Raw genomic sequence first — 144,179 nt, forward strand, 5'->3', positions numbered from 1 at the left:
ATTCCAACGGGAAATTTTCATGACTCACATGTTTGATTATGAAATAAACAACTGTGCTCGCCCTAGCGCAGGTGCACTGTCAAGATATTGCTTAAATTTCAATACAACAGGCAATTTAAATTTAAAATGATTCTGATGAATTTCAAATTGCAAAATGCTTAGCGCTTCCCAGTACTTTCAGTACTTTGATTCCTTTTGCCGATCATGGCAAGGAGCATACGACAGGGGATGCTTACTCCTCCATGACATCCGATCCCACCTCTGATGGTTTTAATGGTCCGTGTTTGCTCTGCTCCCAATTTGTATTGTTTTAATGAGATTGATTACTGTTTTTGTCCATTTTTCATTCAATTAAGATGCTCGAATATTATTTTTTCATGTCTTTCCAAGAAAACTCTTATTCTTTTAAATGACTCTTGTTGCTGTCAATTATTTTTTGAAGAAGTTTTATTCGATGATCGTCCCCCCTTCCCCCATTCCAGTTTTTGTTGCAGTATATTCAACCCTCCCTTGTTATTAAAAGTAAAAAAGTTTTCCGCTGAAATCTGCCCCCCCCCCCCTTTTCCAACGGAAATTTGCAAAAATTTCAATTACGTTTTTTGTCTTCCCCTGGTGACCTTAGTGGAAATGTTGTATTTATTCATTATGAATCATAAAACTTCAATGAAAAATGACAACAAAACATATCAGGATACAATTAATCGGCCAGGGACTTATAAATCATAGGAAAACAAAACCTCGATAAATGCATGCGCAAAAATTTTATCCCATGAACGTGATCTTACTTTTTTGTTTGGAATTGATTATTTTACCTGGAAACAAAAATGCCTAGTAGCTAGAATCTAGAGGATGGAAGTCACACACACAATCATTATATATACATGTATACAACCTCATGCCTCAAATGCATTCATCAAACATCAACCGAACCCTTTAAAAGTGTGTATGCTCTAGAATTCATAAAGCATTTTTTGTTTACTTGTGACGGATCTGTCTACGCAAAGATCGTCACATCTACTGGCCTGTCCAGGGAATAATTGTCCTCACCCACTGAAGCGACAGACGCGGGGTTCTTCACTGTCCACGATTCTATAGAACACACACAAGGTGACGCGGCACTGAAAGATCCCCGTATCCAGGGAAGCGTGACCTTGTCGCGTTCCATCTTCCCTAGTCTTAGATCGATCGCGTGTCGATGCCCTGTCACGTCCTCGGACAGACCCAGTGGAAATGTCTAGCAGTAAACAGAATTTGACCGCTTCATCACTAACTATTTCGGACCAAGATGTCCATTTAGGGTAAGATTGATTGCTTCACTATTTCCTGACTATATTGTCTTTTATAAAGAACACGTTCCTTACATACATTCCGATAATTTTTTCCAGAGTTGGCACTTGACATGTAAAAATACATCATAAAAACGCGTGACATGTTTGGAAATTAAAATTAGATATAAGTATTGTAAAATTATTCTGTATATATAAAAGCTTTGAACTAATGTCCCTATAAACTCCGACCTTGTGATGCTAACTTTGGGAAGGATGGTAATTTGATTATGATGAACGGCTTGTTTTGACAGATCTTTTACTATAACGTTGTGGTAAATTATCCACCAGACAAAGATGAACGCTAACAAAACATTGGGGGAAAAGTAAAGGTGTACCTACTCCTTTTTTGTTTATAAAATGACAAGTTTAAAATCATTTACATATCTCATCTGTATGCATACAACTGGCCCACGGTGTTCAGGCTATTTTCACACAGTATTCCTTTATGCTGCAACCGGAGTTTTTTAAAATCTTTTTTTTTCGGTAAATCGCAAGTCCGTGTTCTACGGATGGTATGGCGGTCAGTCTGTCGCCATTAACTCAAAAGGAATTAACCTGTTATCTGTTTAAACGTAGATTAACTAATCATGAACAAACAGTGCAATTAAACGGCGCATTATGAGCCTCATTCGTCGGACATAATGACCAGAAATGGACAAAAGAAGCACCGAATATACCAGGTATTTTGTATTCGAAAATATTTCTTAATTCCTGTTTTTGCATTAGTTTATAAGTTCATAAATGTCCGTCATTGATGTATATTGTACGTTTTTAATTCTTTAATGCTTATAGAATGACAGGGATGATGTTTTACTACTTAAATTCATGTGATATAAGTGGGGGATAGAGATATCGTTAGGTTTAATGACGGAGTACCGTGGGGGGTTGCACCTGCATAAAACTCTCAAGAAAGGATGATCTCTATTTAAACAAAAGGGATTTTCTGATGTAAGAGTTTTTTGTATGGCAGAATTTCTTCGTTGTCTCTGCCTATTTGGGGACATACATATGTTCTATTGAGAACAGACCAAACATGTACTGGTAAAATGAATTGCTGAATACCGCATACCGCCCTCCCCACGTAATAGAGAAATGGCAGCAAAGATGGCTAACACTGCCATGGGTAGAGACATGCATTTATTGCTATCTAGTTCAAAAGGGCATCCGACTTCACATTGTAATGTTTGTCAAACTGAATAGTTCATTGTAAGACTGTGTAGCCCTTTGTGAAGAAAAGTCTCCGTTGTAGCCTCAAGAACTTTCAAAATGAGACACAAATTGTGTAATTACACATGAATTGCCCATTTTATTGAGATACACAAAAAATTGAGGAAAAAGTGACAAGTGACCCCCTCCCCCAAATTGGTCAGAAAATTATAGCTTTATCTGAGTTTTTGTATTTCACCTTACTGATTAGAAAGTATCTCAAAAATATCTAAAAGTTGATATTTTAAATCATCAAAGATAAGGTTTGACTGCTTTAGAATAAAACTGACCTAAAAATATTAAACATAAAGCAAATAGCACATCTTTTTGAAATAATTATTGTGTTACGCATAGACTACTGTATTTTATACGATGGTTTACAAATATTAAAAATTTGAAACAGATCGATGTGTATTTTTCAATGAAAGAAAGACAAAACTATATAAAGTATTGTATCGTATCGTATCTACATTTTTATTCAATACACAACTGTACAAAATTGAACGAATTTCGAATGATTGATCCTATGTCAAGTTGACGTCGAGATTTCGTACGATATCTTATTCGACTCTCTTGCACCAATATTATATACTGTTGTGCTTTTCCTTTTAAAAAGAAAAAGAATTAAATTTATTGCATGCATTTGCCTTTTTTTTAGAATTATTAACAAATAATTTAATTTTGTTTGTATTCTAGCCTCTGATTGGTTAATATCCAAAAAGAAACACAAATTATTTCTGTATAACCTGGTTTGGTATGTGGACACCCTCCCCCCCCCCCCTCCCCTGACAACCAGCTGAATCGTCTGTATCCATGCAATCCTCTCATTTCCAGTCCTCGGGATTCATGGAAAATTCCAGATTTAATGAATGTACCTTTAACTTCAAACAGTAACTTGGATCTTACCACATGTAAACAAAACAACATGGCTCCAAGGACTATGTATCAGTTTTTACCTCCCCTCGCTTCCCATCACTTCCGTTACTAGGGTTGTATAATTGAGCGGCAAATTTGAACTAATAAGTTCCGCGAAGCGGATTATAAAACAGCGTAAACTGACCCAAACCAGGTTATACTCGAATAATTTGGCCAAGAATTAGAGTCATTCCTAAATAAGTTCTGACTTTCTTCAAGAGTTGTAATTAAGAAAACTCATATGACTTGTTGTAATTAGAGAATCCTAATATGTCAATATTGCAGATATGTGCAGAGCTAAAAATACCAGATATATTAAAAAAGACTTTTACAGAGATCTGGAATACTCTCAATGATATACGCAAAATAGCAACCTGAAATATTTTTAAGACTTAATATATCTAACAGTTTTTGACTTTTTTAAAAATAATATTTTTTTTCTGTCTTGTGTCTGTCTTTATATGTGTCAGTTATATTGCTAATTACTGTATGTGTTTCCATGTTATATGTAACAACTGTTTTTACTTTCAAGTATTTGTGCTGTCAATATGTGCTGTTTTTGCCCCTGTCCTTTAAATGTATAAACTTTTCTATGCTTTGATCTATTGTGCTGATAATTCCCAAGCATTTTTATGTGCTTTATGTCTAGGCCTTTGTTTATGTATGTTTCAGTGGTTTTATTGTTTTTTTTTTAAGTATAATTTATTAATGTGAACTAATTTTAGTTTCATATGATTAATAAGCCAAGAAAATGGATCGGTCGCCACAATGTTTAAGATGTCATACATTAATGAACAGAAGTATGTTTTAACATAAAAAAGTCGCATATTTTTGCAAGTGGTAAAATCCTGAAAAACTGGTTCATTTGACATGATTTTATTATTGAAAATTCCTAATAATTGTTACTTCATAAATATGTTTAATTACGGATATCATATATAAAGAGAATTACTTTTGCGACATAAATGAAAGAAGCTGTAGGTCAAGCGATGACCGCTGTACTGTTAAATCGGTTTGTATTGACAGGTAAAACTTCACACCTGATATCTGAAGGTATTTAGTGAGATATAATTGTGGAACTTGATTTACAATCCTAATATATACGAGCAATACCTTTAATGGCAAATAAATTACTAGAAAACGTGGATTTTAGTTATCTAAAATCGAATGGGGTCTTTTTCCTGGTTCTGTTTTTGCACTACAGCATTAAAATGCAACTTTATGTCAGCTTGAGTTTGGCAACCAGGCCCGTAGCAACGGTTTCATGTAACAATTAGTTTTGTTTCGTTACAGCATAAAAGATCCAAAGAAGGGCTCTGGTTCCCAGCGTCTGTATTGTCTATTGGTTCTGGCCCTTGCCGCCATTATTGCAGTGTCGGTGGCGCTGGCTGTCGTCGTCATCCAGAGAGAAAAAGATGACGACACTCCATCTGTAAAATCTAAAACCGGAGCCAACAAACAGAATCCGGATACCACAAATCCAGACATAATAACCATAAGAAGAGGTGTGCATTCTTTCGCTCATTTTTTCGCGAAGTATGACTGTATCATATAAGCCCATGTTTCTTCGCTCATTCTAATTCCCATTGGGTGACTGAATTTGCTAAAAAAAAAAAAAACTTAAAGTCTTCAATAACTCGTTTTTATTTTATTTTTACAGAAGTGTGTAACTCACCTGAATGTGTACGAGCAGGTAATTATATTTACTGGAAGTGATGGCTTCCGGTCATTGCATACACATGCTATATATTACTACATGTATCTCATTGTATATTAAATTATTTTAGATTTTGAACTTAATTTACAGAAAAGTTTTTATTATTTAAAAAAATACGTTTTTGTTCCATTGTAAAGCATGATTTCTTTTCATTTCAGCTTCAAGTTTACTTGACGCTATAGACACCTCGGTAGATCCATGTGACGATTTCTTTCAGTATGCATGCGGGTTATACCGGAAGAAACAGGTGATTCCGGAAGATAAATCTATCACCGGCGTGTTTTACCAAGTAGACGATTCCGTTGACATCATACTTAAATGTTAGTCTCGCATTTTATATGCATGATATGCCTTTTTATTTGATTTTTAATTAAACCAATAAACTTAAAAATTGTATTGGTGTGCATTTTACGTGAAATATGGAGATAACGAACAATATTCAAGCTCAAAGTTCTTTCTTTCAAAGTCGTTTCTTCAAACCTCAGACAATTCACAGCATATAGATAAGAAAAAAATACAAGTAGATCTATATACTGTTAAGTATATTGAAAACATAAAACAATCAAGTATATTCATAGTATGTTGATTTATTGTAAATATTTATGTAATTTGACAGATTTACTGGAGAAAGATAACGGTGAAAATGACATAGAAGCGGTACAGAAGGCCAAGACATTGTACAGGTCGTGTGTAGACCTAGGTAATTCGACTTTTTTAATTATACAGAGATTAAATAATTAATTAAAGTGATGATTGATACACAATTTGTATTCAAAACGTGAGTTCGTGTTGGTTCATTTAAGGAGGGTCGACAAAGGTCAACGTAAAAAAAAAACATTCGATTTGGAATGAATACTTAAAAAACAAATATTGCGTTATTCAGTCACATATATGCAAAGATAATGGGAAACATAAAAAAAAAAGAAATTCATTGCCTTAATTAAGAAGGTAAATAAGAATGTTAAGCTGATAAACTGCACTTCTACTTTGGTTTTACAACTCACAATTTATCATACATTAAGTCTACGATTAGCACATGTAGATTCATTTATTTTGCTAATAAAAAAGGGGGATTACAGTTTTCTGGCCAGCAAATGTCCCGTAAAACCATATGCTACATGAAATCTTTTTTTTAAAGCAAAGTTAGATAATAACTAAACAATATATGAAATTGTATAAGTAAGTAAGTAATTTATTTATTTATAGTGACATGTGTACATAATCAAATCCTTTGTTTACAAACTGTATAAAATAACAATTAACACCCGGCCCATCGGGCCTATATGCCACTTTAAACACAAAATTGAAATACAATATATAAAGAAAATAAAGAGCACAACGTTAAGGGATAAACAAAAAAGTAAATAAACATAATTGTGATATATATACATATACGTATTTTGTATGCTAAGATTGGTAGTGTCTGTTATTAGTAGATAAATATGACACTGAAATACATTCTTATTTTCTGAAGATAACGGACTGTCTCCGCATAAATGAAAAATATAAATACTTTGCAACCTGTCGAGGATAATTTGAAACAAGTATACTTAGTAAATCCATATCTGACCATGCCATTGATTAAAACAAGTGTTTTCAAAAAGTTTTGAACGATATTCAGAGTACATAGGACAATGCAATAAAAAATGAATTTCGTCTTCTACATTATTTTTAGAGCAAAAGGTGCAAATTCGATCCTCAACAGGTTCCCCATGATATCTACCGGTTTCTATTCGTAGTGGTGAAATGCCACATCTAAATTGTGCTAAAATTGAACGTAAATATTTAGGCATATCAAGTACTACATAATTTTCCCTTCCAAAAGTTGTTTTAAAATAAACGTAAGTCCGCAATTTAGGAATGCTTAAAATCTCATTGCTCCAAAGGTTTGAATAATAATTGTGTATTTTTGATTGAACCATATTTATATTTACCATAAGCTTTGACTCAAAATAATAATCCAGCTCTAGTTGGTGTAATATTTCTTTCAAATCACTGCACCAGTTATTCCTACACTTATTGTAATCAACTTCAAAAACAATTCTTGTAATTCGATCATTGCTAAAGGATAAAACTCTATTCCAATATCTGATTACATTTATCCAACGTCTATACTTGTATATCTCGTTTAGTATTAGAAATATCCTGGATTTAAACAATATTTTATTTCCAGTAGGATTGGAGAGCAAGCAAGAATGTCTATACAAGTCCTCTCCCTTGAAATATCTTAAAGGATTATTTGACATTTTTATTTTCTTTGCATTGTAGATGTTGGAACCAGTAAATTATTTATCATTTCAAAGCACCGTTTTCTAATACGTGTAAATGATGTTCATCTTTGTGCTTTTAGGAAGCAATTGTAATAAAACTTTTTTTTAGTTCTTATTTCAGTGCATTTAAGCAGATTTTGAAAAATTCTCGTATCTGATTTAATATTGTTTTAAAGCAATATGAGCTGCATTTTTTGAGAATTTTATTTTGCTGTTAAAATGTCTTATTTTGATAAATTTGTATGTGATTTAAACCTTTATGATCAATTAGACCAAAACAAAGTGTTAAATTGTTTCAGAAGAAAGATTTCTGTACAATCAAATATAAAGTATTATATAAGGAATCAATATTGTACAGGACGACAATAATGTAGTTTTGCTTCAATCTAAGCCTATAAATAGTTCTTCCATCGCAAATATGAACAATAGACGTTTATAAATGTTCTTTTTCTCTGTCCTTGAAATAGTTAATTACAATTTTGCAACAAAAATTTGCATCAAAGTTGCAGCTCATATTGCTTTAAAAGATAATGGGCAAAATGCTTTAAATGTTTTTTTTTTAAATTTTTAACTGATACCTTTTTACTAGAAATGATAAAAAAAGATTTGATTTAAATTTCAAAAGGCTCGATTTGAAGTTAAGTGACGCTCGCTAACTCCTCATTGGTGCACAAAGTCTCCGTACTTTTAAGTTTGTATGAAGGACACATCTCCCACGCAAGGACTCGGAAATATGACATATCATTAATAATTTATAAGTCATCTACTTCATGACATAATTAAACTTATTCGTGAAAGTATTGGAAGTGGAAAATCAAGTTATGAATTTAAACACTGCAATAAAAACTGAATCAATTGGAAAAAAGTTATTTCCGCAAAGCCTTTAAAACAAACAAGCGGCAATGAGATCAATGCTACTGATTTTGAGACGTTAAAACAAAATTTAGACGTGATTTTGACATGAAGACTTGTACGTACACTCTGTATACATAATATATGAAATTAGAACCTTAAATCCTTAGGTGATTTAATGTTATAGAGAATATGTAGTTTTTTTCATTTCTAAAGTATTTAATTAATTCTATTTGCATAGAACACAATATTTATTCAGAAAGACCCCTACTGTACTGTTTATCTGCCTATTTAACAAAGATATTCATAAACTGTAAATGTCAGTAATGAAAAATGACAAACAACTCGATCTTAATTTAAAAGAAAGGAATTCTTACATCACTTTTATTTTTATGTATTTTTTTAAGATCTCGCAAGAGCTAAACATTTTCTAAAAATCTATATGAAGGAATTTTTACATGTAAACTATGAAAAATTTGCAAATTCAATTCGGGCAGGGATTGAGGATTTTGCGTTAGAGGGGGGCCTATTAGATGGCAAGGGACATCGAGTTCCCAAGTTAGTCGATGACAGAGTCTGTTTGGGGGTCTGGGGAAAATCAGCAATTTAGAAAACCCCATTTTAGCAAATAAATGACTGCAATTTTATCTTTCAATATCTTAAGCTCACATGAACCGAAGGCTTGTGAGTTTTCTATTCGAAAAGTGCCCGTTGCCTGTCGTTGTTGTCGTAAACTTTTCACATTTTCGTCTTCTTCTCCAGAACCACTGGACCAGTTTCAATTAAACTTGTCAAAGAACATCCCTGGGTAAAGAAGGTTCATTTTGTTTGAATGAAGGACCACGCCTTCTTTTAATGGAAGATATGTAAGAATGAGTGAAAATTTAGTGACAGTTTTAAAAATCTTCTCAAAAACTACTAGGCCAGGAAAGATGAATTTTTTGTGAAAGCTCTATAGTGTAAAGTTCGTTCACATCATAACACCATTAGTCATATTGATGTGGAAGCATCCTCAGGTATTGTACATTAAAGTTTGTTCAAATCTTGACCCCCTGGGGCAGGGTTTGGCCACAATGGGCAATCATTTTTTTTACGTAAAATATATAGAGGAATAATCGGCTGATGAAGAACAGCTGAGCCATTGTGACTCAGGTGAGCGTTGCGATCAATAGGCCTCTTGGTTTTACAGGGGGCGTATGTGCGGTATGTCTGGAGCGCCCTGGCATGAATCTGCGCCTACAATTCGGAACTGAGTCTATGAGGTTTTATAAAATATGTCAGAATTTTACTGACTCATTATATTATTCGTTCTGTGAAGAATGGTGCAGTATTTACGTAATGATTGAAATTCTCAGCTCATTGCAACGGACTGAGAGCCGTAGTTCATAACCGACAAAAAACTATGGAAACACATAGGCTTATTAATTATAAAAATATGAAATTTTATAAAAACAATGAATTAAAAAATTTCAACTTGTACCATTTCAAATAAAGGTTGGAATTTGGTACATGTAGTAAATATATTAATCGAGGAAAAATGGCCTAAGTGTTTGATGATACTCATCTTTTCAGCAGTGTGCATTTTATAGTTCAAGTGTTAATAGTCATACCATCTCAGTATTTGCAAGCCAGTCCGAAGAGCAAAACTTTTGATGACCTAAAACATTTTTATTACAACACAGAGGCTTTAGAGAAAGACAATTTAACATCAGCCCGGAGGTTAATAGAAGACCTTGGTGGTTGGCCGGTGACGGATGAGAACTGGAATGAAAGCACGTTTAATCTGACCAATCTTTTGACGACAATGAGGCTGTACACAAATAGTCCGCCCCTTATGGACATGTACGTTTATGATGACTCCAAAAATCCAACAAAGAATATCTTATACGTAAGTTCGGCAAATATCCCTTACTGTTGACAGATGGTGATTGCATGATCTGATTATTAAAGATGTGTGTGTGTGTTTTAAAGGTTGACCAGCCTGCCTTGGGACTTCCAGATAGGGACTATTTCCTGAAGGGCAGAAATGACCGTAAACTAAAGGCGTATGAAATCTATGCCACAAAAATGGCCGTTATCTTTGGCGCTGATCCTGCAACAGCAGCAGACGACATGGCAGAGATGGTGGACTTTGAGATAGACGTAGCAAATGTAGAGCATTCATATCCTCATCTAGTTTTTTTTTTTTTGGGGGGGGGGGGGGGGTCACCTGAGCCGAAAGTCAAGTGAGCTTTTCTGATCAAAATTTGTCCGTTGTCGTAAACTTTTTATGATTTTATCTTCCTCTCCAGAACCACGGGGCCAATTTCAACCAAACTTGGCACAGAGTATTTTTGGGAAAAGGGGATTCAAATTTATTCAGATAAAGGACCACTGGGAAAAGATTCAAATAAAGGACCACATCCTCTTCCACGGGGAGAAAATACAGAATTAGTAGAAATTGGATGGGGTAACTTAAAAGTCTTCTTCTCAAGAACCACTGGACCAGAAAAGATGAAATTTATATGAAAGCCTCCTGACATTGTGTGGATTCAAATTTGTTCGAGTAGGGTGAGTGCTACTGTGGGTGAACGAAGTTTTAATTGGGTATATATCGGAAAAATATTTTAAAATCTTCTTCTCAAGAATAGTAAGGCCATGAACAGTCATATTTATATGGAAGCATTGTCAGGTAGTGTAGATTCAAGTTTGTCCAAATCATGACCCCTAGGATAGGGGGGGGGGGGGACCACAATGGGCAATCAAAGTTTTGGAATAAATAGGAAAAAATTGTTAAATATCTTCTTTTCAAGAACAGCAAAGCCAAAATCAATCATATTTATGTGGAAGCATTTCCAGGTAGTGTAGCTTCAAGTTTGTTCAAATCATGACGACCAGTGTAGGAAGGGGCTACGATGTGCGATCAAAGTTTTACATAGGAGTATATAGGAAAAAGAATCTGCTGATGAACAAGGGCCATAGTTACTTAAGTGAGCGTTATGGCCCATGGGCCTCTTGTGATGCTTTTAATTTGAAGCATTTGGAGGCACATTTTTTTTCTGGCATCTTGAGGGCATAAAAAATAAAATCATTAATGTTTGCTAAATAAACGTATATTCCCCTGTACAATATTTTATAGCTTTACTTGCATTTTCATTTGTTCTGTCAATAAGACTACTTTGATACAGTACATAATTTTCGTATTTTCGTCGATTGCTTTGAAATAGTAGATGTTATTTTAGGGCAAAATGTTATTCAATGATGTATATTAGTTTAAAATAGATAAGTTTATTTTCTGTCAGGCTACATTGCCTTCAGATGTATATTAGTTTTAAATGGTTATATTATATATTTTTATCAGGCTACAATGCCTTCCGATGAAAGGAGAGATGACGAGAAACTCTACCATAAAATGATGATTTCAGAACTCCAAACAAAGTATCCCAATGTCAGTACGATTTTTAAAGTTTCCGAGTCATGTATATGAATTATAATAATACGTTTGTTAAAACTCCAAAAATAATACTACGTCTGACTCAGTAAGTTTTTAATGTTCATTGAGAACCAGTTTTTCTTTAATTAAATAATCTTTGCTGATACATGTTTCCAAATTAAATGGTCAAATGTAAACGATGTTTTAAAGGTCACTAAAACCAATGTTTAATACATTTAAATACATGTTAGTCATTTACTCCATGTGTTAATTATTTCAATTGACTAAGACATTATATTTATCTTTAAACATTGTTTAGTTTGAGTGGTTACAATATTTCAAAGCCACGCTAGGGAGGAAGGATTTGAATATTACAGTACAATCATCTACTCCTGTTATCAACAGAAACCCAGATTATATGACCAAAATTGTGAATACACTTGTCAGTAAAGATAAAAGGTTTGAAATAATGATGTTATTTTGCGTATACATTGAAAATACTTCATAACAACATGAATAAGTGATTTCACATTTTTTTCCCCCTACATTTTTAGGATGCTACAGAATTACGTCGTTTGGCGTGCTCTGATATTGATGATTGGTGCAATGCCTAAAAGTGTTCGAGAAATATATGGTGATTACAGAGAGGTAATTAATTCTCTCTTTCTCTCTTATCCAATATCCTTTCATGTGTTCCTGTATCTGTTTAATTCTCTCTCTAGTACTTTTATATCAAATGCCATTCTTTCTCATTCTTATATGTGTTCCTGTATCTGTACGATTCTTCTTTCTTAAGACGTTGACGGGGTCTGCAGTACAGCCCCCTCGCTGGAAGACCTGTGTAGGCGTGGCCAATAGTATAGTGGGGTTAGCTGTGGGGAAACCTTTCCTGGAGGAAACGTTCGACAGCAAGGCCAAGTCCAAGGTAAGGTCTTCTCCTCAACTTAGCACCTTTCACACATCGAAGAAGCAATGAAAGGGATTTGAAGTGTTTTAAATTTCAAAAAAATCTTCTTGTCTTCTTCCAATATTAAATGAATACTCTAATTCCAATTTTCATTGTCGTAGATTTTGTTCGAAAAATTTAAATGAAGTGAATTTAGTCAGTCAGTTGATGTATGTCTGGGTGGTCATTTCCATTTTTAGATATGTAAACCTCCAGGCACAGAAGAGCTTGTTTACTTAATTAAATATTATTGCTAGAACATTTTTTCTTTACTAAATAAAAACTTTTGACAAGAAAGATCATATTTCATATTTTTAGGTATTTTTTAACGATGATTTGTTGATCACCCTGCCTACATAAAAACGCTTGTAGATAGATGCAAATGTATCGATTGAATATTTTGAATGTCTTACTAAAATAACTTCCTGAATTCTGAAATTAGGCAGATGAGATGATAGAGAACCTGAGATCAGCCATGAAAGATTTGTTAAAACAAAACGAATGGATGGATGCAGAGACTAAAACCAAAGCCAGAGAAAAGGTAATCAATATCTAAGACCAAACCAAAGGCAGTCATTATCTAGAACTAAAGCTAGACAAAAAGTAGTTATCATCTAAATCTTAGGCTAGACGAAAGATAGTCAATATCTAAAACTAAGGCTAAGAAAAGGTGGTCATTATCTTGAGTTCTTATTTCAAAATTATTTTCCTGAATCTGCAATATGTACTGAAATATGTTGGTATTTATTGAAATGTTAAATTATACATGTTTATGATATTCAACTCTACTAAGAATAAACGTTCTAGACATTTATAAAATCTGTACAAATTAATGTTTTTATAAAATTTTATTGTTTTTAATTGTGGACAGGCAGACCAAATACAGCCAAGGATAGGTTACCCACCGGAAGTGAAAAATGACACATTCCTGAATGAAAGATATAAAGACGTGAGTTGATGTTTTTATAGAAGTCTATGTCTTTTCTTCTAATGGACTTTAGAGCTTATTACTGTTTGTTATTTTCATATTTCATTGATACTATATTGCATTAAAATTATGTGAAATATATCCTTCTACATCTAGGTCAGATTTCAGTAACGTCATGTACGTTACCTTCATTTGTGATCAGGTTTGTTTATAAAGTGAATAATTTTTTTTCAAGGGATGTTAAATATAGATTTATTATTTTTGTTTATTGTTTAACGTCCCTCTCGAGAATTTTTCACTCATATGGAGACGCCACCACCACTTGCCGGTGGAGGGCTGCAAATTTTGACCTATACTCGCCACTCAGAGCCATTGAGCAGTGACACCTACTGCGACATGGGACCTCATTTTAAACAGTCTTAACCGAAGGACCGGTCTCCACTTCCCGCAGTGAGTTCGAACCCGCGACGTAAGGATCAACCCCTTACATCGCGACTCTAGAGCAAACGCTCTGACCACTGCGCCACGCGGGCGACTAAATATAGATTTAAGATATTACTTCAAATTATGCAGCCACAGTGCGCATCTAGAAGTATTGCATGTGAATTTTACGTGAAAGGTGGTTAATCTGAAATTCACTTGTATTTCAGTGAAGTTTATTTTACAAAATACGAAAAAATACATAATATTATTTGTTTTAAGAGTATTAACACGTAAATTCACGTGAAACACATTACCAATGTATAACTTGAATACTGTTCGTTATCTCCATACATTTCATGAGATGGTTGAAATATGTTTAAACAGAACATTTCAATAGAATGCAAAAACTTAAAAGACTCATAAAGTAATGCTAAGAAACCTGGTATTTTGTCACTTATTGTATGTCATCATTCATTTGTGCGGTAAGAATAAATTACCCTATATCTTCTGAACTTAGATTTAAGTGTGCCTTGACACCGGAATCACGAGACTGACTTAAACTTACTTATCTTTTCCTGCTCCTGCTCTAGCTTTCAAAGTCACGATCAATTGAGATTCTGAAACCATGTCTTGTTGTGTTCGGATTAAATCTTTTAAGCCTTGATTTTAATGATTATTAATTGGGAACTGAAACGAAATTGCAGAAATTGAAGAAAAAGCTATCTTTAAAACATTTTTATTTTGGAGTGCTTTACCTTTAGGCCATTTCGGGGTAACATACAGATTTTGACTTAAATTGTTTCATGAGCCTGGGGCCTAGCTGTCTCTGATCTGCCGAATAGAATATGGAGCTAAATCTTTTCTAGTATATTATCGGTTCAACAATGCCTAGAGGGTATACCGTAACGTTGATAAACTATATATCAAATGCATTGTGTAAATCATAAAATATTCTGTGCACGTTTTTTGAAATAAGACATTGACTTTCTCATGAAAATCATGAGACTCGTGAAAAAGTTTCTTTGTAGTCAAAATCGAGTTTAAATTATTCGAGTTCTAAATTATAAATAATGAAGTGTTATTTTTATTAATATTCCTGATATGCCAGTTTAACTGAGTGTATTTTATTGTAATGCCTAACAACAAACCAAACAATTTAATGGAAAACACAAAAAATGAAATTTTGAGGTACTCGAGCCCCATTTCTTTTAATAGCTTGTCTGGAACCCCCAACCCCTTGATCAAACATGTTTAAACATTTCTAAACCCAGAATAACCCCATTTCTTGTCGATCAAAAAGGCACAATTTTGATTGAATTTTCAAATAAAAGTATTCATAATTTATGCTTAATGTTACATGCATACAGCAAAAACTGGAAATATAGCTTCTTTGAAGAATGGGCATATAATTGGGACGAATGATGTATATTTAATTTAAGAAATACAAAACATTGTTACTTGATCAGAAAATGACGGATTTTTCTACCACATTTTTTCAGTACAAATTCAATTTGGACAACTACTTTACAAACGCCCTAAACTACCTGAAGCTGGGAACCAAAGAAAATCTTGAGATTCTCCCCAAACCTGTGGATAGGAAAAAGTGAGTTAAAGCTGACTCTATATTTTCTTTTTGCATTTAAAGTGACTTAGTGATCTAGTTATATACATATAGTGACTTGATAATTAAGCTTTATTTTAGGCAGGGCCAAGAGGACCATAAAAGCTAGAAAAAGTATGAGAGAAATTTTGCATTTGTGATAATTCTTCAGATAAAGATAACAAACAATGATCGATCTAAAAGAAATACAAACAATGCGAATCTTTAAACTGATTTCTATTTTCTGATTCTGGTTAATAGAAGATACAAACAAACTTTTATCAAAAAAATTGAAAATAACAAATTGAGTCCTGTATATATATAAGTGAAATGAAAAAACTTTAAGCATAGTTTTTAATTTTTCATTCAAAGTTTCACAATTATGGGATTTTAAGTGACAAAAATTTGTGTAGATTAATAAGGATGGTTGCAGAAAGGTAGAATTTGAACGTCATAGAAGGTTTACAATTTCTTAATATTTTATTAATATATAACCTAACACTGGGTTGTATTTTGACTGATATATATCATACCAATTGTAAGGTCTTTGTTTTTATATCAAAATTTGACTATGAAATATTCTATGAGATATTCTGATCAGTACATAGACAGGGGATGCTTACTACTCCTAGGCACCTGATCCCACTTCGGAATTTCCGTGTTTTATGCATAGTTTATTGGAAATTTCTCCTATATAGCTGTTTATATTTTCATGCGGAGAAATGATAGAGGCTTAGTAGAGCAATTGCTGGACCTTACAATATATCTTTGTTTGTAAGGATTTTTATGAAGATGTAGGTTAAGATTGTAAGAAGGTAGAGAAACTATTTAGCGGGTACTCTAGAACATTGATTTATTTGCTTGGATAAAACCCCCAAAAAAAAAAAAAAAAATTAAGAAATACCTAAAGCATATTTCTGATATTGTATATGCTGCACCAGGACCGAAAGTCGATCTGTTACTTATATTACCACACACCAAAATCTAGATCAGCATTTGTAGACAAAACGAATAAGAAATCTGTACAATAGTGGTTGAAAAAAGAAATAGAATGATTGATCTGATTTAAAAAAAAATGTGCACAAAGGTAAACAGAAATAAACAATCCTTCATTAGAGATTTATGTAAGTATACATCAGATTGAAGATTTCTGACATGTAGAGGTACTAGTAATAAGATATGACATTTTTTTCTAATTAACAGATGGGAAACTCCCCCCGCAACTGTTAACGCTTATTACAATCCAGCAAGAAACCAAATCAGTAAGCAAGTTAGATATAGTCTCAGACATTTATTCGTCCTTTATGTTACTTATATCAAGTTGTTAAATTAAATAAATAGAAAGATTTTCCATTTCATTTAAAAAAAATTCCCTTCCTATTGTGTTCGCATATTCTATGGGTAACAAATTTTTATTGCTTTATTCCTTAAATGTATTCTTTATTTATCCAAACAAAAAAGTTTATATTTAAATTTCACACCTTTTAGATAATTGATATTTGATCCTTTTATATATTTCCTTGTATGTAGTGTTTCCAGCAGGAATTTTACAGCCACCATTCTACAAAAGTGGTTACCCCCAGTGAGTTTATTTTGTTTCTAAAACAGATCGTTGAGTATACTCTTACCAAATTATGCATTTTACTGTTTTAATTCCGCTCAATTATGACGAGGAGCGCACGGCGGGTGTTACCGGTCGACAAGGGATGCTTACTCCTCCATGGCACCCGATCTCACCTCTAATGTTTTAAGAGGTCCATGTCTGCTCTACTCCCAATCTGTATTATTCCAATTGCTTTTAATTAAGCTTAATTAATGTTTGTTATCATCGTATTTCCTACCCGGACTTGTAAGAATTGTGATGAAATTTTGCACCTTAGGAGTCAATTTTCCAGCATTAAGGGAGCCTTTGTATCTTTTCTTTCAGATACCTTAATTATGGAGGGATTGGTTATGTCATAGGTCACGAGATCACCCATGGTTTTGACGACAGTGGTGAGTTTAAATTTGCAATCCTGGAACTCTACTCACACCATCAATAAAATAGAGAGCATGTTGTTTTCTTGTAATAATCGCGAATCATGATCATATAATGTATATTGCCTGACCACTTCAGTTAAAAAACATATTTTTCAGTCGTCAAAGTAATGAAGAATTTCATAAATGTTTCTTGGATGCTCCAATCTTATATCTGCTAGTCAAAAACGAGATACAGGCAGATTAAATTAAGTACCCTTTTAACAGGGCGACAGTATGATGGGGCCGGGAATCTGAAGCAGTGGTGGACCAACACGTCCATCAATAATTTTAAATCGAGGGCTGACTGTATGACAGACCAGTACAGCGGATATACTGTGGAGGAAGCCCACAAAAATGTAGGCTGCAGAGGAACACATTGAAAAAAAAAAACTACGACTTATATTACAAATAGGTTGTTCAAAGAGACCATTTGAAAAATGGGACAGGTTACCAAAATACTAATAATATATGCCTTTCACTTTGATCTTCAACCAAATTGAAAAGTACCTATATAAACCTTCAAATTTTCTTGTATATCATGTGGTTTTTTTTATCTGTAGAATCCGTTATTTGGGAAGATTTGATGAGAATTATTACATTTATATTAAATACACACACATCTATAAAACAAAACAAAACAAAACAACCAAACAAAGAAACAAAATAAAACAAAAAACAAACAAACAAAGAAAACAAAAAAAATCATGCTGGATTTCAGTTCTATAGCTCTCATGAGCTTTAAATTTATTTTAATAACAAACAGACATTTTTGTTTAAGTTAATAATCAGTACAACATGTCCGTAAATAGCTCTCTGCAAAATGGTTTGCAATATAATATGAAATTCCCTCTCTCTGAAATAAGATTTTTCTACACATACAGCCAATGATAGATTGATATTAAAAAGATTCTGGAGTTGACCATTTATTGACAATATCAATGGAGTATTTGCAAACCAGGTCTTCCAACAATCTACTGTAATTCTCTTTGGTATCAAATTGTGTCCCTTTAGAAGCCGACCCTATAAGGAAAATTTTAAGCAAAAATTCTACACGAAGAAAAAGGTCTCTTAAGTCCCTTGCTGTGATTTTCCATTCGACATTAATATATCTCGATGACGTTTCATCAATTAGCAATATTCATTTTCATCCATACGTTGATTTGATATATCCTACTGTACTCAAAATGAAATACACCGACTTATTGGTTATATTACGATGTTTTTTACTGGATAAGAATATGAATGGCATACTAACAAGTAAACTCTATGATAAAGGTGATGAAGTTGATTTCTAGTGATATATCATTTTTACCTGCATATGGTTTATTGTCTCCCAATTCATTTGGTCCCCAAGGTCATACGATTGCTTACGATCAGTTTCTGAACTGAGACAGACTAGCTTCTGAAATATAATTCGATGATACAAGCGTATCAAAAATCTCGGTGAGAGTAAATTCTTTGTTTGATACAGACTAGAGCCTGACGTTAAATCGAATGTTGATTGATTGATGGATAGTTTAACATCCATTACAGACTATTTCAGACTATTACAGACTATTTCCCTCATATGAGAATTAAAGATGCAGTTGAAGGGCTACACATTTAGACTTTTACTTGGTACTCAGGGCCATTGAGGGTTCTTTAGCATGTTAACTCCTGCTGTGACACGAGACCTTGGTTTTTAAGGTATCATTCGAACATTCTAAAGACATAAAACTTTCACTTTAAAGAGTAGAGTGCTTGTCGAAGTAACAGTTGCTACCTATTTTTATCCACTTAGGTACTGCTGGGGCTAGAACCGCGACCCCCCCCCCCCCCCCGGACTACGGAGTGCGAGTGCTAACCGATTGAACTACAGTGACGTTGAACGAATGTTGACTGACTTTTTCAAAACAATTTTTTCGCCATTATTTTCATAACGATTTATCTACGGATTATCACATTTACCAAATTATGATGTTTCATATGATATCTCCAGGGGTCCTTGTTTGCTTCTTCTCTCAATTTGTAAATATATCATTCCAAAAATGAATTATTTTGTCAGAACCTTACATAATGACGAGGTACATAATTATTAACAGAGCAAAAACTATATTTTCTGAACGAATATTAGATATAATGCTTACTGATATTTGTATTCACCATGTGTAAATTATATTATGAAGTATGAAATCAATGCGAACTCCAAATATCAATAAAAAGGTTAGAGAAACGCGCAAATGTTATTAATCCTTTTAACTTTTACCCTGTGGAAATAACCTTGATTCGAGTTCATATTATATCTAGTCATTTTTCTACTCTCAGACTATATTGGAAGTCTGACTTGTCTTCTTAAAACAATTCTGAACAGAATTGAAGTTGTGTGAGAGCTTACAGAATTTACCTTTGGTTGCACTGCGTATAAATCATCTTCTTTCAGTACTTTAAGTTTAGCTATGGACCTGGATATGTAACATATTGAATAAGATTCAACCTTTATGACTATTGCAGTTAAATGGTAAACTTACTCTCGGTGAAAATATTGCTGACAATGGTGGACTGAAGGAGAGCTGGCTGGTAAGGCATACATTTTGTTGTAAGGGAATGGAAGGTATAGAAACTTAAGGTAGTAAGGCATACATTTATTGTAAGGGAATGGAAGATATAGAAACTTAAAGTGGTAAGGCATGCATTTTATTGTAAGGGAATGGAAGATATAGAAACTTAAGGTGGTAAGGCATACATTTTATTGTAAGGGAATGGAAGATATAGAAACTATAGGTGTTAAGAAATACATTTATTGTAAAGGAATGGAAGATATAGAAACTACAGGTGTTAAGGCATGGAAGATATAGAAATTTTAGGTGAAACATGCAAGGCATAAATTTTATTGTAAGGGAATGGAAGATATAGAAACTTTAGGTGATAAAGCATAAATTTTATTGTATTGGAATGAAAGATAAAGAAAACTTTAATGTAATGTAATGGAAGATTAAGATTGATTGATTGATTGTTTGATTGAATGATTAAGAAAGCTAGGTGATAAGACATACTTTAATGTAATATAATGGAAGATTAAGATTGATTGATTGATTGGTTGGTTGAATGATTAAGAAAGCTAGGTGATAAGGTATACATTTTATTTTAAGGGAAGGGAAGATACGTTTTGCTTACTCATGATAAAACAAAAAAATATAAACAGGGAGAAATGAAGTAGAAAAACAAATGAAGGAAGGTGGTGATTAAATAAAAGAAAAATAGCATGAAAATTATTAAAACAACTGGAAAAGTCTTTGATCTTATCAATAACGGGAAAGCACAAACTATAATTTTTATTATACCCCCGCTCCGAAGGAGAGGGGGGTATACTGTTTTACCCTTGTGTGTCTGTCTGTCTGTCTGTCTGTCTGTCTGTCTGTCTGTCCGTAACAAATTTTGGTCGCAGTTTTCTCAGCAACTACTCTTTGCAGATGCTTGAAATTGTAGCACAATCTTTGTTTAGGCATGCCATATGGTGGGATTTATTTTTGTATGAATCCGATGTCAACTTCCTGTTTATCCGTGCGTCTGTCCGTACAACACATAACAAACTTTGGTCGCAGTTTTCTCAGCAACTACTCACTGCAGATGCTTGAAATTTTAGCACAATCTTTGTTTAGGCATGCCATGTGGTGGGATTCATTTTTGTACGAATCCGATGTCAACTTCCTGTTTATCCGTGCGTCTGTCCGTACCATACATAAAAAATTTTGGTCGTACTTTTCTCAGCAACTACTCATCGCAGGTGCTTGAAATTGTAGCACAATCTTTGTTTAGGCATGCCATATGGTGGGATTCATTTTTGTACTAATCTGATGTCAACTTCCTGTTTATCCGTGCGTCTGTCCGTACCATACATAAAAAATTTTGGTCGTACTTTTCTCAGCAACTACTCATCGCAGGTGCTTGAAATTGTAGCACAATCTTTGTTTAGGCATGCCATATGGTGGGATTCATTTTTGTACTAATCTGATGTCAACTTCCTGTTTATCCGTGCGTCTGTCCGTACCATACATAAAAAATTTTGGTCGTACTTTTCTCAGCAACTACTCATCGCAGGTGCTTGAAATTGTAGCACAATCTTTGTTTAGGCATGCCATATGGTGGGATTCATTTTTGTACTAATCTGATGTCAACTTCCTGTTTATCCGTGCGTCTGTCCGTACAACACATAACAAACTTTGGTCGCAGTTTTCTCAGCAACTACTCATCACAGGTGCTTGAAATTTTAACACACTCTTTGTTTAGGCATGCCATATGGTGGGATTCATTTTTGTACAAATCCGATGTCAACTTCCTGTTTATCCGTGCATCTGTCCGAAACATACATAGCAAATTTTGGTCGTAGTTTTCTCAGCAACTACTTATCGCAGATGCTTCAAATTTTAGCACAATCTTTGTTTAGGCATGCCATGTGTTGGGATTCAGTTTTTGCAAATCCAATGTCAATTTCCTAATTATCACTGTCTTTGTCTATAACCGAACTTGTGTATTCACATCAGAGCGGGGGTATTATTAGTGAGCATTGGCTCACAGACTTCTTGTTTTTATTTCATTAAAATTTCCATTCATTAAAGTGATACTTTTAAACACGATTGTCATTATTTTTTATTGTAAAAATGTTACAGGCATATCAGAAATGGCTGAAGAAGGCTAGAGATGGAAAACCAGAGCCGTACCTTCCAGGATTAGAGTACACTCCGAAACAACTTTTCTTTTTAAATGCTGCTCATGTAAGTAATTCATATGTGTTCTGCAGCTTTTCATTAGGAAGGGATCTCATTGAATAGTTACTTTTTCAAAATATACTTATTTTCAATCAGATATAAATTGTAGCTGTTGTAACACAAACTACATTCAATTTATGGATTTGATGAGTCTAATATATATTACTTTGAATTTTACTCACTGTATATGATTGATGTGGTTACTTAGAATTTTACTTACTATGTAGGTGTGATGTTTACTTACTTTAGGTGTGGTGTGGGTACTTAAATTGTTACTTACTTTGTAGGTGTGATGTTTACTTACTTTAGGTGTGGTGTGGGTACTTAAATTGTTACTTACTTTGTAGGTGTGATGTTTACTTACTTTAGGTGTGGTGTGGGTACTTAAATTGTTACTTACTTTGTAGGTGTGATGTTTACTTACTTTAGGTGTGATGTGGGTACTTAAATTGTTACTTACTATGTAGGTGTGATGTTAACTTACTTTAGGTGTGGTGTGGGTACTTAAATTGTTACTTACTATGTAGGTGTGATGTTTACTTACTTTAGGTGTGGTGTGGGTACTTAAATTGTTACTTACTTTGTAGGTGTGATGTTTACTTACTTTAGGTGTGGTGTGGGTACTTAAATTGTTACTTACTTTGTAGGTGTGATGTTTACTTACTTTAGGTGTGATGTGGGTACTTAAATTGTTACTATGTAGATGTGATGTTTACTTACTTTAGGTGTGGTGTGGGTACTTAAATTGTTACTTACTTTGTAGGTGTGATGTTTACTTACTTTAGGTGTGGTGTGGGTACTTAAATTGTTATTTACTTTGTAGGTGTGATGTTTACTTACTTTAGGTGTGGTGTGGGTACTTAAATTGTTACTTACTTTGTAGGTGTGATGTTTACTTACTTTAGGTGTGGTGTGGGTACTTAAATTGTTACTTACTTTGTAGGTGTGATGTTTACTTACTTTAGGTGTGGTGTGGGTACTTAAATTGTTACTTACTATGTAGGTGTGATGTTTACTTACTTTAGGTGTGGTGTGGGTACTTAAATTGTTACTTACTTTGTAGGTGTGATGTTTACTTACTTTAGGTGTGGTGTGGGTACTTAAATTGTTACTTACTATGTAGGTGTGATGTTTACTTACTTTAGGTGTGGTGTGGGTACTTAAATTGTTACTTACTTTGTAGGTGTGATGTTTACTTACTTTAGGTGTGGTGTGGGTACTTAAATTGTTACTTACTATGTAGGTGTGATGTTTACTTACTTTAGGTATGGTGTGGGTACTTAAATTGTTACTTACTTTGTAGGTGTGATGTTTACTTACTTTAGGTGTTGTGTGGGTACTTAAATTGTTACTTACTATGTAGGTGTGATGTTTACTTACTTTAGGTATGGTGTGGGTACTTAAATTGTTATTTACTTTGTAGGTTTGGTGTGGCTTAGTACGACCAGAAGAGGCTTTAAGGCGAATTCTGGTTGATCCCCACGGAAACTTTAAATCAAGGTTAAAAATTCCCATTTACTGACTTGCTTCTGTAAAGACTGCAATGTTCAGCTTATTGATTGCTGAATTATTTCTTGCAAGGTGAATGCATATCTGTTACTTTGTCCTTTATTACAGTATTTTATATGTCAGTATTTTTTCTCGTTTGTAGAGTTGTGGGCCCTTTACAAAACAATGTGGAGTTTAGTGAAGCCTTTAATTGTAAAGCTGGAAGTTTCATGAATCCAAGAAAAAAATGTATCGTGTGGTGAACTGAGTTCTTCCTGTAGTTAGATAAGAATTCCAGACAAAATATATGTCCATCAAAACTTTGTCTTTCTTTGATTATTGTTTTAGAATAATCTACATAGATGTTCAATTAAATTTAACGTTTGTTATTTTCTGTTGCTCATTTAATGACCTACTTTTATAATTATATTTTTATACCAATCATATCTTTTATATCATTTACATAATGTGTACATTACATGTTTCTTATACTGGTAATAAACAGATTTCTAAATAAAGGAATAAAGAATGTGTTACATTTATTTACTATGTAGAAAACAAGATACAATGGACCGAAGGGTTACAAATGAGACCATTGCAGAAGATGAGCGCAAATTCTGCTCCTTTGTTAGTTGATCTGTTTTGATATTCTTGTTCAAAACTTCGACAAGAGAAGACGGAAACTTTTATGGGAACTTTCAACTTGACATTTAGATGTATCGACGACGTTTTATGAATTAACAGTGGTAATTTTCACGTATTTCAGTTTACTTGAAAAGATAACACTGTCAAAGCCTGTCATATCTTTTACATATTCGGATGTTTTACTGATTTGACGTTTAATGCCAAATATTTTCATTTTCCAACCGTGATAATTCTTTGAAAGTTAAGTGTGTTGATTTCTCGATATTTGCAACTGAATGTAAGTTTTGCCACGTGAATGGTCAAGCGCCTAATATGCATGTCAATCTCTCGCGACTGTTTTTGTATCTGACGTCAGTGGGCGGGAATTTTGTAAATTTCCATGGAATGCCTCGTGTATTTCAATTCTCTATGACAGAATTTAAAAAAAAAAAAACATTTGCATTACATTTTTTTTCAGTAAATAAATGTAAATATAAGTAGCTTTAGAGGATAAGATCAAGGAAGCAATTAGAAAAGCCAGGCTGAATACATGTACTCAAAACTTAATTAAAAACGCAACATGATCAATGAAGTAAACTTTTAATACAGGTTTATAGCTATATTAGAGAAATTACATTCCATTTTTTATTCCATGACATTTTTGAAACCAAAGAGATGACATTTAAGGTTTTCTGGCCAAACTTTTCACAGCTTATATTGTTTATCGGATTTAGGAGATCAACCACTGTTTGTTTTCTTTACATTTGTCATATTTATATCCTCTGTAGCAAACAGCTGTTTTTTGTCGGAATTCGAGCATACTAGATGAAATATGGAGATAACAAACAGTATTCAAGCTCAAAGTCCATTAAAACAATACAAATCGGAAGCATAGCAAACACGGATCTCCTAAAACATCAGAGGTGGGATCAGGTGCCATGGAGATGCATGGAGGAGTGAGCACCCCCCTGCCGACCGTTCACACCCGCTGTGTGCTCCTTGTCATGATATGTAAATAACGGAAAAATCCGTCGACAATTCAGAGTGTACATAATGGTCTAACAATTAGTATGAAAAACGACAGTCAGCATATGACTTAATGATAGATTGTATTTGCTGAAAGGTCATTGTATCGACCATAGAACGTACGAAATGATGACTTAAAACGAGACTGTTGATATTCTTGTGTCATCAAATTGTTCGTCAATAACTTACCTCGTATTAGAAATTGTACATACATAGAGCATGTTCTTGCGTATCGAATAAATTGAGAGATATACACCTCATATGCAGATGATGAGGGTATATTGTTGCATAAGTAAGTCGAGTTGACGATTGAAAAGTTAAAATCATCACGTTTATCCTAAAGTTTTGTTGTTAGATTACCATTAACGTCTTTTTCTAGTAAAATATCCAAATATGAAACAGATGTGTCAGACTCGGTGTAATCTTTTATATCAAGATCACTAACTATTGTTAATTGATAATACGTCGTCGATATATCTAAATGTCGAGTTGAAGGCCACGACAAGAAATTTCTTTTTCTCATGTACATGATTTTGAATAAATTCTGCTTCATATGAATACAAAAATAGGTCTGCTAACAACGGGGCGCAATGATGTTAGAGAACTTTTAAATATTTTCTCATATGTTTAGCACTGAAAACATGGAAATGATAAATTTCCATAAACAATTAAACCACGTTCTGAAAACGAAGAAGATATTAATAGAGATAACTCATTACAAGTATTTAGTTTTGATAAACTATGTATGAATACAAAATGTTCAACTAGTTTCCAGCTACATAACTGATAATTTACAACATAGTAAAAAGAAAGTCTTAGATATAATCAAGATGATATTGAACGGTCAGGTAAGGACTGCCGCGACACGAAGCTTCATTTTTAAGGTCAACAAGGGAACCTGATCCTGATCCTAGGAACCTGATCCCACCTTTGGAATTTCCGGGCCCTGTTTTATGCCCTGTTCACAGATTTGTAATATTTGTAGATTTTTTGAGATCTACCACTGTTTGATATCTTCACCTTTTTTTTCATTTTTAAGGTCTGATCCGAAAGACTCACAAACATAAAAGTTATTAACGGAGGTAACTGATGTAGATAAGTATTGACAAACTGTGTATGAGTGTAAAATTTCCAAATGAAGAACCGATAATTTAAAACGTAGTAAAAAGAATGTCCCAAAACATGATATTGAAAGGTTAGTTAAGGACACACTGGTAAACAGATGTGACTTGTTATCAAGCACTTCAGGAATGGTAAACAGGACTGGCACAACCGGGTATCCTCATATCAATAACAGCTATGGAGCTTAGAGGATGGTTCCTGATTTGCGTCTTTGTGGCGGGTGTCTGGGGCCATTGCTGTCCACCAAAACAGTATGAAGTCACGGAGGATGTTTATGCTGCAGTAAAGAAGAACGGTGCTGTTACAATTACAAGGGTAAGACAATGAGTTACTTTTCGAATAAGGTTTCTGGTCTTTTTATTATTCGACTAGCAAATGCTCGGAAATAAATTATGGATCATTTCTCCCAGGGGATGCAGCGAGTGGCTTACGATGTAGTGGGGAAGCGCTTGGCTGTACATGGTGTAGACTACACGAAAAATATCACTTCTGACGTCATCATGGATTATAAAGCGGTAAGGTATCTTTGTATTAGTCTGAGATTAGTTAGACAGGTAGAGCTAATAAGGGGGAGGTATTATATGAACTATGAAAATATTAAAAAGAGACTGGATTGGTGCAGTGATGCGTGTGACAAAAGCTAAGTACAAGTATTTCATGAGAAGTAAAAAAAAAAAAACAATTTTCCTGAAAGGAAAGATGTAAGATAAATTGACTTTAATATTTATTTGTTGTAATATCAAGCAATATATACGTATTTAACTACTTTTTATAAAAGCTTCTGTACTAACAATTAGTTATTTCTGTACAAGGGTAAAGAATACGTTTGGGCCAATGGTGCCTGTCGTGTACTTCCGTTAGGAAACTTCAGCGAATCATGTGTACCAGGTAAGAGGGACCGTTTCATAATCTCTGTATACATAATATATTTGTAAGATCAAACCATGGATTTTGAAAAAAAAAGTAAAGACAGGTTTAATAGTCTTGCTCACAAGAAACATTTCCTCGCTCGACTTCTACAATTTACCCCCTGGCGAGAACCTTACCATCCAGAGTATTCTGATCTCCTTGAGGGACATACAAGAAAAACTGCAATATATACGGCGCTTTTGCATCCATATGGGTTGCTCATTTCATGAGACAGGATAAAATTTAAATCGCGGCACAATATTATTATGTGACGAAATTCACATCATGTTAAAAAATAAATCAGATGTTCCACCGAGAAGTAAACAGCTTCAAAAATACTTGTTCTCGTCATCACTGATAGTATTATTTTTTACTTAATATCAGAGGGAGCGAAACTGTTGGGTAGAACATACATGGGGCAGCCACCTAACGAAGTCCCGGTTAACATGTATAACTTCAAAAAAGATACAAATGACATGTATGTCACAGTCACTGAGGATTGCATACCAATGGAGGGCCACTTTTCAAGTGGTAAACTTTAATTTATTTATATTGTAAACAACAATGTGTGATCGTCATTTAACTCCACTGTTAATGGTCTCAAAGAACGACATTCCCATTTATAATTTATTACTGTTTCTCTATATGATAATCAGATGTAGTCTCCAAAGGCGTAAATATTAATTTGAAACTCGAAAGCTAATATTTAATGTTGTAATTTACAGAGGAGAAAGGTTATATTGAGTTCATCGTTTATTCCAATTTTTCTTTGGGAATAACAAATCCGAGTGTGTTTACTCCTCCCAACATCTGTGTTCATCAAGAAAGGGTAAGGACATAAATATGACCGTGATTACCTGTGGTGATTTTTGAATCATTGTCTATTTAATGTCTTCAACATTAAGATGACAAATTTCTAACACTGTATAAAAATATCTCCTTTTTCAGAGCCTTCCTCACGTTACCAAGCAAAGAAGGCGAGGGATATCATTAATATGATCAGCCATTTCATATTTATAAATGTACTACCGGTGTAAATTACTTTTTAAGGATTAAATTTCTTTCCAAATAAACAACTTATTTTGGTATTCTGTCAACTCAATATAATACATAACATGAACAATACTGTATAAAGAAAAGTTCATATTTATTACAGAAAAATTAGAAAAAAAGATTGATTTGAATTTTTCTTTTATTTTGCTTTCCTTTCTAATGACACTTCTATTCTATTGTTTGTATCTTTAAATTTGAATTGTTCCCGCAAAATATCATAAAGTCTTGACTTAACAATTAAAAGGATACATTGTATTTCATTCCAAATAATTTCACCAAGGTGCTCCAATGTAAACAAAACAAAACCAAAAAAAAAAAAAAAAAAAAAAAAATGAACTTTTAATTACAACCATTTCTTGACTGTTTTTTTCCGAATATTTTTATCTGATTCTGAAGAGAACAAAAAACATTTTAAAAGTATTTTAAGCATTTCACATATTTGCAGTTAGGTCAGTGAGATTTAAGATATGCACTTCTTAGCAAAAACATAAACATTTTTTTTAATTTTTAGATTGTTTGAGCAAAGAATCTTTTAATTTCATGTTAAATGAAACTGTTCTTTCGCTTTATCTTAGTTTTAAGTCTGCCCCCTTAAGAACACTGATTAAACACTGATATTTATACAGAACAGTACAGGGTACGAGGGGCATTTCAAAAGTTCTGGCAACTGGTGTGCGGTAAATTAATGAGCGTCATTATCATAAATTAAATTATATCAATCCCTCAAAATAGTCTCCGTTGACCTGGACACACTTTTTCAGTCTTGAAATCCACGTGAAAAATGCTGCCCTATAGTCCTCTTTCGGTATACGCTTCATACACTGGAATACGGCACTTCCGACTGCATGACGACTTTCAAATCGCCGTCCTCGGAGGGCTTCTTTGATAACGGCATTCAACCAAAAATCGCATGGAGCTAGGTCAGGACTGTAGGGTGGATATGGTAAAACGGAAATACCATTTTCCTTTAAATATTTGGTTACTACCTCTGATCTATGGACAGGTGCGTTGTCATGGAGGAGCTTTATTCCTCTAGTACTGGTTGTTGGTCGGGTCGTTTTATAGTGCTCTACAACCTGAGACAAGACATTCTCTGCATAAAATTGACCAGTAACACTGCTGTGTTCTGGAACCGGAACTTGAGCAACAGGGCCTTTAGAATCAAAAAATAAGGCGTACATTACTCTCCGGACAGACCGGTTTCTGCGTGCAATTTGAGGCCTTGTATCATTTTCACCGATCCAAACTTTATTACTGAGCTTAGTTTCCGGTTAAAAAAAATATGTCCATGTTCCATCACCAGTTACAATCTCATTTATTCGCCTATGGTCACAATCTTCATAAATTGTTAGTAACTGTGAAGCCATTTCTACCCGGATGCGCTTTTGCTCTTCCGAGAGAAGATGCGGCACCCATCTAGCACAGACTTTCCTAAGCTTTAAGTTTTCCTTTAAAATACGAAAAACTGCTGACGAATTAATGTTAGTTAAGTCTGCTATTTCCTCAACTGTATATCTAGCATCAACAGCTACCGTATTTTGAACAGCGACGATTTCTTTTTCGCTTTTCGCTATATGCACAAACTGGACGCCCCGAACGGGGGTCATCTTCAATTGATTTTCTACCCTCTTTAAATTGAACTACCCATCTTGCTATTGCTCGATATGAAAGAACATGCTCTCTATATACTACATCTAAATCGGCTTTTATTTCTGTTGCCGTAAAGCCAAGCAATGAGCGAATTATGCAATACGCTCTTTGCTCAACGAAAAAATTGTTCTCCTTATCAGTCATTTTTACGCCCAGTATACAGAGTAAACCTAATTATGACGTCATTTTAGCAGACCTATACGTCATTTTGAATGTAAAATGACGTCACTACTAATGCATATTTGCCTAAGCTTTACAGTGGTATCAGAGTCATTTTAATCCGTAACGTAGTTAAAATTTTATATACCAGTTGCCAGAACTTTTGAAATGCCCCTCGGGTATATGTCTTTATGTAGTTAAAATAAGTATATATCTGTTAGGTATGAATTGAATGTGCTGTGATATACAAATATTCCAGAAACTATGAGTGTTTGATATTCTATTACTCTCAAAACTAAAATAGATTCATAGTTGTGTTTTGTCCCCTGTATACCAATGTAATAAATAGGATACGTATATTGATTCTGCAAGTTTAAACACAACAGAGTTCAGATATAATCCTCTCAATTTCTTGCCTGATAAAACAGAGTGCTCGATAAATATATTTAGGATCGAATATGTATTGGTTCAATGCAAAACATAAAACAAAGAGGTCCATGGGCCACAATGCTCAACTAAGTAACTCGCACTTCTGATCTTCAACAGCAGATTTTTTCCCTATCTATTCCTTTGTAAAACTTACATATCGTGGATCCACTCGACTCCCAGGGTAATGATTTGAAGAATCATTAACATGCACAACCTGAGGATACTTACATATAAATATGACTGATCATGACTTTGCTGTTCTTGGGAAGAGTGATTTTTAAATTTTTCTTATGTTTTCCAATGTAGAAGTTTGATCACACATTGTAGCCCTACTGTACCCCTACCCCCGCGGGTCCTGATTTGAACAAAATCGAATCTACACTACCTGAGGATGTTTACATATAAATATGACAAATCTTGGCTTTGCTGTTCTTCACAAGAAGACTTCTCCTTTGTATTCTTAATTTAAATATGTAAATTTTTAACTGACACTTTGTCAGAATGGATTAAATGTATCAGATGTATGTTAAAATCGCGCATTAAAAGATTGAGGGGCAAAATGAGAACCATCTATCCTTCTGTATTCAATAATCCAGAAGTGAAAAAAGAATTAGATGGATTACATGATCAGTACGTACTGGTCCCTGCTGACAAAGCAGGTAACAACATTGTCTTTGTTTGTAAGGCTCATTATATTAAATGTATTTTAGAGGAACTTGGATTTAATTCTACAAGTGGTAATCCAACCTATACTCATAGTTCCCTTTCTAAGGAAGAAATTCTTCAAAATCATATGTCAGTTTTGAATATTTTTAATATTCCAAACAACCAAAATGAATTTGAATTACCACATTTATATTGGATTCCGAAACTTCATAAAAATCCTTACAAACAAAGATACATAGCGGGTTTCAGTAAATGTTCAACCAAGCCTCTCCCTTTACTCCTCACTAAGATATTAACAGTAGCGAAGGAGAAACTTCAAGAGTACTGTGCAACAATATATTTGAGAAGTGGTGTAAATCAGATGTGGATACTTAAAAATTCCAAGGAACTTTTGGAAAATTTGAAATAACAAGATTTTACCAAAACCAACAGCTTAAAAACTTACGACTTTTCAACTTTATACACAACCATTCCCCACGATAAATATAAGTCCAGGCTTTTTGCTATTACTGACAGCTGCTTTTTCAATAAAAATGGAACTCGTAAATTCACTTACCTTGTCATTGGTCATTTGCAAAATTATTTTGTTAAAAAACATTCTGATTGTACACAAAAGTACTCTGAAGTTGACATTAAAAAGATGCTTGAGTTTCTGATTGACAATATCTATGTGATTTTTGGAGACCAGGTCTTCCAAAAATCTATTGGAATTTCCATGGGTACCAATTGCGCCCCCTTATTAGCAGACCTTTTTTTGTATTCATATGAAGCAGAATTTGTCCAAAATCTTGTACGTGAAAAGAAAAAAACACTTGCTGTGGCCTTCAACTCGACATTTAGATATATCGACGACGTATTGTCAATTAACAATGGCTATTTACATTCTTATGTCGATACGATATATCCTGGTGAGTTTGAGATAAAAGATACCACAGAGTCTGACACATCTGTTTCATATTTGGATATTTTACTTGAAAAAGCTTTATGATAAACGTTATGACTTTAACTTTTCAATCGTCAACTTCCCTTACTTATGCAGCAATATACCTTCATCACCTACATACGGGGAATATATCTCTCAGTTGATTCGATACGCAAGAGCATGCTCTACGTATGTACAATTTCTAAAACGAGGTAAATTATTGACAAACAAGTTGATGAAACAAGAATATCAGCTGTCTCGTTTAAAGTCATCATTTCGTAAGTTCTATGGTCGATACAATGACCTTGTCAGCAAATACAATTTATCATTGAGTCAAATGCTGACTGACGTTTTTCATACAAGTTGTTAGGCCATTATTTACACACTGAATTGTCGACGGATTTTTCCGTTATTTCCCAATCATGACAAGGAGCACACGGCGGGTGTGACCGGTCGGTAGGGGATGCTCACTCCTCTATGGCACCTGATCCCACCTCTGATGTTTAGAGGTCCGTATTTGCTCTGCTCCTATTTTGTATTGTTTAATGGACTTTTGAGCTTGAATACTGTTCGTTATCTCCTTAATTTCACTCCCTTTGTGGGCCCAGCCTACCCAAGGGGGTCATGATTTGTAAAAATTTGAATATACACTACCTGAGGATGTTTCCTTATAGATATGAATAATCATGGCTTTCCTTTCTTGATAAGAAGATTTCTAAAGATTTTAGCTCAACTGAGCTGAAAACTCAAGTGAGCTTTCCTGATAACATTTTGTCCATTGTCCGTTTTTCTGTAAACTTTTAACATTTTCGATTTCTTCTCAAGAACCACAGGGCACATTTCAACCAAACTTGCAACAAAGCATCCTTTGGTAAATGATGGGTCAAACCCTTTTCCAAGGATAGAAGAAGTCAAAAATCTGAAAAGTTTATAGAGCAGACAGACGAACACCAGACAAAATGTGATCAGAGAGGCTCCACATTTGAGCTTTTACCTCAGTTTGAATAATCAAACAACGTCAATTTAGCAAATAAAATATATGGAGATAACGAACAGTATTCAAGCTCAAAAGTCCATTAAACAATACAAAATAAGAGCAGAGCAAACTCGGACCTCCAAAACATCAGAGGTGGGATCAGGTGAATTCATTTAACATTTTTTACATGTAGTACTGTGCTTTTAACACAGACGTAGTTTTGGTTGATATTTTACAGTGTGAACATAACTCATGTAAAAAATATCAAATGTACTAAAATCTTTAATAAAAAAAAATATTGCCGATTTATATTGTATAGAGTCTGCACAGAAAGCTGTAATTTCAAATTTAAACAAAGAATCATAAAAAATAAAACAAAACCACTTCAAAGATGTTTGTCTCCTTACTAATACTCGCATTGTCCGTCTTGATGATACCCGGAAGTACGTCAGAATGCTGTGTTCCTCCCCAGTTCCAGACCTACATTGACACAATGACATCCCTCTCAAGTACCATGGATAAACGCTTTCAAACGCTGGTGAGTCCAAGATCATAATATACAGGTAAGCACCGGTGTTTATATATCAGCTGAAGAGAAATAATCGAAGGTTTGAATACTTTTTTCTGTTGGAGATATAATTATATAAGGTAACAAACATTACTGAAACAGTCATTACAATCAACCTCCATCAGTATGTTTAGTACTTTGATTTTCTGAAGGAGATATACTAATATTCGACTTATCTGTTTCGATTTGCTACAGAAATTCTCCTATGATGCTAAATCCAAAAAACTAAGAACTCATGTTGTCGCTTCATCTAAGGAAGACGAATTCGACCAAATAGAAGATTACTCTGCTGTAAGCTTTTATAATGTTATATGTAACTCTGGTGACATTTCTGTATATGGTTAGTTGATAAGATATGATGTGGGACAGAAAATAATTCTAGGTAACAAAACCAGAATTTGTCTGAAAATGGCGAGCTCTTCCATCATGAAATATTGCTTATATAATCGGTTGACAGTTGTTTTCTGCCATACTTTTCCTGTATCTATTCTGAGGTAGTATTGTTAAAAATGAACACGAACTGAAATTCATTCGAAACTATATCTCTTGTTCTACAGTTTGTATTTCAAGAGTTTAGATGGATTACCAATCATTATACATATATTCTCTACTTGATGAGGCATGACAAATGTAACCATTCATATTCAATTTATATCTTTTATTTTTCACCAGGGTAAATCCTACATCTCGGCGAGAGGAATTTGTCACGTGTCACTGACGGGTCCCTTCAACCAAAGTTGCATCCCAGGTCTAATTGCATGGATTTTATGGAGCTTTTTATGTTTAAAAATACTCCCCCCCCCAAAAAAAAAAATGACTACAGATCGTAGAAAACAAGTTAGAGTTATATCCGTCTATTTTACTTCTACGTGTAAATCATAAACTTTATATCATAGTCGGAGCCCATTTAGTCCGGCATTCTTTTATGGGTGTGTCTCCTCATATTATGAAGTTGGAGACCTACATGGTGACTATAGAAAGCAGCCTGATGGGATTAACTACCGTGGGAGAGAATTGTACCCCTGTAGAGATGGTTTCCATTTCCTCAAAGACCCCTCAACCTGGTACAAAATATGTATCTCATTTGATCCATATGTATTCTCAAAAAAGTCCCATAACTTATGTTTAAGGACATATGCAACGCACCTTACCTACTGATAATTTTTCAAGATATTCTTAAAAAATACTAAACATATATTCTTTATGTTTTGTTTATCCAAACTTGTTTTAGAAGAAGTATACAACAGCATATATAGAGATTAAAATGTAGCAAACAATTCCTTTAAGTATTGGGACTCTTTAACTACAGGGGAAAGGACATTAAAGTTCAAACTACGTTGCTTATGCCCTAAAGCGTTGACAAATACTAGGAAATTCAGGTTATGTGACATATTCAATAATCCCTTTACAGATGGACAGTTGATGAGAATTTTCTATAATATGACCATGGGCATTAAAGATTTATCTATCTTTACACCTCCAGAGATATGCTTTAAACAGGCAAGTATGATTTTTTTTTAAAAACTTTTCTGTCTGAAATTTTTCTTTATTTTGCTGAAATGTTGATAAGGGAATACTTTACATTTTAATATTTATAAAAAAAAAAAAAATATTTCATAAAATAGAGTAAAGCAAAGTCATGGGAAGGTTTGTATAATTTTTCATATACTGTTGTCTTTTCAGGATACAAGAGTCACGGTATAGTCAGATATTCCTTCTTTCCTAACTAGCCGTCTTAGAATATATCGAAGTAAACCTTTCCTCTGAGATGAAGGCTGCAACCTTTCTTGAACATAACAATAACCACTAAATAACATAACATTGTACATTGTATATATTTCATAGAATCATTCAGATGTTGAATTTTTTAGCAGACATAAGGATTCTTCTTGTTCAATGTTCAATTTAACACGTGGAGAAAATTAAAGATGACCTGAATTCAACACTTTTGTCTTCACTGTTTCAAGATTTCTTCCTATTATAAAGTTTTCAATATAAGAGTTTAATAAAACTTGAAATCTTTTTTCAATAAAAGCAGAAAATAAATCGAAAAGTGGGGAAAAATATATGTTTATTTGATAAATTTTATAGATATAATGAAAAATAAATTATACATTATGTAAAATAGTTTTTATCATAAGGAAGTGATAAACAGCCTATAAAGAGTTTTATAAAACTCTTCATTGAAAACTCTTCATCATAGAATCAAATGCTGACTGACGTTTTTCATACTAATTGTTAGGCCATTATTTACACACTGAATGGTCGACGAATTTTTCCGTTATTTCCCGTTCATGACAAGGAGCACACGACGGGTGTGACCGGTCGGCAGGGGATGCTTACTCCTCCATGGCACCTGATCCCACCTCTAATGTTTTGGAGGTCCGTGTTTGATCTGTACCTTTTTTGTAATGTTTAATGGACTTTTGAGCTTGAATACTGTTCGTTATCTCCATACATTTCACTTAAATTTCATGATCTCATAAAGAAATTATTCAGGTTCATTCCACATATAATCTATGAGATTGGTCTCTTTATACGATCAAGAATTTTGATTAAATTTCCAGACCTTGTATGTTCAGTGTAATAGATTCAATTAAATAATTATGCAATTCTAAACAAAAGGAAAACAAAAGTAGTCGTCGAAATGTGTTAATATGGTTTTGAAAAAAGTTAAAATTAACAATTGAATTCAAATTGTCAAATATTTGTACTAGTGCTGAAAAAAAATCAAATCTAAACTCATATGGTCCATAAGCATCTAGCCCTGTGTTGTCAAGTTGAATAGCCCTGTCATTGTATATCAATTGTAATTTGTAAACGATTACTAGTGTAGCGTATATAGGGAAGTTATACTGCCAGCTAGTGAGCTCGCTTTTTTAGTTTTAGTGATGCAATAGTCTCCCTAGATTTCAGGCATGTTAAGCTACAGCAAGCCTTTCTAGCTCTAGAATGATGACCGCTTCACGATACGCTCTCTTCCATTGCCCAACAGTTATGGTCACGATAATAGCGTTTACTTACACTGATGAAAAGTTTTATCAACGTGGTAACGATCTGCAAACTTAGAATCCGAACTAGCCGCTTCCCAAACATATCTCGGAAAACAATGGTGACTGACGGAAGCTTTCTGATTTTGCTTCACGTGGTTGGCGTTTTTGGGCAGTGCTGTCCACCAAGACAGTACGAAGTTACCATAGATAGCTTCCAAGTAGAATTTAATACTGGTGTTGCTGACAGGGTACGGTTTTACATTTTATATTTCAAACGCATTTTTAAATTTTCTCATTTAATCTCTCTTGAAAGTAAGTGAATTTATATTGAAGGGAATGCAGCGTTTGTCATATGACACTGTTGAGAAAAAAATGGCAGTACATTCCATTAGCTACACCAAAAATGTCACTTCCAATATCATCATGGACTATAAAGAAGTAAGTATTATATCTTGTTTCCAAACATCGTTGTCTAGAAAGAGGGTGTGAAAACATAGTTGGTCAAGATATATTATTCAGAATTTTTTAATTTGCTATATCTTATATTCTGAAGATATACTGGAAGAAAGAGATAAATTTATTAGCAAAAATACATGTATGTCACTATAGAACCCTAATGATAGATTCCTATCCCCCCTCCCCAAGACAAGTTTCCGCCTAATTGAAGCAATATTATAGTACATGATAGTATAGCATAGTTATTATAGCAAATGCATTCACATTAAACAATAGTTTTATTTAAGAAGATAAGAATTTTTTACATGTAAGCATCTAAATTAGATGTTGGTGAATCTTAATTAATATTTTCTACTTGTATCATATTACTATAAAGAGGTGCAGTTTTACAATAAAAAAGTAACATCTTTTACCCAAGGGAAAAGAATACGTTTTGGCCAATGGTGCCTGTCTTATCCTTCCATTAGGAAATTTCAGTGATCCTTGTATACCAGGTAAGGTACACAACTTATCGCCGAATTCTTTTCCTGCCATGTCAACATTTCATCACTACAAAACTCTACAATCTTAAGAAGAAATAACTTGTTTTTTGAAATCAATTTCAAGTGCCATTGTATAAAAGCTTCTTTATTCCTTGATATTAGAGGAGGCTAACTTCCTAGGACAATCATATCTTGGAGAGCCACCCAGAGAGACACCGATACATATGTATAAATACAACAAAGATAACCACGACATGTATATCACTGTCACAGAGGACTGTATTCCAGTAGAGGGACACTTTTCAAACAGTAAACAAGATAAACTAAAAATTTTATTCTTGGAAATGGGTACTGGTGGACTCACGTTCAAAAGGAGAGATAACTGTGAAAGATTTCATTGTTTTTATACCTTTCATGAGTTCATGAGACCTCACAAAATAAGGACACTTCTCTTTTATGTTTCTTTAAAGCGTTGTTTACATTGATAACGTTGTTAAGCCGTTGTTACTTTTCTAACACGTAAATTGATGTTTACAGAGGAAAAGGGCCACTCTGAGTTTCTTTTGTACTCAAACTTTTCAACCGGGATCAAGGACAGAAGTGTGTTTACTCCTCCCATTATCTGTGATAAACAAGGACTTGTAAGTCAAGAAATACGTTATCAAAATAGCTAACTTGATTTTAATGTATTTATTTTGATTGATTTATTTACCTTTTTCATTCTTAAAACACATGCCACAAATTGAACGTTTTTACATGTAAACGTTTTATTTGTAGAGTTCCCTTCACGTTGCTGGCAGAAGAAGACGATCGAGGAATTTTCTTCCATAAATGAATAATATCAAAATTTCTTTTAGAATTCAGAATAATATCATTGGTTAAAAAATTGCAAATAAGAAATGAAGTGTTAGTATTTTTATAAATACTTCACTCAATTAACCAACAAATACAGTAGTCTTGCTGATGGTTTCATACATTAGTGATAAATTCTTCACATGTATCTGGATTTGTATTCTTTACCTACCCAAATATACGGACAATGTATTTATAAAATTCTAAGATGAAAATGTGAAGAAAATGAACGGTGATGATTCTAAAAAAAAAAAACCCTAAAACAATACATATCTGTGAAGTTGTGTTCCAGAGATGGGATCAGGTGCCTAGGAGGAGTAAGCATCCCCTGTTGACCGGTCACGCCCACAGTGAGCCCTATGCATTGATCAGAAAGAGTAATCTGTAGTTAAACTTAGCATAATAAGGCCTAACAATTTGTATGAAATATGTCAGTCAAAATATGACCCAATGATTGGTTGTATCTGATAATAAGGTCATTATAACGGTCATAAAATTTACGTAAATTTTATGATCGTTATAATGACCTTATTAGCGGATAAACCTATCATTAATATTTATGGCTTTAAACGAGGTTGTTGAAGTCAACATCAACTTATCTGTCAGTATCCTGCCATGGTTATTAAAATTGATCGTATTCCGAGCAGGTTCTGGACACCATATTCAGGTAATAATTGAATATTACTACATTAACAAGCATTCCGAGAGTATTGTCTAAGCAGTTCTAGCCCCCTGCTGGCAAGCGTAATCTAGTTTTCCTTAAAAATAAAAAGGGCCGTAATTTCATAAAAATCATTGAAGCGGAACAAAATGCGAACTTGACCCAAACTCATTAAAATAGATTAACATATCAAAAAATCAGCTCAATATCTGCATTTAGGAAAAATATTCAGAAAAACCAAGAAGGAAATCTGGCTCCCCTTAAAAATTTTAAAAGGCCATTATTCCATCAAAAAGCAGCGAAACGGAACGAAATGTAAACTTGAGCTGTAACTCATCAAGGCACCCCTCACAAACTAAAAATCAGCTCAACATATGCAAGCATTTAAGAAAAATGCGGAAAACTAAGTGGCACAGAACTAGAGACACATGGAGGGACAGACAGACAGAAAAAAGAGGTAGACACCTATAGTCCCCTCCGGACTAATAAGGAAAGTTGACAATGGAAAAACTGAAGTCGTTTGTCATACAATTTATTTGTAAGTTGCCCTTATCGTCTCTAGCTATAGTCAGTAAAACGTCCAAATATGAAACAGATGTCGCAGACTCTGTTGCCTTCTATTTCGAGTTCACTGGACTATATCGAGTCGACGTATGAATGGAAGTGATAATTATTAATTGATGAAACGTCGTGGATATATTTGAATGATGCGTTAAAGGCAACTCAGTGTTTTTTCTTCTCATGTAGAAGTGTTTTGAATACAATCTGCTTCATATGAATATAAAAATAGGTCGGGTAATATAAGAGCACAATAAGTGTCCAATGGAATTCCAACAGATGGTTGGAAGACCTGGTCTCCAAACACTACATAGATGTTGTCAATGAGGACCTCCAGCATCCTTTTAATATCAACCTCAGTGAAGAATCAGAGTGATTTTTTTTTTACAAATACCTGAAACTTCCAAAAGAAATGTTTTCCCTTATTCTGACATTGCAGAAATATGCCAGGATAAGAAAAAATCCATGTGCCTGTTGGACCTTTGAGAACCCTTTAAAAATGTCTTGGAAATGAGGTTTATTGTTATAATTATATAGTTACGTTGCTCTATCAGGTGCAAAATATAACACTCGTGGACTTTAAAGTCCTCGAAGTGAACTGATATCCATTTAATTGTATCAAAAAAAGAGAACTGATAGTGACAGTCAGCTGTTAATCATTAGACACAAAACTTAATATTATTTCAATACTGATTAATGAGACCAGTTTTTAAATTCTAAATTAAAGGTAAACAACTAGAGTTTACATTAGGAATATTAAAATTAATGACGAATGGTGATCAGTCCATAATAAAAATCATAAACAATATAAATCAACTTGACAAGGAAAAGGTAAAAATACAGACCCCTGGAAACACTGGAGTTATACTGCACGACTAAACACAACTTCTGAAATGTCTATCATTGCCTTCCTCCTGTTTGTCGGTCTGCCTGTCTCCCTGATTCCCGGGACCCCGGACTGCCCCCAGAGTTGTCCACCCCTTCAGTTTCAAACCTACATCGACACATCAGAGTCTCTCCCTAGTGTCAATATCATTTCGAAAACCTATTAAATTCTAAATTGTGTCCCTTCTCGCAATGATTTCGATAATCTGATGTTGGGTAAAAGGCGTCAATATATGTATTGGACATTTGAACTTTGCAATTGGTATCTTTATTCTTTAATCTACATCAGAGAAAGGTAAGACAAAATCTATGTCAGTCATCAAACAAAAACATTATATGTACGTTTATCTGCATCAATAAAGTGGTTAGGTAAACCACACTTAATGCGGCTTAATATTCTCCTTCATAATGAATACATATGTGGCATGATTCTTTCAATGAGCCCCACCCCCTCCCTCAAAACATCTCCCTGAAAAAAGATAGCGAGCTTAACTTTCCCATATGAAAACTTATGGCTATGAAATTGTATTAAATTAAATTAATCAGAAGAACTTTTGCATTGCATAATGTGTATAACAAAATAATTATCAAAAACATGCAGTCTTTAGTAGATACCTTATTACATATTGCTTTTTTCATATCCATGGTTTTGATTAATTTTATTTTGTTTAATAATGTTTTTATTCACATTTTATTTGAAAAATATCCAAGACTCTGTTATGATATGATTTACTTTGATGATGAAATATAAAGAAAATTGTAGTACACTATGTGAAATCAGTGTATTATACTGGAAATGTTTTATTCCAGTACTTAACAACTGAGGGACAACCCTAAATTCATTTCGTTCAGAGCTTTAAAACAACTGTAGACAGAAGGAAATTAATCCAATTCAGTCATCAATAAAGTATAATCGGGGCGTATCAAGAACATTGGGTCAAACTTCAAGGTGCAATGAAAGATACTTTACACCAACTTCCTTAAATCATTCAAAAATTAATAATAGTGTCGCTAATAGAAATTCAAGCTTGTATTGATGTACCATTAAAAATATAACCATATGATACATTTCCATTCTTTATAATTAAATAGAAAGATAACGAACAGTAGTCGTGCTCAAAATTCTTAAAACATCAGGGGTGGGATCGGGTGTAAAGGAGGAGTAAACATCCCCTGTCAACGTTCACATACTTTGTGATAGGGTAAGCAAAGAAATCCAGAATCAATTCAGTGTGAAAATCTTTATTAGGAGCAATACACTGCTTTTACTCTCGAAGACCTTACTAAATTCTTCGTGCTTGAACCTTTCGGTATGTGTTCTGAATTTTTAGCCTGACTGAAATGTTTAAGTAAAATATTTTTCTGCATTTATTCTCACGTTATTATTTCAGAGAAGTAGATCAATTGTACTGGCGTGATAATAAGTGCCATTGAAGAGATTTACATGTATTTGCAAATAATCAAATGATTTCATGCTTAGCGTACAAAGTGGATTTAATCCTATGTTTTGAGATGACTCCTTAATTGAGAGTCCGAAGTCCGTACTCCTCTCTGTGCTATTTTTTCTGTGGATTTATTGAATGATAAGGAAACATTTGTCCTCATATAAATTGGGTAATTTTCCATCTGGACCGGCAGGAACATTTTGACGGTTACTGTGCGACTAAATAAACTTCTAAAATGCCTGCCATTGCCTCCCTCCTGTTTGCCGGCCTATTGGCCTCTCTTACCCCCGGGACTGTCCCCCAGTGTTGTCCACCCCTTCAGTTCCAGACCTACATCGACAGGTTAATGTCATTATCAAGCTTTAAAACATTGGTAAGTCATATTTGTAGAAAATAACAGTGTTTATGAGTTGATGGTAAGAAATTGGGGATCTGCAGTTGAATTTCTGATGGGTTTCAAAAACTTATCTGACATCTTTAAGGATTTATTTTGAATTAAAATAAAATATTTATTTTTGCTTTGGTGTTTACACAATGTATATGATTTAATTTTGTATTTCTTTCTAGATGTATTCATATGATGCGAAGTCTCGGAGAACAGCAACACATGTCGTGACTGACTCCAAAGAAAACGAATACGACCGAATAGATGATTACGCAGCCGTAAGTATAAATTATTCTAATGAAAACATTCCTCATACAAATAAAATTAACCATTGTCAAACTTCTTCTCGGCCAGCCAAAAAATCTATCTTTCTGCAAAAAGCTTAATTTTCTGTAAAACTTTCAGAACGATCGATATATATCATACGGAAATCTGACTTCAGGGTAATGCATCTAAAATCTTCTTTTTTAGAAAAAAATAAAATAGAAAAGAAATTTGAAATTTTTTTATGTTTTCGGAGCTCCGTGTTTGCTCTAATCCCGATTTGTATTGCTTAAATGGACTGTGAGCTTGAATACTGTTCTCCATATTTCTCCATATTTCATGAATCATTCCTTTCATCGGTCAGTTTGAGTATGAATGATCGCCCTGGTATCCCCTTAATATTTGGAAGAATTTAAATATAATTGCAAGTCAGAAAACAACGGCAAATCATTTTTTAAGATTCTCCAAATATCAACAATGACTTGAATTTAAATTTAATGAAAAAAAAGAGAGGATAATTTAATTGAATTTGAAAATTCCTTTCTGATCTTTTGAATGTTTACAGATGATAGCACATTTACATACAATAATATCCAATAACTGCTGTTTTCGAGGTCAATAGGATTTAGCCACCTGAGGAGTACAATATTCACCGAGCCCGAAGGTGGCTAAATCATCGTATTGAATGAAAAAACAGCAATAATTGTTTTATTATACGATTCAATGATTAAATCATAGAAACTCATTAAGCAGTTCGTGCCATTTTACTTGTTTACATTTGCTGAAGTCCTAGCTATATGCAATGAGAGAAGCAGGGTTAAATAAACATTACCAGTGATATTAATTTGGATTTTTTAAAATCTACTTTAGTTGCTATAAAAAAGAAAAAATAATGTCAGGCTCTTTTAGAGGATCGATTTTGAAAGGGGGCATTATCAGGGAAAACTGACAGCTGAAAAAAATTCTTTGATTAGCCGCCACGAAAAGAGAATTCTCTTAACTTCATATTTTGCTTTAGGGTTGGGGTGGGGTTAGGAATGGGGGATTAAGGTCCATTAGTGGGGGACCAGCCTTTCAATGAATATTTTTAGTCTAAATAAAAAGTAAAAATTTACGTTCAAAATTTACGAAAAGCAACCCTACCCCAAATTATATACTCCCTATTGTTATGTTCACCTGAGTGGAAGTCGGTAGCAAGTAAAGTAGATTTCCAAAACTATTTGTATAAATTTGGAATTTCCCGATCTATTTTTAGACCAATGTAAAGAAAATAAATCCTTATATTAACTTGGAAGGTCACGTGCATCTGAATATAACGTAGTATTTTTTCTATCACGTTGGATCCCAGCCAATCAGAGAGATAGGAATTATTCAATCATAAAATAAAAAGCCTTGCTATAGAAATAAATTAGAAAAACATCATTTTAGGTATAATAGCATTTTGTTCCTTGGATTTGTACCTTTTAAAAGATTATTTTGGAATATATTTTTATCTTTGTTAATTCATATAAAGTGGATGAAAGTATGTATAAACTTACGTTACATTGATTTAATGTTTATGAAAAAGTGAACATTAGGCACGTCTTCAAAATTTGGAGTAACAAGTGGTTTCTTAAAAAAAAAAAAAAAAAAAAAAAAAAAAATCTAACAAGTTTAGAAGTAAATCATTATTATTACACCAAATGATATCAAAATGAATTTTTAAAAAGAAATAAAGGAGAAAACATTAAAGGAATGTAAATATACGCAGGTAAACGCCAATATCGGATAACAATAAAAATAAATATAAAAACAGTGGCCACACTGTATCTTTATTTAAAGTGAATAGTATTTTGAATCAGGTAGATATTCTTGTTTTTACTTTCAGAATAAGTCCTACGAATGGGGAAAAGGCTGGTGCCATGTTACAGTGACGGGTCCTTCTAACCAATCCTGTATCCCAGGTCGGACTGAATTCTATTTGTACCAGTAGACCTTTTCAAAAAATTTCTTACGATTAAGACAAAACTTTCAATTCTCCAAAAAAGTATTTAAATTATTGTAGGTCAAAACAAATCTTATATTTCTATTACATACCAATATACACGTTTTGTGAATAGTCCTTCAAAAAATTAGTATCTTTAGCAAACAAAGAAATTACAGAGTTGTGAAATTTTAATCTTAATCGTAGGATTTTTGTAAAAAAAAAAAAATAAAAGGCTACAGACTCTCGGTATATAAAAAATAAATCAATTTGGAGCAAAGATTATCATTTTGATATATCGAATCTAATCGAATTATAAAAGTACATAATAAAATCACAATATTATTATAGAGGCAATAATATATATTACAGCTGGAGCCAAATTAGTCCGGCAATCATTTGTGGGTGTATCGCCTAACACAATTAAGGTAGATACGTACATGTTCATAGTAAACGGTTTCACACGACTCGTCACCGTGGGACCAAACTGTACCCATGTAGAGTTAGCTCAGATCACCTCAAAGATCCCCCAACCAGGTACATATTTTATTATCATGATGTACTTTATTTCATGTTAACTCCACTTTCAACAAATTAGCCATATTTTGTTAATTGCTAGATTTTTAAATCCTACACTTTGTGTTCGTACGCCGCGGTATGTTGTTATTTAGACAAACACGAGAAAAAATGAATGCAGAATTCAGGCAACAGAGCTCTCTAAGTTAGCTTTATTCAATTGTTCTTCATACATATAGGTACTGGATTGCATGTTATTAATTGTATTTATTTGTTTAGAAGAACAATCTTTGTGGATTTTCTACAACATGACAATGGGAATTAGAGATGCTTCCATTTTTACACCACCGAAAATCTGTTTTAAAAAGGTTAGTCGTTCGTGTATGTTGAAAATTTTTGTAGAAACAACTAGAAACTTCAGCGAGAATCTATGAATAAAGCAGATAAATAATTACATGTATGCAACGATTTATATCTGAGTGAAAATTAAACTGATGGTCAGGCGATCATATTTTTCTCGTATCGTCGCTAAAAAATAAACTAGTATCAGGCAACGCTGAGTGGATATTCGGTATTCATAATCTCCCTACTGTCAGTGGATTTTTGATATTCATAATCTCTCGATTGTCAGTGGATTTTCGGTATTAACAATCTTTCTGTTGTCAGAAATTTAATATTCATACTCTCTCTACTGTCAGTGGATATTCTGTATTCATTATCTCTATACTGTCAGTGGATGTTCTGTATTCATAATCTCACTACTGTCAGTGGATATTCTGTATTCATGATCTCTATACTGTCAGTGGGTATTCAGTATTCATTATCTCTCTACTGTCGGTGTGTAATCGGTTTTCATTTTCTCTACTGTCAGTGTGTATTCGGTATTCATTTTCCCCCTTACTGTCAGTGGAATTTTACTATTCATAATCTTTCTTCTGTCAGTGAATATTTCGTATTCATAATCTCTACTGTCAGCGGATATTTGTTATTCATTATCTCTCTACTGTCAGTGAATATTCGGTATTCATAATCTCTTTACTGTCAGTGGATATTTTGTATTAATAATTTCTCTATTGTTAGTAAATTTTTGCTATTCATAATTTTTCTTCTATCAGTAACCGGTCACGGTAGCCTAGTGGTAAGGCGCTCGCTTCGTGATCGGGAGGCCCGGGTTCGATTCTCGTTCGCCGCGCCGTGTCAAACCTAAAAGGTAACCATGTGATGTGAGTGATGTTCCTTCGCCAAGCGCCCGCCACTAGAAGTAAAAGTCACGGGTCTTTGGGATGAGACCTTAAAAACTGAGATCCCGTGTCACAGTAGGCGTTGGAACGATAAAAAACCCTCACTGCTCAATGGCCCTTACTGCCGAGTACTGGTCTAAATTTGAAGCCCTTCACCGGCATACGGTGATGTCTCAATATGAGTGAAAAATTCTCGATTGGGACGTTAAACAACATACAATCAATCAATCTTCTGTCAGTGGATATTTGGTATTCATTATCTCTCTACTGTCAGTGGATTTTTGTATTCATAATTTTTCCGCTTGCAGTGGATTTTCCCTGTTCTTTACTCACTTTATCATTTAACTAATTCATCAAGATACCAAAAACTACATCTAAATTTTACACTTCAGATGATTTCTTTGGCATTGGTTTATTACAGACAAATTTAAATTAGTTTGGTCTGAATGCGAATTATCCTTCGTTTCCATGTGTATTTTAAAGTTTTAAGATAAGGATGATTGATCAGAACTTTTAAATGCTGAATGCTTTTATTTTATTTTATTTTATTTTTTGTTAAGATTGTTTGATTTAACAGGGCACAAGAGTGGACAGAAGACCAGATAACTTGCCTGACTTTACAGCTTTTTAAGAACAGAATTGTCAATAAGCTCCTTCAGGAAATGACTATTGGAAATGTATTTTGGCTAATGTATAAAATCTTAAGAAAGACAAGGAAAAGATGTACATATATATACATTTTAATAATTAACACGACCAAGGATTAAATAATTTATGTTCTTAGGAGCAATGTCCATGGAATTTTAAACAAGTAACGGTGTGCAAGTAACGGTGTTTTTTTTTTTTTTTTTTTTTTTTTTTTTAGGGAAACATCACGTAAATTATTACAAGGTCATTGTACGTTTGTTGCGACAAAATTAAGATTTTAGACCAAGTCTATGTGAGTTTTTTCTCGAACACTCATTCTGTACTTAAATTTCCTTGATTGTTAAAAAATATAGAGCTGTAGATTTATGAATATCACTTTTCCCGATCTTTTTCCACCCAACAAATTAAAAGATATAGTAAGACGTCAAAATGTTGCTCTTAATTGTACAACTCAGCAAAGTTTGGGGAAATACCATACTGCGTTATATAGTGCATACTGGAAAGCTTTGATATATCAACAATTCCTTTATGTATTTGTTTCATATGATCATCTCACATAATAGTTCAATATCTCTATTTCTTAATTATTTTATTTCTTATAATATAACATAATATTTTATTCAACATGCTTAAAATATACCATTGATTTGAATTAATATAACAACAACAACAAAAATAAATCAAAAAAACCTCATAAAAATTTTATATCAATATTTCACCAAACCTGAATAGGTAAATTGTAAGATATGAATGAATCCTTTACAGAACAAGATATTTCAACAGATGTTTTCACCTGTATTTTGTGTAAGAATCAGTAATAACTTATTATTAACCAAATATATATTTCTTATTTCCAACAAAACTTTAGAACACAACCCACATTTTCATCTAATGAGCAATCGCTAATAATCTATTTATTGCTTCACTTAATTGTTAAATATTTCCTTTGTTCACAGTGATACGCTAAATTTTAATTGATAGATACGAGAAACAAAAACGAAAGAAAGAATACATTTGATAGCACATGCAGAAGTTTTGACCAGCAAATGAAACAGCTGTTTAAGATATTAAAGTTAGTCATATTTAATAAAAGTTCAGGTCAAGAAGGGGCTCGGTCGCTTTTCTTCCTCCACCAATTCTTAATCGCTAAATTTTATTTAATATGACTAATATATTTGCTACTCAAGTGTTTCTGATTCGTACTATGTTTATAGTGAATTCTATTGTGAATGAACCGAAAGGAAATATGCCAGCATTTTATATGTCTATGAAGGTCGACATTGATTTTATTTTCTTGCATAAAGTCATGAAAATTTGATCTATTGGGGGACCAATTCCTTTTAAGGGAATCTGTAGTTCATGTAATCCTTTAGTAGCCTACATTAACTCTAGAACATGGTTCCTTGAAAACCGACTCAAGAACATTGAGATGGAAGTTTACATTAGAACTTTGATTAACATTACATTAATGTAACATTGTTGTGCAATTATCGATATGTACATAATTAAACATCTAGACTAACATATTCGTTGATGTCAAAATACACACGTTTACGTTTTTGTAATTGAAAAATCTATGACATCTGAACTCATCTCTCGTGTTTTCATTAGCTTGTGTTTGCTCTTCTCTAAATTGGTATTTTTTGTTTGAATATAAGTATTTGCATTTTAAATTTCACAAGATTTATATTTTTCTGCTTTAGTTTTTTTTTTTCAGTTTGAAAATATGTAATTTTCAACAGTTATTGTTATCTATTAATGTACAAACAGTCATTTTCAAATGCATTTTGAAATTAAAAATATGTACCAAATATTGCTAAAGATATTTTTAAACATTTTCAATAACGATATGCTAACCAAGTGTGTTTGAAAAGAAATGATATACATCATATGGTAATGTAAAACAAAAAAAAAACTTTGTTTATCTATACAAAAGATACCATTTCCTATTTAACTTCTATAAATACTTTTGCTTCTAAGAGAAACCCCAAAAGTTGTATTGATATTGTGTATAATCCCATTTTGCCTACGAAACCAGTAATAAGGAAGAAAATAAATATTTGCATCAACAGAAATTATTCATTACTATGGATACCAGATAACCAATAATAATTCATAATTATTTTGATAAACACTCAATTCAGAAAGAAAATTGCAGGTTGATACAAAACAGCTTTACAAACCTAGTCTCAGATTTTAATGATATTTTAAATAAGAATCTATTTATTCAAAAAAGTTATCAAATTGGATGTTATTCAGAACAAGCTCTTTAAGCCGCCACGTGTGTCGGATGATAATGATTTTCGATTCTGTCCGTCGATTCCTTAAACTTAATTTTGCAACAGAGGAGTAGATGCTGTGAACAATAGTAACATTCTTCATCATAAAAAAGTTTAGGCTTGCATTTCACCATAATTCAGGTTGAAGTCTACACGTTTTCTACAGGTATTCCCAAACTGTTGCTTCCAAACTTTTGTAATTATAGCAAACCTTACAGTGTCTAAATATAGAACATCTAAAACAAAATCCTCTTAAGTGTTCTTGTTTTTCATCTCCTTTCAAATATAGTCCCGCTAGACGCGTCATTACTATTGATGTAAATACGATTGAAAATGACGATATAAAAGCAACCATTATAAAAGGTCTTGGCGACAGAACTTCATCTCTTTCATGATTATTGTCGAGGATTCTGCCAGACGATGGGCTAAATATGAAGAGGAAGACCGGAAAAAATTGTCCATTTCAATGGACCACGTGTTTTAGAAGCATATTAAAAAAACGTGTTAAGAAAGTTGAAAGGCAATATGCTAACCGTCTATCCTTCTGTTTTCGCTAAATCTGGGGTGAAAAAATAAGAAAGACACAGTGAACGATGGATAGTTTTCGATAGATACTATTTTAGCAAGAGTTATTTCCCATTGGTCGCCATATTGGAGGTATACAAGCCCGAATTCCTTCATTATTCTACCAATATAAACTTGTCATACTAGGCAATTGGGTGAAGATAATACAATATTTCTTACGAATTTATGTTAACACAAACTCCCTTTAATTCGTAATTTTAGTATTTTTAGGTCACCTGAGTCACTCAGGTGACCTATTACTATCTGTTTTCGTCCGTCGTCGTGCGTCGTCCGTCGTCGTCGTGCGTCGTGTGTTAATATTTGAACATTTTCAGCTTCTTCTCTGAAACCGCTGAACCAATTTCAGCCAATTTTAGCATATGACATCTATGTGTGAAGGGGAACAAAATTTGTGAATATCATGGTCCCTGCCCCCCTGGGGCCTGAGGGGTGGGGCTAAAACCACCAAAATTAATGCAATCTTTAAATATCTTCTTCTTTACTCCAGGACATCAAGCAATCAAACTGTTGGCATGATTGTAATTAGCATTGAGCCCTCTACCAAAATTGTGAAATTCATGGCCCCTGGGTCAGGGGTTCTGGTGCTAGGGTGGGGCTATATAGATCATATAGTGAAAGTGCATTATTTCTTTGAAAATCTTCTTCTCTACTCCTGGGTATTATTGAAACAAATTGAATACAAAGTTATGATAAGCAAGGGTACTCTACCAAAATTGTGAAATTCATAGCCCCAGGGTCAGTGGTTCTGGTGCTAGGGCGGGGCTATACAGATCATATAGTGAAAGTGCATTATTCCTTTGAAAATCTTCTTCTCTACTCCTGGGTATTACTGAAACAAATTAAATACATAGTTATGATAAGCAAGGGTGACTCTACCGAAATTGTGAAGTTCATGGCCCCAGGGTCGGGGTTCTGGTGCTAGGGCGGGGCTATATAGATCATATAGTGAAAGTGCATTATTTCTTTGAAAATCTTCTTCTCTACTCCTGGGTATTATTTAAACCAATTAAATACATAGTTATGATAAGCAAGGGTAGTGAATTTCATGACCCCTGGGTCAAGAGGTCTGATGTTAGGGCCAGGCTTCATTTATTATATAGTGAAAATGCATTAATGCTTTAAAAATCTTCTCTGCTCCTGGGTATTTCTGAAACAAACTAGTAAGTACATTGTTATGATAAGACATGATGCATCTTCCAAAATTGTGAAATTCATGGCCCCAGGGTCAGGGGTTCTGGTTCTAGGGTGGGGCTATATAGATCCTATAGTGAAGGTGAATTTTTTCTTTGAAAATCTTTTTCTCTGCCCCTTGGTACTATTTAAACAAACTGAGTACATTGTTATGATACGCAAGGATGCCTCTTCCAAAATTGTGAATTTCATGGCCCCAGGATCAAGGGTTCTAGTGAAAAGGTTGGGGGGAGGGGGGGCTCTATTAATTATGTAGTGAAAAAGCAAAATTTCTTTGAAAATATTCTTTTCTGCTTCTGGTTAAAAAGCAAAGAAGCTAAGTATATAGTTATGATGAGCAAGAGTGCTTCTTCCAGAGTAGTGAATTGCATGACCCCGGGTCAGATGTGCTGGTGTAAGGGTGGGGCTGTTGATAATATATTGAAAATGCATTAATTCTATTAAATAATTCTGTCTGCTCCTTAGTTTTAAGCAGATAAACAAAGTGATTACTTATGGTGAGCAAACTTCTGGTCCCAGGGTGAGAGATTCTAGTGTTTCTCAGTGGGGAGGGGGGGGGGGGGCTCTATTGATGATACAGTGAATCTGTAGTAAAAATGCATTATTCCTTTAAAAACTTTTCATTGGGCATATCAGAGGCAAAAAGATTAAAAGTTTTAATAAGGAAGGGTATTTTTACCAGATTTTTGAACATGTGGACCATTTGATCAAGTGTTCTGGTCCTGGCCAGGGCTCTATTAATTTGTATTCTACTGAGAGGAGTTATTCCCCTTTGCCGTTTACTTCTGATAATTAACCACTGTAAACAATGTACTTGAAAGGTTAATAGAATAAGAGAATTATGCAAGAATTTTATTGTATAATACAAAAAGTATTTTCATAGTTTTAATGATCAGGTAGACTTGTGAGTAATAGATAAATAAAAATGGAACAAAAATAACTTGTCTTATTAAATGTTCATCAAAGACCAAGAGAGGCCAATGTAAGAGATTTCAACAAGGAATTAAAATAGTACAGAAGCACTGATAGTTTTTTTTAAATATACTTTATAGTGATAAATGGGGAACAGATTAGAACCTTATTTATAAACTGTCAATGAATACTAGATTAATTATTTTGTTGATCCTGATCACCCTATTCTTCTTGCTTTTGGGCAACAAAGCTTCACCTTTCAGTTCATTTTATACTCTATGGATCCTCTAAATTGTTGTATTATACTCAGGTGACCGTTAAGGCCCTTGGGCCTCTTGTAAAGATTTTCGCCCTTATATTTCTGCCATACAAGTGTAAGATTGGTTGCTTAAAGAGGAAAATTCGATCGTTGGACCTCCAATATGGCGGCCAACGGGAAATAACTTGCTAAATTCAGGCCTATCGAAAACTATCTATATTTTATAGTTCCAGCAAAGGAGGCTTGTAGCAATGTTTGTAAGAAACATAATTATAACTGAATTTTAGAAGTACTTGGTTTTAAATCTTCTTCTGGAAATCCAACTTTTACTCACATTTCAATTTCTAGGGATGAAATTCTTCCAGATCACATTTAGTATTTGATACATTTAACATTTCAGTGTCAACGTTGTGAGTTTGATATACCTTACCTACACTGGATACCTAAGCTTCATAAAAATCCTTACAAACAGAGATGACGGTACTTTGCATTGCAGGGTCCAGCCAGCAAATGCTCTCCTCACAAAAATAGTATCCGCTGCGAATGAGAGACAACAGACGTACTGAGCTACTGCTTCCCTTATTTATGTAGTATCAAACTATTATCACCTGCATATGGAGATTATGTTTCCCAGTGTATTCGATACGCAAGAGCATGCTCTATTGATAAAAAAGTTAAGAGTACAATTATAATACAAGTCTCTCGTAAAGTCGAATGCTGACTGATGTGTTTCATACAAATTGCTAGACCATTATTTTCGCATTGAATTATCTAGTGATTTTTGCGTTTGCCCGAACTTGATATGGAGCACAAGGAGGGTGTGACCGGTCGGCAGGGAGTGCTTACTCCTGCATGGCACCTGATCCCACCTGATGTTTTTAGAGGTCTGTGTTTGCTCTGCTCCCAATTTGTATAGTTCCAATGGACTTTTGAGCTTGATTACTGTTCGTTATTTTCATATTTCCTGATAAAACGTCTTGTATAACTGTATAGGAAAAATTGTATATAAACTGCATCCATGGTAATATCTTCACGAGGATTGGAAGAATACTTTCTTAGTCCCACTATCTAATCTTTGTAAAGTTTATTGTGAAGTTTAGAAATCCAGTAAAAAGGTATTGTAATTCAATTCAGTTGTGGCAGAACTATTGAAAATATTTTAAACTGACATGTTTTTAAAGAAAAAATCTCTACCGTTGAAAGAAAATAATAAGTATCTTGGGAGTATATTAAATCAGCTCCTCTTAGTCAGCCAGCCAGGGGCTTATCAATATGAAATGAACCACATCAATATTAAATGCAACCGACAAACAACCGCCACAAGAAATCATCAATTGAATGCATTATGTTGTGAAAATCGGAGAAAGGTTGAAATACAATTTTAACCAACAAATTAATGTGTAAAGCGTAGAATCCCAGTAAAAATCATGCGTGAAAATTTATGCAACGAAATATGAAAATAACGACCAATAATCTGGCCCATCTCTGTCTTCTTAATCCATCTGAACACTGTACTGTGCGAATTGCTTGTCTTTCTGAATATGAAAACTACATCTTTCATATTGGTTTTTCAGCGATTTTTGTTGTGAAGCGTAGTTTTTACACACGCTCTATTTTTCATCTTCTTATCAGAGACCATTTTTAAACAGTTTTCAATTCAGTGTAGTGAGCACAATGATCACAATAGTGGCCTATATTTTCTGTGGGTGTGCCACATTCCGACCAGGTGGAAATTTTCAGAGGCTACAGCCATTGACCTTTTAAAAGTGCATCAAGCACTTGATTGTTAACTTTGTGTATCTTAGGGAGCAAATACATTCTCCTAAATTTTAGGTTACCTTCTGAGATTATATTGATCTCTATCCATTACATCGACTGTTGCTTAATTTTATCCGCCTTTTTGATTACAAACCAAAGATTATTTTTTTAATGAAACATAGGTTTCCATCTCATGTTTAGTGAGATTGTCTTTTTAAACTCGATGTAATTCGACTTTGGTCTAATCGATATACTTCTCCAGTACGTCATCGGAAATAATGCATTAAATTGCAATTTTTATTAATTAAGCAAATTTATTCGTAAATCAGTAAGATCTACGAATCCTTGATATACCAGGTTATACTCTGATACCTGCCAAAGGTGTACAACTGTAGATTATCTTTCTAGAGTTTAGCATATACAGACAAATTCAATGGGGGCACCCCCCCCCCCCAAACCCGCTAGTTGCCAGGGACTTTCTTGAAATATCAACCTTCCTTTGGTTTTTTATTTCTAATATAAATAGAAAGTATTTAAGTATATACCTGTCTTAACTGGTAGATGTATAGTTATTAATGCGCACATTTTGGAGGACTACTTTCGGGTTACCCTATGTATAGGTCCTAGTTGATTGTACATTTTATCCTTCTGTTGACCAGCAGATATGAGTGATTTAATTGAAATATTTACAAATCTGTGGCTAGAAATTAAAAGAAGAAGAGAAGAAATGAACAATGTGTAACAATTTTATTGATGTATGCAAATTCCATGCTGTGTCGCCTGCAGAGTGTTGTGCCCGTTCGTCTGTCCGTCCGTCTGTCACATCCTATATATTGAGAACTGTAAAAGATATGGATTTGATATTTTGCACATATATTGCTTGACACTATGGATTTTGTAAAGTACCATGGTTACCAACCTCGCGACCTTTGAACTTGACCTTTGACCTACTTTTCAAAAAAGTTCATTGTGTTGATATACAGCAGACTTTTGAATTTTAAGAGGCAAGTTTATGCTGGTTATTTAGCATATTTCACATAAAACATCATTAAAATTACCAGTATTACAATCCATCAGACTTTGACCTTTGACCCATTTTTCAAAAATACTCCAGACGGTTGATTTAACGGTATTTGCATTTATGTTTCATGTTTATGAGCCATTGACACTGTACTTTGAAACTGTATACTATACAGTAATCACACAAACTGAAATTTAAATACTATTAAAATACAGAAGGATCGGTATACCAAAAGGATCGTTGTAGACCACAAAATTATCTTTTAAAAAGATAGGTGAGCTAGCGCTTTGGCCATCATAAAATCTTGTTGAAGTTGCTGAAGGGGGTCTTTATTCAGAATGGTGAATCTAGAGTGGGCTTCACATAGGTAATGACATTAACTGTGCTTCTACCATTCTGTAGTTTACTGTAATTTAAATTTGGAGGTGAAAAATAAAAAGATCAGTAGAACCAATGAGCATTTAGTTTAAAATATTCAAGTTTGGTAATTTTAGGAGCAATCACATCTTCTCGGGTCTTTCCGGCAAGCACGGAAAACATATCCAATGTTGTTTTCCGAGCTTGTCGGAAAGTAGTTAAGAAAGCTAGATATTTATTATAAACTGTCGTGATCTCTTCAGTCTTGGCATTATAAGACCTAAGTAACTGTTACTCTTTGTACATTTATGTACATGTTAGACAACAAAGCACGAAACTTCTAATACGTATTTTCAGATAATGAAACGAAATTGTTATGTTACAGTTGGATTCCCATAATGCCCTACCGTGAAGTCGATCATGCGTATTCCAGTAAAAAAAGACTAACGTAGTTGCTAGAGCTCGACAGCGCCGGCAATAATAGTCCAGTCCAGATGTGTTCCTTTGCTGGGTCAATCAAAAGGGAAAGAAACATTACATTTCTCCTCCTCATGCTATCAAAAATTTGAGCGTGCTCCGATAAATCCAAAGTGTTTAATTTTTTCCCTTTGGATGTATTGGTAGCCCCATCCTGGGGCAATCAATATACAAGATGCACAGATTTTTTTCAAGTCAAATGACAAAGTTACAAATCAGAAAGCTACAAAGGCTACTGTGAGGATTCTATGGATTTTTTCCCCAAAGATGGCGGCTACGGTACATAACTTGAAAAGTGTGGATTCAACTATATACTGCAGTAAAAAGAAAGACTCATCTGAAATCTCTTTAGAGGATAGTTGGATTAAACGCGTACTAGTACTATGTTTTAAAATGAAAAATAATTATTTCTGCTATGTAATTTCATTATCATTATTCACGCTAGCTTTGAAGGTTTGGGGAATCATATTTCTATTTGAATGTCAAATTTTATATGATCAATGTTATCGGTCTTAATAGTTGTGGATTTTTTCTTTGCCATTTTAAATCATGTTAAACACTATTCTACTGGTCTTACAATTTGTAGATTTTTTTTTCATTGCTATAATCATAATAATGTAAGTAGCAAATAAAGCAAATAAATGACCACCTTCAGTTAATTGTTATCTTTAATGATGTCATAAAGCAGGCGACACGTGTTTCCTTGGGACACTCTAGTTATAAATATACATTCATGCGATGTTTAAGGGAGGTGAGGCTGATGACGAGAAAGAAATTTGCAAGCCTTCTCTCTTTTTATGTATCAGTTGAACATGAGATATTTAAAAATATTATACTTTAATGTAAATAAGATGAATCTGATTCGTCGAGAAATAATAATTGTTTAAAAACACTGTCGTACGCTGAATGATGAAGCCATGCCCTTCAGCGTAGCAACAGTCAACATTGCTTGACGACGGGTGATACTTAAAAAATAGTAACTGCGAAGAATTTATGCGCGCAAGGTTCACTGTTATATGTATTTGTATAAAACATTCAGTATAATATAATAGATACATTAAAAATTGAAAATTTTTACCCATCGAAAACCACTGTTTCTGTCAACCTTCGCTGCGCCTCGGTTGTCAATGGTTTTTTTGGGTTGAAAATTTTCAATGTTACACTCAACTACATGCTTTATTTATATAACAACCCATAAAGACAATATGGTAACATTATCGATATCATGTAATGTATATTAGAATACACATGTGTCTATCCTTGATGCAAAAAGAAAAAAAAAAGAGAAAGGGGAGATGTCCATACACGAAATAATAGTAACCGGTGTTGTAGGGTAGAATTAACCGGTGTTGTAGTAACCGGTGTTGTAGCATCGTATTAACGGGTGTTGTAGGGTCGAATTAACACGTATTGTAGGGTCGAATTAATCGGTGTTGTAGGGTCGAATTTTCCCCATAGCCATTTCCTCTGTTATATGCCTTTCCCCGCAAAAAGCATGATATCTGTTAATTAACCATGATATATTTTGCTTATATTCTTGTTACATTATTTTTACATTACAACGTACGGTTCCAAGCAACCCTATACGACCTTGGAATGTTAGTTTTAAAACTTCGCATTCCGAGGCCACGTTGGGGTCGTGATAAAATAGGTCTATTTAAGAATATACATGCTGAGAAAATCTTAATTGAAATTTTATAGGGGATCACGCATCCCTATATCGTCTATAAAAGAAGCCATTATGTATATAAAAAAGGAAATAATCTCGGGACTGTTATTTTTACCGTGACCGATGGACGTCGAATGCGATCTTTTTAAAAACCGACACGATTCTAATTTTCTTTCAAATTGGAACTGTAGGACGCATATTCCTGTCCCTCGTTAAAACTCGTTAAAACTGTATCCAGTTCATTAACCATAAAATATGTTTTTTGCAACCATAAGTGGCATTTAAATTAGATTTAGTCCCAAGCCTTGAACTGATGATTGTTAATAAGATCTAATATTTGATGCCGCCTACATGTATTTCTTGTTTACTTCCCAGAAGTTGTGTAATACCTACAGATCAGCAGGCATGCTTATGAAGCTATCTTAGGACTAAGACATCTTACGACATATCTTAGTCTTAAGAAGATTTCCTAATCTTTGTCCTCACTTTAAGACTGCGGCGAGATTATCCTAAAACATATCTCAGGTGATTTAAGAAGGCCGGTGCCAGGAAAACCACTAGGAATTATTGAATGTAATTTAATCCAATAATTCATGTAAAATATTAATTTCTTTTATGAATTAAATGAATACTAAACATTGTGCCGTGTCACTGTATATCTCTATATGTGAGTATATGTAAGTATGTATCCGAATAAAGGAAATCAAAGTAGTAAACATGTAGCAGGTTAAAACGTCCTGAAATAGTTTTATTTAAACTCTTTTGAAATGTACATAAACATACCAATTATTAAGTTTTTTTTATTTGTTGAGAGGGAGAATAGGAGGATGCGGTCCTATCCTAATAGGACTCGAGTCTCTCTCTCTCTCTCTCTCTCTCTCTCTCTCTCTTATGTTCCCCAAAACGAAGTTTTTTTCTTCTTCCTGGGTACTTTTTTGTCCGCGAGTGGTCTCAGAAGCCACTCATCCGATTGAGGTGAAACTTTTTTTTAGGATTAATAGGCATGTTATGTAGATTTGAGGAACGAAGATCATTTTGCGCCACATGCGTGCATGTGCTTGCGATGAAATGACTGACATACTTGATCTAGATGTAACTTTTATATTCTTTTAATGAGATGCTTTGAAACTCAATGTATAAAGATATATATAATTGGTCTAGACAAATTAGCACGAACCCGCGTGCATGCAAGTGTGCTTTGCTCTGATTGGCTGAACCAGAAATCTCAATATCTTCTTTGTTTTTTTTTTGACAAAATACTTTGAAATTTGAAATATAGATATATATATTATAAAGTTCTACAAGATGTTATGTGGAAATTCTTGAGAACACGTGCATGCACGTGTACTGTACTTTGAATGACTGAACCTTTAAATGCTTGTAACGTCCTTAGTTTTGTACAAAACAGATTGAAATTTAAAATATAGATAGGTATAATGGGTTTCTACAGTATGCTATGTTATGCTGCTTTCAAAATTGAATATTAGAACATGCATGCACGTGCCGAAATCTGATTGGCTTATACTTTGTAGGCTGTATCTCTCTTACTTCACAGTAAAACAAACTTTGAAATTTAAGACATGGGTGTAAATTATAAGGCACTATAAGTATAAACATGTGAGAAATCTAGAAAATAGACGATAGCACGTATGTTGAAATCTGATTGGCTAAGATTGTAGGTATTTACAACTTTCTTCTTATTTTAACGCAAGAATCCGAAATTCAGAGTATATGAAAATAGATAATTAATACAAGTCTCTACGATATAGAATCATCAAAATTGAGTACGAGGACATGCATGCATATGTGCTGAATTCTGCTTAGTTAATATTGTACGTTTTCAGTGAAATCCTTTGAAAGGTAAATTATAGCTCTTTATTACCGTGTATGTACATGCACCTGTAGTTAAATCTGATAGGGCTATACTCATTTTGCTATAGGTGCATTGTTATTTCCCAAAATGCTTTAGAAAATAGTTTTTAAAAATCTATAATACAAAGATTTTGCTTAATTTAATGAAACTTATAGGGAATGGGACACCAAAAGGGAGTAGGGGAGCGTTTGGGAACATCTCTTACGGTCCCCGTTACAATTAGATCTAGTTTCTCTCTGAGTTTACTGGCCTATTCACTGGAAAATCTTGCATTTCCTTTAATAGCTTTTTTTTAATCGGTTACGACAGTAAGAAAATTATCACTTTGTCAGTAGTTATATCTTTATTAAAATTATTTTAGTACAAGTTCAGCATTTAGTACATGTATTGCACCAACCTGTTACATGAGTTGTAGACGTACATGTAGCCGGTTTTAATACAGAAAACACACAATAGGAAATAACTGACTTTCCTTGCCATTTTACCAGCGGTCCCTTTTTCTAGGGGGTTAGTTTACTTTATACTTTTGATAACTCCAAAAATCCAAGGGGACCGAACCCAATGTTGGGGGCATTATAAGTGGAAAAAAGATAACTTATCTGAAATAAAAAATCTTTGATGAACCTAAAAAAGAGGAGAATTCTCCAAACTCCATTTGTTATTTCGGGGGGGGGGGGTAAGGGAGGGGTACGGACCATTAAATAAGGAGAAAGTTTTAGCATACGTTATCAAAAAAGAGGGAGGGAGGAGGGCAACCAGACTTTCAATGAACATTTTCAAACTAAAAAATTATACGTCCAGAAAAAATGTGGGGGTGGGGGTTAACCCCTCCCCCTCCCCCCATTCTATGTGCCTGAACGTTATGTACACCGAAGTGGAAGTCGGATGCAGGCGAAATAACGTTTCTGAACAAATTATGTAAATTTGGAATTCTAGATCCCAATCAATTTTCAGTCCAATGTGGAAAAAAATCCTTTTGTTCACCTGAAAGGTCACAGGCAGGTGAACATTCGCCTCTGGAATTAGTTTCCTCCCTTGGGGAACCATAAATTTTGTATTTCCCGAGTACCCATTCCATAACTGTTATTATATCGAAACAATCTAAGGAGATTTATTAAACCAGATATACTCAGATACTTTTAGACAATATAGAGGCATTCAATTAAACACAAATACATACAGTAACTTAAATTATGTTAGATATCTAATGTATCAATATCAAGAAAAATAAAAACATGTTAAAAAGTAAAATAATTTCACAGATATTTTAAAGAATTATAGTGCTTGTCATTTTGCTTTAGGGGCCTAATTCCAATATGATTTTGACATCGAATATTTTGACGTTATAGTTACACTGCTAATAACATTTACATGTACCTCACAGACTCGAGATTCCTTGAACGCTCCGCCCACTGAGCAGTTCGATTGGTTAAAAATATTAAAGAGAGTAGTCCCAGGAGTAGCTCTGTGTTTACAGGAAGTAGTCCTCAGATGTAGGAAGTAGTGTATTCTCAGGGAAATAGACAGTTTTATAGTAGTCATTTTATATACAGTAATAAGAGTAGAGGTATAATAATACAAATATTTATTATTCATATAATGCTTTTTATAAGTCTAACAGAACTATGAATATTTATCATTGATGTAACATGCTATTTATAAGTCCATCAGAACTATAGATATTTAGCATTGATATAACGTGCTCTTTCATGGATTTAGTATCAGTGGTTTTCACCAAAATACATGGATAGTTGTTCTAAAGTTGACCAACAAGATACTGAAATGACAGGCCATAGTTTTCAGTCTTCGTTTAAGTTAAGCAAAATAGCAGACCTCTCACTAGCCGTCCAACGTTTTGACTATGGGGACATATGTTTTTTTTTTTTAGAAAATGATTTTTTTCAAGTAAAGTTCAAGGGCTGCAATCATTTCCGGAATTTTTTTGAAATTTTCCATTTTTCATTTCCGACATTTTAAAGTTTTCTTTTCCGCCAATTTTCAGATAGTACTTTTTGGCATTAAAAGTAAGATTGAAGACTTCACTCCTGAAAATTTTAAAGAATCAAACATGAATAAATCATTGAAATCCAAATAATGAATTTTGCTTGGCTATCAGTGAAGCGAAAATAATACAGATGTATTTTCTTTCCCTGAGGCACTTGTAAGTGTTGTGAACTTTTGCTCATCTCCTTTTTAAATGTTCAGTTTAAGTTTGAAATCAGATATGTTATGATAGAAATTATAAGGCATATTTTGAAAATGTGGTTTGAAATAAATTCTTTTAAAATTCCATTTTTCACCTATTTTGGTTAATTTTAGATTGCCGGAAAGGTATCGTGCAAAGATTCCAGAAATGAAAAAAAAATGTTGGAAATGAAATAAAAAATGTCGGAAATGAAATAAAAAATGTCGGAAATGCTATGCAAAATTCCGGAAATGAAATGCAGCGAGTTCAAGGCTCAAAAGAACTGACACGTGGAACGGGTATCAGCCGGATGACCTTCAAAAGTTTAAATGAAAACGGTCAGCAGTGCCCCCATGCAATGATAGCATTTTATTTATTATTAAGTTTAGAAGGCTGTAACTTGAAAAGAAGTCTTACTGTTGAGAAAAGAATATTTACAATTACAAACTGAAACAGGTAGAGTTTTATCAATTAGCGTTCAGATAATTGTTCATAGCCATTACCTTTATATTTACATATGTATGCATCCATAAAAATGCTTTATAGTGAGAAAGTTTTTTATATATTGGATAGCCATTAATGTCAACCAGACCATAAATATGATTGTTGTATTATTAATGTACGACATTCAGACAATAACCTGGAGTGCTGTGATTAAAATTTGTATTACCAACCTTGTTGTAGGAGTTAAAAGCTTGGATATTTTCAGAAAATGTAAGTCAATAAGAATATATTTAACATTTTTCTTCATTTTATTTAAAACTCTCGTAAGGTGTAAAAACGTTTACTTTTTGGTCATTTAATTTTTAAAAGTACATTACACTTTTTTCATCCTTCAGCACAGAATAAAAGGTGAAAGGATAACACTTAGAATTTTCGATGTTGAGAACTTTAAAATATGGTCTTTTCCAACCCCCAAACTCCCCAGAAAACTTTATGGGTTCTTAAAATTTCAGTCTTTACAGGCTGAATTTAAAAGACAAAGTGTGAGAATTTTTTTTCTTGGAATCATTTTTTTTTTTTTTTGAAAGTAGAAAATGCATAAAAAATTTACATATGCATACATTTTAATCCTCTGGTATATGCATACATTTTAATCCTCTGGTATCTTATCAAGAAAATATATATTCTGATTGATTTCTTGGGGAAAGAGAAAACGATAACAAAAGTCTCAACTGGAGTTACGTGAAGCATTTAATCTACACGTGATTTTAAAAAAAGTGGACTCGTTAGATAAAACGTGAAAGCGGCACATCTCCCTTACACAACAAAATGATTATTTATCGATTCGTCCACTTCTTCAGGTCATGCTTGACCACAGGGACAGTATACTCTTAACTTTATTACAAGCTTAAAACAGCTCAGTATTACGTACAAACTTCATCATTATTTGTAGAAACTCAGAAGAAGTCCCGGAGAATTGACACTATATGGAGTTTGTCTTTATCAATTCATTCTAAAGACACAAACTTTTATCCCATTTAAAAAGAAATACTGTCATTTTTTCTGGAGAGAGAAAGAGAGAGAAAAAAGATCAAAGATGTATCATGCAAGTAAAAGATTGCAGGCAATCCGCCAACAACTGAAACAAATGAATGAACAGTATAGAAATGGTGTAGATGAATTTGAACCCGTAACAATGGCAGAACCCATCTCAGAAAATAGGAATGAAAATGCGCATGAGGTAAGATTTTTCTACTATCCAACTTATCTACTGAGTTGTAGTTGTAATATATATATATATATATATATATATATATATATATATATATATATATATATATATATATATATATATATATATATATATATAAGCACTAAAAACCAACAACACTGTATATCCTAAGTGTCGGATCTACTAAGTAGATACATAATGTACAAGGTCACGGATGGAAATTTATATAAAGCACTAAAAATGACCAACGACACGAACAATAATAATTGTCAAATTTTCGGGACGACCTGTCCCTTCCTTAGGACAAAGAAAAAAGTTAAGAAGTCATAAAAACAAAGGAAATAGAGAAGCAAAAACAACTAGCACTACTACTAAACTACCAAACACTAAATATTTACAATGTTACATGTTTAATTTGGAGTTTATAAACAGTTGTGAACAAAGAAATCCGGAGCGCTATGAATTGCGTCCGGTCTATCGGGTGTACACTGGCGATTTACTTAATTGAACGAATTAATTATCGCTAATTAATTACGACCAAGCTTTAAATCGTACATTGTCTTATTCTCCCAAAATAGCGTAACTATACATGATAAAAAGAAATTAAAGAAAGATAATATGGAAGGGAAATTCTAAAATATAATAATTGTATAAAAATTAAAAAGATAAATTTTATGCAAATTTTAGTGAGCTTTCTATAACGAAAGTTGTCGACATTTTATATTTGCATGATAAATAATACGTTGATAAATGCATATGCATTCACAAAATACTTTGATAGATGCATATGCATTAAAAAAAATGATGGTTTGGTCATCTGAGTCACCCAGGTGACCTATTGCTTTCTCTTTTTGTCCGTCGTCATGCGTCTTCAATCTTGCGTTAACATTTGAACATTATCAGCTTGCTGAACCAAATTCAACCATTTTTGGCATATAGTATCACTGAAGAGACATAATTTGTCGAAATGCGCATCTGGTGCATCATAATTGGTACCGTATAAAATTTACATTATGACTCCTGGGTCGAGGCCTCTGCAGGTGGTCTTTTATTTCCAGAGGGTCTCTACAGCCCAATAGCTAAGTACTTTGGTACTGGTTTGAAAATACGGATATATATTTAATTGCTGTGGTTAAATTTAGAAATTTATTTCAGAATTAAGGATTACCTCCCTCATTCATACAGTGTAGCTCTGATCCATGGACGTATTTGGCTCCAGTCTTTGGCAACCCCTTTTCAAGTCTGCAAAGTTTCATTTAAATAACATTTATTATATTATTATTTAAATATTTCGGATTTCCAACGTTTCTGCATGAGCATCACTGAAGAGACATTATTTGTCGAAATGCGCATCTGGTGCATCAAAATTGGTTCCGTATAAAATTTACATATATGAGTGAAGGGGAACAAACATTTTGAATTTCATGGTCCCTGCCCCCCCCCCCCCCATTCCCACCGTGCCTGAGGCATGGAGCACCAACCACTAAAATTAATGCAATCTTTAAAAATCTTCATCTTCACTCCTGGACATCAAGCAGTCAAACTGTTGGCACGGTTTTGATAAGAACTGAGCCCTCTGCCGAAATTTTGAAATTCATGGCCCCGGGATCAGGGTAGGCGTTGGAACGATAAAGAATCCTCACTGCTTAACGGCCCTGAGTTCCGAGTATAGGTCTAAATTTGAATCCCTTCACCGGCATAAGGTGACATCTCTGTTTGAGTGAAAAATTCTCGAATGGGACGTTAAACAACATACAATTAATCAATCCTCTCTGCTTCTCGGTATTAGATCTATGAAAACAAATCAAGTATATGGTTATGACCAGCAAGAGTGAATCTTCCAAAATTGTGAATCTCATGTCCCCTGGGTCAGGGGTCCTGGTGTTGAAGGGGGGGGGTCTATTGATTAAATACTTAGTGAAAATGCATCAATTCTTAAAAAAGCTTCTCTGCTTTTGGATATTATGTATACAAGGTAAGTATATCGTTATGATCAGCAAGAGTGTCTCCTCCAAAATTGTGAATTTCTTGGCCTCTAGGGTCTTGGTATTAGGCAGGGCTCTATTGATTATACGGTGAAAATGCGTCCATATTTTGAAAATCTGCTTCTCTACTCTCGGGTATTACATGTATGAAAACAAACTAAAGTCATGGTTACATATATGATAGCAAGGATGCCTCTTCCAAAATTGTAAAATTCATGGCCGCATGGTCAGGGGTTCTAGTGAGGGGGGGGGGGGACTCTATTACTTTTGAAGTGAAAATGCATTAATTCTTTGAAAATTTTCTTCTCTGCTCCTAGATGTTATGTAAACAAACTAAGTGTATGGTAATGGTTATGATAAGCCAGGATGTCTCTTCCATAATTGTGAAATTCATGACCCCAGGGTCGGTAGTTCTGTTGAAAGGGGAGGGGTCTATTTATGACATAGTGAAAATACATAATTTCTATGAAAATATTCTTTTCTGCTCCTGGTTATAAAGCAAAAGAAACTAAGTGTATAGATTTGATAAGCAAGGGGGCTTCCTCCAGAATTGTGCGTTTCATCGCAGCTGGATTAGATGTTCCGGTGTAAGGGTGGGGCTCTATTGATAATATAGTAAAATATGGATTAACACTATTAAATAATCTTGTCTGCTCCAGGGTATTGAGCAGATAAACAAAGTGCATAGTTATGATGAGCAAGGGTGCTTCTTCCAAAATTTTTAAAACTTGTGGTCCAAGGGTCAGGGGTTCTGGTGTTTCGGGTGGGGGCTCTATTGATAATGAAGTGAAAATGTGTTAATTTTTTAATTCTTTGAAAATCTTCAACTACTTCAGTAAATGCCTAGTTATGATGAGCGAGGGTACTGCTTCCAAATTTGTGAATTTCATGGGTTATGGTGTTGAATCTGTAGTGAATATGCATTGTTTCTTTAAAAATCTACTCTGTTTCTGGGCATTTCGAAGGCAAACGGAATAAAATTTTTAGTAAGCAAGGGTTTTTAACCAGATTTTTGAAATTCTGGACCATTTGGTCAAGTGTTCTGGTGTTGGCTAGGGCTCTATTAATTTATATCCTACTAAGAGAAGTAATTCCCCTTTGCCATTCACCTTTAATAATTAATCACTGTTAGTAATGTATCTAAAAGGTTAATAGAATAAGAGAATTATGCAAGAAATTTTATTGTATAATACAAAAAGTACTTTCCTAGTTTTAATGAGGAGGTAGACTTGTATATAATAGATAAATGAAAATGAGACAAAAAATAACTCATCTTATTAAAATGTTCTTCAAAGACTAAGAGAGGCCAATGTGAGAGGTTATAATATGGGGTTAAAAATAGTATCGAAGATCTATATTGTTTTAATTATTAATAGTCTGCATAGTGATGGTGATAAATGGGGGAAGGAGAACTTACTTTATGAAATATTACTGAGTAATATATATACTTGAATTTTATTTATTTGTAGTTCATGAAAAGCATTTTTTTTTTTTTAAAAAAAAAGAATCTACTGTACGATAAGACTGATAACATTGCGTCTTCCTTGTAATTATAGAGTTCATTGTTTGATAATTTTTCATCATAAGGATATATCTTTTGTTATTTTATTCATGACCTGGATGAATTTATGAAAGAAAGCTTGAAGGGCGGATACAAAATATTGATCGGCAAGAGGGGGGGGGGGGGGATCTGCAGTAACACAATCCAGTTAAACTTTTCTGACAAGTTAAAGAATGAAGTTTGAGGAGGTTTTCTGACAAATTAAATGAAGTTTAGGGAAGGGGGAGGGGAGGCAATATGTACCTACAATACTGAACATACATGTATTCATTGTCCTACATTGGTAAATATTGACACAGGCAATAATAAGTGCCGAGACAATCCCTTCCCCCTTTTACATGGGTAATGTATGTTTCTTACGATATTGTACATATTAGACCATCTGTCAAAATTGGTTGACTGCCCTCTCCGATCGGCTAAAAATGGCCCCGACTCAAAACTCTTTTTACCTGCCAGGAAGCATTTTAATTTATTGCATTTCGGAAAATAGATTTTGAATGTTGGCAGTGAAATGACTTTACTGAGTGGAGCTGCGGAGCGGAAGTAGTAGTGCCGTATTCCTAGGACTCTTCCCGAAATCACATATTATAAATCCAAAGTAATGAGTAAATCAGTTTCCGAGTTTATTAAAGTTTATAACGATGGACAACAATTTTAACTTTCATGCGGGGACACACGGAAGTGGCCAGTATTTCGTCGGACCTCCGTACACATACAATTTATATACTGGTATATAACAGAGTTCTTTAACAACAAATAGAGAATTGACTGATAAAATGACATGTGTTGAATAAATTACAATGTCTGTGAAAAGCTTTGATAAGATGGACATGTGTTGAGGACAATTTGCATTAAATACAGATTTGTAATTAAAATTGATAAAAAGAATATATGTTTTAAATAATATTCATATAAAATACATGGTTACTGTCTTGAAATATAAGCGATATTTGGGCGAGGGTAAGAAAACGTGATAGAGGGCGAGGCTTGCCGAGCCCTCTATCGCGTTTTCGACCCGAGCTTGACCCGTCAGTTTTTCTTACTGACAACACAAACATTGCTAAAAGCTGATCCAATTCGTCACACGGAATTTCATTCAAATCGCGGTTTTCATTTTTCATTTTGAGGAATTTTCTGACAAGATTCACATCTTTTAGAGTTTTCTTAATTGTGTTTGAGTTTTCTTGATTAGTTATGAAAGTTTCAACATCGTTAAATTTCAAATCAATAAACCGAGGGTCATTGTTGACTCGGACTTCAGTTTGTACAGTAGGCCTTGCTGATTCTGAAATTTCTGCAGACGGATTTTGTTCCAAGTCATTCAAAATATCAGATAAATTTTCATCGAAAGAAATATCAAGGATGGGAATTAATTCGGGTGGTACAGGAGGGGCCAAACCTTCGTCATGCATATGCGTGTCGCTTAAAGTGTTTTGATCCACCTATTCATCATTGTTTACGTCAAACTGGAGGTCAAAGGCTAGTCTTGTCCCATGATCCCTTGCACTTCGTTATCGTTACCCGATAACGAAGTGCAAGGGATCATGGGACAAGACTAGTCAAAGGCTTCAGCGTCCATTTTGTCGCTAAGTAAACAAAGTAGTCCGGCATCGAAAGGTCAATAGGTCAGCACGAGGCTTTATTAGGGCATTGACCGAATAAAGCTTTGGTTTATTAGGTTACCTTTATTAGGTCAATGCAAGGGGTAGTTGCAGGATAAAAACTAAGATTTAACTCATGAGTCGATTTTGCACGTTGATAAAAGTATTTATCTCAGATTTAAAAAAGAAATCAAATTTTCTTCGCTGACACTAACAACCTGTCGTTTCAAGTTCGTAAAATTTTGACATGTTATACTAGCATCTGTGAAACGGCCCTTGACCTAAGGTCTGCTAAATTTGTACGCATTGGATATTCTTGTATCTACCTCTGGTGGTATCGGCGACATTGCTGAGCACTGCCATTTTAGCTTAGTTTTCTTTTGTCGAAAAGGGATTAACCCCCTACCGAAATACATCTTTGTTTTGTTTTTGTTTTTTTTGTTTTGTTTTGTTTTGTTTTGTTTTTTATTTTTTAAATTGTTATTTTAAGCCCCCCTCCCCCTTTTCAGAAAAAAAACGTTGTTACATACATGCCTAAAGAAACGATCAAATATGATTCATTAAGAAAAATAAGCAGCCATTCTTTCCATTTATCAATTCAAAGATTAAACTGAACTTACTGCAAACCTTCCTACACAAAAATGTATTTATTTTCGTAACCTTTAATTCAGACAAACACTGCATTTTTGGAAGAAATTGAAATAATAATCAGATGCAATATCACAGGGAAATAAATCTGTATTCAATCTTGCAGATTTAATTTCCCCGTATTGTGTTTGGGGTTTTATAAATAATGTCGCATTATTTCCTAGGAATAAAATGCAGGTATGTTGTATTGGGGGAGGGGGGGGGGGGTCCATACATAATGTTTTACTGGTAATTGAATGATATAGAATGAAAATGTTCACTGAATGACTAATTACACCCACCTCTAATACCCCCCCCCCCCCATTTTTTGAAGCAAACTCAATGCATTAAAAAAAAAATTGTCATTTTTTTTCCTTTGCAGCATTTACTTTTTTCTCATTTTTTTCCCCGCCTGGTCCAACACTTTTAACAAATATTACTAGTTTTTATTCTCGAATTTCGAGAAATATATATCGTAGCAAACACAGAAGCTAGGCGGTCTCCGTGAACAGTAAAATCCGGTTTTTTACTTGAATGAGACAACAAACACATTGACTCAATGACCGTGACAAAGGCAGATCGTCATTGATCGCGTTTATACACACAGAATAAATGTTGTTTTGAAAAAAAACAAAATCAGATGTTTTCTTCATTAAATTTAATGCTTTACAAAGAATCAACCTTTTTCAAACTTCGTCATTTGCTACATGTAGAGCTGAACAAAATTTTAATCGCATATAAAAACCTATATGCTGGGAACGGTTTAAGAATTTTTTTCATTTATTGTTCATCATTTCACTTCGGTTACTATGTATTTGTGTTAAAAAGGACGTGTACCTGTAGAGGTATATGTCGATTATGTGCATGTACAATCGCTTTCAATGTATTAAAAATTGGATTAAAAAACTAGCACCTAATTATATCAGCAAAATTTAATATTCAATATTGGAAATATCCATTTATTTGAAACTTAGCTCTAATAATTCATATTTTCTTATTTTCCCTGATATTTTATTGGCTCTAAATGATATAAACAACCATGAAAATAAGTTGATAGCGCTCAGGTAAAAATGTTGGGAAAATATATAACATAAGCAACTTGCTTTTTATGACGTTATCTTTACCGGCGTTTTTCTCATTATGACGTCAAAATATAAGGGCCCTTTTCGCATGGATCGGCTCAAATACAACTGCTGATAACCCACATGGTCACTAAATACTTTCGTTTTTATTGTAAAATTGTAAATATTTTATTTCACGAGTTGTGGAAAACTGGTTATTTTGACGGAATCGGGACTCAAGGAGAAGGAAAGCGGTCAAACAGTGTACTTAATTGTATAAACAAAATTTCTAAACATGGTGTGATATAAATAGGTTTCTTAAAATTTTGAACTTCTACCCTGTAAACAAAGTCACGTGCTTCACCTTGTCATTCTTACGAAAGGCCACGCGATCCTTCTCGAAAGGGCTTTCCGCTGAATATTCATGAGGTTTTTTATTTTTTTATTTATTTTTTTTTTTGGCGGCAAGGACAACAACAAATGATATTTTTTCGTCATTTAAATATATGATAAACATACCTAGACGATAATATCCGGGGATAGAAAACCATACAGCTTTAAGAAACCAGCATTTTATATGTTTTATATTTGATCTTAAAATGAAAAAGATTAAAGTGAATATTCCTTTTCTGTACAGTTTACTTTAAGTGTATAACCTCATTAAACACGAACTGTTATAATCGCTCAGAATACTAGTATCATTATTATCCGCCAGTGTGCAGGCCTTGAAAAATCTGGGGCATAAGAACCCTTGATTCGATTTATTAAGGACATACGCAACGTACCTTACCTACTGGTAATTTTTCAAGATATTCTTAATTTAAGATTATAGTGCCATCAGAAGTTCGTAGACAAAAAATCAGCATGCATTACCAGAGGTTTTGAAAAGATATCAATTGATGAAAATTCCTGTATAATTCAAAGAAAAATATACAAAAATTACTAAACATATATTCATAAGTTCAAACTACGTTGCGTATGTCCTTAAAATCATTCAACTTGTCGGAGGTCAAGAGATTAAAACAGCTAAGGAATCCAGGGAAAAAGTTCAATAATTTAGGCATTAAAATAGAAATTGCTGAACTAAATCTGATTTTTTTTTTTTACTGTTTTGACTGACACATTACAAAATTGAATTAATTTTTGGTTAGGGGAACGTGAACAAGTGCAATTCACATATATGTAATAATATTAAGATACTGTGCTGAATGTAATATTTACTTGGTACTCAGGGAGTCAAGGTGCGTGTTATGGTAATCCCGGAAGAAAATACAGGACAATTCAAACTTTACCTACATTTTTCGTTCCACTGAAATGTATATTTAATAAATATAGGTTTATATCCTTCTAAAGTTAATGTACATCTGACAGAACAAACACAGCTTACTCTCAATGCTTCCTTGACAATGTCAATAATGTCGACAGTGTTAGGAATCTTTCAAGCCCACAGTGTAGCAAATGTGAATGTGATGGGACTTTTTAACAGTACAAACATGACAAAGAGACGTAAGCGTAGTCATGGACATCGGTCTTACAATAAACCTATTATACCCCATGTCTCCTTTGATTCACTACTATCTTATGTAAATAAATAATTCATCACATTCGCTCCAAACTTTACTCTGTCCCTTTGAAAGTTTTGAAAAGTCAAGGAGGGCCCATATTTGGATACTACAAACCAGAATGTACAGAAACCGTCACGTTTTACAGCTAAATCTACCCGTTTTTCCTTAAACTCCAATATGCCAACAAAGGAATTGACGCGGTTAATATAAGTAATATTATTTATCACAAAAGGGTCCAGTCTTGTATTCCACCATTTTTAAGGACAGATTATTAATTTCCCACAAATATTGCATGGTCGTTCTGGTCTTAGAACCACACCACATTACTTTAAAAGTTCTTGATAGCTCTGCACTTTTAAATGTAATTTTCAAATCAGCAGGACGGGAGTTATTGTTCAGGGATTTCATCGTTATGAAATCTACATAGTAATTTAGGCTACGAATGACTCAAAACCTTTCCAGAATCTAGCTGTCATTGCATTTGTTAACTATTTAATCTAGTCTATACATCCAATGTCATACATGCAAACATTCTGGAAAACTGTAAAATCACCGAGACTGAGCTAATGATGAAAGTTTGAACTTTGAGAATATTTACGGTGTTGTAATCTTGCCACCCCCCCCCCCCAAAAATTAAAAAAAAATTAAACATTCAAACAACTAATATAATATTTCACTAAAAAATCTTGATTTCAGTTAAACTGTACCTCAGTATAAATTCATCTACAAGAAATCAATAAAAAACATACACTTGTATTTATTTATTTATCTATTTTTGCAATGGTACATATAATTATGTTACTGTAAGCTAGTAAACACATCCCAGAGGCGTATTTTTTTTTTGGGGGGGGGGGCTTTCACATATATCTGCCACTGTCCTTTAAGACTGCTTAAAATTACATTTACAAGCGTATTAACAAAATCCAACTATCCACTTGAACCTTAAAAATCCGGCCAAAGAGACCTATTTTGCTGAGAAAAGGCGTTGATACGTCGAACAATCTGCAATATTCCACCTGATTTGATTTTAAATAGTAAAAACTTATGTAACTGTCTAAGATTGTATTCTCACACGTTCTGTTACATGCGTTTTGGGCGATTTTGGTACCACGATATTTAAAGCACCATATATAAATGAGGTATCATTATCGGCCGCAGCAGCGGCCGATCTATTTGTGATTGTGTTAGAATGTGCACATGAGACGTTAATTTTTCATTGCTTCTTTGGAATAATTCCTTATTGATAACAAACATAAAAATTACGAATGAAAGCCTTAAAAATTTGCTTAAAACTAAGTCTAAATATTTGTTATTATGTTTCAATTTGTTTTTCATTTCTCGTCAGATATTTTTTAATTTAATGATTTTACAAAAAATTGTTTTATGAACTGCTCCCTAATTTTTTTCTGCACTTCACATACATATCTATCACAACACTGACTGGCATAATCCAGTGTATCAGCACGTGAAGCTTGTGTCACTCAGACATTCATAATCAATTATTTTAGATATTTGTTGCATCTGTCTTTAAATCAAATAATTTGTTGATAATACATTCCTATCCTATATTGCAGTCCGATTTTCATATTAGTGAATTTATTTTTATTTGCATAAATATAAAACAATTGATCACAGAAGGCAATCAAGTGTAAACATGTATCACATACTTTTTATATTTGGATATTTTCTTTGGACTCTTTCGTGTAGAAATTCTTCAAAATAAAATATATTTAACTTGTCATATAATGTTAAAGTATTAGCATAAAATGTTGAAGTATCAGCATATAATGACAAACTATCAGCATATAATGTTTAGCAGAACATATTGTTAAAGTATTGTTAAATGTTCTGCACTTAAGGCAGCTGAGGCGTTCCATACACTTCAGTCCATTGGATTAAATGAGCTTGATTGTTGCGTGCTTTAGTATTTGTCAAATTTTCGGGATACCCTGTTCCTTCAACATTACAAAGAAAAATTCAGAAAGTCATAAAAACAAAAGAAATATAGAAATAAAAACAAATGGCACTACAACTAAATTTCGTGCTCGGTTGATATGTTTTTCTGTGAAGTTGATATATCTCTGGATCGGCCTCATGAAAGGGCCATATTGTATAATATTGCTACCGTCTAACACAATTGATTTCTTTTTTTATAACTGCGATTGAAGATCAGTGGAGCTGGAGTTTCCAATCTTAGCTATTCTACTACTATGTCTTTAGACAACCAGAAAGAACAGGTTTCTAGCAGCATAAATATCGGGGCGGATCTAGAATCTTTGGTGGAATGTACTACCAGTGAAGTTGCAGAAATTCCTCTGTCTGAAGAGCTTCGATGTGCAATATTTAATATGGAGGACCTGAATGACGTATGTTGATTTTTTTCCTCTCTCTCTTTTCATGTTTTATTATAATTATATTATATTATATAAAAAATTATACTTCATAGGACATTAAAGTAACCTAAAGTTTGATTCGATTGTCAATCCTTTTTGTATTGATTTACGAAAGCAAAGAGTGAACGAAAGTTCAAATATGTCAGCCCCTTGGATTTATGTGTTTTGACCTCTTTTTTGTCATGATGAACTTTAACGAGGTTGCGTAGAGTTCATTTCTGTATGAATAACACTGTTTGTATTTTGTCACTTCCCAGCCTAGCCTTTATTGGCTTTTTATTATACAAGAGCCCAATTTTTGCAGGTAGACAATATCATAGGTAATGTGATGAACTCTGTACTAGTTGAATCAGCATTTGACGAGGACCTAGAATCGGTTGAGCAGACCGGTAATTCTTCAGTAAGTAACAGTATAAAAATTAACTAATTAGGTAGGGTTTTCTTGATGCTGACACCGTAATGTAGATTTTCTATAACATCCATGGAATTCCATAGAAAATTTACATAAAATTCTCACCAGTATACCGGGGACGGGAACATTTAAGAGAGCTGCTGAATTCCATATCAGAATGGATAATGAAAAAAGTGAAGAAAATGAATAGTGACCAATCAAAAAATGAATAAATAAATAAATTAAAACAATACATATCTATTACTGCTGGAATGGAAATTTGAGAAATAATATGGAAATACAAGGAATTCCACGACATTGTAAGGAAAAAAAAAACATAATTCACGAAGAAAAATACAGAAAAAACATGTCGGCAGTGGTCTAAGGAATCAATGTATCATATCACTTGGCAAACCATGTTAGGTTTTAAAAATACGAATAGATATAGAATACATAAATATAAAATTACAGAAACAATAATAAGAATTGAATCAATAACACATTACATGCTAAAATCTCACTATATTTACATTTCCAATGTCTTTGTCCGAGATAAAATTTTAAATAGTAAAAATACTTTATTTCTACATAAATCTACTGGTTCATCGATAGGCGTGGTGAAAAAAAAATCACGTGCGAGGCGGGGCAGACCGAGACGGAAAATGGGCTTGTATCACGTGAATTTGCAGAATCAAGAGCATGTAAATATAAGGAATAACTGTCAGATTTTTTGGTTTCATGACGATGATCAATCGATTGGCTTGCGTGATAATTTTATGCATAAATGCCTTCGGCGTTTATGCAAATTATCACGCAAGCCAATCGATTGATCACATCATGAAACCAAAAAAATTAGACAGTTATTCCTTAAACATACAGTACGATTGAAAGTAAAATACGTGTAATTCTGTTTTGTTGTGAATACAGGTAGTTTTGTCAAATCGGACGATTTCTCATTTACTTAATTTTCAATCGAGTACCCACTTATTCGGATGGTTTTTAACATCCTTGTTAGCAAATTTCTACATTAATCATTTATACAGTCTAGCCTTAAGTCGAGTGATGGCTAACGTTTTGCATTCAAATTGTTAGTTTTTTTTTATAACTGAATTGTCTGAGGATGTGGTACCGGTCGACAGGGGATGATTACTCCTCCATGGCACCTGATCCCACCTCTGATGTTTTTAGAGGTCTGTGTTTGCTCGGCTCCCAATTTGTATTGTTCAAAAGGACTTTTGAGATTGATTACTGTTCGTTATATTCATATTCCATGATATCATTTTCATGACTTGACCTGATCTCGGTCAGGTCAGGTCTCCTCGAGGGGCCAGGTCTCAGATCTTTATTTCATCAAATTGAACTCATAAGGGGGAGATAAAATGTTTTATTATACTGATATAAGAGGACACAATTTTTGTAGGCATAATTTTGAAATTGTATGTATTCAGTTTGAATTTGTTTCTTTGACCATAAATCACTAAGGTGAGATTCGCAACGTGTTACATACAAAGGACTTCTATAAATTCATGGCATCTGATGTTAAACAAATCCTCTGAGGAATAAATTCTTTACTACCAATGTTCCCCGATCGCCCGATCGGGATCGGAATTCATTGTTCTTGTTGTTTACGCCCATTCAATCGGAATATATCACTCGGCCTTTTCCGTCAAGTCGAGAAAAACTTTTTTTTTTCTCAACTTGACGGAAAGTCCGAGTGATGTTCCGATTCGGTTATAATTGGTGGAGAATCCGGGTACTCTTCACTCCGTACAATATATTTGGGGAAACTCGCTATATTAAATAGATAAACGGACAGACAGACCTTATGACAATGAGGTAAACGTTACGGCTTTTTACGGACTCTTCTTAACCTAAATGTATCTTTACTCTAACTCTGTTTCTTAGTAACTCCTCTACTTAACTAGCTAACATTTTATAAAACATTTACTTTACTTTGATTGACATGTCCAATTATAAATTAATCAGATACATCTATCCAATCACTGTCAATCTATATTACTCAAGACTGACCATCGCTAAAGGTTAACGCCCATTAATTCACCTGCGTTAATCCGCTAATTGTTACCTAAACGTTTTAACTCAATTAGTGTCAAACACTCTATTGATCTTGAAATGCATTGTCTATCTGTCCTCACTATTTTATAAGTATTTACCTTAAGCAATATTTAATAGCTTTGATTTACTATTTCATTGTTACAGTTAAGACTTTTATAAACATTAATTTACGTTCTATCAAGAAGAATTTCATAAGATTGCTTATGTAAAATTATTAACTCATAAACAAGCCGAAAATAGAAAATATTTACGAATGTGCAAAATATACATTTTGCACGGTCATAATTACGCCCAGTAACATACTTACACTTTATGAGTTTTTACAACCTAGAGAAATCTACACGGGATATAACTCTCAAATATTTTACTAGGACCAGGGCTCTTACTGACTGTTTTATAAATTAAAAAAAACACAAACCATGGATTCAACCTTTTTTCTCTAGATAAACCTGCCTTGCCTAAAACATTAATTTGGTACTTTATTTTATTAGAATAGCTCCACCACTGAGCAATGCCATACCCATACCCAAAGCAAGGAAGGTGAAAATCCATCACCAGGAAATAGTACCAGGAATTTAAGGATCATTAAGGACGAAGAAAACTGGAGGAAAGAACGGAGAAAGAAGGACAACCATAATATAAGTAATTATAAATGATAACTGAAGCGAAAGCAAGGAAGAAAATGACAATTTATATGAGTCGGGAGAATCATATGTATGCATTATGTTTGAGAATGAGGTATTCATACACTATATACAAATATTCCCCAGGATAGATTAAAGTCCAGGCTTTTTGACATCACAGACAGCTGCTTTTTCAGTTAAAATGAAACTCGTAAATTGACTTACCTTGTCAATGGTCAATTGCAAAATCATTTTCTTAGAAAACATTCTAATTGTACACACAAGTACTCCGAAGTTGATATTAAAAAGATGCTTGAATTTCTGGTTGACAGTATCTATGTGGTTTTTGGAGATCGTCTTCCAACAATCTATTGGAATTCCCATGGGTACCAATTGCGCCCCGTTATCAGCAGACTTATGAAGAAGAATTTATTCAAAAACTTTTACATGAGAAAAAGAATCTCTTACTGTGGCCTTCAATTCAACATTTAGATATACATGTATCGACGACGTTTAAATAATTAACAATATTCATTTTCCTTTCTACATTGAATCGATATATCTCTCTGAACTCGAGATAAAAGATACCACAGAGTCTGACACATCTATTTCATATTTGGATATTTTACTAAAAAAGACATTAATGGTAACCTTACAACAAAACTTTATGATAAACGTGATGACTTCAACTTTTCTATCGTCAGCTTCCCTTATATATTGAGCAATTTACCCTTATCATCTGCAGTTAGAGTTTGAGTCTACCAGTTGATTCAATATGCAAGAGCTAACCCTGAAGTATGAACAATTTCTGAAACGAGGCAAGCTATTGACAAATAGGTTGATGAAACAAGAAATCAACAGTCTCGTTTAAAGTCAGCATTTCGCAAATTCTATGGTTGATGCAATATCTTTGTCGGCAAATACAAACTATTATGCAGACGAATGCTGACTGCCGTTATTTACACACTGAATTGTCTATGTCTTTTTCCGTTTCCCGAAGCGTGACTGGTCGACAGGGGTGCCTACTTCTCCATGACACATGATCCTACCTCTAATACTTTTAGATGTCCGTATTTGCACTGCTCCAAATATTTGTATTGTTTCAATGAACTTTTGAGCTTGATTACTGTTCATTTCTCCACATTCCATGAAACTTGAAATATTCTTTGTTTTTTCTTGGGTAGTTTTGATGAATTTTATATATTTTGGTTATTATTCCTTTCTCCAATCATATTCGGTAGGTTGTTAGCTGTTTTGAATTCTAAATTTCTCATTAGAATCCCATCCTGGTTCAAAATGATAATGTCCAATGCTAAGCTCATCAAAAAAAAAAAAAAAAAAAAATCCAAATTAAAATTTGTAAACCCATGCCGCATAACAATGGTTTTATTTTCGTTGTTCGAGTAAATCTCATTGTCATATATAAATAATGGACCGCTAATGCGATACACCAGTAGAGCGTCATTATCAATCGTCGATTTTTGCTTGACTGGATTTTCAAAACAGGTAAAGATAGCCATCATCAAAGCGCGTCAACTTTGTGAATTGAACATTTTTATTTTACCGCGATCTTTATTATTTCAAAGGATAAAATGCTACTGCAGGTTACCTTCAAAAATCTTTTCACGAAAGCAAAGCCATGATTAGACATATTCATTTAGAAGCACCCTCAGGCAGCGTAGGTTCAAGTTTGTTCAAATCTCGACCCCTTGGGGTGTGTTGGAGCAGATTGGGCGATAACAATTAACAATTTAGCATTGAATTTTTTTTTTTTGAAAGATGTACTCTCGTAATGGCTACGTAGTTTGAAAACAAATTGAATAACGCGCATTATATGGAAACATCCTCAGGTAGTGTAAACTCAATTATGTTCAAATCATAACCCGGGGGTTAATGTACATGTAACATCCTCAGGTAGTGTGGACTCAGTTTTGTTCAAATCATGGCCTGGGGCTAGGATGGGGCACAATGGGCGATCAGTTGACATAGGAATATATTGATTTTTTTTTTAAATATTGACTTCTCAAAGCATTTTTATGTAGAAACACCATATTAAGTTTAGATTCAATTTTTTTTCAAATCATGATTCCGGTAATATGGCGGGGCCACAATATGCAATCAAAGATGCTGATGAAGAATAGTAGGACCATAGTGACACAGCTGAGCTTTGTGGCCCATGGGCCTCTTGTCTCGTTATGTAACATTTTATGATAAGTATACTTAACAAATAGGAGATTTCGACGTCTCTCGTCGAGTAATTACGTCACAAAAATATAAAGTGACGTCACCATACGTGCATGTCTTTCGCTTTTTACAATAAAATCAAAATTACTTGCTTCGTTAAAGAGTTAATATTTTATAAAACTGTTCTCAGAACTTTTCGAATATCATCTTGTATAACAATTAAATGATTAAATAATAACATTCAAAACATATATAGAACATCATATTCATTATAAAAAATAGAGATACCGAATAGTATTCAAGTTCAAAGTCAATTTAGACAATAAAAATCTAGGGCAGAGCAAACACAGACCTCCAAAAATAGAAGTAAGATCAGGTGCCTTGAGGAGTGAGCATCCCCTGTCGACTGGTCACACCCGCTGTGTGCTCCTTGTCATGATCGGAAAACGGAAAAATCCGTCGACAATTCAGTGTGTAAATATTGGCCTAACATTTGTATTTGCTGACAAGGTCATTGTATCGACCACAAAACTTGCGAAATGATGACTTTAAACGAGACTGTTGAAATCCTTGTTTCATCAACTTGTTTGTCAATAGCTTGCCTCGTTTTATTTAGAAATTGTTCATACGTAGAGCACGCTCTTGCGTATCATAATGAATCAACTGGGAGACAAAAACTCCATATGCAGATGATAAAGGTTTATTGCTACATAAGTAAGGGAAGTTGACGATTGAGAAATTGAATTCATCACATTTATCATAAAGCTTTGTTGATAGATTACCATTAAAGTTTTTTTTCTAGTAAAATATCCAAATATGAAACAGATGTGTCAGACTCTGTGGTATCTTTTATTTCAAGCTCACTGGGATATATCGAGTCGACATATGGATGGAAGAAACTATTTTATCCTGCAACTACCTCTTGTATTGACCTAATAAAGGTAACCTAATAAACCAAAGCTTTATTCGGTCAATGCCCTAATAAAACCTCGTGCATGTATTCCAACGTTCTAAATGCATTGTGACGTCATGAATATTGCAATGTTTACGCCATGGCGTCTTAGTTTCAACTGCAGAGATGTACCTAAATCGGTTGAAAACAGCCCGTTTTGGAGGTCATGTAAAAATGTGTTGCAGGATAAACAAAATACATGGAGACTGTCTTGAAATATAAGCGATATTTGGGCTCGGGTCGAAAACGTGATAGAGGGCTCGGCAAGCCTCGCCCTCTATCACGTTTTCTTACGCTCGCCCAAATATCGCTTATATTTCAAGACAGTAACCATGTATTTTATATTTAATTGATAATACATCGTCGATATATGTAAATGTCGAGTTGAAGGCTACAGCAGGTATTTTCTTCTTCTTATGTAGAAGGTTCTTAATAAATTCTGCTGCATATGAATACAAAACTAGGTCTGCTAACAAAGGGGTGCAATAAGTACCCATGGAAATTCAAACATTTTTAACAAAATAATTTTGCAAATGACCAATGATACGGTATATTTAATAGTTCCACTTTTATTGAAAAAGCAGCTATGATGTCAAAAAGCCAGGACTTTAATTTATCATGGGGAATAGTTGTATAAAGTGTTGAAAAGTCGTACGTTTTGATGTTATTGATTTTGTTATAATTTTTATGATTTCAAAATTTCTACTACTCAAAACAAAGATGATTTCAAATGTTTTCAATGAAACTAATTACAAACCAGAATATGCATCTTTAGAATTACACGTATCGTTTAGCTATATTTAAACACCATTTCAGTTGAACGACGCCGTCGATACAATATAAACGACAGAATTAAGGAATTGGCAACTCTTCTTCCAGCAAGCGTGCCTCAGTAAGCCTTCTTTTTAAAAAATGCATCAGTTTTATGATGACAGTCTGTCACTGCCAGACACTATATTACCCTCAAACAAAAAACTATCTGAATGGATTAAATGATTTCTTTAAAATTCTTTTCCAAGGTATTGGTTTTTGCATATAATTTTTTATTCAAATTGTTGCAGGTTTTGATTGTCACTTAATTTTTCTTGTCGTTTGCCAATTTTAAGAGAATGTTTCTGTCGAAAAAAAATTTTACTCATAAATAAGGAAAGTGGACTGTTATTGTAACGACAACGAATAATAAAATAAATGAATGCATTTTTTATAGCGACCTTAAGCAGAACAAAGGATCCATTTTAAAAGCGTCTGTGGAATATATGAAGGAATTGATGAGGGACAAAAGCAGTTTGCAAAAGTTGAAAGAACACCAAAGGTCCATGAATTCGAAATATCAAAAACTGCTCATCAGAATTTTTGTAAGGAGTCACTAGTTCTTAATCTGATTAAATAAATAGAACCGATCAAGTAATTTCATGTACCGGTATCTAAGCGGTTTATAAACCCAAACAAAGTCGAGATACAAGAATGTAGGCTTTATATGATTAAAAATTCATACTTACATATAATGTATTGATAAGAATCTCCAAAATCTTTTGGTTGGAGGTGGGTGTTCATTCATTCCTAAGGTGCTTCAAATATTTGGTTCTAAAACAAACTGTATTCAAGGCAGAGAGAGAGAGTTCATTTCCTGCTTTTAAACAATAATACTTTTGGCGTTACACAGTTTGATGTCTAAAAATCAAGAGACCTTACATTTTTGGTCATCTGAGTCACTCACGCGAATTACTGCTATCTGTTTTCGTCTGTCGTCGTGCGTCGTCTGTTGTCAGTTAACATTTGAACATGTTTAGCTTCTTCTCTGAATCTGTTTAACCATTTCCAACTAAATTTGGTATTTAGCATTTATTGATCACAAATTGTGAATTTCATGGTCCCTGCCCACCTTGGGCCTAAGGGGTTTGACTAAAACTATTTTAAAAAAGCTATTTCTTCTTTACTCATCAAACAGTCAACTGTTGGCATGATTGATATGAGCATTGAGCATTTATCAATATTGTTTTCATAAAAAAGGAAATGCCTTAATTCTTCAAAAATTTTCTCTCTCTTTTTTTTTTTTTGCTGTTTCTTTTTCAATTCAAATCTTCGGTAGCTTTACAATGAGGGTAGAAACATGGCGTTATAATTACTGGAACATTGAATTCTGCTATCTTTAGTGAATTCATAAATAAATTATTGTATTATAAAATATTGTAGAATAAAACTAAGAATTTACAATATGAACAATTAAGATAAGTTTAGGTGTAAAGTATGAAAAAACAAGATGTGTTTGTAAAACATTGATGCCCCCGTATGGCAACTTATAGCGAAGGTTAAACTTTCTCGAATGAAAATCAAATATGTTAGTGCCGAAAGTAAAGCCTTGCCTCGAAATATATGCATGTGAAATATGAAAGCCCTAACAGCAACCATTGAATAGATATGGAAAAGGTTAAAGATTTTAGAAAGTAAGTCAAACATCAAGGTCAAAGTTAATTTGTCAAAATGAATGATTCCCAAAGAAAGACCTTCTCACAAGAAATACACATGTGAAATATGAAATCCCTAGCATCAACCGTTCAAAAGTTATGGCCAAGGTTAAAGTTTTTCAAAGGTAGGTCAAACTCCAAGGTCATGGTCAAAGAGTCAAAGTTGTTGGTATCCAAATTAGGGTCTTATCACAAGGATTACATTTGTGAAGTATGAAAGTCTTAGCACCAAATATCCAAAAGTTTTGGCAAAGGTTAAAGTTTTCCTAAAATAGGTTAAACTCCAAGGTCAATGGGTTATAATTGTTGGTATCCAAAGGAAGGTCTTGTCACGAAATATACATGTGAAGTATGAAAGCCCTAGCTCAAACCGTTCAAAAGTTATGGCCAAGGTTAAAAGTAGGTTAAACTCCGAAGTCAAAGTTAAAAGGTCAAATGTGTTGGTATCCAAAAAAAGGTCTTGTCACAAGGATTACACGTGTGAAGTATGAAAGCCCGAACACCAATTGTTCAAAAGTTATATCCAAGGTTAAAGTTGGTTTAAGTTTTGCAAAACTCGGTCAAACTCCAAGGTCGAGATCAAAGGGTCAATTATGATGATACCCAAAGAAAGGTCTTGTCACAAGGAATACGCATGTAAAAAAAAATGAAATTCTTAGCTTCAACCAATCAAAAGTTTTGGGCAATGTTAAAGTTTTTTTTCGGACGAACAGATAAACAGACATACGGACGGGCAGACAGGGCAAAAACTATATACCCCCGAATCTTCGATTACAGAGGTATAAAAACGTTATCTGCCTCCTGTCCGAGAATTATTATTAGAAACAAATACATGTATAATTATGTGTTGTAATAAATAGTTATATTTTATTTTAGCAACTGGAATTAAAATTGAAACTGTATGGCTTATCAGAGGAGTTGGACCACTCTAGAGTCAAAAAGAAAAAGAAGCCCAAGAAACGTATATCCGAAATTAATGCTATGGTAGAGGATCTTGTTAAACAAGACATGCCGGAAATTCTTGAGCCAACACCTAATATCTCAACACCTCCTTGCAAAAGAACCAAAGACGGCGCTTTGCTGCCAAATAACAAGCAAAAGTTCATGCCACCTTCTAAGTTAAACTTACGACAGCATCTCGAGAAGAAAATGTCTGAAGGAGGTCCCTCTTCCTCACAAAGTGATGACAGTTCACTGGAAGTTGGATTGACTGACCAAGTTAAGCATCTAAAAAAGCAGAAAAAAGAACCAATTTCCCTTCCACTTCATTCGAACAATGTAATCACAGAAGGATATAATGAGCAGTGCGATTCTATTTTATATCCATATACATATACAAATAATGACAAAGCAGGTTCTGATATTAATGATGAGGAAGGAATGTTGGAATTGTCGACAGAAGAATGCAGCATTTTGCTTGATCTGTTTGAGAATAACCAGAACGAAGATGAACCCGTGTTAAATACGAACTTCTTGCCTAAATCAGAGGAGGCCTCTGCAAACCAAGGGTGTTTGTCGCCAGTAACGTCTACCTGCAACATGTTGGAAAGCTTGCTGAGAAAGCAGGACACGGCTTCCGAGTGCTGCTCCAGATCGGGTGGATTGGAGGATTCGACCGAGAGCGTGACTGGCTTACGTTAGAAAATGTGAAGATGTTGTAGAACAAATCAATTTTTTTAAAGTACTAAATGTTCTATTTGTACAGTTCATTCGTGTGATGTACAAACCAAAGGAAAATAATTGCATAATCAAGTTTTAGCCGCCTGAGGATAATAACTTACTGCCATTTTACACTATTGCTATAATCAGGAAAAATGACAAAAAGTTTTCTTCCTGATGATTATTTGAAAACTGAAAACATTCCACAAAAAATCTTAACACAGCCCACTTCACAGTTCACAACTTAGACCAGGACGGTCTCTCTATATTAGTTTTCCATGTTAGCCTCTAACATAAAAAGACAATTCCTTTAGCTTTAGGATCGAATAGAGTAGTCTCCAAGACGGAAGGAAAAAAGCCAAGATCGTTATGACTCTGACCGTGCTTTACCCAAGAAGACATACCATCGAAAGTTAATTGCGAAACTTCCAGTATGCACCATCTGGAACGTGGGAAAATCCACCTTACATCCTGCTAACTGCTGCTTTAGCATTAATTATTGATCTTTCCTTTTTTTATGTGTAACGTATCAAATACACACACATATAAGCAATGCTATTCGTTTTACTCCAGTATATGAATTCCACACATGAATGTTACACAACTTCCATTTATTGGTGCATCTAAACTTATTACTCTCATTTTATTTGCAACTTCTATTCTCATATATACATGTAGTTCTTAGCATATATATTTATTATATTTAGCGAAGAATGTTGTACCTATTCTTTGAATTGGAATTCCAAATATGTTTTCGTTAGATTATCTAGTATCAAGTATACAAAGAGACAAATGGGGAATATTGGAGGATGGTATTGATAGACTAAATGATGGCCTTTTCTTTCAAGAATTATTGATAAAGCTATAGTGATTTTTTTATGTGAAAACAGACATTCGACCAGATACAATTTTTATACGTAATGATATTTAATGTCATATGTAGAAGTAGTACTAATTATGGCAGATATTATGGAGGATTATTAGTATTAATTAAGCGTGATAATAAAGATCATGTCACTAAATCCTTATACATGTCGTGAATAATATCAGATTAGAGGAGATTAGAATCCTTTTTTTCGACTCTGAGATTTTAATACTAGAACAGGAAATACAGTAAATAAAACATTTGATGATAACAATGAAACATATACAATTGATAATGATATTTTCAATAGATACTTGCATGGATAAAAGAGGAAAAGAATTAGTAGACTTTTGTATTGTAAACAAACTCCGTTTTATGTTTTGGTGACATTTTTGGAAATTTCACTTGCCATAATTGTCAAGGTAGTTGTTTTGTTGATTATCTTTTAAGTGAAGTAGACATTGTACAATGTTTGGGTTTTTTTTGCCCCCGTAGTAGAAGATTGTATTTCAACATTGTCTGAAAGCCACTATATGTTGTCATGAAATATTTTATCTAAGTATTGTTATGTCTAAAGCGATAATAGTGTAGATAACAATCAATAAATGGCCCATGTATCCTTTAATTGCGAAGAGGGTGGGTGGGGGTGGGATGGGGCTACTCTGATATTAAGTTTAAAAAAGCATTACAGTTTAAATGGCAATTTATGAACATCAATGACAAAGAGTCTATAGAATCAACAATTGAAATAAAAATAAATAGCTTTGATGCTGCTACCAATATCTAATTAATACCAAATATACCCTAAAACATGTAAGATAAAAAAATATCTTTTAAACATAAAAAGATGATTTGATAATGAGCTTAAACATATGTGCTCAACCTAGAAATTAGGAAGCCGTAGCCCCAAAATAATTTATGTTAACAATCTGTATTATAGAGCTTTTAGATTTTATAACAAACTACGAAAAAATTAAAACATACCACTATAGTACAATTGCTCGTAAACAACTAAACTCTTTAGGTTCAACTGATCCCAAAAAATTTGAAAACCAATGGTTGAATTAAGAAGTGGAAATAACAATTGATACATCAATTTTTAATAATCATTGGGTAAAACCACTTTAAAGAAATTGAATAAACGCATGAGGATTTCCAAGATAGAAATCAGTTTTTAAAAGACCATCTGAAACAAGCTGAGGAAATATCAACACCCATATTTAATAAATTGACAAGATATCTTGAATGAAATAAGTAAAGCAATCAGAAAGCTAAAGAATAGGTAAGGCAGTCGGTCCTGTCAGAATCTGTAAAGAAATGATTAAACATGGCCAAATGTTTCTGATACCAGTCTAATTATGAAATTTTAATGCTTGTCTATTTCATGGCTATTATCCTTCTTCACGGTATGATGGTTACACCACTCCGGTACACAAATTTAACAACAATAATAATCCCAACAATAATATAGCAATTACAATAATAGCTCCATTATAAACTTTTCAATGATTTTCTTCATTCAAGACTTGATAACTATTTACAAGGCAATTATTTAATCAACCCATGTCAAATAGGATTTGCAAAACAAGCTAGAGCTTCAGATTATGTATTTGTCTTGAAAACAATTATTGAGAAGCATTTCAAAGCAGGTCAAGGAAAACTAGGTGCTTCCTTTGCTGATTTTCATAAGTATAGTATAAACCATGCTGGTTTGAAACTTAAACTATTAAAGAGTTCATAGTAGATTTTACATAATTCTTAAAGAAATGTATTCTAAAAGCTATTCATCTAAAAAAAAAAAAACTTGGTAACAAATTAATTGGTCACTTTCATACTTGCAATGAGGTAAGACAAGGAGATAACATGAGTCCGAATCTATTCAAGATTTATCTTTACAATACAGCTTTCAAATACTCTTTCAAATTATGAAAGTTTTATAAAATTAAACAATGCCTCGTTGACACATTCATTGTCTCACGTATGCTGATGACATGGTACATCTCTTACCCACTGCTGAGGGTCTTAAAGAAAAAAAAAATACTACTATTCTCAGTACATAATGCAAAGACTGGTATCTCAAAATTAATAAATAGAAAACAAAAGTAATAGTTTTCAATTCATCTGGTTAACATCAATATCCCTTTCAATCTGGATAATAACAACATCGAATGTGTTAAACTGTACAAGTATTTGGGTCTGACGATGAAAAAATGATTGTTGTAACAGAGTCATAAATCTTTTTAAAAAGACTTTCTCACATTTATTTGACGAGTAAAAGCTGCTTTCTATCTTTTTGGCCACATTATTTAATCCACTATCCTTTTCGTTCCGAGTAATAGTGGGGTTTTTTTTATATCAATGTACATCATATACAGTAATCAATTTCTAAATTTAAGAGAAATCCAAATACGTGTATAAAATTCGAAAAAAAACCTAAATGTAGAGGTAGAAAGTCTTTCTTTTTTTTAAATTTTACAACAATTTGCTAACTGCTCACTATAAAAGCAGCAAAAAAGATCTGAGCAAGGATGATTGCATACACATTGTTGTTAAATTAGCATAGATTAGAGAATCTTGATGGCGAATTTGCCTTTTTTATTAAGGCTTATAAATATTCTAAAATACTTCACCATAATGGTTTTACTTCATGGTATACTTGTAATAACTTCATACTTAACCAGACTAATATTAAATTTAGTGATGTTTTAGGCATGTCACTTCCAGAATTTTAAGTAAACTTTAAAAAATATTACCAACTTCTGTATTATTACATGGGGAAAAAGATAGGAATATGCTTAAAAATGGTAAAATATCTTATTCTACTTTCACAAGCCTAGAGATTAGTATTAAATTCATTTTCTTCTAGTATATCCCCATTTTAGTCAAAATTTTCAGTCTCTACGTTATGACAATCAATTTTATTGGCTTATGACGAATTAAGAACCTTACATCATAAGATTTCTTGCTAGTGTCCTTGTAAAATTTAATTGAGGAAATGAAATATGTTTGTAGATACCGGGTATTTTCTGCCGTTGTCCAATTTCTGCGGAATTTTGCGGATAGGATAAATCCGCAAAAATTACAATCGCAAAATATTTTTTTCAATATTCATTCAGATATTTTGTACATGCAATTATGATAATTATGATAAGTGGTGCGTATGTCTGACAGGGTTCTCATTAACGTAAGAACCTGCGTACTGGACACAGCAAAATTATTTGGAACACAAGGTTTTAAAATCGATGCGTCCGCAGACTTATGAGTGGCCACATCCTCGTTAGCGAGAAAATTCGGGTGTCATCGAAATTCGAAGATTTTAGATGTCAGGATTTGTCCAAAACATATTGAATCAGAACCTTCCTAGCTGTAAATAATATCAATTAAATAAGTTGATACAAAAACATCTTCACTTGTACCTATTTCGCAATTATTAGTCCAAACTCCGATAGCTGCAAACAACACATGGTAGCTTTTCTTTTTTAAACATGTGTTTTATATTGAGACAATAATTACTGCTTGTATACACAATGTGGCTCGATTGTCTCGTGAATTTAACTCAATGCATAAGACTGACAGGATTAGTTACGCCTCAATGCACATGACACCTGTGATTGTTAACCGTCAACTTTGGGATACTTCATTATGCAACTGTTTGTTTTAGCTTAAAATATAAACACCAAATTAATTTTGATGGCAGTTAACTAGAAATGTATTTTAGAATATGGCTTGGATGCATTTATTATCATTATCTACATATATTTAAACACTAGTATTTTAATAGATCGCATAAAACGTCTGTTAGAATAAAGATTTGTATTGTTGTTTGGGTGGACTGACACTGCATCAATTCATTTCAATTGGTACTCGAAATATTTTTACAAAAACTAATTAAAAGATAGTAGTTTAATTAAGCATAATAGCTTAATACGAGTTTTCATGCACCTTTTATCAATATGTCTTAATGAATTTATAAAACGTAAACATGACAGCGTTTTGATAATTCATAAAGTTTAGTGCATGATCATTCTCCGTAAATAAATTTTTGCGGTATAGTGCAACCGCAGAAATTGTAAACGCAGAAATAAATTTGCAACCTTTTAGGGGTTAAATCGCAAAAATTTCCAACCGCAGAAAATACCCGTTATACGTATATGTATATGTATATAGATATTATCAATTTTGTTCCTTTAATATACATATATGTATTTCTTTACTTGACTACATGTATATATCATTATATACAAGAATATTGTATACAGTATATCTCTTGTATATGCAATTATCAATAAATATACAATGTACATTGCTGTCATTATTATAAGATCATGTTTGTTTCAGGATTTGAAGCCTTCTTCTCTTATTTATTGGATGAAATATGGAACAGTATTCAAGCTCAAAAGTCCATTTAGACACAATACAAATCGAAAGCAGAGCAAACACGGACCTCTAAAAACATCAGAGGTGGGATCAGGTGCCATGGAAGAGTAAGCATCCCCTATTGACCGGTCACATCCACCGTGTCCACCTTGTCATAATCGGGGAAATGTAGTTGATTATCACTTTTCGATTTTGAAAGTTCTCAGAAAAATCACTGACCACAAGTGCATCAACAAAGAAATGTAAAATGTACATGTATTCGATGCAAGTTTATAAAGGGGGAAAAAACTTCATACATTCTGCTATACCTAAACTTTGGAACCATATTGATGAAAAAAAATGTACCACCAAAGGTTCACATGGGCATGTGCGATCAACTTATCCGGATATTGAAATAAGATGAAATACATGGAGATAACGAACAGTAATCAAGCTCAAAAATCTATTAAACATTACAAAATAGGTGCAGAGCAAACATGGACCTCCAAAACACTAGAGGTAAGATCAGGTGCCATGGAGGAGTGAGCATCCCCTGCCGTGTGCTCCTTGTCATGATCGGGAAATAACGGAAAAATCCGTCGAAAATTCAGTGTGTAATTAATGGCCTAACAATAAGTATGAAAAACGACAGTCAGCATTTGACTCAAAGATAAAGTGTATTTGCTGACAAGGTCATTGTATCGACCATAGAACTTACTAAATGATGACTTTGAACGAGACTGCTGATATTCTTGTTTCATCAACTTGTTTGTCAATTATTTACCTCGTTTTAGAAATTGTATATGCGTAGAGCATGCTCTTGCGTATCGAGTCAACTGAGAGATATAAACCCCGTATGCAGGTGATGAAGGTATATTGCTGCATAAGTAAGGGAAGTTGACGTTTGAAAAGTTAAAGTCATCACGTTTATCATAATGCTTGGTTGTTAGATTACCATTAACGTCTTTTTCAAGTAAAATATCCAAATATGAAACAGATATGTCAGACTCTAAAAATGGTAAAATCTCAAGCTCATCGGGATATATCGTTTCGACATGGAAATAACCATTGTTAATTGACGACACGTCGTCGATATATCTAAGTGTCGAGTTGATGGCCACGGCAAGTGTTTTCTTCTTTTCACGTACAAGATTTTGGACAAATTCTGCTTCATATGAATACAAAAAAAGGTCTGCTAATAACGGGGCGCAATTGGTTCCCATGGGAATTCCAATAGATTGTTGGAAGACCTGGTCTCCAAAAACCACATAGATATTGTCAATCAGAAACTCAAGCATCTTTTTAATGTCAACTTCAGAGTACTTGTGTGAACAATCAGAATGTTTTTTAACAAAATAATTTTGCAAATGACCAATGACAAGGTAAGTATATTTACGAGTTCCATTTTTATTGAAAAAGCAGCTGTCAATGATATCAAAAAGCCTGGACCTTAATTTATCGTGGGGAATGGTTGTGTACAAAGTTGAAAAGTCGTAAGTTTTTAAGCTGTTGATTTTGGTAAAATCTTGTGATTTCAAATTTTCCAAAAGTTCCTTGGAATTTTTAAGTATCCACATCTGATTTACACCACTTCTCGAATATATTGTTGCACAGTACTCTTGAAGTTTCTCCTTCACCACTGTTAATATCTTAGTGAGGAGTAAAGATAGAGGCTTGGTTGAACATTTACTGGAACCCGCTATGTATCTATGTTTGTAAGGATTTTTATGAAGTTTCGGAATCCAATATAAATATGGTAATTCAAATTCATTTTGGTTGTTTGGAATATTAAAAATATTCAAAACTGACATATGATTTTGAAGAATTTCTTCCTTAGAAAGGGAACTATGAGTATAAGTTGGATTACCACTTGTAGAATTAAATCCAAGTTCCTCTAAAATACATTTAATATAATGAGTCTTACAAACAAAGACAATGTTGTTACCTGCTTTGTCAGCTGGGACAAGTACGTACTGATCATGTAATCTATCTAAATCTGTTTTCACTTCTGGATTATTGAATACAGAAGGATAGATGGTTTTCATTTTGCCTCTCAATCTTTTAATGCGCGATTTTAACATACATCTGATACATTTAATCCATTCTGACAAAGTGTCAAGGTCTTCTTTTTCATGTCTGGTCCATCGCCTGGCGTAGTCCTCTACAGAATCCATAATATTTATGAAATTCCGACGCCAGTTGAAGGATCTGGGTTCCCTAAATTTAGGACCTTTTAAGATTAGTGATCTAAGGTCCTCATTATTAACTATATTTACGTCACCAGTAATAACGTGTCCAGCAGGACTATAGTTATAGGGCGAAGAAGAACATGAACACTATGGAGGATTATGCTTCAGATATTCGATATCCAGGCCCTGTAAAGTTTTCTTGTAATTAAAAAGTTTGGAAGCAATAGTCGATGTATATTTGTAGGAAATACAAGGTGGAGTCTTTAACTTGAAATATGCTGGAATACTTGAAATATATAAATTTCTTTTTCAGGGCAAAGTATATAACTGGAATCGGGATACTTGTACAGTATTTAAGAGCGGTGCCTTTTACAATATATGTATTCCAGGTCAATATATAATACGCTGAAATCTGGTTTAACTAAATCTCTCTCTCTCTCTAAATCTCTCTCTCTCTCTCTCTCTCTCTCTGTGTGTGTGTGTGTGTGTAATTTGTTTAATATTCAGGTAATATAAAACAAAATAAGCCCCATATGAGAATTACAATATAGAATTAATAGTTTACTCTGCAACATTAATTGTTTTTACATTGTTTTTGTTGTGAAATATGAAGAAAACGAACATAATTCAAGCTAAAAAGTCCATTGAAACAATAAAGATTGGGAGCAGAGGAAGTTCAGACCTCTATTAACATAAGACATGGGATCAGGTGCCGGGAAGGAGTAAGCACCCTTGTCGACCAATCACACCCGCCTTGTGCTCCTCGACATAATGGGCAAACGGAAAAATCTTTCAACAATTCAGTGAGAAAATAAAGCCTAACAATTTGTATGAAAAACGTCAGTCAACATTTGACTATATTTGATATATTGTATTGTTGACAAGGTCCTTGTATCAACCATATAATTTGCGAAATGTTGACTTTACATGAAACTGTTGATATCCTTATCATGGACTTATTTGTCAATAGCTTGCATCGTTTTAAAATTGTTCGTATATAGACAATGCTCTTGCGTATGGAATAAACTAGGAGACATATTATCCATGCACAGGTATTACCAAAAATTATTATGTTTTTTTTTTAATCGAAATTTAGAAACACACATTTTTTTACGTATATGAATATTATTCGGCTCTATTTTCGTATTAAAATAGAATGATAAGATATTCGTGATACACTTTAAAAGCGTATATCGGAAGATAAAAATATTGCAGAGGCCTACGAATTTCACACAAAACCTTAGTAATTTGGTGGTTATTTGTAGAATATCGATCGCAGTCAAAAAATTAGATAATTAATACATTCTTTTTATGTTTTCAATATTTGAAGTTTACATTGATGTCAAACAAGGAATACCGTTAATTGAGGCTTTATCTTCATATGTTTTATATTCACATAGACCATCAAATGCAGATTTATTTCATATTATGTTTAATATTCATATAAATTTATTTTAAAAATGATTTTGATTTTCGTACATGTACAATGAAAATTAAAAATAAAATATTCATTAGTTTTATACTAGACCAATAGAAAAAAATTTTAATTTCTAAAAGGTTAGGATTTTTTTTTCTTCAATCAGTACTAAAAATTGGAACCTAACTCTATTTCTTTTCATTGAACATCTAACAATTAAATTTAAAATAGGTCATTTGATCACTATTTTGTCTTGCTTTCTATAAAGCTTTTAATTGGGGTTTTTAATCGATGGCCAGCAATGGCCACCTGAATTTAAACCGAGTTTTTGGAGACTGTGCGTATGTACATGCTTGAGCACAGCCAATTGTTCCCCTTAGGTAGAAAAACATCTCAAATCACATAGAATATACAAAACATACACAAACACAGTAGCAGTTGTATTCGTGACACGTGTCCCCAGGCCACCTGTGGCACGTGATAGAGAGGTGCCCGCGACCACAAGGGTCAGCTTAATGATTGAATTTTATCTTATCAGTTTACAGTGCAATTGATATTTATATAAAAAGTTACACTTCTATATTTCAGTTCATGTATCTGTACGAGTTTTACTGAGAGTGAAATGTGAACTTTAAATTACATTTAATTTGGGTTTATTGTCACGTAATCAATTTTATTGTACAGAATTACACTAACAATTTATTAAGGGGAAATTAGAGTCAAATCAAAATTTTGATAAAGGTTTCCAAAATGTCTATCATCGGGCAAATAAATATAAATCACAACGTACACGTTTTCTAAAATGGAAAATAGGTGGAAGTTAGAAATGTATATTTCCAAAGTTTCCCCATCTTGGATATATGGTGGAAACCAGGGGCCCGTTTTACAAAAGAACTTACGACTAAGACCAAAAAATTAAATTGATTGTAAAATTCTTCAAAATTAATGATTCTTTTTAAAATTGCTAGCGTAAAAACATTTTACTGATTTTTTTAAATATTAAAACCATTTTCAATATAACGTAAATTAAAATGTCACAAGCAGAATTAAATGTTGGTCGTAGTCGTAAGTTCTTTTGTAAAACGGGCCCCAGATGTTGAGTGTTTCCTATTCGGGAATATAGAAGGAAACCTTTGATGCATGTTTCCAAAGATTCCCGTCTTGGGGGAAACCACAGGTTTATTGTTTCCATGTCGGGAATCTAAGTGAAAATCATACAGTGGTTTCCGTAAAATGGAAACCATATGGAAACAACTGATGTCACGATCCCCATATGTTTCCATCAGGTTTCAAAATTTTGGAAATCTGGCTTTTCACCCTATGTGCGAGAATAGTACATTGCTACATAAATAAGGGAAGATGACGATAGAAAATAAAAGATATCCCTACAATATGCAAGAACATGCTTTGAATACGGCCAGGATTCAAGGATTTCAACAATCAAGTTCAGCTGTTGTTATCATGACCTTGCTCGTGAAATACGCACTACATATCCTTGGCTCGTATTTTTTCTGACAAGTCTCATACCATTTGTGAAGTCATTGCTTTTGTATAGGATTTGACTGCGGAATACTCTGTCTAGCTGATCAATACTTAAGGCTAATGGCGGGTGTGACCGGTTGACAGGGGATGCTTACTCCTTTTAGGCACCTAATTTCACCTCTGGTATTCCCAGGGACCCATTTATTACCCAGTTCACATTTAGATTCGTGTACTGGATTGGTAAATTTGATCACTGTGTATTTTCAGCTGAAGCTAAACTTGTGCAGAGGGCATTTATGGGAGTGTCTCCCGACATTATTAACTTGGATACCTATATGATGACGCAGAATGAATACACGTTATTCTAAGAGTTGGATTGAATTGTACCTTTGTTGAGATTGGTGGATGTTCGTCCAATATTCCTCAACCTTGTACAACTTTCCTTCAATGACATAAAACAATAGTTGTTTCAAATTTAACCTACAATTCACCACATTCTACATTTCTTTTTTTCTTTACAGATGGACAGCTTTTATTTCTCCATTACAATACGACAATGGGAATCAAGGATCCGTCTATCTTTATACCACCAAAAATGTGCTTCAAAAATGTTAGTATTGATTGATTACATGAAAACATTTTTCGCAAGCATGAAAATATATAAATATTTTGATTGGTATATATATATAGTGTTAAGAGTAGTTAAGATCTATGAAGAAAGCAACTATATTAAATCCGTTCTCCTCAGTACCTGATAAATGAAGTAGTTGAGAATTTCTATAATTATACTTTTTCTTTGCAGGTCACAAAAATCGACAGAAAACCTCGTTTCCAACCAAATCACATCTTTAATTTTCTTGGAGGTCTAAATCCTTTTTTCCCTTAAAATTTTTATAAATCTAGTTAATCTAAAACCATATACACTTGATCAATCATAGCACAATCAATTTTCATAGCATATTTCCAATTTCTTTATAATCATTCTTTGGTAATAAAATTGTTTGTCCTATGTTTTTATTCATTTATTTATTTATTTTTGTCTTTCTTGTTTTCTACCGGTCACGGTAGCCTAGTGGTAGGGCGTTCGCTTCGTGATCAGGAGGCCCGGGTTCGATTCTCGTTCGCCGCGCCGCGTCAAGACCTAAGACGTAATCATAGGTAGTGACTGTTCCTTCGCCAAGCGCCCGGCATTAGAAGTGATAGTCACGGGTCTTTCGGATGAAACCTTATAAACCGAGGTCCCGTGTCACGGTAGGCGTTGGCATGATAAAGAACCCTCACTGCTCAATGTCCCTGAGTGTCGAGTATAGGTCTAAATTTGAAGCCCTTCACCGGTAAACGGTGATTTCTATATAAGAGAAAAATTCTCGAATGGGACGTTAAACAATATACAATCAATCAATCAATCCTTTTTATTTTCTCCTATTGATTGATGAAAAGCAGTTATTGGATGAAGTATCAAGCGCAGCAAACGCTGTACGCGCACACTTTATACAATGTATATGAAAGATTAAAAATATACATATAGCAATAGATCATGCAAATGGTCTGTAAACATAAAAACAAAGATTTCCCTGTCAAACATTAGTTCAATGGAGTATATATATATACACTATGAACCTTGGTTTTTCTACTTTTTCTTTATAATTAACCATGCTCTTTTGAATCATTGTGATACTTTAAATCTTCAGCACTTTAATTTACTATCAATATTTACTCTGTAATTTATTAAGCTTTAAGTTCAATTACATATCCTTATTTTGATATCATTGATGGTAAGTAGGAAGAAGCATTTGGAAATGCAAATAATCCTACCTAAATAAAGTAATCATTCATTTTGCAAAAACAATCATTTCAAACAATGCACACAGTCTCAATCATGGATGCTTATCATCCTTAGAAAAGTGTAATGATATTTTCCAGTCTTCTGCCTCTTGGACCATCTGTTTGCCCTGATCCTGAAGCCTGTTCACCTACCAACTTTAATTTCGAGTACCTTCGCGTAAGACAAAGTTGCCTTATTCACATTCCCTATTCTATACTTTATTTTCAACAGATAGGAAATGATACAACTGTTCATATTTCCTTTTAATTATTTCTAATAAAGAAATGTAAAATCTAAATATGCAGTTATTTGATGCATCATGTATGCACATGAATGTAAGATTTAAAATATAAATAATAGTACAAACTTGTGATCTCTCTCTCTCTCTCTCTCTCTCTCTCTCTCTCTGAAAAAATAAATAGGTTATTGATTATCTCTTATCTCTACAAATAATGATATAATCCAAAATCTGTTGATACAAGTAAAATATACAAATGATTTTGATCACAGGGCACGTTTTTTCACATATATTTCAAACTTTTTTGTGCTGAGATATGGAGAAAGATATCCAACAGTATTCAAGCTCAAAAGTCCATTCAACCAATACAACTCAGGAGCAAAGCAAACACGGACCTCTAAAACATCAGAGGCAGCATCAGGTGCCTCAGAGGAGTGAGCAACCCCTGCCGATCGGTCACACTGCCCGTGTACTCCATGTCATGGTCGGAAAATAACGGAAAAATCCGTCGACAATTCAGTGCCAAATAATGGCCTAACAATTAGTATGAAAAACGTCAGTCAGCATTTGACTTAATGATAGATATTATTTGCTGACAAGGTCATTGTATCGACCATAAAACTTGCGAAATGATGACTTAAAACGAGATTATTGATGTTCTTGTTTCATTAACTTGTTTGTCAATAGCTTGCCTCGTTTTAGAAACTGTTCGTATGTAGAGCATGCTCTTGCGTATCTAATCAACTGAGAGACATAAACCTCATATACAGGTGATAAGGGTATAAAAATTATTATTATTGTAAGGGTTTAAATTATTTCAGATGCTATATGTATTTGATATTTTAACTAAAGTCTGTTCTCAGTTTATTTTCCTGAGGTTTGGGCTTGTTCTCCACCAAACCCCTTTCCTGATAACTCTTTGTTACAGCACGCACTGTATTTTGGTTTAGTCCAAAGCTCCTTCTGATATCTTACTATTTCGTTTCGTTTTGAAAACTAGTAACTTTTAACGATCCTTTATTTTACTCTTGGAGATAAATCTATCGCTTTTCCCTCACTCTGATGACAAACAAAATGATGTTCGTTATTGCGTCAAAAACATGGCATGTCATATCGTATTAAAAGTTCTCATTTGAATATGCAGACTGAAAGGAGTGACATGTATATAGCTTAAAAGTGTTGAAATTTTATAAGACGCCATGGGAACGCCATATTTCTAATATCATGATCCACAGCTGAAGTACTGTCTGACGCTAAACGTTAGACAATACATAAATATTTGAAATGAAGAAATGAAGTGCTGTTTGTCAAATAGCTAAAAATTTTCAAAGGTATTTCAAAAGTATATTATAAAGCTGAAAACTTACTGATGTTAAACTAGGTAAAAATTTGCAGCAATACTAGTACTTATTTAAACACTGTACAATGTAATGATCAAAACATCGGGAGGGGTGTGTGAAAATAAATGAATTCAAAAATTTGTTTATTTAAGAAAATAAATGAGACTTCAGGAATTCCTGTAGGAATAATGGAACTTTATCCAATCAAAATTGACCTTTTTCCCTGGTAATACACCTTTCTACTGTTTTGGTATTACATCTTTCTTCGGTTTTATTATCGATAAAGAAACATTTGTATGTGTATAAAAAGGAAAATCATACACCTGAGTTTGTAGCCCGGAATTATTTTTTCTGTATCTTCAGAGCTTTAGGGATTAGATATTTGGAGACACAGGAGCATTTGACGGTTACTACACGATAAGAAACCACTTCTAAAATGGCTGCCATTGCCTCCCTCCTGTTCGCCGGTCTATCCGTCTCTCTTATCCCCGGGACTGTCCCCCAGTGTTGTCCACCCCTTCAGTTTCAGACCTACCTCGACACATTAGAGTCTTTATCAAGTCTCAACGATAAAAGATTTAGAACAATGGTAAGTGTACCGGATGGAACTGCGCCATTCAGTCTACTGAAGGTTCCATTTAGTCACCATTCAGTTAATTTAATGGCATATTTTCAAACTGTAGTTAATTTTGTATAAAGAAATAGTGATTAAGAGTTTATATTTAGAGAAGGAAAAAAACAATCAATGAAAATCAATTTTCTGTTGAATTTTTCTGTTTGTCATTAATGTAGAGAATTATTAATATGAAAATACGTGTAGATTCATTCATTAAATCTCCGAGTTTTGCCTTCATATCGTATATCTATTCCTCAATTCCCATTGCTTCATATTGGCTATTTGTTAATGATCTATGTTTCGAGAAAATAAAATATTTTGGAAAGTTTTAATGAATGGAAGCTAATCGATTGACATAACACGTATGGCTTTTATGCCACAAAAATTTTATCTACGGTTAGCCATTCGGATACTTAGAATCACAAAGCTTAATATACAACTATTACAGACAATCAAGACCACCTACTCTATCAACAAGACAAGCCCTTCACTGATACATGGTGACGTCTCAATTATGAGCGAAAAATTCGCGAATGGGACGTAAAACAACATACAATTATTCACTCAATGGAACACTTAATTTTTTATCTATGTTGTTAAAACTCTATTTGCTTTCAAGATTTTCTTTGCTTTCTTACTGATTTGTTGAGAATTTTACGCTGGGAAAAAAGGCATCAATATTCAGTGTCAGCAAGGATCATTGTTGTGTATCTGTATCTTTTAAGTGGCCACATATATCAATCTAAAGCAACGCATTCTTCTTGAATTTAAAATTTAAAATGTAACAACTATCGCTTGAAGAAGAAATCTGGACCAATTAATAATAAAAAAAGAATAATCAGATCATATCATGTATACGAAAGCCCAGAAGGCTCATTCGAGATTCGAGTTTCGAATACGAAATTCGAAATTCGAGTTTCGAGATTCAAGATCCAAACTAACCAATCAAAAGGCGGTTTAAGATTCAATTACTCCCCTTTGCTAAGTTTTGACATTCAAGAAATCGTTGAATATACCGAAGAGGTCATTTGATTATATTACAATGCAAGAAAGAGCGTTATATATATCAGAACGAAATTAAAAAAAAATATTGGGTTTTTGGTCTGAAAAATATGCTTAAATTCATATCATAACTTCTTAAATATTAAAATAGATTTATATCAAGAATATCAACATCTTATTATCTACTTTGTTTACAGGTTTGATGTCATAATAATAAATATTGTTAATCGGATTCAAAGAGCAAGGGGGGGGGGGGGGCATATTGTAGTCGATAATAATTATTAGTGTGCAATTAAACAAATGACTAGCGATTAATAATAAATAGTAATACGAGTTTCAAAGTAGATATAGTTTGTGACAAGGTATTAGAAAGTGACCAGTGACCAATACGGGTTTCAAAGAGGATATAGTTTGTGACAAGGTATTAGAAACCGACCAGTGACCAAGTTTGTGAAACCAGGAGACAGCCCCTTAAGTGTGGATGGATGAAATACACATGCTTAATAAAGATGATTTCTCTTTGTTCAGGCCCGTAGGAAATGATAAAAAATCACTGTTAAGCCCCCCCCCCCCCAAAAAAAAAAAAAAAAAACAACAACAGGTGGTTATCACGGTTATTAGACATTATTTTTGAAAGGACACCAGCATAAAGTTGCTAGGTTTTCTATAGTATATTATATCGGTAAAAATATATGTGGAATGGAGGGGGGAGGGGGGAGGGAGAGATACGTGCCCAGCTAGGGTCCTATGGCTATGTTGTTTATTTTATTACAACGGTAGACAAATGTTCGGTTATCAACTTTCAGTCTCAATCTTGCGATGCATGGGCAAAATAATAATATAATCGATAATTATTTATAAGGAAACCGCTCTGGTCTTGCAAGATACATAATCAATCAATACAGTAACAATGATACGAAAATTAATTAATTTATCAAAACAATGGACCCCCTATACACCTTTAGGACCTAAAAAAAATCGTATAGCCTAAAGGAGTACGTATTAAAATTACTTAATTAGTTCATGTATGCCTTTTTAGTGTGCACAGGAAATCTTGAAAGACATCGTAGTAGTGATAAAGAAAAATCGCGTTCGCTTTCCCAATGGTTTAGCCTACACAACATTTTCTTGATGTAAAAAAAACTATTTATTTATACATGTATTTGGTTGAAAAATGGGGGGAAGTTGATCATAAATCTTGTTTATTTGCCAGTTACGAGAATATTTTTTCATCAAATGCAATAAAGTATATTTTTACAGTATACAAAACTTTTGATTTTTATAGCTGGTTAAATCTAAAATTGAAATGTTACTTTGAAGTCCATATCAGACTATTAAAAATGACAGCAACAGGAGTCTACGATTAGGACAAGGAATAGAAATTAGGAAATATGTTTGGGTTAGAAGGAAGTCAAACATAAAACATTTTAAAAATTATGTTTCGATTATTCAGTAAAAATGTTTCCATAATTTCCAAGCACTGTGTAAGGATTTTAAAATTTCTCAATTTTATTAAGAGTGGTCATGAAGATTTGAATTTCTGTATCATAAAAATATTTTTAAATGATTTATAATTATATTCACTGGAAAAATGACAATGGTAGATGTCTCCAAGATCGCAGAAAGTGGTCCAACCCCCCCCCCCCTCTATTGAGAGGGGGCGACTCCTTCCTTGCCATTCTGCAATTCGGCAATGATGCGCTTTAGGTGAAATCTGTGACTTCACATTAGCCTACACATTAGCAGAAGGGAATATACATCACTGTTTCCCAATAGGAGAAATACATAAAAATTAAGTTTTGAATTACTTATCTTGGTCTAAGGCTTTGAATACTTGAATTATTTAAAAATTATATATACAATACAGACTGGAATTTATTTTATTCCATATCAAATAGTAAATCAGTCTAACTGCACAAATGCACCCTTATATGTAATGAAATGTATCCTTAATTAAATTACTGTGCAGCGTAAAGACGATCCTTAGTATTTCATATCAATAATAATTTTCTCCCTCATTATTATCATTATTAAATAAAATTTAGCACTTCAACGATAAGACCATGTAATATTCTAGATGTGTATCTATTGTTTTGTTTAATGAGGAAAATAAGATTTTATATATATTTTTCAAAACGTTACCCAAAATTCATTTTTATTTTGTTTTGATACATATAATATTTTTTCTTGCATTATTATTTAAGCAAATGACCCATTTGTTATAAATATATTCAGTGATTTCTTAATAGTAAAAACTTAATAAAGGGGGGTAATCAAATATTGAATCCGCCTTTTGATTGGTTAGTTTGGATCTTGAATCTCGAAACTCGAATCTGGAATTTCGAATCTCGTATTTCGAAACTCGAATCTTGAATGAGCCTTCTGGGCTTTCGTACTACATGTACATGCTCCTTCCTGGGTCAAATTTCACGACGCTATATTCGATAATCTGCATCAACTTCCTGGGGACATAAAGAAATTTATAAAACTGTGAGGTTTAAATTTCTAGTTTTTTTCCCGAAATGCCATTAAAATTAAAAACATCAGAAATATTTCAATTAAAAAAAAATCAAATAATTTTTTCAAAAATGTTTTTTAACCCATAAAATTTAGAGTATGAAATAAAAATAACAATTTCGTCTTTAAAAGGAGGCTTTTGTTACTACCTAAAAGAATGATGAACAAAATCTTGCCGTTTAAAAAGCGCATTTCAAAATCTTGTAAAAAGAGGTAATATTCTCAAAAAAAAAACAAAAAAAAAACGAAAGAAGCCGTAAAGGTGCATTTTTTTCTTTTGCTTAGAGAAATTCTGGATCCATAAATTGTTTAACAACTAAAATGCTTATTTAATTTCTTTGGACTTTCTGTTAGATTTCTGATACTTACGAGTCTGAAACATTAAAGTAGATTCAGTTTTCTGCATTCATACTTGTATATTTATATCAGAAAAGTATGAACATAAATTGTACAGCCACGATATTTATTTCCATCGAGAGATTCACTCTTTATTGTTCAAATATTTCAATGTTCAGCTAAAAAGCGGATTAATTAATCCTACACTGAGATAACTCCCTCATTTAAAGTCCAAAGTCCGCACTCCTCTGTATTTTTTTTTAAATGTCCATTAGATTTTCCCGGCTTCATTTATTGATAAGGAAGCATTTGCTTTTATATATATCTGGACTGTCAGGAACATTTTGACGATTGCTGCATGATTAATTATCACTGTTATGCTTGTAAATGACTTTCTCCTCTCTCTCAGGTTCCCAGGGTAAAAGATTTAGACATTGGTAAGCTAATACAGAATAAAATTGTAGAGTTTATATTAGAGATTGTTCTTTCTCACGTATCCGTATAAGCATACGTACCCGTATACGTATCGAGGTGAGAGAGGCATCTCGATCCCGATGTCTAAACTATTTACTATAATTTCCATCGTTATTTATTTGGTTTTAAAGCCCCATTCATTTAAAAATAGCATATGGTATTTTTTCTGATAAAAATGTATTAAGCTGCTGTAAAAGTCTGTAATTTTGCTGGAAAGTTTTTTAGATAATGATATTCAATAAATTTGTATTTGTTTTCATTATATTGTTTAAAACTTTAATTGCAATTTCGTTTAAAAACATTTGTCGGGATCCCCCTCTCTCCCTCTTAACATCAGAACATTTTATTGATTGATTCTGTAATTTACATTAGATGGCATAAAAGTTAACAACACCCCCCCCCCCCACTCACATACACTAAAATGCAAAAGACATTGATATCCACACAATCAATAAAACCGTGTAGCCGTTTTCTAAAGATAATTCGCTTCCAGACCCTTACCAGTATATGCTTAAAAATGCCAGTTCCCCCCCCCTCCCCCCCGGAACACACACAAACTTTCATAGCGTCTGTTGACTTTCTTCATTCTTTTTTTCAATGAACTATATACCTGTATGTCTCCTGTTCCCAGTTGAAATTGCTACTTTCGTGCCTATTCTCATACGGCTTGATTTTGCTTTATATTTTGTCCTTTCAGCAGTATTAACTTGAAAAGACTTCATGGCGACAAAAATAGGTAATGAAATGAAAATACAATTGTTAAATTTGATTTTTCCTTTTAGTTCTCTTGTCGTACATGTGTATTATAATTCATGGTTTGATATAGAAACTGTTTCAGAATAGGGTATTCATTATCTTAACTCTCTTTTTATAAGAAAGAAAAGAAACATTAGGCTAAAAAATGCCAAAACAATAGATTTATCTATTTCTTCTATGCTACCTTGTCCATCCAGCTGATTTTTATTTATTTATTTTTTTATTTTTATTTATTTATTTATGCATTTTGGCCCAGATCGGGACGAGTGTGAGTCAATTCAACACGCAGTTTATAGAATTGAAGAGAAGAGGCTGCTTCAACGTAGCAGAGAAATAAAAAACACAGAATAAAGGATAAAATTTATACAAAACATTTAATTGATAAAATATCAGCATTTTTTCAGAGTTTTGATCCCGCTTGTACACAAAGAGTTACAGTCATCTTAATTTCAATAAATAAATCATTAAGTAAACTTTAGTCAATATTTAAATAAAGTAATGTATAAGACATAAAAAATTTTTCTCCGTTTATCTCCTTTTATCGACAATTGTTAATTCATCCCCGACAAAAAATGCGTGTAATTGCATCACTTTCGGAAATGGTAGTCCTTTCTCAAGCACTCTGGGATTTCGGATACGGCTATCACCTAACAATTTAGGGAATTTAGAGTCTTCAAACCACCCCAGAAGTGCCAGCTTTCCAAAGCTTTTCTGCAGAACTATGTCCATCAAATATAATCAAATGATATACAGAATGTTGATAATGATAAAAAAGAAAATGAGAAAGTGAGGATGGAAATCTTAAGTGCCCCCCCCCCCCCACACACACACACACACACTCACAGAGTATGCAGTATGGTCAAATTAATCTTTCACAGTTAATGTATCCGTAATTATTTTTGTGGAAAAGAGAAATTCAATATCCTTGCCCCCTCCCCCCCCCCCCCACACACACACACATACCCAGAAATAGGTTTTTTAAGAGTTTGATTAATTTCTACACCTTTTTATTGTCAAAGTTTTGCTAAGGTGACTTGTCATTTTTTGGTTTCTCCCTGCCTCGGCCCAGCTTCCCCCTTCTCCCCTTTGTTAATCAATTTTAAGTGTCTGCTTGATGTAGACAAACTTATACTCATCTAGAATGTTTGACCTCTGACACCTCGTACAGTTAAACTTTGTTAACCCAAATCCTTGGATATATCGAAGTTTGAATTGGTCCAATCAAGTTTGAGATAACGAGCGTTGACTGTATGCATTATGGGGAATATGTCTTGTACTGGTAAAGGTTACTTCGAGAATGAAACAATTATACATCCTGATATTGAGAGAGAGAGAGAGAGAGAGAGAGAGAAGGGGGATGAGTCCCTTTTTGAACCTTTTTTATTTTTAAACAATTTAATAAAAATATACATATATTTTTTACTAATTTTATTTTTTAAAAATCCTTCCATAAAATGATAGGTGTGAACAGCAACTTGATACGTTTCATCAGAAATATTATTTTCCAATGAATGAGGATAAAATCAAACAAGAAACGATGGAAATGTTACCCAACGGTTAAATCATCGGGATCGAGATGCCTCTCATACCTCGATACGTATGCGGATACGGATACGTATACGGATACGTCAGATAGAACAATCTCTATTGAGAGTTTAAGGTGAAAAGTTGAGGAAAACGACCGAGGAAAGCCATTTTACAATGTATTCATCCGACGTTTTCGTTCACAGTGCTGGCTTAGGTATTGTGAATGTTTACATTTAATTTATGTACTTTAAATGAATATATTTAATGTTCTGTACAAGTTTGTACATATTTTTTCTGTACCTGTATTTATCTGGTTAGGTCTTTTTTTTATATTTGCACATGGTCTGTGAACCATGGTTTATAATAATATATTGTTTACGTTTTGTACGTTTCTTTAGATGTATTCATATGATGCTAAGTCTCGGAGAACAGAAACACATGTCGTGACTGAATCCAAGGAAGACGAGTACGACCGAATAGATGATTTTGCAGCTGTAAGTTTTAAACTAAAAAAGTATTCTAATGAAAATATTACATGTAGAACAAATTAAGTGTAACTTTGAATCGCCATGAAATTCACCTTTTTTCAGCTAGAAACTATATTGTTTGTAAAGAGAAGTTAAACGCATATAAAGAAGAGAGAAATCGGTTAGAGCAACAAATCTTAAATCAGAAACTAATAAATGTATTTATTAATTAAAACAATCATTCCTATCGTGGTCAGTTCGAGTAAATGTATATATGATCTCTCAGAGAGATTTAGTCCTGTCAAAGTGTCGGGCGCTTCGTAAATAATAGGAAATCATAAACCTTTGGAAAATTATTCGAAAATTTCCCAGAACTTGTGAGTTTTAAAGATTCTTGCAATATCATTGATGACCTAGCTATAGAATTCAAATTAGATAATTAGATAAAAGAATACATTGTCAAGGTTGATCCTGTTTGGCATATCTTTTTCTAATGAGGAGAAAAATGTATCTTAATACTAATTTAAAATATTCTAAGATTTTGTCTTCAATAATTTTCCATAACAAATCACATTCATTGTTTAACTTGAAGTTTTTAGACACTTTTCTTGTAAGATTGGTATGAAATCTAATGAAGTATATATCATTATGAGCGAAGGTAACAATTTTGACATTATTATAAAATAACAAAATTGCAATAACTTTTAATGGCCTTATCTTATACATTTCAGCTAGAGCCAAATTAGTCAGGCAATCATTTGTGGGTGTTTCACCTAACACAATTAAAGTGGATACGTACATGTTCATGGTTGGCAGTTGGACAAAACTCCTCTCCGTGGGACCAAACTGTACTCTAGTAGAATATGTTCAAGCCACCTTTGAGATCCCCCAACCTGGTAAATATTCTGTTATGCTATAGTGTATCTTATAGCATGTTAACTCTATCTAATGGGTTTTAGTCATAAGGTACATTTTGGTCACGGGAAGTTTTTTTTTTTTTTAAATCTTACATTTTGTATTCCTAAGCTGGGGAAGAATGTCAATTAAACAAATGCATAGAAAAAAGAAAATGGCGCATTTAGTGAATGATGCTTTAAACTTTTATCTGAATTTTTAGACAATTTAAAAAAAAGGAAGAAAGCACGGTTAACTCTTTTGAATTTTTCTATAAGCAGGTACTAAATAATAATCATATGACATTTTTTTCGTAGATGGCCAATATATGTGGATTTTCTACAAAACGACAATGGGAATTAAAGATGCTTCCATCTTTACACCATCCAAAATCTGTTTTAAAACGGTAATTTTTTCGTCTGTTTTTTTTTCAAATTTGCTTTGTTGATTTTTGTTTGTTAATCTGGAGAATTTCACTCATATAGAGACCCACCACTTTCCGATGGAGAGCTGCAAAATTAGACCTTTACTCGGCACTCAGGGCCATTAAGCAGTGGGAGATCCTTTTCGTGCAAATACCTACTGCAACATGGGATCTCGGTTTATACAGTCTCATCCGTAGTACCGCTCTCCACGTCTCGCCGTGGGATTGGAACCACCGGCGTTAGGATCAACTCCTTACTCCTCGAATCTAAAACAAATGCTCTAGCCACTGCGCCACGCGTGTGACAATTTTGTTGATAATAATTTCAGTAGCGACATTTTTAAATCTCAATTTATAGATTATGGATGAAACAAAAACGATTAATCACAAGTAATGTGTCAGTTTCAAGGTTATCTCCCTTTAAATTTACATTTTTATCATCGGAAACCCATGATTTAGAAACTCCAACTATTTAAGGCAACTAAACAGAAGTTCCTGCTGGCATGATACTGTGTCTATCCTACCGAAGATATCTAAACAATCTGTCTGAAGGAACATTGTGACTGTAAGGCATAATACTGTATACGGGAAATATTTGTCCGTTTCATTGCCCCCTTCCGCAAGTGAGCGAAGAACTACGCACGCTAACTCGAGATTCCCGCCTATATTTTACACCCATTTAATTCAATACTAATGGCAATTTGGCCGTAAAATATTTGTTGAATACAAAGAACAGTTCAATGGTAATTGACTGATAATTTTAATACCAGTGTTAAATAGTTAATTACCCCTAATTCCAGCTCTTTGAATAAGGGAGATAAACGTTATTTTTCATTGAAATCGGGCTTTAAAGCATCACCACATTTCAAAATATTCTTGGATATGAATAAATAATACTTGAATCTTTTCTTATGTTTTACACATAAAATTAAACATATTTTATCAATAAAATACAATATTTTAGTTGTAAACCCCTTTGAAATTGGTGAAAAAATAAGCATTTTTGTAGTTTTTTGTCTGTAACCATATGTCCCCCAATGAAACACAAAAAAGTTTAGTATGAATTTGCGAAATGACAGTCCATATTACCTGTAAAAGAAATTTTTGTTTCACGGGGGGGGGGGGGGGGGAGATGTTTTAAAAATATTTTTCGTTTTCCGTTGATTTCTATAGTGAAAAACTCAAGTTTCACCAAAATTATAGAGTTATCTCTCTTTGTTTTCCCAAAACAGTAATGTTTTATGAAAATTTATATAAATATCTATATAGATACGAAAAATCATTTAAATGTGTTATCTTTTGAAAATTGACTTGGAGGTAGGCGGGAGAACAATACCATCGTTGGCAGTTCTTTGAATATCGGCGAACTCAGAGAAGACAGAATTTTCTCTGGGCGAATCAGAAACAGGGTAAAATTGTTTGCAAGTGTAAAAGAGCGAAAATAACTAGGGGCGAACACAATCCTGTATACATTATTCATCAGCCCTGATTCTGAAAATTCCTTCTGGTGCATTTTTTAAATTCCTTAATCGCATTTTTCCAAAAAGAGATCTGAAAAGCTTTAACCGTCTTTAAACTTCAAATGATTTCCATTTTTTTAAAAGACAGATGAATTATAACTCATTTTACATATATGTTGTAGGTTATCTTAATGGTCAGAACTACAATTAAAAAAAATAATATCATGCCTTAACATTTTCTTTCTCTGATTAGAAATTTCATTGTTTTAACAGGGAACAAGAGTGGAGAAAAGACCATATACTTTACCTCATCTTACACCTTTTTAGAAACAGAATGTCATAAAGCATATTCCAGAATTGACGACAAGAATGATAATTATCAAATGAAAGACAGGGATGAGCTCTTTTTCTTAATGTATAGAATCATCATTTTTGTGTAATAAAGTTAATTAAAGCCCCGTTATTAGCAGATCTTTTTTGTATTCATATGAAGCAGAATTTGTCCAAAATCTTATACATGAAAAGAAGAAAACACTTGGTGTGGCCTTCAACTCGACAGTTAGATATATCAACGATGTATTGTCAATTAACAATGGTTATTTCCACTCTTACGTCGATACGATATATCCCAGTGAGCTTGAGATAAAAGATATCACAGAGTCTGACACATCTGTTTCATATTTGGATATTTTACTTGAAAAAGACGTTAATGGTAATCTAACAACCAAGCTTTATGATAAACGTGATGACTTTAACTTTTCAATCGTCAACGTCCCTTACTTATGCAGCAATATACCTTCATCACCTGCATACGGGGTTTATATCTCTAAGTTGATTCGATACGCAAGAGCATGCTGTACGTATGTACAATTTCTGAAACGAGGAAAATTATTGACAAACAAGTTGATGAAACAAGAATGTCAGCAGTCTCGTTTAAAGTCATCAATTCGTAAGTTCTATGGTCGATACAATGACCTTGTCAGCAAGTACAATTTATCATTGAGTCAAATGCTGACTGACGTTTTTCATACTAATTGTTAGGCCATTAATTACACACTGAATTGTCGATCATTTCCCGATCACGACAAGGAGCACACGACGGGTGTGACCGGCCGGCAGGGATGCTCACTCCTCCATGGCACCTGATCCCACCTCTGATGTTTTGGAGGTCCGTGTTTACTCTGCTCCTATTTTGTAATGTTTAATGGACTTTTGAGCTTGAATACTGTTCGTTTTCTCCATATATTTCATCCAAAGAATAGAATTAGTAATGTTTTCTGATGTATGTAAGTTTGAATAAAAACATTTTTTTGCATATTAAATAAAATTTTCTGACCATTGTTGTGAATGGAAATGGTGAATGGTGTTGTGTTCTGATTTGATACAAAAGTGCATTGTCTGAGAACGATCAATTAATCAAACGAGGCAGGCTACTGACAAAAGAGTTGATGTTAAAGGAATGTAAACAACCTCGTTTAAAGTCAGCATATTGAAAATTCCGTGGTCGTTATAATGACCTTGTTTGCAAATTAACTTCGGTCGTATTTTGGCTGACATGTTTCATCCCATTTGTTGGATCGTTGTTTTAATACTGAGCTTGAATATGATTACGCTGAATACACCTTACAAAAACCGGGCTGACTTTGTGACCTTTAAATTGACGTTAAACTTCATTTTAAAAGATGTTCATAATATAATTATGCACTTTATTTAATATATGTATATAGTATAAGCAGCATTTTTAGAGAGGATTCAAGTTTTGCATTATTAGCAAGGGTGTTGAGGTCACTAGAATTGAATTAAAATCGAGGCTTTTTGACATGGTAGACAGCTGTTTTTCAATAAAAATGGCTAACAATTAATTGAGTATCGTTTGTAATAGCTTCTTTTTCGCATTATGAAATTGCAAAATTTACTTCTCGATATATATATATATATATATATATATAATATTCTATAACATAAGTTTTGACCATGAATGATAGAAATCTGGAATTTTTTATATTAATGGTTTTTAAATTAATAATGTTGATTGAAAAATGATAATTTTTTTTTCATAAATGACCAGAATGACTGATGGCTAATGCAAGTAGATATCATATGTGAATATTGTATAATTATTTCTACATAGTACTAATAATGGCCTAACAATTAATATTAATAACAATCAATATTTAAAAAAAAAGATACACGCAAAGACAGACTGTATTTTGAAACAAAATCATTGTATCGACTATATAGTATTTCCAAAATGTTGACAATACAGGATATTGTTGATATCTTTTGATATCAACTTACTTGGCAGTAGCTTACCGAGTTAAGAATGTTATCATACGCAAAACATGCTCTTGTGCATCGAATTATCAGGGAGAAATAAATGCCATACGCAGATGATTATGGTGTTCTAAGATTGATTGATATTATGTTGTTTAACGTCCCTCTCGAGAATTTTTCACTCATATAGAGACGCCATCACTTGCCGGTGGAGAGCTGCAAATTTTGCCCTATACTCGGCACAAACGGCCATTGAGCAGTGAGGGATCTTTTTCGTGCAAACAACAGCTGCGACACGGGACCTCGGTTTATACGGTCTCATCCGAAAGACCGGTCTCCACGTCCCACAGTGGGATTCGAACCCGCGACGTTAGGATCAACTCCTTACTTCGCGACTCTAGAACAGACGCTCTAACCACTGCGCCACGCGGGCGACTGGTGTACCAGGAAAGTCGACAATATAAAAGTTGAAGTCATCATGATTGTCATAAAGTTAGTCTTCCATCAATGTCTCAAGTAAAACAACAAAATATTGAACGGACGGGTCAAACTCTCTAGTGTGTTTTGGATTGATTTCAGAGTGACTTATATGTATCTTACCAACGTATGAATGTTTGTTTGATTTTGTTGTTTAACGTCCCTCTCGAGAATTTTTCACTCATATGGAAACGCCACCACTTGCCGATGGAGAGCCGTAAATTTTGACATATGCCCGGCACTCAGGGCCATTGAGCAGTGAAGGGTCTTATTCGTGCCAGCACCTACCAGCACCCATACGGGACCTCGGTGTATACGGTCTCATCCGAAGGACCGGTCTCCACGTCCCACAGTGGGATTCGAACCCGCGACGTTAGGATCAACTCCTTACTCCGCGACTTTAGAGCAGACTCTCTAACCACTGCACCACGCGGGCGACAACGTATAAATGAATAAGAATATTGTTAACAAATAAAATAGAGATAAAATATTGGGAAAAAAAACAAAAAAAAAAAAAAAACAACAGTAAGCATTGACTCATCCGATCCGATACTTATTAGCTGATACTATAACAAACTTATTAGTGTTATCTGCATGCTTATAAGACTCATAAAGTCTGACTTTTAGACCGTGCGGTCTACCACGGTATATTATTAGCTTCAACTAGCAAAGGCTAACAATGTGATATAAAGTATACCACGGTCCATTATTATCTTTAAAAGGAACGTTGTAAATAGCAGCAAATCAACTCTTGAATGCCAGGGGTCATCGCTTCGAAAAAATAAAATAAAAATTATTTTATTTATCGATTTTCAAATTATTTAATTTCTTTTTATATCTAAAATGATCAATTTGAAACCGGAAAAAAAAACTAAATAAAAAAAATCTCGTTACGTCACAACGCCGAGGAAAGTTCGCGGGAACATTCCACGAGATATGGCTGGCTGGAAATGTCACATGTATCCCAATGATCATGATTTGGTAAGTTATAAGATCTATAGCAAAATGAAGTGCAGTAGAATGAAGATGCATACATGTGCATAAATATATATATATGTAGTAGGGATATTTGTAGAAGCACTTGTAAAGAGATCAATGATAGCATTACTCGAATTTCCTCTATCACCACATTTCGCCATTTGTGAAGGACACTGTAGATGCAGGCCCGTAGGAAGCAATTTCAGTTTGGGGGGGGGGGGGCACAGCCATACATTTTCAGTTGGAGGGGCACTATCAACTACCAAAATTTCCTTGACAAGCAAAAAAAAAAAGAAGAAAAAAGGTCATCAGGCGTTTTTATTGAGGGGGCACAAGCATATAGTACCTATGTTTTTTATTGTAGTCTATATATCGGAAAAATTATTGGGGTGGGGGGGGCGTGCCCCGCCCCCCCCCCCGCCCCCCCCCCCCCCCCCGGTTCCTACGGCCATGAGATGGCATCAGTATTATGATTTAATATATGTATAAGCATAGGTTTTAATGATTTTGTCTCACTGATATGAATTTTACCATGGGTTTACAGTTTTAATCAAATTTTCAGTAAGCACCCCAAGTGAGTGAAGGGGGGGGGGGGGGTATTGTTAATGAATTTACTTTATTAGTTTATATTGTTATCCATAAAGGTGAATTTTGCCTGGAAAAGTAGAGCAATCTTTTGTCTCTTCTACTTCATGTCCTTAGTAAGAACTTTAATTGATTGAAATACTTATATAGTATAGACTTTTTATTTATTAACCTGTGGCCTTTTCATAAGGCTTAATAAATTATGATTTGTTTGTCTGTGTATGTGGGTTTATTTTATACACACAAAAATCCAATACATTTAAAATAGCTGTTTTCAATAATATATATCCCTATTTGAAGCTCACTTAGTCCTGTCAAAATATCTTATTTAACATACAACCTTACAAATATTAATGTTCCAAAATGGTGGAAAACAAGGTAGCTAGGTCAAAATGAATCCAATCCTCAATCTGTAAATCGACTAATAAAAAAACTTTGGGAAACAGTGATAATATTTTCATATTATATATTTTCTATTACTGTGGAGGTATACCGTATAAGCAACACGGTTTTATAAAAGCCACTCTGCTCATGATATATATAGTATCATTACATGGCCATATCCTGGTGTTGCCAGTTATACTTAGGAATATATAATAGGCCCATATATATATATATATATATATATATATATATATATATATATATATATATATATATATATATATATATATATATATATATATATATATATTAGGGATGGCAATCGATTTCAGAATTGCTAATCGGTTAACCGCAAGACGTTCCGATCGATTAACCGGTTAATCGTATCAAAATACACATTTTCTTAACATCTTTTTCAAGTTAGTTCTACTCATTGTAAGATGTTAGAAACAATCTGTTTATCTTGATCAGGAAACTTCATGTACATATATTTTATTTCAGTTTCAATAGATATGGATATATATATATATATATATATATATATATATATATATATATATATATATATATATATATATATATATATATATATATATATATATATTATATATTATATATATATATATATATCCATATGTAAGTTCAAAAAAGATGGGCGTGTTTGGCGTGTGATCTGCAGGTATAAGGCGTACAAAACATTTATAGTTTAAATGTCTACGATTTGGTCGGTTGACCACAGCTGGACATACTTTATAATGTTACGCACATGAAAAAATGTTACATTTAGTTTGAAATACTTCATCAAATTTAATAAATCAGTCTGCTTATCTTAATAATTACTACATCTAAAACTTAGTAACGCTTCACATAAATAATAAACACATATAGGGTATAGTTAAATGCAATTATGAGTACATATATATATTATCAGTAGGGTGGAAGAATTGCTATCGCTTTCGGTGCAACAGAACCAGAATTTATCTATTTGAAAATAAATCAGTACATAAAACTAGAGCAGAGCTCGTTGCAAAGCAACGAGTAGGTCTTCCGTTGGAGCTGCGAACAGGAAGAAGTGACCTTGAGTCAAGGTCATGCCACATTCTAAGGTTATAAGCAATCTTGTAAGGGGTATCAACTTGCAATGTCTCACCAGTAGAAAGACAGTTAAGGAATGTTGTTTCTCCGTTGATGACCTTGAACTCGTTCAAATGACCTTGCATCAAACCATGACACACTCTGGTTATAAGAAAACCCCATCTATGTGTAACCGACTCGACAAGTTAACACATGTTCTTTCAGACCATTCATCCAGTCAAAACATTCTTTCCTTAGTGACCCTAAATTTAATCAACATGGCCGTAGGAACCGAGGGGGGCGTGCCCCCCAATAATTTTGCCGATATATAGATTACAATAGTAGACATAGATACTATAGCGTGTGCCACCTCAATAAAAACGTCTGATAACCTTCTTTTTTTTTTTTTTTGCTTGTCAAGGAATATTTGGTAGTTGGTGACCTTTTTTTTTTGCTTGTCAGGAAATTTATGGTAGTAGTGCCCCCTCAACTGTAAACTGAAAATGTATGGCTGTGCCCCCTCCCCCCCCCCCCCAAAAAAAAAAAAAAAACTGAATTTGCTTCCTATGTGCCTGATCAAGGCAATGATACACTCTGTATGATATCAGCGATACCCTTTTGTGTGTTTCGGACTTGACAAGTTCACAGTTTGCATTTATTGCATGATAGTGAGGGAGACATGAAGATTTCTTCGCCCATAAAAAATCATATTCCCAGAGGGTAACATGAAGATTTCTTCGCCCATGAAAAATCATACTCCCCGAAGGCAACGCCCGAGGGAAATATGATTTTTCATTTGCGAAGAAATCTTTATGTCTCTATTATGCAATAAATTGTTTATAATACCGAATTAACCAAAATGCAGGAATTACAAAGGAGATCCAATGAATAAAGCAAACATGCATTTGATGAGAACGATATGAAAGAGATGTAAGTTACAGGTACACCAATAGCCTCGTTTCATTAAAAAAAAAAATTCCTACGTGACAAGTTTGTGTGATCACACCAGTAACATTCAAACACCATTACATTTTTACACATTTAAATCGACACAATCAATCAACGATAATATGTTGACGGTGTGACCGTTGGGCGAGTGCATTGTTCACTTAATTTTAAGATCCGCCTCTTCAAACAGCACGAGACATTTGGAACGTCTAGACTGTGACGTCTCATGACGTATGTTAGCTGTACTTCCATAAACGAATTTTGAAAAGTGCAAACATTTTAACAAAGAACGTTTAATCTACTATCTGTATGCAATTCCATTAATTAAGGTGATTTTTTGGGGTGAATTTTTAGTTGTTGTTACCGCGCGAACGAAGTTAGCAGCGTCGCTATAAACAATCTAACTCCTCACTCGTTTAATTGTGACGTCACAATCGTGAAACACGACGTTTTGTTGCAGGGCAAACATGATGGACACGTGACTTTCTCGGCCAATCAAATTCTATTTTACTAGTGATTTTTCACTTGTAAGCTAGTTTTCACAGAGGTATAATTAACGTTTTTTTAGACCATACATCGAAATAAATTATCATAATTTCTATAGTCGTAATTTATTAGGTTCAACTCACTGCTTTAAAGGATCATTGTAAATGTTTTATGCCCGATTTGGATACTGAACAACGTGTGATTTTTGAAACACTGATGCCCCCATATGGCATCTTATGGCAAAAGTTAAAGTTTCTCAAATGCAAGTCAAACTCCATGGTCAAGATCAAAAGATAAAAAAAAAATTTATTACCCAAATAAAGGTCTTGAACAAAGAATATACTGTGAAATATATACTAGTATAGCAGCAACAGTTTAAAAGTTATTGCCAAGGTTAATTTCTTTAAAAGGTCAAACTCCAAGGTCAAGGGATCATAATTGTTTGTACTTGAGGGAAGGTCTTAATTGTTACAAGGAATACACATATGGTTTTAAAAAAGCCTTAGCACCAACTGTTCAAAAGTTAAAACCAAGGTTAAAGTTTTTCAAAAGTAGGACATACTCAAAGGTCAAGGTAAAATGGTCAAAATTAAAGGTATACAATGACAGGCCTTGTCACAAGAAAATTACCTATGTAATATAAAAGCCCTAGTACTAGTCATTCAAAAGTTATTGTCAAGGCTAAAGTTGTTTAAAAGTTGGTCAAACTCCGAGATCAAGGTCAAATGGTCAAACATATTTATACCCAAGGAGGAGACTTATCACAAGGGATACAGATGTGAAGTATAAAAGCCATAGCACCAACTGTTCAAAAGTTTTGGCCAAGGTTATAGTTTGGTAAAATTTTGCGAAAGAGGATCAAACTCCAAGTTCAAGGTCAAGAGGTCAAATATGTTGGTACCTGAAGGAAGTCCTTGTTACTAGGAATACACATAAGAAATATGAAAGCAGTAGTTCCAACCAATCAAATTTTATGGGCATAGTTTTTTGCGGACAAAGAGGCTAACACAGTCTAACAGACAAATAGACAGGTGGACAGGACAAAAACTGTTTGCCCCCCGGATCTTCGATTACAGTAGCATAAAAAAAATGTCGGCGTCTTTGGGTTTTCGCATTGGCCTTAAATCTGAAAATCCAAAGGATTACAAGGTGCATTACGATACGCTTTCACATCATGTTCTATAACCCAGAGCATATTGTCTGCAAAGATAAATATTTAATTCAGTATCTAATTAGCTATGCATAATTATCTATGTTGTTTTAAAAAGAAAATATAAAAAAAATATTTGTTTTATATTTTTCGATGTAGAGATATGCAGAAAATGTTTTCCTATTTTAAGTCCTATCGCAATACATATTTAAAAGAAAGTGTGTGTTGGAGGGGGGGGTCATTACATTTTTGCTGGGATTCGCCTATGTATGACCGTAGAGAAACAAAGAGTGGGGAGGGTGCAAGCAGCAACTAAATCAAAATTTACATATTAAAACTACAGCAAAAGACTATTTTCAGAAGGTCTCCCCCCCCCCCCCCCCCGTACAATCCGTACAACGGACCTGTGAAAAAAATACTGATCCTACATTCAGAGTCCCAGGGCACCAGGAAAGAGTGGCAAAAAGAGAATATCGGTTTATTTCAGTCTATAAGTCGAATCAAAATATCTTTTCCTCAAGAGTCTTCTTTCTTTGAGTTCATCCCAGTGATCGTGTGATTTATTTCATTTATTTTACGTTCTGTACTGGACTTGGAAAACGAGGACATCTTTAGGTTCCTGAGCTGGCCTTGAAGCCCGCAGAACAGATTTTCTGTTTATGATAAATTCAAGTGATATGTAATCCGGTATTAATTTTGTGTTGCTTTTTTTAATGTTAATTTCATCAAGAAATATGAAAAATTAATGTTTTAACTATACACAGTGAGGCAATATTTGTGTGGAACGATTATCAAATGGGGTTTTCACGATTTTTTCATATGGTACACATGATGAGTAAGTGCAATAAATATAATTTGTGGAAAAAATGTCCAACAAGCCCCGGGGTTGAATATGGGGGGGGGGGGGGTCTGTTCACAAGTACCTTTTGTCAAGCCCGTAGAAAGCAATTTCAGTTTTTTTGGAGGGAGGGGGGGAAATAGAAATTTCCACAGGTACTTGTACTCGATTTTTTCCTATGGTACACATGATGAATAAGTGAAATAAATATAATTTGTGGAAAAAAATGTCCAACAAACATCGGGGTTGAATTTGGGGGGGGGGGGGGGATCCTGTCCACAAGTACCTGTGGAAATTTCTTGATACATAAACAGAATTTAAAAGCATGTATAAGACATCAATTGAAGGGGAGAGGGCACGGCCGTAATTAAAAGTTATATAGAGACTAGGAAGGAATGAACTGTCATTAAATTTTGGTTAAGAACTATTACCTAAACTCTTCACTTTCACATTTTCAATTACAGATTCTTGTTTTTAAAAAGCTACACATGTACATTGATATGTATCTATTAGATGCATAAATTATGTTATTAATCATTTTATCTTAAAGGAAAAGTAAAAATCTCAATCAAACTTGTTCCGCATATTATGCTCTGATTCATTACTCAACAGATGCTTCATATACATAGACTGCAGACTGCAGGTGTGATAAATTCACAGCATGCAGCTCCAGCCTTAATTCCAACTTTGTTCCAAAATATTATTATTCAACGCGAATAATTAGAATTAGCCGATAGAATATTTTGAATCACTTCGGAAATGCTGCCGTAACACCAGACTGAGTTCACAATATCGAGTGATTTTGATTGACAGGTGTAGCGCCGTTGTGCATGGATTTCGTGTAACTGCAGATTGTGGTTGAAAATAATAAACAAACAGATCTAAAGAAAAGATATTGTATACTGTACATATATTTGTTAAGAACCAGTTCATTCATGAAACGAATTTAGTCATATTATGTGGGCCCATGTTAGATCATTTAGGGTATTCCGAATCACCCCGCATATCGCGACTCTCGGTAATTTACCTTACCGCTGTACCTCGCACGACACATGCACAGGTGTGACAACCAAACAGTCATTATTAGTAAGGTCTATACTTATTGCATACAACAAATAAAGAGGTAAACATAATGCGTTAACTAAAAGAATTAATTATTTTAATTCATTAACTTCCTACCCTTTTCGAAGAAAATGCCCGTGTAGAAACGTTGCATGGTATTTCTCATCGATGTCGTGGCGTTGTTGGTGGATGAAACATGGCATATAAGGTATCGATAGAACGGCAATTTTATAAGCTTTTGTGAGTATTATTTGTTTTTTATAACACCTCAAAAATATACTAGTTATGGCCGCATTTGTAGCCCCTTATAGTTTCGAACCACGTGTGTACATGCCCCTAACCAAATAAATTGCACACGCTACATGTATACTTGTTATATGTCATATTATTATTTTTTTTATAACATTGTTTTTCTTAAATGCAAGGGGTATGAAAGTAATGATTTGACAAAGCAAGAGCTATAATAAGACTATCCCGGGTCCCGGTATACACTTGATCAGTGTTGATCAATGTTGATATGTACGAGTACACGTATGCAGTGATATACGTCATTCTTGATAATCATGAAATCTAAACATGAGTTGGTTTAATTCCTTTTCACAATTTTTTTTATCATCATTATATCATTATTTGGTAGCCTACTCGTAGAATTATGACAGTTCAATGTTAATTATTTGCATTAAAAAAATCACATAGGTAAAAAAAAAATTACATAATTATCATGATTATATTTACAGGACAACAATTTACAATCAGGTAATTTCAGAAAGTAAATATTCTGTTGGTATTTGCTTTTCTGCATGATCCGCCTCTGAGAACGCTGTTTTATAGTGTGTCTACAGAAGGGGGGGGGGGGCTTTAATAACTTAATAAAAAAAACCAACAACATTCAACAAGAAAATAATTCTTTTTATTTTTTGATACTTTTGGTAAACAATACCAACTAATTCATTAATTATAATGTTGTTATCTGACTGTTTTTAGCCATTTACCTGGTGATTCGAAATACCCGGAAGTGACCTGCAATACACTAAAAAGGTGATGTAAATATAACCCCTGTCAAGGCCGCTGTATCGTAGATAGACTCGCCGTGTAATGTAGATTTGATTTTTCATTGAATTGGCTTTCCTTTAATACCAACCAACCATTTATAAACTTGTTAATAAAATCGTTTACCGTCAAAATGTAAAAAGTGATTCGGAATACTCTAAATGTACTCGTTATAAAAACAACTCATTATCAACTCAGTGGACCGATAATTTACTTCAAAATAAGCTATAGATCAATAAAATTGATTTCAGATTAACCAATATTTTGTTGCAAAGATAATGTAAAACAGAGACCGGGGATTTTGTATTTCTCTGTATTTTAAACACTCGATATGCGTACATTTGGGGCGCTCTTGCATATACATGTACACTTGTACATTCGAATTCATGATCGTGCTTATAAAAAGAGCATGTTCTGTACTTGCATGTATGTATGTATGTATCCGTAAAACTTTTCGATTTTCCCGAGAATTCATCCTCACAATGTCAATTAAGGTTCCGAAATCACATGTGAGGATGCCGAGAATTGAAAAAGTCACCTCCACTTACAATTATCATGCATGTGTACATGCAGTTTAAAACACGAGACAGAAAAATAAATTGTTGCAAACTTAATGGTTAAGTCGGCAATTAAAATGCGTAAAACTTGAAATGAATAAATGCACGGGCGGTAAGGATTGATAAAAATAAGCGTGAGATAGAGTAAAATAAAATAATATGTAAGATTCGAAATGATTTCAAACCCAATTTTCCATTAATCGCTATGAGTACACAATGTATTTTAATACCGATATGACCCAGGCTCTCTGCGGCCACGTGTGCACGAAGACTGGGTTACAAAGCGACAGAGCAGAATGTAAACTGTGCTGTAAGAAGGCGTGAATTATTGTATGTTTAAAAGTATTATTTGATGTATATACATGTAGTTTAATATTTAATGAAAAATTAAATGAAGAAACAATTAAGAGACTGATAGTAAAAATTATACTTTACACAAGTATTAATACTTAATACTTCCATCACTAATTGCAATTATTTGCCTTAGCACCTTTTCAATTACAATTGAAATAGAATACAATTACACGGGACAGAGAAATAAATTGTTTGTTTGTTTTTTTAAATCGTATTTCTGTGTCGACAGTGAACAGGCCGGTAAAAGCGATTAAAATTCGAAATGATTTTATGCACTAGTGTTTGAAATTAAGACTAAATCAAAGATGCAATTACACGGGACAGAGAAATAAATTGTTTTTTTTTTTTTTTTTAAATCGTATTGCTGTGTCGACAGTGAACAGGCCGGTAAAAGCGATTAAAATTCGAAATGATTTTATGCACTAGTGTTTGAAATTAAGATTAAATCAAAGATGAGATTAAGTTATCTTAAAGATTCAATATAAATTTAAAAAACACAATGTTTCATTAGTTGTTGTTTCTACACGATGGATTTAAAACGTGATCACAGTCTTCACAGATATTTGTTTTGTTTACATGGTTTATGACCGCAGGTGGCTGGTCGATGGTGACCTCGGCAACGTGGGATCGCGGGTTGTGTTACATAACTAAAAACATTTAGGTGAACATGGAGAAATGCATACTGTTAATGATCATTAATTATTCGATGCTTAAAGTTTAATATTACTTATATAGTTATATAGATACATTTAATTCCTTCCTTTATTTGAAGACGTGTTCCCTTTAAATCTAAATTAAAAAAGAAAAGAAAGTTGTAAAGAATAATTTATGAGTGAACCACAGAACACGTTTAAAACCTTATTTAGAAGAAAATTAGCATTAAATACAGTAGGGTATATAATTTATTGCAAGTTTGTTGAAGTTATACACATGAAGAGTTCCGATTTACTTGCCGAATGAAAACGCTTACCTGTTTACGGGACCTGCTTTTTACCTACATATCACGACATATTACGCAATACTCGAACAAAACAACATTTGTATGAGATCAATAAGGTGTTAAAGAACAACTTTAATTCCGAAAGCCATATCGAAATATTTACCGTTTTTGAGTTATAAAGCGAAAACTTTCAAGGGCTCTAGATCCCTAATTTTAGGGGCCAGCCCCTTTTAAATGACATCAAATGAAAGCTCTTGCTATTATGCACAACTTTTATTCTACATGTTTTAACAAAATATTTTTAGTTTTAAAGATATAAAGGAAAATATGTCAAAATTTTTGCTCTTTTCCGCGTTCTAACTTTTGACCCCTCTCTAGCGCCATTTTTAATGCAAAAATCAAAAAACAAAAACCGATGTGCACAACTTCAATGCTTCTTCTTTTCAATTTCAAAGGGTTTTGTGCTCCAATTATTACAGTCTCAGAGCCTTTGTCTGGAATCCAGAGGCATAAACATTTCAATCAAAGGGGAATAACTCGTGAACAGAAGGTAATTTCCGAATTGTATTACAGTATTCTGAGAGTGTTTTGCAAAGTCTAAAAGCTCTGAAAATTTGAACAAAATCCGTTCAGAAATGAGGAAGATATGAAGCTTCAAAGTTGACGTCTAGGAAAAAAAAAAAGAATAATAAGAACTAGAGCAGAGCTCGTTGCAAAGCAACGAGTAGGTCTTCCGTTGGAGCTGCGAACAGGAAGAAGTGACCTTGAGTCAAGGTCATGCCACATTCTAAGGTTATAAGCAATCTTGTAAGGGGTATCAACTTGCAATGTCTCACCAGTAGAAAGACAGTTAAGGAATGTTGTTTCTTCGTTGATGACCTTGAACTCGTTCAAATGACCTTGCATCAAACCATGACACACTCTGGTTATAAGAAAACCCCATCTATGTGTTACCGACTCGACAAGTTAACACATGTTCTTTCAGACCATTCATCCAGTCAAAACATTCTTTCCTTAGTGACCCTAAATTTAATCAACATGGCCGTAGGAACCGAGGGGGGCGTGCCCCCCAATAATTTTGCCGATATATAGATTACTATAGTAGACATAGATACTATAGCTTGTGCCACCTCAATAAAAACGTCTGATAACCTTCTTTTTTTTTTTTTTTTTTTTTTTGCTTGTCAAGGAATTTCTGGTAGTTGGTGACCTTTTTTTTTTTTTTTTGCTTGTCAGGAAATTTATGGTAGTAGTGCCCCCTCAACTGTCAACTGAAAATGTGTGGCTCCCCCCCCCCAAAAAAAAAACAAGAGGCCCATGGGCCACAGCGCTCACTTGAGTAACTTTGGCCTTGCTGTTTTTCACCTGATTTCTCTCCCCCCCCCCCGTAGTACTTATTGTGGCCCCACCCTACCCCCGGGGATCATGATTTGAACAATTGGAATCTACACTACCCCAGGATGCTTCCAAGTAAGTTTCAGCTTATCTGGCCCAGTGGTTCTTGAGAAGAAGATTTTTAAAGATTTTTCCTATATTTCAATGTAAAACTTGGATTCCCTATTGTGGCCCCACCCTACCCCCGGGGGTCATGATTTGAACAATTTAAAATCTACACTACCCCAGCATGCTTCCACGTAAGTTTCAGCTTTTCTGGCCCAGTGGTTCTTGAGAAGAAGATTTTTAAAGATTTTTCCTATATATTTCAATGTAAAACTTGGATTCCCTATTGTGGCCCCGCCCTACCCCCGGGGGTCATGATTTGAACAATTTAGAATCTACACTACCCCAGCATGCTTCCACATAAGTTTCAGCTTTTCTGGCCCAGTGATTCTTGAGAAGAAGATTTTTAAAGATTTTTCCTATATATTTCAATGTAAAACTTGGATTCCCTATTGTGGCCCCGCCCTACCCCCGGGGGTCATGATTTGAACAATTTAAAATCTACACTTCCTCAGCATGCTTCCACATAAGTTTCAGCTTTTCAGGTCCAGTGGTTCTTGAGAAGAAGAATTTTAAAAGATTTTTCTTATTAATTTCAATGTACAACTTGGACTCCCTATTGTGGCCCCGCCCTACCCCCGGGGGTCATGATTTGAACAATTTAAAATCTACACTACCCCAGGATGCTTCCACATAAGTTTCAGCTTTTCTGGCCCAGTGGTTCTTGAGAAGAAGATTTTTAAAGATTTTTCCTATATATTTCTATGTAAAACATTGATTCCACAATGTGGCCCCGCCCTATCCCCGGGGGTCATGATTTGAACAATTTAGAATCTACACTACCCCAGGATGCTTCCATATAAGTTTCAGCTTTACTGGCCCTGTGGTTCTTGAGAAGAAGATTTTTTAATGACCCCACCCTATTTTTGTCTTCTCTTGATTATCTCCCCTTGTGAGGGGACTTGGCCCTTCATTTTAACAATTTAAATTCCCCTTTACCCAAGGATGCTTTGTATCAAGTTTGGTCAAAATTGGCCCAGTGGTTCTTGAGAAGAAGTCAAAAATGTGAAAAGTTTACAGACGGACGGACAGACAGACAGACAGACGGACGGACGGACGACGGACAAAATGTGATCAGAAAAGCTCACTTGAGCCTTCGGCTCAGGTGAGCTAAAAACTGAATTTGCTTCCTATGGGCCTGATCAAGGCAATGATACACTCTGTATGATATCAGCGATACCCTTTTGTGTGTTCCGGACTTTACAAGTTCACAGTTTGCATTTATTGCATGATAGTGAGGGAGACATGAAGATTTCTTCGCCCATAAAAAAACATATTCCGCGAGGGCAACATGAAGATTTCTTCGCCCATGAAAAATCATACTCCCCGAAGGCAACGCCCGAGGGAAATATGATTTTTCATTTGCGAAGAAATCTTTATGTCTCTATTATGCAATAAATTGTTTATAATACCGAATTAACCAAAATGCAGGAATTACAAAGGAGATCCAATGAATAAAGCAAACATGCATTTGATGAGAACGATATGAAAGAGATGTAAGTTACAGGTACACCAACAGCCTCGTTTCATTAAAAAAAAATCCTACGCGACAAGTTTGTGTGATCACACCAGTAACATTCAAACACCATTACATTTTTACACATTTAAATCGACACAATCAATTAACGATAATATGTTGACGGTGCGACCGTTGGGCGAGTGCATTGTTCACTTAATTTTAAGATCCGCCTCTTCAAACAGCATTCTTCAGACATTTGGAACGTCTAGACTGTGACGTCTTATGACGTATGTTAGCTGTACTTCCATAAACGAATTTTGAAAAGTGCAAACATTTTAACAAAGAATGTTTAATGTACTATCTGTATGCAATTCCATTAATTAAGGTGATTTTTTGGGGTGAATTTTTAGTTGTTGTTACCGCGCGAACGAAGTTAGCAGCGTCGCTATAAACAATCTAACTCCTCACTCGTTTAATTGTGACGTCACAATCGTGAAACACGACGTTTTGTTGTAGGGCAAACATGATGGACACGTGACTTTCTCGGCCAATCAAATTCTATTTTACTAGTGATTTTTCACTTGTAAGCTAGTTTTCACAGAGGTATAATAAACGTTTTTTTAGACTATACATCGAAATAAATTATCATAATTTCTATAGTCGTAATTTATTAGGTTCAACTCACTGCTTTAAAGGATCATTGTAAATGTTTTATGCCCGATTTGGAAACTGAACAACGTGTGATTTTTGAAACACTGATGCCCCCATATGGCATCTTATGGCAAAAGTTAAAGTTTCTCAAATGCAAGTCAAACTCCATGGTCAAGATCAAAAGATAAAAAAAATGTTATTACCCAAATAAAGGTCTTGAACAAAGAATATACTGTGAAATATATACTAGTATGAAAGCCACAGCAGCAACAGTTTAAAAGTTATTGCCAAGGTTAATTTCTTTAAAAGGTCAAACTCCAAGGTCAAGGGATCATAATTGTTTGTACTTGAGGGGAGGTCTTAATTGTTACAAGGAATACACATATGGTTTTAAAAAAGCCTTAGCACCAACTGTTCAAAAGTTAAAACCAAGGTTAAAGTTTTTCAAAAGTAGGACATACTCAAAGGTCAAGGTAAAATGGTCAAAATTAAAGGTATACAATGACAGGCCTTGTCACAAGAAAATTACCTATGTAATATAAAAGCCCTAGTACTAGTCATTCAAAAGTTATTGTCAAGGCTAAAGTTGTTTAAAAGTTGGTCAAACTCCAAGATCAAGGTCAAATGGTCAAACATATTTATACCCAAGGAGGAGACTTATCACAAGGGATACAGATGTGAAGTATAAAAGCCATAGCACCAACTGTTCAAAAGTTTTGGCCAAGGTTATAGTTTGGTAAAATTTTACGAAACAGGATCAAACTCCAAGTTCAAGGTCAAGAGGTCAAATATGTTGGTACCTGAAGGAAGTCCTTGTTACTAGGAATACACATAAGAAATATGAAAGCAGTAGTTCCAACCAATCAAATTTTATGGGCATAGTTTTTTGCGGACAAAGAGGCTAACACAGTCTAACAGACAAATAGACAGGTGGACAGGACAAAAACTGTATGCCCCCCCCCCCCGGATCTTCGATTACAGTAGCATAAAAAAAATGTCGGCGTCTTTGGGTTTTCGCATTGGCCTTAAATCTGAAAATCCAAAGGATTACAAGGTGCATTACGATACGCTTTCACATCATGTTCTATAACCTGGAGCATATTGTCTGCAAAGATAAATATTTAATTCAGTATTTAATTAGCTATGCATAATTATCTATGTTGTTTTAAAAAGAAAATATAAAAAAATTTTGTTTTATATTTTTCGATGTAGAGATATGCAGAAAATGTTTTCCTATTTTAAGTCCTATCGCAATACATATTTAAAAGAAAGTGTGTGTTGGAGGGGGGGGGTCATTACATTTTTGCTGGGATTCGCCTATGTATGACCGTAGAGAAACAAAGAGTGGGGAGGGTGTAAGCAGCAACTAAATCAAAATTTACATATTAAAACTACAGCAAAAGACTATTTTCAGAAGGTCTGCCCCCCCCCCCCCCCCGTACAATCCGTACAACGGACCTGTGAAAAAAATACTGATCCTACATTCAGAGTCCCAGGGCACCAGGAAAGAGTGGCAAAAAGAGAATATCGGTTTATTTCAGTCTATAAGTCGAATCAAAATCTCTTTTCCTCAAGAGTCTTCTTTCTTTGAGTTCATCCCAGTGATCGTGTGATTTATTTCATTTATTTTACGTTCTGTACTGGACTTGGAAAATGAGGACATCTTTAGGTTCCTGAGCTGGCCTTGAAGCCCGCAGAACAGATTTTCTGCTTTATGATAAATTCAAGTGATATGTAATCCGGTATTAATTTTGTGTTGCTTTTTTTAATGTTAATTTCATCAAGAAATATGAAAAATTAATGTTTTAACTATACACAGTGAGGCATTTTTTGTGTGGAACGATTATCAAATGGGGTTTTCACGATTTTTTCATATGGTACACATGATGAGTAAGTGCAATAAATATAATTTGTGGAAAAAATGTCCAACAAGCCCCGGGGTTGAATATCGGGGGGGGGGGGGGTCTGTTCACAAGTACCTTTTGTCAAGCCCGTAGAAAGCAATTTCAGTTTTTTTGGAGGGAGGGGGGCAAATAGAAATTTCCACAGGTACTTGTACTCGATTTTTTCCTATGGTACACATGATGAATAAGTGAAATAAATATAATTTGTGGAAAAAAATGTCCAACAAACATCGGGGTTGAATTTGGGGGGGGGGGGGGTCCTGTCCACAAGTACCTGTGGAAATTTCTTGAAACATAAACAGAATTTAAAAGCATGTATAAGACATCAATTGAAGGGGAGAGGGCACGGCCGTAATTAAAAGTTATATAGAGACTAGGAAGGAATGAACTGTCATTAAATTTTGGTTAAGAACTATTACCTAAACTCTTCACTTTCACATTTTCAATTACAGATTCTTTTTTAAAAAAGCTACACATGTACATTGATATGTATCTATTAGATGCATAAATTATGTTATTAATCATTTTATCTTAAAGGAAAATTAAAAATCTCAATCAAACTTGTTCCGCATATTATGCTCTCTGATTCATTACTCAACAGATGCTTCATATACATAGACTGCCGACTGCAGGTGTGATAAATTCACAGCATGCAGCTCCAGCCTTAATTCCAACTTTGTTCCAAAATATTATTATTCAACGCGAAAAATTAGAATTAGCCGATAGAATATTTTGAATCACTTCGGAAATGCTGCCGTAACACCAGACTGAGTTCTTAATATCGAGTGATTTTGATTGACAGGTGTAGCGCCGTTGTGCATGGATTTCGTGTAACTGCAGATTGTGGTTGAAAATAATAAACAAACAGATCTAAAGAAAAGATATTGTATACTGTACATATATTTGTTAAGAACCAGTTCATTCATGAAACGAATTTAGTCGTATTATGTGGGCCCATGTTAGATCATTTAGGGTATTCCGAATCACCCCGCATATCGCGACTCTCGGTAATTTACCTTACCGCTGTACCTCGCACGACACATGCACAGGTGTGACAACCAAACAGTCATTATTAGTAAGGTCTATACTTATTGCATACAACAAATAAAGAGGTAAACATAATGCGTTAACTAAAAGAATTAATTATTTTAATTCATTAACTTCCTACCCTTTTCGAAGAAAATGCCCGTGTAGAAACGTTGCATGGTATTTCTCATCGATGTCGTGGCGTTGTTGGTGGATGAAACATGGCATATAAGGTATCGATAGAACGGCAATTTTATAAGCTTTTGTGAGTATTATTTGTTTTTTATAACACCTCAAAAATATACTAGTTATGGCCGCATTTGTAGCCCCTTATAGTTTCGAACCACGTGTGTACATGCCCCTAACCAAATAAATTGCACACGCTACATGTATACTTGTTATATGTCATATTATTATTTTTTTTATAACATTGTTTTTCTTAAATGCAAGGGGTATGAAAGTAATGATTTGACAAAGCAAGAGCTATAATAAGACTATCCCGGGTCCCGGTATACACTTGATCAGTGTTGATCAATGTTGATATGTACGAGTACACGTATGCAGTGATATACGTCATTCTTGATAATCATGAAATCTAAACATGAGTTGGTTTAATTCCTTTTCACAATTTTTTTTATCATCATTATATCATTATTTGGTAGCCTACTCGTAGAATTATGACAGTTCAATGTTAATTATTTGCATTAAAAAAATCACATAGGTAAAAAAAAAATTACATAATTATCATGATTATATTTACAGGACAACAATTTACAATCAGGTAATTTCAGAAAGTAAATATTCTGTTGGTATTTGCTTTTCTGCATGATCCGCCTCTGAGAACGCTGTTTTATAGTGTGTCTACAGAAGGGGGGGGGGGGCTTTAATAACTTAATAAAAAAAACCAACAACATTCAACAAGAAAATAATTCTTTTTATTTTTTGATACTTTTGGTAAACAATACCAACTAATTCATTAATTATAATGTTGTTATCTGACTGTTTTTAGCCATTTACCTGGTGATTCGAAATACCCGGAAGTGACCTGCAATACACTAAAAAGGTGATGTAAATATAACCCCTGTCAAGGCCGCTGTATCGTAGATAGACTCGCCGTGTAATGTAGATTTGATTTTTCATTGAATTGGCTTTCCTTTAATACCAACCAACCATTTATAAACTTGTTAATAAAATCGTTTACCGTCAAAATGTAAAAAGTGATTCGGAATACTCTAAATGTACTCGTTATAAAAACAACTCATTATCAACTCAGTGGACCGATAATTTACTTCAAAATAAGCTATAGATCAATAAAATTGATTTCAGATTAACCAATATTTTGTTGCAAAGATAATGTAAAACAGAGACCGGGGATTTTGTATTTCTCTGTATTTTAAACACTCGATATGCGTACATTTGGGGCGCTCTTGCATATACATGTACACTTGTACATTCGAATTCATGATCGTGCTTATAAAAAGAGCATGTTCTGTACTTGCATGTATGTATGTATGTATCCGTAAAACTTTTCGATTTTCCCGAGAATTCATCCTCACAATGTCAATTAAGGTTCCGAAATCACATGTGAGGATGCCGAGAATTGAAAAAGTTACCTCCACTTACAATTATCATGCATGTGTACATGCAGTTTAAAACACGAGACAGAAAAATAAATTGTTGCAAACTTAATGGTTAAGTCGGCAATTAAAATGCGTAAAACTTGAAATGAATAAATGCACGGGCGGTAAGGATTGATAAAAATAAGCGTGAGATAGAGTAAAATAAAATAATATGTAAGATTCGAAATGATTTCAAACCCAATTTTCCATTAATCGCTATGAGTACACGATGTATTTTAATACCGATATGACCCAGGCTCTCTGTGGCCACGTGTGCACGAAGACTGGGTTACAAAGCGACAGAGCAGAATGTAAACTGTGCTGTAAGAAGGCGTGAATTATTGTATGTTTAAAAGTATTATTTGATGTATATAGTTTAATATTTAATGAAAAATTAAATGAAGAAACAATTAAGAGACTGATAGTAAAAATTATACTTTACACAAGTATTAATACTTAATACTTCCATCACTATAATTGCAATTATTTGCCTTAGCACCTTTTCAATTACAATTGAAATAGAAGATTCAATATAAATTTAAAAAACACAATGTTTCATTAGTTGTGTTTCTACACGATGGATTTAAAACGTGATCACAGTCTTCACAGATATTTGTTTTGTTTACATGGTTTATGACCGCAGGTGGCTGGTCGATGGTGACCTCGGCAACGTGGGATCGCGGGTTGTGTTACATAACTAAAAACATTTAGGTGAACATGGAGAAATGCGTACTGTTAATGATCATTAATTATTCGATGCTTAAAGTTTAATATTACTTATATAGTTATATAGATACATTTAATTCCTTCCTTTATTTGAAGACGTGTTCCCTTTAAATCTAAATTAAAAAAGAAAAGAAAGTTGTAAAGAATAATTTATGAGTGAACCACAGAACACGTTTAAAACCTTATTTAGAAGAAAATTAGCATTAAATACAGTAGGGTATATAATTTATTGCAAGTTTGTTGAAGTTATACACATGAAGAGTTCCGATTTACTTGCCGAATGAAAACGCTTACCTGTTTACGGGACCTGCTTTTTACCTACATATCACGACATATTACGCAATACTCGAACAAAACAACATTTGTATGAGATCAATAAGGTGTTAAAGAACAACTTTAATTCCGAAAGCCATATCGAAATATTTACCGTTTTTGAGTTATAAAGCGAAAACTTTCAAGGGCTCTAGATCCCTAATTTTAGGGGCCAGCCCCTTTTAAATGACATCAAATGAAAGCTCTTGCTATTATGCACAACTTTTATTATACATGTTTTAACAAAATATTTTTAGTTTTAAAGATATAAAGGAAAATATGTCAAAATTTTTGCTCTTTTCCGCGTTCTAACTTTTGACCCCTCTCTAGCGCCATTTTTAATGCAAAAATCAAAAAACAAAAACCGATGTGCACAACTTCAATGCTTCTTCTTTTCAATTTCAAAGGGTTTTGTGCTCCAATTATTACAGTCTCAGAGCCTTTGTCTGGAAACCAGAGGCATAAAAATTTCAATCAAAGGGGAATAACTCGTGAACAGATGGTAATTTCCGAATTGTATTACAGTATTCTGAGAGTGTTTTGCAAAGTCTAAAAGCTCTGAAAATTTGAACAAAATCCGTTCAGAAATGAGGAAGATATGAAGCTTCAAAGTTGACGTCTAGGAAAAAAAAAAGAATAATAAGAACTAGAGCCGAGCTCGTTGCAATGCAACGAATAGGTCTTCCGTCGGAGCTCCGGACAGGACAGAGCGACCTCGAGTCAAGGTCATGCAACATTTTAAGGTTATAAACAATCCTGTAAGGGGCATCAACTTTCAATGTTTCAACAGTAGAAAGACAGTAAAGGAATGTAAAATTCCCCTGTCAGTGAACTTGAACTTGTACAGATAACCTTGCGTCATGCCATGACACATTCTGCAGCTTGTTAAGAGCAAACACCATCTTTATGTCACCGACAAAAAAAATTCACAGTCACGTATTCTTTCAGACTTTTCATCCAAAATATCATATTCTAAGTGCCCTCGAATTTCAAGTCAAGGCCAATACACACTCTGGATGATATATTTATCATCTTTTCAGTGAAATGCAAATGCATGCAATTTTATCTGTTACAAAATTATAGACCTTTTTGTTTATTTGTTTGTATGTTGTTTAACGTCCCTTTCGAGAATTTTTTCAATCATATGGAGACGCCACCATTTGCCGATGGAGATCTGCAAATTTTGACCTATATTCGGCACACATGGCCATTGAGCAGTGAAGGATCTTTTTCGTGCCAGCACCTACTGCCAGACGGGACCTCAGTTTGTACGGTCTCATCCTAAGGATCAGTCTCTGCGTCCCACAGTGGGATTCGAACCTGCGACGTAAGGATCAACTCCTTAATCCACGACTCAAGTGCAGACACTCTTACCACTGCGCCACTTGGGCGACTAGACCTTTTTTGAATTTTACACTTATTATATCAGTGACCTTGAACTAGCCTAAATGACCTATGTTAAGGTCAAAAACAACCTTTGAACAAATTATGAGCTTCCAGTGATACTCAATGACAAAGATATACCTGAAAAAGAATATTGCACTTTTCTGTCAGTGGCCTTGAACTTGCCAGAAAGACCTTGGATCAAGGTCAAAATACATTCTTGGATCATAAGCAATCTCTGTATCAAGTAAAAGCTTCCAGTGATTTTATATAACAAAGTTATAGCATGGAAAAAAAATAATATTTATCTGCCTGTGACCTTGAACTTGCCGGAAAAGCCTTTGTTCAAGGTCAGGACAAATCCATCTCAAGCAATCTGAGAAAAAGTTTCCTGTGTTCCTCCCACCCCTTATAAATTTATAATCGAGGCACGAATTTTGCCACTTCTTCTGCCAGTCTAGTACTATGTTATCTCAAACCATTGGATCATAAGCAATCTTTGTTCCAAGTATGAGCTTCCAAAATTATAGCACATACAGTAATCTTACACTTTTCTGTCAGTGACCTTGAACTTACAGGAATGACCTTGGATGAAGGTCGTGTCAAACCCTTTAATTTTGTCATAAGCAATTCCTGTATCAAGTATGATACTTGCTATTTTTTTCCAGTGACCTTGAACTTGCCGGAATGATGTTGGATCAAAACCATGACACACCTTCGGATCATTAGTAATCTTTGTACCAAGTATGAGCTTCCAGTTTCTTCATAACAAAGTTATAATATCCTTGGCAAACTATCACGTACAGACGGACAGCTAGGCAGACGGACAATGTGATTCCATAATACTCAAAACACCCCCACCCCAAACCCGCACACTTCGTTTGGGGGGATATATAAATTCCTATGTTAAATTATGAACACTCTTTCCGGCCCAAACCTTCTCCCTGGAATCAATATTTGAAAAAAAAATGAATGTATGCTATGTTGGAAATTTTCTCATTCTAGTCCAGGGATTCTTGAGAATACTATTTTCAAATGACCCCATGCGCGGATCTGGAGGGGGTTGGGGGGGCAGTTCAATGTATATACTAAACAAGTAAAAGTGACCATGCCCCCCCCCCCCCCTAGAAAACGCGGACCCTTCCTCGAAAACGCGGATCTGTGTTAAAATAGTATGAAAAATCTTAGGTATGAAGCTTTAAAAGTCAACGACCCCCCTCCCCCATACACACACACAAACACACACAAGAAATAGGTTTTTCACGTTTGGGAAAAGAGTTTCTTTTTTGGGGGGGTCGTCAAGAAATTTCTGGGTTGAAATATTTTTTTTTATTGGGATCCCCTCCCCCCCCCCCCCCTCCGTGGAAAAAATTCCTTGATCTGCGCCTGGAGCCCATCTAATTTTTACTACATGTATCCGTTAAAAGAGGATGTGACCCTTCATTTAAACAAAACTTTACCAAAAATATTCTGTGTTAATTTTCGTTGTTATGGTCCAGTGGTTCTTGAACAACGACGATAATGCTTATATACACCAAGATAGCAAACAAAGATGAAGAATTATGAACAGCAAAAGCTTACTTGGGTCTTTGGCTTGGGAGATGAGATACTTATTAACAATTAAAATTTTGTCATTTTTTTTTACAATCGACGGGCCTGCATTTCAAAGAGAGAGAGAATTTCTAGCTTGGTCTTTGAATAACAGTGAGATCGGTTCACAAAACCAGGTCGCTAGGAATGTACATGTGTATAAAATAGGCAGTGCCTTTCTCTCGGAATTCATCACCTGCTTCTATAAAGCTCCATCCTCACTTGTACCGACATGTACCTGGTAAAACCAACCGACTGCGAAGGAAAACATTCTATTTATTTCGAGGATGGGGGTTTACGTACAGTGATGAGAAGAAATTTATTCGCCTATACGTTCATTAAATATGAAAGATTGCTTCTGAGTATTTGTATACGATCGCACGACTTTCGTGTTAATTTATAAAAGTTAGATTATGAAAGCAAAGAACTAAACTAACATTTGTTATAGATGAATTAAATAATTATTTGGCCGTTTATAAGGTTTTTTTAACATCTGTAAGAACCACTTTATTTTAAAAAAACAAATAATCGTCCTATTATGGGCGCCCATGATATACCACGGTATTAGACTAGGTGTTTAAATAAAACATAATTCAGATATCGACATCCAAGAGAACAAAACATTCTTTTTCAGTGGCGGATACAGGAATCTTGAAAAGGGGGCCCGACCAGTTTTGTGTCGGGGTAGGGGCCCAAAGCCACATAATAAATTGATTAATTAAATCTTGTGTATATTTTGGATACAAAAATGGTCCATGGGCGGATACAGGATTTGTGTTGGGGGGGGGGAGTGGATAACTTCGTTCAGGCAGGGGGTCTGGGGGCCGCTTTAAGGCCCCCAGTGGGTCCAGGGCGAAGCCCTGGTGGTGGCCCAGGGCGCGAAGCCCCCGGAAGCTCCTGGGTTTTCGTGAATTTTAAGAGTCAGTAAAACCAGACACAAAAATAGTGGTATTGATTACTTCCTTTACACAAAAGCCTATAAGATATAAATTTAGTTTGTAACTTACAATACTCTAAAGTCTTTGTAGGAATTTCACGTCTGCTTAAGAATAATGTACAAATTTATTAAAAACATTTGATAATTTTTATTTCAAATTTACTCTTGAGAAAGCAGAAACAGTGTATCTCCGAACTTTGTGAATCTCCGAACTTCGTGTATCGATCTTAGAAGACGTTCTGAATCATTATTATTTCAGCAAGGATGCTAGTCAACCTGATATTTGCATGTAACTCTAATGTTATTCCAAAAAGTGTTTTTTTTTTTTTAAATTCCATTCACTGACCTACACATGTATCTCCACCGCAGCCAACGAAACAAAATAAACAAACACGCTGTAACGTGCAGTTCCCTTTATAGCAGTATGAAGTAAATGAAGCACAATGATACACAAAGAATATCTGAATATTGAAAAATTAAATATTGCAACGTTTGTTTTTATAAGTATTATACATATATGACAGATACACTGTAGGGTAGGGTGGTGTAATTTCGACCGATTATTTTTTTTATATTTAGATTTGTTCAAGTTGTATTATTCGTCATGATATAAAATAAATGTGTTCGATTTACAAGATATGTGTGTTGGGTAACTTCGACCGCTCACGGGGTATTTTCGATCGATGTAGAAATATACATGAAATTATTTGCGTCATCTCTAATTTAAATATATATATACATATATATTAAAAATTATTCTGTTGTAAAACATAAAAGATTGTGAAAAAATGCTGAAAAAAAAAGAAAAAAAAAGTAATTTTCAAAATGTACCTAATTTGAAGACATTAAGTGCACCAGGTGCCTAGAGACTGATTTACCGATTTGTCAAGGCATGCTACAAATATATATATCTAAACCGCATGTAAACAAAACGATTTTTTCACGGTTATAGAACTAGTTTCTACGGAGTATTCTTGTACATAATACTTATCCTAATACTTTTTTTATACGGACGGTGGTCATGATTTTTTTCTGGTAACAAATAGCATTGCGTCATTTTCATTGGTCGAACTGAGTTACCTGCTGACGCCGTATTCATGCAAAGGGTAACTTCGGCCGATTTCTGTTCAGCTGATTTGCATTTTATTTGTAAAAACTAAATACTATAAATTTAAAAGGTATGAATTTAAGTTGCAAATTTAAACATAGTTGATAAATTTCACGCCAGGAATATCCACTGTGTCTTTCTGTATATACAAGATATTTTCGCGCTCCTTAAATCCGCCAGTGGAGGCAGGCCCCCTGAACCTCCTCTAAATCTGCCAGTGTTTTCTTTCATTATAAGGACTTGCAGAATAAGCGAAATACTCCAGACACTTAATAAAAATCTCAAACCCGATCTAAAACGCGTTGACAAAGTCAAACCAGACGGTTTTAGATTTTAGGGCATTTTTACAGTGATATGAGAAAAGTCGGATAATTGCTGTTAATTTTAAGGAATAAAGTTCGGCATTTTTCAACCTCGTTCGGTATAATATAATTTACTGATAATTTTTTCCGTTAAGGAGGAACACATGGACGAAGGATAAAAAAAGCGGTATTCTGCATGTACATGTACACATCATTGCTATAATTGTGTACTCGGGATTAAACCCAAAATCCTTCGTTATATTGTATTTGGGTATAAATTTCACATGTTCTCAGGCGGATAATCATTTATTTTTATCTGTCTAAAGACAATAATTTCAGTTAATAGAGAAATGTTTTTATTTCGTCGTTTTTTCCCCATCCTTTTGGTTTACACGTTTGCTTTGTACACAAAAGCGTGTGTTCATATACCGCTGTTTCTACACGCTATCGATGCGATCAGGGAGAACATCATATCCTCCAGCAATTTACTTCTTATGAAAACACTTAATGAAAACATATTAGGTGAAAATATATATACCCGTTAGTATCTTAGTACCTTAGTATCGACCTGTTTAATTGCAATGTCACCAACCGTAACGATCGCTGGCCAGGACTTGAATATAATTAAACAACTCGTCAGCTGAGCGGACCTATGATTTAAACAGTAAAATAGGGAAATTCCAGAGTTCGAAGTGTATTTATTTTGGGCGCTCTTCCACATAAACAAATTAAACCGCATTTACGCGTACTTACATGCATGTACCAGTAATTCATGTCATAGGTAAATTCAGTTTATTAGATGAAATAAAACAAATGCATAAGATTAATCTTCCTAAACAACACGTTTTTAAAACAATCTATCTGATATAACTGACGGTATAAAATAACAAAGAAAATAACGGGTTTGTATTTAATTTGGAATGAGAACAAATCTTAACCTGTCAAATCACTTATAAAACATACTTCGTTTTCCAGACACTAATTGCCATGCGTAATCTTCACATGCGCTGACCAACATGTCACAAGTTTGAAATGTATGGCTTCTCATTGCGTGAGTTTTGTCAACACATGTCGGAGTAGACTATCTAAGCCAATTGATTCCCAAAGAAAACTGCATATATAGGAAGGGTTTTCTTGGTACACTTTTTAACGGATAAATTCATTCGACGCTCGATAGAATTTTCAAATACAAGTGAAATATTTAGGTTACATGCGTCCGACCTAGTATTTTGTATGCAATAATATTGTAAGTTAGGAAGAAAATAATACAAACTCAAAAGTACTTAATTTTATTTTCGGTTTTCCTGACAATTAAAAATGTGACCTCTACATACAATTATGTGATAATTATATACATCCTGTTTAATGTTCATGAAAGAAATAGCAACTCGTTAAATAATAACATAAGAGAGATAAATAAACTGTTTCTTTAATCTGTTAATACGCAAACAAAGTGGTCTTTTCGGCATTCAAAATGCATTGAATTTGAAGTGAATAAGTGAAAGGCAGTTAAGACTAGCTGATTAAAACGAGCGAGTGATGATTAAACAGTAAGACGGAATCATATGATTTTAAAGTAATTTTCCACAAAGCGCAATTATCTCAACAATGCAATGTTTATAAGAATAAATATGCAACTTTCTTGTAATTGAGCGAATAAAATATAAATCGAAATGTACTAGCGACTTAATCAAAGATATGAAATAATCTGAAAGACTCAACATATTTATCCACTCATTACTTAGTTAAAATATATTTGGAATGGCCATTCTATGGTTTGTTTTGTGTATGACCTTAGGTCGCTGGTTCACACGGCGATTAATCCTCGGTGACCTCCTTTGCCACGCGCTATCGAGGGAGGGGTTATATAATTGTAAACACACAAGGTGAATGTAAAAGGCGTGCACTTAATGGCTGTGAATAGTCTATGTTTAAAGTTTTGTTTTATTTTCTAACTTTATTGTTTGTTTTTATATGATAAGAAGAAAAGATTATCTTTTTCTCCCTGTTTAGTAGACTGGTTTATCCAAATTTGAAAACAAACGAAATAAAAGGGAAAGTTGTCAGTAAATAATTTGGAAATAAAGCACAAAATACTTCAAAAACCTGATTCTAAAGAATATTAGCATCTAATGTAGCAAGGTTTATTATTTGTAGTAAGTTTATTTTAATTACACGCATGAAGAGCTCTTGTTTACTTGCTGAATGAAAACACTTACCTGTATATGTGTTATGCTTCTAGCTCATTTAGAACACAAGATTCAAACAAAATAACGTTTTCTTGAGATCAATAAGATGTTAAATAACAACTTTAATTACGGCAGCTATTTCGAAATATTTACCGTTTTTGAGTTATAAAGCAAAAACTTTAAAGGGCCCCAGATCCCTAATTTTAGGGGCCAGACCCTTTTCAGTGGTCTCAAATGAAAGGCCTTAAAATTGTGCACAACTTTTATTCTACATGTTTTATCAAAATATTTTTAGTTTAGAAGATAAAAAGGAAAATATGTGTAAATTTTCGCTCTTTTAGACGTTCTAATTTTGACCCCTCTCTAGCGCCATTTTGAATACAGAAATTGAAAAACAAAAACCGATGTGCACAACTTCAGTGCTGCTATTATTTAAATTCGGTAGAATTTCTACTCCAGCTTATGCAGTCTCTGAGCCTTTGTCTGGAAATGAAGCCTACTAAATTTTCATTTAAAGGGAGATAACCCAAAAGCGGAAGTGGGTTTTTGAAATGTTTGACAGCATTCTGATAGAGTTTTGTAACATCTATAAAACCTGCAAATTTGAGCAAAATCCGTTGAGAAATGAGCAAGATATGAGGTCTCAAAGTTGGCGTCTAGGAAAAAAAAAAAAAGAATAATAAGAATAATCTTAACCATCAGAATCAGTAGAAGGTCTCCCGCTGGAGCGGAAGACCTTAATAATCTTAACCATCAGAATCAGTAGAAGGTCTTCCGTTGGAAACGGAAGACCTTAATAATCTTAACCATCAGAATCAGTAGAAGGTCTTCCGTTGGAAACGGAAGACCTTAAATATTCGCGTCATCTCTAATTTAAAAAAAATACATATATATTAATTTAAATTATTCTGTTGTAAAACATAAAAGATTGTGAAAAAATGCTGACAAAAAGAAAAAAAAAAGCAATTTTCAAAATGTTCCTAATTTGAAGACATTAAGTGCACCAGGTGCCTAGAGACTAATTTACCGATTTATCAAGGCATGCTACAAATATATATATGCGCAGGCATCTAAACCGCATGTAAACAAAACAGATGATTTTTTCACGGTTATAGAACTAGTTTCTACGGAGTATTCTTGTACATAATATTATCCTAATACTTTTTTTATACGGATGGTGGTCATGATTTTTTTCTGGTAACAAATAGCATTGCGTCATTTTCATTGGTCGAACTGAGTTACCTGCTGACGCCATATTCATGCAAAGGGTAACTTCGGCCGATTTCTGTTCAGCTGATTTGCAATTTATTTGTAAAAACTAAATACTATAAATTTAAAAGGTATGAATTTAAGCTGCAAATTTAAACATAGTTGATAAATTTCACGCCAGGAATATCCACTGTGTCTTTCTGTATAGATATTTTTAGAGGTGATAAACTGATAATTCCCCGCAATGGTTTAAAAATACTTGTCCGTAATTTTTCGGGCGATAAAGTTTCTTCTTGGATGTAATTTTCCAGTAAAGAAATAAATTTCGCCTATTATTATCAACATTGATTTGTATATGAAAAATGCATTTTCTTTCTGCATAAAATAGATGTGTGTACACTATACATGCTATAATGGGTTATAAACAAATTATTTTAAGGTATATATGAACAGTCGAAATTAACCAGGTGGTCGAAGTTATACTCGTCTGGGACCATCCTAACCTATATCCTGACGTTAAAAAAAAGTCTTGTATCTATGTAATAAGTAAATTACTGCATAGTTACACCATTTGATAAATAAATACATCAATCAGTGGATAGGTTTGTAACGTAGACCTTCTGATTTTAAATTCATTTATTTACCTCACTCGGCACACCTCGGCCGATTCGTACCTCATCTGGATGAAGGTGACGGAATCAGCCGAGGTTTGCCGAATGTTATTTACCTTCGACCAGCCTTAAAATATTTGCATCATCATAGGAAATTGACAAGTGCTGTCTACCCTTCAAACGAAATCGGGAGATGTTTTCCGCTTTGAATAATTATGAGATAATATTCATAGCCTAGGGAATGCAAGGTTTTCAGACTTGATTTTTAAGAAAACTGATACTTGGTCATAAAATAAAATTACCATTCTTTAATTGACCATTAATTATAAAACCAAAGTATGGCATTATTAATATTAGTCATGTCATATTTTGAAAATTTTAAGGGGGGGGGGGGGCGTGCGCCCCCAAGCCCCACTTAAATCCGCCAGTGGGGGCAGGCCCCCTGAACCTCCTCTAAATCTGTCAGTGTTTTCTTTCATTATACGGACTTGCAGAATAAGCGAAATACTCCAGACATTTAATAAAAATCTCAAACCCGATCTAAAACGCGTTGACAAAGTCAAACCAGACGGTTTTAGTTTTTACGGCATTTTTACAGTGATATGAGAAAAGTCGGATAATTGCTGTTAATTTTAAGAAATAAAGTTCGGCATTTTTCAACCTCGTTCGGTATAATATAATTTACTGATAATTTTTTCCGTTAAGGAGGAACACATGGACGAAGGATAAAAAAAGCGGTATTCTGCATGTACATGTACACATCATTGCTATAATTGTGTACTCGGGATTAAACCCAAAATCCTTCGTTACATTGTATTTGGGTATAATTTTCACATGTTCTCAGGCGGATAATCATTTATTTTTATCTGTCTAAAGACAATAATTTCAGTTAATATAGAAATGTTTTTATTTCGTCTTTTTTTCCCATCCTTTTGGTTTACACGTTTGCTTTGTACACAAAAGCGTGTGTTCATATACCGCTGTTTCTACACGCTATCGATGTGATCAGGGAGAACATGCTATCCTCCAGCAATTTACTTCTTATGAAAACACTCAATGAAAACATATTAGGTGAAAATATATACACCCATTAGTATCTTAGTACCTTAGTATCAACCTGTTTAATTGCAATGTCACCAACCGTAACGATCGCTGGCCAGGACTTGAATATAATTATTACCGTTATTAAAACAACTCGTCAGCTGAGTGGACATATGATTTAAACAGTAAAATAGGGAAATTCCAGAGTTCGAAGTGTATTTATTTTGGGCGCTCTTCCGCATAAACAAATTAAATCGCATTTACGCGTACTTACATGCATGTACCAATAATTTGTGTCATGGGTAAATTCAATTTATTAGATGAAATAAAACAAATGCATAAGATTAATCTTCCTAAACAACACGTTTTTAAAACAATCTATCTGATATAACTGACGGTATAAAATAACAAAGAAAATAAAGGGTTCCCAGATAGCAAGACTACATCGGGCCAACGTTGGTTGGTGGTTGGTAGGTTGGTATAGCGTTGGCGTTGGGCGGTAAATGTTGGCCCAACATTGGCCCAACGGATGATATGTTGGCGTGAAAGCTGGTCCATCGGTGTTGGGTATGCAATGTTGGGCCAATGTTGGTCCATTGTAGTTAATGTTGGCATGAAACATGACCATCATATGTTGGGCATTTGATGTTGGCCCAACGTAGGTCCAACCAAGTAGATGTTGGCTTAAAACAAAGCTACTGTGTGTTGGGATGTACTGTTGGCCCAACATAGGGCCAACCAAGTAATGTTGACATGAAACACACATGAAATGTGTGTTGGGCATGTAATGTTGGTCCAATGTTGGCCCAACGTAGTAAATTTTGATTATAATGAGGTATTGATATGGCTTTCAACGTTGGCCCAGCGTTGGTTCAACGGAGTGAATATTGGGATAAAATCAACTTTCATTAACATACATGTTGGTGATCTGTTAATTACACATATTAAATTTGTATCTTTTAGAACCAATTAAGCTTCTTTCAATAGAGACATCTCATCTTTCGATAAAAAATATTATGAACAAGGGATTATCTTAATAGCCCATTTATTAATAATTTACAGTGTATGTGTTAATAAAAACGAAAAATTATTCCAGGACCTAATTTATGAAAATAAGATTTATAATACTGATTTATGTTTGTAATTTGTGTCCGAGACCATTGAAAATACATGTAGAAGTTTTAATTATTCTGCACAGTATATAATTTTGTAGATTCTATATTTAGCATCATGGAACTTAAAGTGCTGAATTTTAGAGCTCCAAATAATTAGGTCAGTGGTGAAATCCACTGGCTCAGCAGGTGACTGGCCGGTTTCCTAGGAAACAGGCATCCTAATCAGCTCTGTTTCGTAAACTCGGAGTGGTCACATCTTATCACTTGCAACACTTGAACAAAGCATATACATGTGCGTGTCCGTTTTGAATCGCAAGACAGAGAAAATGGATTGTTTTAGCCCTTGAAATGTAAGTATAGTCGTTTTAGGTGTGATTGATAGAATTTTATCTCTGTGAAAGTTTTAACTTGAGCATAGTTTGTAAAATTGAACAATTAATAAGTTATTCAAGAATTGCAATTTTCAAAATGTGCATGTATATTTACTAGTAATCTGTTTAAGTTATAACTTATGAGTAGTAAGTGACATCATTTTTGAACGGATTAAACTGATATATTTTTTATATCACTTATAGCATTTGGTGGGGAGAAAACCCTTTGTGTTACAAGACCATTGATGTTGGGAATGTAATGGACAGTGAGTGATTTATCTCAATTATCAGCTTGAGAGACATGGATTTTACAGACAAAGAAACAATAACATGAACAGGAAAAAAGGAGTGAATGGTTCAGAAGTAATATGGGCAGGAGAACATTCCTAAGTTTCACAAATTTGAACACTGGGACTCTTATTCTAGAGGAATATTATATAGTGATTGAAGTGATATGGGATAGACTTAAGAAAACATTGAACTACCTTTATTTCCCTCTGTTGATTTCATTCCATAGGAGTGACAAAAAATAGAACATTTGTTTGAGGAACAAGATAATTTACCATGCAGGATTTATTCAATCAATTGTATTTTACTCGTAATTATGGAAATAAAAAGGTTACAGGAATTCATATTGTTGAACTAAAATAATTCAATCGCCGATTATTTGCCAACATGTTTATAGAAAGTAGGGCCAACGTTGGTCCAACATTCATTCTTAGCTTTAAAAAAACATTGAACCAACATTGGGCCAACAGGAAGTTAAATGTTGGGCTATTGTTGGGCCAATGCCAGATAACCAACCATCGAATGTTGGCCCAACGTCGAGCCAACATGTTGGTTGAACGTAGGCCCGATGAGCAAGATGATGTTGGGCCAACGCATAAAACTGACAGAGGGCCAACGCAATTTTCACCGTTGGGCTTGCGTTGGCCCAACGTAAGCTTGCCATCTGGGTTTGTGTTTGTATTTAATTTGGAATGAGAACAAATCTTAACCTGTCAAATCACTTATAAAACATACTTAGTTTTCCAGACACTAATTGCCATGCGTAATCTTCACATGCACTGACCAAGAGGTCACAAGTTTGAAATGTAT

General features: G+C 33.9%; 4 protein-coding genes and 2 long non-coding RNA genes across 7 annotated transcripts; all 6 read left to right on the forward strand.

Annotated features, from left to right (window-relative positions):
• Nucleotides 1-961: 961 nt before the first annotated feature.
• LOC133205930 (neprilysin-1-like) lies at nt 962-24,379 on the forward strand. Of its 2 annotated transcripts, none has more exons than XM_061341823.1 (22): nt 962-1,298; nt 4,743-4,954; nt 5,110-5,142; nt 5,325-5,486; nt 5,783-5,866; nt 9,971-10,176; nt 10,260-10,439; nt 11,629-11,715; nt 12,020-12,159; nt 12,255-12,348; nt 12,497-12,625; nt 13,089-13,187; nt 13,518-13,595; nt 15,497-15,600; nt 16,801-16,859; nt 17,128-17,179; nt 17,525-17,592; nt 17,842-17,972; nt 20,107-20,172; nt 22,263-22,367; nt 23,785-23,861; nt 24,013-24,379. In XM_061341823.1, the coding sequence occupies exons 1-22, from the start codon at nt 1,231-1,233 to the stop codon at nt 24,110-24,112; spliced, it is 2,334 nt and encodes a 777-aa protein (XP_061197807.1). In that variant the 5' UTR covers nt 962-1,230; the 3' UTR covers nt 24,113-24,379. The 2 variants fall into 2 exon arrangements, with proteins under 2 accessions (XP_061197807.1, XP_061197808.1); XM_061341824.1 differs by lacking the exon at nt 962-1,298 and adding an exon at nt 1,890-2,008.
• Nucleotides 24,380-26,786: 2,407 nt separating this feature from the next.
• LOC133206405 (uncharacterized) lies at nt 26,787-28,566 on the forward strand. The gene is made up of 6 exons (XM_061342374.1): nt 26,787-26,936; nt 27,032-27,136; nt 27,434-27,509; nt 27,915-28,061; nt 28,256-28,359; nt 28,479-28,566. Exons 1-6 carry the CDS (start codon nt 26,799-26,801, stop codon nt 28,527-28,529), a joined length of 621 nt encoding a protein of 206 aa, XP_061198358.1. The 5' UTR covers nt 26,787-26,798; the 3' UTR covers nt 28,530-28,566.
• Nucleotides 28,567-33,776: 5,210 nt separating this feature from the next.
• LOC133205126 (uncharacterized) lies at nt 33,777-35,683 on the forward strand. Its single transcript, XM_061340867.1, has 5 exons — nt 33,777-33,923; nt 34,149-34,293; nt 34,850-35,017; nt 35,365-35,457; nt 35,637-35,683. Exons 1-5 carry the CDS (start codon nt 33,777-33,779, stop codon nt 35,681-35,683), a joined length of 600 nt encoding a protein of 199 aa, XP_061196851.1.
• A 10,014-nt stretch (nt 35,684-45,697) lies between these two features.
• On the forward strand, nt 45,698-109,197 carry LOC133205865 (uncharacterized). Its single transcript, XR_009723673.1, has 2 exons — nt 45,698-45,781; nt 109,145-109,197. It is a non-coding gene; the product is annotated as an uncharacterized LOC133205865 (long non-coding RNA).
• Nucleotides 63,409-84,668, forward strand: LOC133172144 (uncharacterized). The gene is made up of 7 exons (XM_061306968.1): nt 63,409-63,552; nt 74,112-74,309; nt 74,641-74,736; nt 77,295-77,445; nt 81,379-81,454; nt 81,770-81,917; nt 83,904-84,668. The coding sequence occupies exons 1-7, from the start codon at nt 63,409-63,411 to the stop codon at nt 84,666-84,668; spliced, it is 1,578 nt and encodes a 525-aa protein (XP_061162952.1).
• Nucleotides 92,410-95,943, forward strand: LOC133172395 (uncharacterized). The gene is made up of 3 exons (XR_009718938.1): nt 92,410-92,485; nt 95,263-95,605; nt 95,798-95,943. It is a non-coding gene; the product is annotated as an uncharacterized LOC133172395 (long non-coding RNA).
• Nucleotides 109,198-144,179: the final 34,982 nt, after the last annotated feature.

The sequence above is a fragment of the Saccostrea echinata genome, unplaced genomic scaffold (assembly GCF_033153115.1).
Source record: "Saccostrea echinata isolate AGI-Se365-2 ecotype Australia unplaced genomic scaffold, CSIRO_AGI_Sech_v1 ptg000054l, whole genome shotgun sequence".
In the NCBI taxonomy this organism is placed as follows: domain Eukaryota; kingdom Metazoa; phylum Mollusca; class Bivalvia; order Ostreida; family Ostreidae; genus Saccostrea; species Saccostrea echinata.

Bases quoted from the DNA above. Each gene is read 5' to 3' on its own strand.
- LOC133205930 (XM_061341823.1), top strand. From the start codon at position 1,231: ATGTCTAGCAGTAAACAGAATTTGACCGCTTCATCACTAACTATTTCG. The intron at 16,860-17,127 runs GTAAGCAAGTTA...CCTTGTATGTAG, and splicing joins TCCAGCAAGAAACCAAATCA to TGTTTCCAGCAGGAATTTTA. The intron at 17,973-20,106 runs GTAGGCTGCAGA...TGACTATTGCAG, and splicing joins TGGAGGAAGCCCACAAAAAT to TTAAATGGTAAACTTACTCT.
- LOC133206405 (XM_061342374.1), top strand. From the start codon at position 26,799: ATGGAGCTTAGAGGATGGTTCCTGATTTGCGTCTTTGTGGCGGGTGTC. The intron at 26,937-27,031 runs GTAAGACAATGA...CATTTCTCCCAG, and splicing joins GTGCTGTTACAATTACAAGG to GGGATGCAGCGAGTGGCTTA. The intron at 27,510-27,914 runs GTAAGAGGGACC...ACTTAATATCAG, and splicing joins CAGCGAATCATGTGTACCAG to AGGGAGCGAAACTGTTGGGT.
- LOC133205126 (XM_061340867.1), top strand. From the start codon at position 33,777: ATGTTTGTCTCCTTACTAATACTCGCATTGTCCGTCTTGATGATACCC. The intron at 33,924-34,148 runs GTGAGTCCAAGA...GATTTGCTACAG, and splicing joins ATAAACGCTTTCAAACGCTG to AAATTCTCCTATGATGCTAA. The intron at 35,018-35,364 runs GTACAAAATATG...ATCCCTTTACAG, and splicing joins CTCAAAGACCCCTCAACCTG to ATGGACAGTTGATGAGAATT.
- LOC133172144 (XM_061306968.1), top strand. From the start codon at position 63,409: ATGTATCATGCAAGTAAAAGATTGCAGGCAATCCGCCAACAACTGAAA. The intron at 81,455-81,769 runs GTAAGCCTTCTT...CATTTTTTATAG, and splicing joins CTTCCAGCAAGCGTGCCTCA to CGACCTTAAGCAGAACAAAG. The intron at 81,918-83,903 runs GTAAGGAGTCAC...ATTTTATTTTAG, and splicing joins AACTGCTCATCAGAATTTTT to CAACTGGAATTAAAATTGAA.